Source organism: Peromyscus eremicus, chromosome 11 (assembly GCF_949786415.1).
Source record: "Peromyscus eremicus chromosome 11, PerEre_H2_v1, whole genome shotgun sequence".
NCBI classification, from domain to species: Eukaryota; Metazoa; Chordata; class Mammalia; order Rodentia; family Cricetidae; genus Peromyscus; species Peromyscus eremicus.
In genome coordinates, this window is record NC_081427.1 from 27,092,293 (window position 1) to 27,233,276 (window position 140,984).

General features: G+C 41.2%; 4 protein-coding genes across 5 annotated transcripts; 3 read left to right on the forward strand and 1 right to left on the reverse strand.

Annotated features, from left to right (window-relative positions):
- The first annotated feature begins 1,947 nt into the window (after positions 1 to 1,947).
- Ttc23l (tetratricopeptide repeat domain 23 like) lies at positions 1,948 to 60,384 on the forward strand. The gene is made up of 13 exons (XM_059276671.1): positions 1,948 to 2,079; positions 3,083 to 3,154; positions 7,565 to 7,733; positions 11,892 to 12,015; positions 20,722 to 20,878; positions 22,601 to 22,726; positions 25,904 to 26,081; positions 29,443 to 29,551; positions 34,667 to 34,791; positions 41,773 to 41,916; positions 48,953 to 49,035; positions 57,932 to 58,032; positions 60,310 to 60,384. The coding sequence occupies exons 2-12, from the start codon at positions 3,087 to 3,089 to the stop codon at positions 58,005 to 58,007; spliced, it is 1,359 nt and encodes a 452-aa protein (XP_059132654.1). The 5' UTR covers positions 1,948 to 2,079; positions 3,083 to 3,086; the 3' UTR covers positions 58,008 to 58,032; positions 60,310 to 60,384.
- A 4,452-nt stretch (positions 60,385 to 64,836) lies between these two features.
- On the reverse strand, positions 64,837 to 74,923 carry Rad1 (RAD1 checkpoint DNA exonuclease). 2 transcript variants are annotated; one of them, XM_059276620.1, is made up of 6 exons: positions 74,684 to 74,923; positions 72,700 to 72,808; positions 70,152 to 70,410; positions 67,436 to 67,534; positions 66,927 to 67,124; positions 64,837 to 65,877 (listed from the first exon to the last, which is right to left on the reverse strand). In XM_059276620.1, exons 1-5 carry the CDS (start codon positions 74,879 to 74,881, stop codon positions 66,947 to 66,949), a joined length of 843 nt encoding a protein of 280 aa, XP_059132603.1. In that variant the 5' UTR covers positions 74,882 to 74,923; the 3' UTR covers positions 64,837 to 65,877; positions 66,927 to 66,946. The 2 variants fall into 2 exon arrangements, with proteins under 2 accessions (XP_059132603.1, XP_059132602.1); XM_059276619.1 differs by lacking the exon at positions 64,837 to 65,877 and having other exon boundaries at positions 66,758 to 67,124.
- Positions 74,924 to 75,172: 249 nt separating this feature from the next.
- Brix1 (biogenesis of ribosomes BRX1) lies at positions 75,173 to 84,586 on the forward strand. Its single transcript, XM_059276530.1, has 10 exons — positions 75,173 to 75,783; positions 77,914 to 78,025; positions 79,776 to 79,819; positions 81,417 to 81,487; positions 81,784 to 81,833; positions 81,941 to 82,014; positions 82,175 to 82,225; positions 82,363 to 82,464; positions 83,814 to 83,942; positions 84,149 to 84,586. Exons 1-10 carry the CDS (start codon positions 75,625 to 75,627, stop codon positions 84,416 to 84,418), a joined length of 1,062 nt encoding a protein of 353 aa, XP_059132513.1. The 5' UTR covers positions 75,173 to 75,624; the 3' UTR covers positions 84,419 to 84,586.
- A 4,942-nt stretch (positions 84,587 to 89,528) lies between these two features.
- Dnajc21 (DnaJ heat shock protein family (Hsp40) member C21) lies at positions 89,529 to 110,577 on the forward strand. The gene is made up of 12 exons (XM_059276380.1): positions 89,529 to 89,701; positions 94,673 to 94,766; positions 96,415 to 96,538; positions 96,776 to 96,898; positions 97,355 to 97,659; positions 99,041 to 99,192; positions 101,840 to 101,927; positions 104,831 to 104,989; positions 105,410 to 105,452; positions 107,140 to 107,312; positions 109,498 to 109,573; positions 110,094 to 110,577. The coding sequence occupies exons 1-12, from the start codon at positions 89,605 to 89,607 to the stop codon at positions 110,259 to 110,261; spliced, it is 1,602 nt and encodes a 533-aa protein (XP_059132363.1). The 5' UTR covers positions 89,529 to 89,604; the 3' UTR covers positions 110,262 to 110,577.
- The last annotated feature ends 30,407 nt before the right edge of the window (positions 110,578 to 140,984 follow it).

Below are 140,984 nucleotides of genomic sequence, written 5' to 3' on the forward strand. Positions count from 1 at the left end.
CAGTGTCGAGCTGACAGCTGAGTCTAACTAGGAGAACATCTAATTCTGTCCAGAGAGGGAAAAAAAAAACTTACAAAACTTGCAAAAATACTTGTTCGGATTTTCTTATTCTTATATTTCATAGTTTCTAGGATTGGAATCCTTTGAAGGTAATCACATTAGATTTGGGTCATAAAAGCTCAAAGAGCTCTCTACATATGCTTTCTTTTCTCTACAAAGCCTCTACACATGCTTTCTCTCTAGCTTTCTTTCTTTTCCCTTTCATTATTGGAGACAAGGTCTTACAATGTACCCCTGGCTAATGTGATACTTGCTGCGTAGCCCAAGCTGTCCTCCAATTTTGCTTCAATCCTGCTTCTCCCTCGGAAGTTCTGAGAGTGTTGGCGTCTACCTTGGGACGAAGGGAGAGAACGTGAGTGGGCATACAAGAACTAACTATGGAGACTAATGACATTCCAGAGTTAGCAAAGAAACCTAAGTCGCGCATTATTACTAAAATTCACATTGGAGGGGCAGGGTTAAGATGGCATGGGAAGAAAAAGTATCAGATATTTGGAACGTTGAGGCTGAAAGGTTGTCTCAGTTTGCCTTATAACTTTACAGATGAGAGCAGCTTGCTTTCTGCTCAGGGCTAATTAAATGGAGGTAGAATCAGTGTCAGCTTTAGGAAGGGGAATCCAGTGTCAATTCTGCCACCACACTAACATGATTGGGCTTAGCATCAATTTTTTTTTAGTATCCTAAAAACACTAAAACATTCCGATTTGATGGTGCCCAACTTTATTAAGGGAAATAAGTATTAGATTCTTTCTTTTTAATCCCCATAAATGTCAAATATCAGCCATGGGGCCACAAAAAATCCTCACAGAATTCTAGAGCCAGAGAAACTTTAGAGAGCAAGGGGGTACATAGACACTTAATAGTGTAGTCAAGAAAATTGGTACCCACAGGGCATCACACCAAGCCAGAGTCAAAACTGCAACCCTGACATCTTCAAACCAAGTTTATCACTCTGACCATGGTTTCATGCGGAAGGTTCTCTTAGGAGCCAGAGAACAGGCACAGTGGGATCTTTTTAAATTTTTGGCTCGGGAGCTTGAGGGTACAGATTTAAACTTTTGTGTTTACAGACCATCCAGCTTTTATTCTCCGTGAAAGAAAGCTCATTTAATTCCCCCAACTTTGAAAGGGCTTTCTTGACATTCTAGTGTCAATGATAAATTTCCACCCCAAGATGGGTAAGAATGCAAAGCGTACAAAATCTCTGTGCTTTTCTTTCTCTACCCAGCCTTTCTTTTTAAAACAGGAGGGACTTACCTGTTCAGTTGTCAAGTGAACATTAGTAGGGTTCATTCTATCACTTTCAAACATATCCCACATCTTTTTGCTACCATAGGCTTTGTGACCTTGTGGGACAAAGCTGCATGATTTAGAGCTATGTGATGTTTGCTGAATGTGTCTTTCTCCCTGAAATGTAACCATTTGACAGCTACTGGGCTATTCCTAAATCCTCACTCCCTGCACTGTTTTCTTCAGCAAGCCTGACTCCAACCTTATGCAGAGAGGTAGCACCGACGATCCGAACACCGTCAGGAGCTACAGGAGTCTGTTCTCTGAGGTCTAGAGACCCAGAACACCAGAGACTGATGGAGTTCAGGGTACTTCAGGAAAAGGCTGGACTGACTAGTCAAGGATCACAGCTGAAAATGCCCGTAGACGTAGCCGTTTTAAAATTGTCAGGCTCTTGAGCCCTGGAGCGCCTTCCTTTCTTCCGTGGGATGTATCCTCTCTTCCTTCGTCTTCGAGAAGTAGTGTCCCTGAGCGACAGGCACCACAGGACCGTTCACAGCAGCAAGGCTTCACTCCAGAGTGACCCTGGAAAGGTAGCCTGTGCCCTCGGAGCGGCAGGCCGGAAGTATACCGCGTTGCCATGGCTCCTGGTGTCGTCGCTAAGAGGTGTCCGTCCCCATGACAACGCATTGTCTCCAAGTTCAGAAGCTTAGCTTCCTTGCTTCAGGACAGGGCTTGGCTGGCGGGGACACTGACAGTAGGCAGCAGAGATCCTAACTGCTTAGCCAGGTGAGGGAAGCCAGGAAGGCGTTTCCGGGTCGGGGAAGCCAAAGGTGCTCACCAGCTTCCAGTGCAGGGCGTCTGAACCCAGGCGGGGAAGATGGGGCCAAGTCCCCGAGAGGGTCCACGTCTAGGAAGCAACAGTAGAAAACCCGCGGAGAAACAGCAAGAGATTTGTCCCCGGGGGAGCCAAGTGCCAGGTCCTAATTCAGGGCCCTCTGTAACCGCATGGGAACAGCGTGTAGGATTGCTTAGAAAGGCGAGTTAGTCCTTCTACCCATCCCAAGTGTGTGTAGTTGAGTGTTCTGGAGCCTGGGTCAAGGAAAGCGACCACTGCAGTATTCTTCAGGGAGCGATTTGGAGGGTGTCAATGTTCAGTGAAGTGTGTGTGTGTGTGTGTGTGTGTGTGTGTGTGTGTGTGTGTGCGCGCGCGCGCGCGCGCGCGTGTGCATTCTAGGGTTAGCCTTGAGAAATGCATTTTACAAATTATCATCAACCACTCCCCCCACCCTCCCACGAGGTTCGCATTTGTCAACAGTTAACAGCAGCAGCCTAAGTAGGCACGTGAGCTTTAGCCTCTTAACTAGAACTTTCTATTAGATAGTGGCATGGATCCTGGAAAGGGGAAGATTAACCAAAACACTTTAGGCTGTACTGATGAAAACTGATTACTTTTTGGTTTCGCTTTCCCTTAGCGCTGCCAAACAGTATTTGAGTTGAATAGGTCACTACAGTTTGGATGACCCAGTAAATGTAAAAGATGTGTCATGTAGGAAACACTTTCAAAAGAACTTTGGAGGCATGATATAGAGTAGAAATTAGGAAAAAGAAATGTAACTCTGATGAACACCTTCAATTTCGTCTTCTTTGGAGTTTCTGCATGTGGGTCTGCATCATCTATTTGTAGATTTGCATTGAGTAGTTTTAATTTAAAGTTAGTAGGATCCAGCAGAGGGAAAATAGAACAAACACCCTTTCCCTGAAAACTGACCTCACTTGTGTTTCTTGGTAGGAAGATGCAAGCCAACCCCATCCGCATTCCAACTGTTAGCAATGACACCGACTGGGACTTCTGCTTCCGTCTGTAAGTACTGGCAGGACATGGACATGATGCTCACTCGACAGAAAGAGTGGGCCTCTCCACTTTAAGGAAAGCCTGGGCAAAACTTTCCATAGAAGAGAAAGGTCCACAGCTGTGCTGTATGTTAATAATGTTATGGAACAACATCCATTTGTGTCTACAACTTCTAAAAGATGGATGACCACTGTATTTTCCTAATTTAGGAAAATGTTCAAGTTTATACAAATAAAGCAACATAATAACAACTCTAGTAAATCCAGTGAGATAAACATAACAAAATCAGAGTAAGATTTCATGAAACAAAGAGGCAATGGATAAATAAAGGCATTTTAAGATTATTTTTACTATTTTAAATTGTTTATGTGGGGTATGTGCACAAAAGAGGGGTATGTGCATGTGGGTGCTGATACATGTGGAAGCCAGAAGAGAGGGTATTGGGTACCCTGGTGCTAGAGTCACAGATAGTTGTGACTCTATCATGTCAGTCCCCACCTGGCATGAGTGCTGGGGACTGAATTGGGTCTTCTGGAAGAGCAGTAAGTGGTCCTAGCAACGGAGACATCTCTCTAGTCCTAATAAGAACTTCTACATCCTAATAAGCAATCCTTATTGAGCAGGTTCTGTGTGCCTGTCCTATCATGACTCTGTAGGGATGTGCTGCCTCTACCATCGTTACTGAACTGTATAGATGGTGATCATAAGTCAAAGAGAAGTTAGGCAGTTTGTCCAAAGTTGCACAGCTAGTGATTGGTATTTAATCCAGCTTGTCTACTTTTAACCATTAACCATTTCTCCATATGGCGATTGCTTACTCTTGGCACTATTGGCATTTAGAGTTGGATAACTCTTTGTTAGGGAGATTTAGAAGTATACCTTGCTTTTACCCACTATATGCAAGTAGCACTGCCCCACATCTGTGACAAATAAAATATCTTCAGACGTTGCCAAATGGCCCCAGGGGGCAGAATCAGCCTTAGATGAAAACCACTGCTTTATTCCAGTGTGCAGGAAAAACAACAGAAACAATAGCTATCAGCCACTGTGGCCTTTAAATTCTTCTGATAGCCACAATAAAAAGTAAACAAAAGTAGGTATATTTAATTTTGGGGGGGGGGGGTTTGAGACAGGGTTTCTCTGTGTAGCTTTGCGCCTTTTCCTGGAACTCACTTGGTAGCCCAGGCTGGCCTCGAACTCACAGAGATCCACCTGGCTCTGCCTCCCGAGTGCTGGGATTAAAGGCGTGCGCCACCACCGCCTGGCCGGTATATTTAATTTTAATGCTATTTATTTTAGTATATTTAAAATATTATGTATAACTGCTAAATATTTTATACTAATTGCTAAATATTTTACAATATTTTTTCATAGTGAGTCATCAAAATTCAGCCTATTTTCACATTTTTGGAAATACTTTATTTCTAACTAGCCATATTTCATGTTCATAATAGCCACCTCTGGCTAGTGGTTACCTTATTGAAGATTTTATATATATATATATCATAAAATATAAGGTTAAATGTTATGCAACTATAAAAATTGACTTAAAAATTTAGTGTTCTATATTTTTTATTCTGTATTTATCTCTGAGAGAGATGACTCAGCAGTTAAAAGCACACTCTATGCATCCAGAGGACTGGAGTTCAATTCCTAGCACCCACATGGCAGCTAATAACTGTCTGTCAACTCCAGTTCCAGGGGATCCAAACCTTCTTTTGGCCTCCATAGGCACTGCACACACAAGGTGCATAGACATAATACAGGCAAAACTGTGGCATATTCCTTCATACTATGTGAATATATGTCACTGTGATTGGTTTAATAAAGAAGCTGACTGGCCAATAGCTAGAAAGGATAAGGTTAGGGGAGAGCCGAACAGAGAATGCTGGGAAGAAGAAAAGCAGAGTCAGAGGAGTCACCAGCTAGATGGGGAGGAAGCAAAACATGCCAGAGAGGTAAATGCCAGGAGCCTTGGAGCAGCATATAGATTAATAGAAATGGGTTAATTTAAGTTGTAAGGGCTAGTTACAAACAAGCCTGAGCTATTGGCTGAGCATTTATAATTAATATTAAGACTCTAAGTGGTGGTTCAAGAGTGGCTGCTGGCACAGGAAAACTCCACCTGTACAAAACACCCATAAAATAAAAGTAAATAAATCTTTTTAAAATGTAGAGTTCACAATATAGCATACTGAAAATGATATTCTTTAACTATATTACCAATCAGGATTTATATTTATTATTTCAACAGATGGAATGAGTCACAAGTCTAGGAAGGCTTCACTCACCTTGCTGATTCCTTTTATTCTGACTTTCCTGAGATATCTCACTTGTCATTATGTAGTGTCTTAGTTAGGATTTTATTGCTGTGAAGAGACACCATGACCATGGCAACTCTTAAAAAGGAAAACACTTAATTGGGGCTGGCTTACAGTTCAGAGGTTTAGTCCATTATTGTCATGGTAGGAAGCATGATGGCTGGCAGGCAGACATGGTGCTGGAGAAGGAGCTGAAAGCTGTACATCTTGATCTGCAGATAAAAGAAGGAGACCTCAAAGCCTGTCCTCACAATGACACACTTCCTCCAACAAGGCCACACCTAGATAAGAACCCAGTTTATCGCTTGCCTTCCAGTCAAATCCTATCACCAGGCTTTCTCTTGTTTTAACTAAAAGCATGCTCATCTGTGGGAAGGTCATTCTTCCTTGGCCTGAAGAAATGCTGCTCTATCCACACGACCTGGCACACCTGCTTGTCTCTGGGCATGTTATTTGGAAGACTATTCTGAGTGGATTTTATATAATTTTTCAAACTTGGTGTTAAAGATAACACAACATTTATCTTCCCATTATACCTTTCTCAATCCCCGCCCCCATTGAAAAGAACAGCAAATATACATTGCCCAAGTAGTCAGTGTGAAAGGGCAGTTTTTTTGTTGTTGTTGTTTGATAAGATCATCTTGCAGCCCATATTGGCCTTGTGCTTGAGCCTCCTGGCATTATAGGCATAGCCCACTACAACTGATTAAGAAAGACAAACTTTATTTTTAAAAGTTTGCATTGGCTAGAATCCAAAAAAGCATTGTGAATACAAAGATGATTCCTATGGGAGACATTTCTAATTAATTATCATTGCTCTTAAGATGTTGGAATTCTGTTTATTCTAGATCATTTTCATTTTTCTGGTGATATTAGGAATATGTTTATCTCTTTTCTCTGTGAATACACTTCCAGTTACTTCTTTCACAATTGCTATTAACCTTGAAGCTAGAGATTTATTTATATTGTATGTTAATGTATATACAGTGTGTGTGGGGAGAATTCTCAACTTGGTTCTTTCTTACCGAATTGGTTTCTAACACAACAAAAGAGGCACATGCACTTGACCTAGCATGTGGTTTTCCTCTTGCCAAAAGCTGCATTCTCTTTGGTTAATTACAAATTACACATTGAAGATTTTGAGATTTATGAAAGAGGACCTGTGAGGTTAGTCTATCCTCAAAACCTTACCCTATCTCCTATTTCATTGTATCCATTCCTTTGCCTGGCTTGGATCTAAATTTTTGGGTCTTCAAGATCTTCTAACTCAACACTCTCATTTTGTAGGAAGAAGCCGAGTCATGGGGCCAATAGCAGGAATAATAGCAAGCATTAAGAAAGCATTTGCAAAATGCTGCTCACTGTACACAGTGGTTGGTGAGGATGACCTCCTTTAGTCCTAATTGCATTAGGCAGGCATTCACATTAACCTGCCTTTATGGAGAAGTCATTTAAATACCACTTATTTAGGGTTACATGGTTCACAGGCAGAGGAGCTTTGACTCTACTACAAGGTGACAAGTTTACCAGATGTTTTCTTTGAGCTACTGAACTGCTGCGTAGATGCTAGGTCCTTAGAGTAGTGTGAGTTTACTGTATATCTTTATTTCAAATTGAACTTAGAAAGTGTGGTGGTTTGAATAGGAATGGCCCCCATAAATCCTTGTGTTTGAATGCTTGGCCCATTGGAAGTGGCACTATTAGGAGGTTTTGGCCTTGTTGGAGTGGGTGTGGCCTTGTTGGAGGAAGTGTGTCACTTTGGAGGCGGGCTTTGAGGTCTTATAGGCCCAAGCTAGGCCTAGTGTGGCAGTCACTTCTGCTGCCTACAGATCAAGATGTAGAACTCTGAGCTCCTTCTTCAGGACCATATCTACCCACATGCCACCATGACAATAATTGACTAAACCTCTGAAACTCTAAGCCAACCCCTATTAAATGCTTTTCTTTATAAGAGTTGCCGTGGTCATGGTGTCTCTTCACAGCAAATAGAAACCCTAACTAAGATGGAAAGCAAGTTCATATCCTCCAGCTGAGGATACTTTAGCCTTCTTTTTTGTCTTTTTTGAGAATCCTGATGCATGCCCTCTTATGCCAACAGGTCACAGCAAACCAGGAACGCAGCACAACACACTGATGACTTGTTTACTATCTGTCAGTGTAGAGAGACTGAAGAAGACACTACAGTCCACAAAAAAGGGATGGCTCTTCCAAAACAGCAATTAGCTCAGTCCCAGGAGAAAGTTGGTCAGCTCGTTAAGGAAAAAATGGTAAAGCAAACGAAGTATTTACTGGGTTTGGGTTGCCATTTAAAAGTGTGTACACAATATGAGATAGCCTGCCTTGACTGCAGAATGAAGCATGTGAGGAATCCATTGTGTGTTGTAACTTGAAGAAAATATAGCAGAGCACAGTTGGGGAGCTAGTCTACCCTCCAGTTCTCTGTCCATTTTGGTGTCCGTTCCTCACAAGAGGGCTCATGCTTTTATCTTTTAACCAAGCTTATAACTAAAAAATTCAGTGTTTGCCACATTCAGTTGCTTTTTGGTTAGCCTGACCTTAAAAAGTCTCTTATCCCCTATATCAAGGTTTCAAAATGATCCTTGGGTAAGAAGAGGCTCAGGATGGTAAGGCAGGAGGTCAGGAACAGTAGTAGGCAAGAAGACAGGTGATATAGGAAGGATATCATGGCCACAGTAGACTCAGCCATAAACTAAAGTACAGAAAGCAGTGGAGGTGAGCATCCATGAAGGTACATGCATTTCTAAAGCTGAGTCAAGGACTTGGGAATTATGATTTCTGAACAGGTGTATAAACAAAAGAATTCAAAATCTAGGATCTTGAGATAGCAACATGTTGACTTTCCTTATTAGGACACAGCCACCAGCCTGCTCCCAGATTTATCAACAGAAAGGTTCATACACTGTCTCTGGCCATTCATGGTCAAAAGATGATTCTAAAGTACATGTGAGGAAAGCAGGAAGAGGGCTCAGGGAAAGCTGAGAAGGACCTTTGCAGCAACCAATGTTGATATCTCTCTAATGGATGCCTGCAAATCTACCTTTGCAAGCTGTCCAGAGAACTTCAGTGGACAAATGTCACAACCTGGATCTTCTTCAGTTCACACATGCATTCTGGAAATACCATTCTATAAGCAAAAAGGTACCATCTTCCACACAGTGAAAGTGTGCTGCTTTGCTTTCTGTTGCATTAATAAGCACCATGACCAAAAGCAACTTGGAGAGGAAAGGGTTTATTTGCCTTACACTTGCAGGCAACAGTCCATCACTGAGGGAAGTCAAGGCAGGAACTCATGCAGGGGCACAGGCAGGAACCATGGAGAAAAGACACTTTCTCGCTTGTCCTTTCTGGCTTGTGCTCAGCTAGCTTTCTTATAAAGCCCAGACCCACCTACCTATGTCTTTTCTGCCCACAGAAAAGGGTCAGAGCCCTCCTACACCAATCAGCAGTCAAGAAAATGCTCTGTAGACATGCACAAGAGGCCAGCCTCATCTGAGCAGTTCCTCACTCGAGAGTCCCTCTTCTTGGGTGACTCTAGGCTTGTGTCAAGTTGACAATAGACTAACCAGCATAGCAAGTAGAGGTTTTAAGGTTTGAAACTTTGTCCAGTTCAGATAATGGAAATATTTATATCTTGGGAGTTAAAAGTCGCTCAGTCCAATAATCACAGCCCTGAAGGACAGGATACTACTGTAAACAACAGTGGTGGAATGGCTTAAGCCCATTCTAGTTGTCTCTCCTTCCCTAAGACAAGGAGTGTAGGAGGGGTACATACTGTTAAGGGCCAGCCAGTCCGACTCAGAGCCCTGGACTCCTCCTTCTGACAGTTTTCCTCGTACTTTGTTATATACTCAAAACAGAACTTAATGTTTGCTATGGTTAGCCTATGATGAACTCTCCAAAATGCTGACTGGATATTTTTAAAGCATTGGGAAATGCGGGACTTGCATCATAAGAAGGAGGTGAAGTACCTGGCTAAGGTAGGAAATGTAGGAGTTGGGAGGAGGTAGTCTGTGGACCCATATGAAGTGTTACTGTATTTTAAGTGGGATATAATTAGATGACTTAACAAATTTGGATCATGTGAACATGAACTAATTCTCTTCTTTCAATAACTCTTTGAGGTGGGTGGTACAGGCTTCCAAATTTCAGGAAGGGAAGCTGGGGTTTGGGTGACATTCCCCAAAACAGCAACGTAGCCAGCAGACATCACAGCAGGGCTGGAACTTCAGCTTTTGAGTCCTTAAAGTGCTGTTTTCACTTGACCTGGAAATTGACATCCGGAGTTGATGGCCACTGTCACCACTGGATGACGATGTAAAGTCACTGGAATGCATGACAACACAAATCTGTAGTCTGTGATTTTCTAGAGCTCTCTGGAAAGCTCATCCCATTACTCTATCTTTATCCTTATCACAAGAGATGGTCCATTCATTGGATGCTGTAAATATACCTCCTCTGTGCACATCCTATAACAGTGAATGAGAGGGATAACCCCTCCCTTCTGGTTTCTTTTGAGACAGATTCTCACTCTATAGCTCTGACTGTCCTGGCACTCACTCTGTAATCCAGGCTGGCCCCTAACTCACAGAGATCTACCCACCTCTGCCTCCTGAGTGCCGAGATTAAAGGTGTGCGTCATCACACCCAGCAGGCATAAACTTCTTAAGGAAGTTATAGTCTATTTGGGAAGGCAGATAGTAAACCAGCCAACAGCAGTATCAGATGGAAGCACCATGAATCCAGAATAAACCAGGTAAGGAACCGTGAGCGGCTGTTTCAGAAAGGTAGCCCAGAACATCCTCCGAGGTGAACACAATGAAAGTGAGTGAGAGTACTCAAAAGAGCATCTCAGGCAGGGGAGCCCACAGTGGACGCCCACTTGCCTGATTCAGGGTCAGCTGGGCAGTATGCTTGTAGCAGTGAGACAAAGATGAGAACAGAGAGGGCTAGAAAACGGAGGAGGTGATCAGCATAGGGTCATACTGAGCAGAGCCGTGTAGGCTAGGGTGAAGACTTTGGATTTCATTAAAAATAAAAAGGATGATTGATATATACAGGCCAGTAACATAAGCTAATTATACTTTTAAAAGATTGTTGCCACATGAAATGTTTAAAAGCATTTAAGCTTATAATAACTATAATAAACTACTTGGTCGCCATTGGAGGACGCTCATGAATGAACTTGTTATTCTGAAAGTGGACAGGCAAAGAGAAAGGATGATCATGTATCCTGCCCTTTCATTATAAACTGTACCATACAGTGGGTAGCCACAAAAGTAGATGGCAGAACTTTCTGGCTTTAATGTATTACTCTTGGTGATTGTGTGTATGTGCACACATGCATGCATCACAGTGCATACAGTGATCAGAGGACAACTTTGTAAAATCAGTTCTCTTTCTGCCTTTACATGGGATCCAGGGATTGAACCTGTGATCACTAGGCTTGCAGTTTTAAAAGGCAGCAAGTGCCTTAATCTACTCAGCCACCTCACCAGCCCTGAGGAATTTCATTTCAGGGAAGTATGCCAGCTAACATATGAGGGAGCTGTGATGGAGAATGTGTGCTAGCATCAGGAAACAAGACAAGCAAATATTAACTTCTGATAGAAGAGCATACCATACTTACAAAGTAGTTGTGCTTAAAAGTTTTTGTTTGTTTGGGTTTTTTGTTTGTTTGTTTCCTTTTTTTTTTTTTTTTAAGATAACCTGGTCATGGTGGCATTCAACACTCAAGAGGCAGAGGCAGGAGGATCGTAAGTTTAAGGCCAGCCTAGCTATATAGTAAGACTCTGTCTCAAAACACAAAACAACAATAAAAGTCCTCAAAAACTTCAAAATATTGGGTTTATGACACTATTTGATATTAAAAAGTCACTGCTGATGTTTTGGTAATAGTGATTTTGTGATTGCTTTTAATCTCATATCTTTTAGAGCTACCCATGAGATATTAATATATGAAATAATATAGATTTTCTTCAATGTATTAGAAGGCAAAGTCATGGAGCATATACTTGAGTAGGAGTGACAATGACAATAAACAGGAAACCAATGAAGCCACGTGATCACTTTCTATGTGTTATAAAAGTTTCCCATGACAAAGTGCTCTGGAAAAGCTCTTTGGCTATGAGATAAAAGACAGAGTATGGAGGACAAGAGTGGCACAAATTAGGAGGGTGTACTGTCTGTCCAGCCACATAACGATGGGGGTGCATGAGAGTGAGGAACTCAAAGTGGAAATGAGAAGAGCTTGGTTTTAGGATGTATGTATAAGGCAGAGCCAACCAGACTCAGTGTGATGAGAAAGAATGACCGAAAAAAGATACCAGGCCAGTGCTGTCCTAACCTCTAGTGAGGGACCCCAGACTTTCCTCCTTCTCTAAAAATGACTTTTTCCCTCTCTGCAGAATACCAAAGCAAACAAGGAGCTGATTCGGTGTTTCATCCTTTCTCGGATTATTTTTGGGGAAGAACACTGGAAATGTGCACAGGCTTTAGCCAACCTGGCTTATGGTTACCTGACACTGAGAGGTACTTTGTTTCCCCAGCCAGGTCTTGGTGGGCCAGCCTATGAGGCCAAACTGAGCCATCCCTTGGGAGCTGAGATGACTGGGAGGGCCCCTACTTAGCTCCATGCCACAGTTCACCAAGAGAAGGGGAAGAGTCCATGGGCACAGGAGACAGTGTACCTTAGTAATAAAGATGATGGTGGTGGTGACAGAAGTTACTCAATGTTCACTATGTGCCAAGGTAGTGTTTTTTAGTCTTCATAAATCCCTCAAAGGACTACATGTGTTAGCTTGTGGAGAAGACACTGAGGCACAGTGAGAATGAACAGGGCAATAGGAAGCTAATATTCTGAAAAAAACACCCAGCTCTGGGGGAAGGCAGACCCGGTAGTTTTCTGGTACAGGGGTACAAGCTGGAATCTGTAGTTAGTTGTTTTTACTCTTTGCTCTTTGGGGGCCCACCACCCAGATCCCAAATAAATCACACACAGAGGCTTATTCTTTCTTATAAATGCCCGGACTTAGATTGGCTTACTTCTAGCCACCTTTTCTTAACTTAAATTATCCCATCTGTCTTTTGCCTCTGGGTTTTTACCTTTCTCTATTTCTGTGTATCTTTTCTTTCCTTGTTATTCCATGTCTGGCTGTGTGGCTGGGTGCCTGGCCCCTTCTTTTCTCACTCCTTGGTCTCTCTTGCTTCCCAATCTTTCTTTTTCTCCTTCTATTTATTCTCTCTGCCTGCCAGCTCCTCCTATCTTTCCTCCTGCATTGCTATTGGCCATTCAGCTCTTTATTAGAACATCAGGTGTTTTAGACAGGCACAGTAACGCAGCTTCAGAGTTAAACAAATGCAACATAAAAGAATACAACACATCTTTGCATCATTAAAACAAATGTTCCTCAGCATAAATAAACACAACACATCTTAAAATAATATTCCATAATGGGAGTCCATTTGTTGAAAATGGAACCTGAGTAAAAGCTCAGAGTTCAGAACTTTTCAGTAAGGGCTCAATAAATATCTTCAACAGTTGGAGGCATTTCTGGAACAAGGGTGAGTGGAAACTGAGAAGGGAGTATTCTATACAAAACGCCTTATAAATCAGAACATCATAGGCTCTCTTCAGACCCAAATGGTGAGAGTCCTTACCGAAGGACAAATAAAACTTTCCTCCCTGCCGGGCGGTGGTGGCACACGCCTTTAATCCCAGCACTCGGGAGGCAGAGCCAGGCGGATCTCTGTGAGTTCGAGGCCAGCCTGGGCTACCAAGTGAGTCCCAGGAAAGGCGCAAAGCTACACAGAGAAACCCTGTCTTGAAAAAAAAAAAACCAAAAAAAAAACAACAACAAAAAAAGAACTTTCCTCCCCATGGTGCTTTTGGTCATGACGTTTATCCAGCAACAGAAAGCAAACTAGACTAGCTGGCAACTGAAAAGTAGGTCTGCAGCTAGGAAAACATGAGTTTGGGCATGTACAGAGTACCAAGTTGAAGCCATAGGTTTGGACAAGTTTGATCAGAAAAAGTATGTAAAAAGAGGAGGGAGGAGGGCAGAGGATAAGAGCAGAAAGCAGGAGTGTTAGGAATGGGCAGCAGGACAGGAAGCAGGAAAAAAGTGGAAGGGCTGTGTCGTGGGTTAAGGGAGGACACAAGGTCTCAAAAAGAAGTGTGGTCTGGTCTCAGCAGTTGATAGTCAGAGATCAAATAAAGTCAAGGCTGGAGACCCAGGAGAGTTGGCAGTTGGGTCCCTGTTATGGATGAAAACTCTGTCTGGGCCCTGGGAAAGTCAGGATTCATAGTCACTACCCAAAACCTGTTGACTGGACTTCAGACTTGAGGAGATGGACAGTATGAAGTGAAAAGGAAGATTTGTCTGAACTTAGCATAAGGCCAGAGGCTGCTTTTTATGGTGTGGGTAGACGATAACCATGGTCAGGCTATATACAAGAAGCTTGTCTCATGTCCCATTGCCCACTACTAACCCTACTAACCTTTACCTTTCTAATTCTTTTGAAAGCTGAGTCAAAATAAGTAAGGAAGTAACCCCACAAAAGATGGTGTCAACAACCTTTTCTGTGAAATTCACAGATGTTCCTGCTATGTGAGTAGGAAACCACATTTTGGATAAGAGGTTAGAAGAGACAAATTCTGTGAAAGGGAGTGTTTGTTTGTTTGTTTGTTTGTTTCCAGATGGGAGAATGTTTTAGTTAGAAAGAAGTACCTAGACTTGAAACACGAGTCCCTCACCCCCAACCTAGGGTTTTCTAGGCTACAATGATTATGACCTTTCTTGGAGAATAGCTTGGTGCAGGTCTTCCCAACTTAATCCTTGCTAGTGTCTGGCCCATGGACTAGAACAACAAGGCTTTCAATGCCATAGACCTTTGAGAGCGATAAAGGACTCTCTGAGTTCTACTTACTTCTGTTGCTGCTAATCCTGTAACTGCTTCTAAAATGGACAGCAGACAGAATATATGAACCAGCCTGCTGTGGGGAAGGAGGGAACATCCATATGTGTCTTCATGCCTGGCTGCACATGTGCATGTCTTAGAGACATCAGACCTGCTTTCTTCATTCCCCACTGGGTCCCTTCCCACATTGGAACATGGGTATCAAGCCCAAAGGCTGATTTTTCTCAATAAGTAGTCCTTCCGTAACCATTTTATGATGAATTTATACATGCAAAAGAAACATCAGGAAGAGCACATTGGGACTATCATGTGCAGGCACCCTCAAAGAACTTAGAACCTCTTGTGTGAAGTGAGCTATCTGGAGACCTATGACAGCAGGTGTTTAAGGTCTGAGTTCTGTAACTGATTTAAATAAATGCCCTTGGAAAGGTTGGTAGATGGTGTGTGTGTGTGTGTGTGTGTGTGTGTGTGTGTGTGTGTGTGTGTGTGTTCATGCACATTCAAGAAAGACTAGGAAATTAATAGGATGTGGTTGGTAGAAGAAAACATGGTATGGAAAGTTAGAGTCTAATGAAAGACCAGGGCAGAGGTGAAGGCTTAAGGAAGCAATGTGCAGTATCTGTTTAGACAGTAAGGAGATACCCTATGTAGCCATGATTTGGACTAGGAAGATGAACTTGGAAATGAGGCTGTGCTGGGCAGATACCAGCATGGCTTTTAAACATTGCCAAGGGCCTTGAACTGATACAATAGGCAGGAAAGGCTGCTGGAGGTTTTCTAGCAGGCTGCTGAAAATATCAAAGTATCCCTTTAGCAAAACTAATCTCTCAACGATAGTTGAATGGAAGCAACTGAGTTATCTGGATCTAATACAAAAGCTAAACCTAAATAAATAAGTAAAAAAAGTAAGGATTCAGGGATCTAGGAAGAAAAGACCATTTTAGAACCAAGTCTCACTTCCAGGAATCGTTCCTAAATACACACTTACAACATATGGATAAAGCTAGTTTTTGAAGATGGGTTATGGTACTGAAAGATTAGAAGAAACAACGAAGAATCTGTCAATGGAGAGCAAGCATATATACACATATACATATGTATATACATATATACACACAAAGAGAGAAGGACTTGTTGAGGAGCATGAAGGACCTCTGTGTACTGTCAGGGGGTTGTCTGAGTGCATCTTTAGGCAAAAGGGAATCACAGTGAAGGGCAGCATTAGTGTTTACTTCTTGTGTAAGTAAGAAGGGAATAGACAAAGAGTATGGGAGATAGAAAAGTATGATAGAGAGTGCTTTCGATGACAGTAAACCAGGTTGGAAATGAGGCCTCAATGTTTGCTGTTCCATATGACTTTAACTTTTCTTTCTTTCCTTTATTTTCTTGTAAGGTGTTGTATTATGTAGCCCAAGCTGGCCAAACTTACTATGTAGCTGAGGATGATGTTGGACTCCTGATCCTCCTGTCTCCACCTCCCCAGTGCTGGCTTGATTTTAGCTTTTCAATCATAGAAATAAATAATCTGTCCTAAAATGATCGTTGCACAGGAGGGTGCAGCAGCACAAGTGTGTGACCTACAGCAGCCAGGAAGCTGGAGCAGCAGTAGGATCACAAGCTAGAAACCAAACCACAGAGCAAGTTCAAGGCCAGCCTGGGCTACGTGACTCTTGTTTTCTCTACCCACCCCAGAAGAAAAGGTAAATTCCCAAAGGTGATTTTGACCCCAAACATGCCATTTTCATTGATGAATAGATCATGAAAGGAGAACTGGAATTATTGAGTGGAAGGTGTTTTGTTATTGTTTGCTTGTTTGTGAGACAGGATCTCACTATATAGCCCCGTCTAGCCTCAGACTCACAGAAACCTGCCTGCCTCTCACTGCTGGTATTGAAGTCGTACACTACCAGGCCTGGCTGGGTACAGGCTTTGATGTGTTGATTTTGAATTGCAATAGAGAAACCTACTATTATCTTACTTGGTGCTAGAAACCTGGGAACAAAATGTGAGGATGGAGAAAGGAAATCATAAGCATGAGGACCACTGGAGAATAAGACTTGACAGGAGACATGGATGTGACAAGCACTTGAAGCTAGCTAGGGTTGCAATTACAGGAGTTCCTCGGATTTCCGAAATGTGAAGAGAAGAGGAGTATGCAGAAAGACTTGAAGAAGGGCATGGCAATGAGTGGGAACCTTGGGAGAGACTTACTTAGCGAAGAATCGGTTAGGAAGGATCAAGTAAATAAGGGTATTTGGTGCTGCAGCAGAGTGGACAGTAAGAAATTGTGATTTGATGTATTTGGTAAGAAATTGTGATTTGATGTATTTGGTAAGAAATTGTGATTTGATGTATTTGGTAGGAAATTGTGATTTGATGTATTTGGTAGGAAATTGTGATTTGATGTATTTGGTAGGAAATTGTGATTTGATGTATTTGGTAGGAAATTGTGATTTGATGTATTTGGTAGGAAATTGTGATTTGATGTATTTGGTAGGAAATTGTGATTTGATGTATTTGGTAGGAAATTGTGATTTGATGTATTTGGTAGGCCTTTGGAAACCTCAGAACAGTTACTCCACAGTAGCTGCAGCAGAAGACGGTCTCCAGAGTTAAGTCCAAGGAACAGGGATGGATGATTACACAGTACATTCTCTTGTTTTGGTTTAGTTTGATTGCTTTTGAGACAGTGCTTCATTTTGTAGACCAGGAAATGCTCAAACCTATCATTTTTCTATGTAAGCCTTCTGAGTGCTGAAATTACAGGTGTGTGCCACCATGCCTCGCTGGACTACATGCTGTACATACTAGATATTGAAAGATATGAAGGGAGATAGGAAGGATAGCTAAAAATGTCAAAAAAAAAAGACATACTGTTTTACAAAAGAAAGAGATACAATAATATTTCAGGCAGAGAAGAAGGAGCAAATTGGAAAAGAGTATTGGAAATGTCTTAGTTAGGGTTTCTATTGCTGTGAAGAGACACCATGACCATGGCAACTCTTATAAAGGAAAGCATTTGATTGGGGTTTGCTTACAGTATCACTGGTTGAGTATATTGTCATCATGACAGAGAACATGATGGCATGCAGGAAGGAATGTTGCTGGAGAAGCAGCTGAGAGTTTCCACCCTGATCCATAGGCAGCAGGAAAAGAGAGACACTGGGACTGGCTTGGGCATTTGAAAGCCCAAAGCCCAACCCCAGTGACACACTTCCTCCAGGAAGACCACAGCTACTCCAATAAGGCCATATCTTTTAACCCTCTCCAGTGTACCACTCCTTGGCGACCAAGCATTCAAATGTGAGCCTATGGAGGCCATTCTTACTCATACCACCACAGGAAGCATTTTTTTTTAATGGGGTAGCTGGGTATGGTGATGCATGCCTGTCCTCCCAGCACTTGGGAGACCAGGACAAGGGAATCATTAGATCAAAGTCATTCTGGGCTACATAGTGAAACCCTGTTCAATCAGTGAGTGGACTCATGAGTGGGATGGGGTCCAGGAGGGAGCATGAAACCTTGGTAGAGCAGAAGGTGTAGGTGGTTGTTGCTTGGTGAGGTAAAGTTAAGGATGTCGGGAGTGGAACTCTGTTTCCAGCTGCCCTGAGGGGTAATTCTAAAGAGCTTGATGACAGGGCAGCAAAGAAAGGGCAGGCAGAGACACCAGGGTCGTCTGACGCATGACGTCATGAACTGTTTCCAAGTACACCGGAAGGAGCAGATGGTCCGTGGACAGGCAGTTTCCTGCTAGTTAGCTTGTTATTAATGAGATAGTCAATTAATCAGTCAGCTTGTTGTAATTGGAAACTGTCCAGATATTCATGCTCTGTTGTAAGTGCTACAAAAGCAGAAAAATTAAAAGTCATGAGCCCCGTTTTTCTCTAATTAGAAAAAAAAAACTGGTACAGAGACAACTGAGGATGATTTAAAACAAAGCCAAACGTAACAACAAACAAAAAAAACTTCCCACAGATGATCTAGCCTGCAGGAAGCCCAACTCCAGCTTAAAGTGAGATTGCGTTTGAGAGAGTCTTCGCAGAGCCACGAAAAAAGCTCCAAGTGGAGACAGACACAAGAAATTACTCAATAAGAGAAACTGGCTGTGGGAACAGCAGTGGTTAACGTGCATCCAGACTCTATTCTATTACCACCTAGTCCTTTCTCATGCATTAAATTTACCCTGGAGACCGCAATAAGATGGAAGGTGTTTTCGTGAGCATCTCTTAGGAAGAGAAATCTTGAGGCACAGGTAAACTAAATAGTTTGTTCAAGGCCACATGGATAGTAGTATGTCGCTATGCTAGGATTTATTTCTAGGAAATCTGACCATTGACCTTGGTCTCTTGTTCTAATGGGTCCATTTCTTATCTTTTCTAACACTTTTGTTTTCATGGCCTCAGGCTTTACTCAAATGCAAACTCCTCTGTTAATCAAAATCTAACCCACTCTTCAAGACCAAGATTAGCCCATAAAAATAAATGGATTTCGCTAACTTTGGCCAGGCATAGTGGTGCATGCCTTTGATCCCAGCAGAGGCAGGCGGATCTCTGTGAGTCTGTGGTCAGCCTGGTCTACATCATGAGTTCCAGGATAGTCAGAGCTCTAAAGTGAGACCCTGTCCCAGAAATAAAACTTTTTACTAACTCTATTTCTCCAGGTGTGGGCCTCAGACACCCCGGATTAACATCACCCAGGAGAGTTGTTATCAGTTTGAATGTTAGGTCACCCTTGGAGACCTTATTGCTGTTTTAACCGTGCATCTTGTTTCTCGCCTCTGTGCTTGTAAACCGGTAACTACTGGAAGCTGAAAGCAAGGCCCTGCATAGGGCAGTGTGGGAGCCGCACGAGTCTGCTAACTTAGAACCAAGCCCTCTCTTTACAGAGCCCACTTCTCCCTTCAGCTAAGCTCTTCAGGGACTAGTTGGATTCAGGATCAGGTTTAGAGCCGCTCCACAGAAGGCTTTGTGCCTTTCATTGCTGTGACTCAATGAGAAGGCCCTGCACATTGAGAACATGGTAGGGCTGCAGATGCCAACGGCCGCTCCTTCCCAACATCCCCTGTTGAAAACTGAGTTGAACCTGTGCTGTGAAAGCATGCTCCAAGGCCAAAGGCAAAGTGGAATTTTTTAGGCACAAGCCAGTGGTGTGAAGCAAGAATTAGGGGCACAGGAGGCCTACTAGGCAGGAATGAGCATGTTCACCGGCCCTAGATGCCTTCAGAGAGGGCCGCAAGTAAGCACTCCTTCTTGATTTCATTAGAATGGAAGAGAACAGGACGGTATCCAGCCCTTCACTTTTCCCATGAAGAAAAGGGAAAGATATGAGTTAGAGTTGATGAGGCGGTAGTCCAATAGACAGTATTCTCAAGTCTGTCTTCTACCTCTGTTAACTGGACAAATAGCTTGGATAAGTTCTCAGGAACACCAGATTTTTTTTTTTTTTTAGAAAACAAGAGGAAACCCCCCCCCCCCCAGTTCTAGCTGGGACTTGGCATTCCCTGAGTCTTCCTAGTGAGGGGCCCCACTGCACTTATAAATTGGATTCTTGTGTGTGTGTGTGACCAATTAGTATGACCAGCTTCATCTTGGATTGGACAAAAAGAACCCTCAGATGGAAGTAATTACATTCCTAAACCCTTGTATTTATAGAATATATTTTCCAGAAAGCTGAAAGCTGGCCCTATTTGTCTCCGTGTGCTTGGTTAGGGGCAGTTTTCATAATGAGTATCATTTGCCATTTGGAGGATGGAGATGCTTTGCAAGTTGAAAAGGTCACATGCATTTGCAGCAGAATGTCGAAGGGGTTACTCAGCTCCCACCCCTGTCAGTCACTGATTTCTAAACTGAGATCCACAGACCAATGCCAGGGAGGCTGCATAAAGATCATCTGTTTCTAAACTGAGATCCACAGACCAATGCCAGGGAGGCTGCATAAAGATCATCTGTGGGTTTGTCCACCCAAAGAGGTACGCATTTTATTTTTGTGTTTGTTCCTATAAGGCCCAAGTTGAGCCGTGGAAGGGATCTCGCTAGCCACACACCCCGTAGCCAATTGGAATGTTCTAAATCTGGTAGGCCTGTTCTTTTAAAGATTCCAGCTTCCTAGGCCTAGGTTAGATGCAGGGATCTGTGCTGTATAAACACTCCAAATGCTGCGATTCACTCGATTTAGGAACCATACCTGACAACCACACTGTCTACCTTCTGCTCTTTCAGGAATGCCTTTGACTGGAACATGCCTTATGTGATGTCTTTTTTTTTTTTTTTTTTTCTTGACACCCCCTAACTTCTTTGACACCTCTCTAACCTTCCTCAGGCCTCCCAGCTCAGGCCAGGAAACATGCTGTGTCGGCCAGGAACACACTGCTGACCTGGAAGCAAAACACAACCTCAGACAAGGAGAAAAAGGAAATCCTGGGAGCTCTGGTCATGCTTTACTATACTCTGGGAATAGCTTGGCTCCTCCAAAAACGATATCCTTTCTTTCCCAAGTGGATCTGGCGATGAAGGTTACAGGCTGCACGCCAGATGGGAGGGAGGAAGGCGGAAGTGGTTCCTATGAGCTGTGTTCCAGCATCTAGGCCCTCCATAAGGTATTTGTCCACCCAAAGAGGTACGCATTTTATTTTCGTGTTTGTACCTATAAGGCCCGAGTTGAGCCATGGAAGGGATCTCGCTAGCCACACACCCCGTAGCCAATTGGAATGTTCTAAATCTGGTAGGCCTTCCATGGAACACTCAAAGTTAATATTCCCAGTGTATATGTAAGTGGCAGTGGTGGTAGCAGTGTAAGACTGGAGAGAGTGAGTGGTAATTTAAAGTGCACTTCAGCACACTAGCCCCCTATCCATAGTAATTCTCTGGGGGAGCTTTAAGAAGAAGTGCTAAATGGCTTCTTCCCTGGGAATTTTGATTTTTTTTTTTTTACTAGGTCTAGGGTAATTCTGTTCCTTGAACTGGTTGAAAGACACAAGTAACTATAATGTATAGCAGAACCCACTGGTTTAATGGGTGCTTGATCATCTAATGCTTTTTTTTTAATGCCGTTAAGAATATTGCCTGTGAAAACAGAAGCCACACAAATGGACCACTGATGAAGTTCTCCCTATCTCCAGAAAAGGAGCCGGGTATATGACTGTATCACATGACATACTCAGCTTATAAAGGGGTTGGGAGGTATGTCAGCTTACAGTTATAGAAGTTCTAGTTCAAGATCTGCTGGATCCTCTGCTCTTGGGCCTGCAGCAAGGCAGAGCATCATGTCAGGAGTGCATAGTGAAGGAGAACCACTTACCTTATAGCCAGGGAGGAGATGAGAAAGAGGAAGATGCTGGACTCCCACTGTGCTTATCAAGGGCATCCTCTCCCCTTCCTCTCCCCCCCCCCACCCCCTGTAACCAGATCCCACCTCATCAAGGTTCCACCATCTCCCAAGTGTCGTGATAATATGCAAGCTCTTGATACGCAGACCTTTCAGGACACCAGGGAGCAAAGTGATATCAACGTCTATCCCCAAGAAATGTGTGGTTTTGATCTTAATAGTTTCCCCACTTGGAAGGTGTCAAAAGAAGTAGAGTTCCTGAGTAATCTTGAGCATTCTGAGCTCAGAAGCTCCCATCTCTCCCCCTCTACATACCTTCCTCTCTATTGGGTCTGTCCATTTGCTATATCTGATATGTGGTCTTCTGCTGTTACATCCTTAGTGGGGAGCAATTAAAATTCGGGAAATGGAAGGATGTTTGGGAATTAAGGGGATTTTCTTTTCTGCTATTTGCCTCTGGCCCCAAACCTGCTTTTCTTGGATTTTATAAATGAACCAAAAAGTCCCTTTCAGCATAATTAGTTCCTCTCATTTCCCATTGCTATGAAACAATCTGGTGAAAATGAATAACTGTTGTCGGGCAGTCGATGTCTCTAAAGGAAATCTAGTATAATTTACAGTTTCCGCTTCTTCCTGCAGACACTCACCACTCCAGACCTGGATTCAGGCAGCCACCACAGGAAATCCATGGCCTTGTTCTTTTCCAGAGAATTCTCCCTTCTTGATGACCCACACTGGAGAACTGAAAACACAGTTAAAGAGCTGTTTTCAAACAAGTGCTTGGTTTTCCCAAGGGCCCTGTCGGTTAGCTTATAGACTACTGTCCCTATACAATGGCTGTTAGTGTACCTGGCATTTCCCTTGACTGACTCACTGGCAAACAGGCCTATGTCCACCTGCAGAAAGCGGATAGAAACATGAAGGAATTGAAAGACTTAAACAACGGACGTGTTGGGGGAAGCCACGTCTCAGAGAAAGACCTAACCGTTGCTTTGGGCAGGTAAGATCTAGCCCTAAAGAAGCAGAAGCTTTTATGAAGGAGGTCTGGATTGTTTTTTCCTGTTCTTTGACCTAATAAAAGGGGAAATATGTTCAGACTAAAAAGCCCAGAGCTCAACTGATAATAAAAGAGGTCCTATTTGTCAAGTGTGGGTTCTGTGAGTTTACTGTGCACTGCCACCCTTAATCCTCACAGCCACCACTGAGGTGGGCAGTGTGACTGTGGTTTCCTCAGAGAGCCAGGAGACTGAGCTGAGGTTAGGCAATTGGTCGAAGGCAGTGGTTCTCACCTATGGGTCGTGACCCCCTTGGGGTCACAAAACATATATCCTGCATGCCAGCTATTTACATTATGATTCTTAACAGTAGCAAAATTACAGTTGTGAAGTAACAACAAAATAATCTCATGGTCTGGGGTCACCATGACATGAGGAACTGTATGAAAGAGTGGCAGCTTTCGGAAGGCTGGGAGCCGCTGCTCTAAGGTGACTTAGCTTGTTCCATATTGCATCTGTGATCTGAATTCATCTCTCTTTGCCCTTCGTTACTGTAGCTCTCTTGCAGTTACTTTGGGATGGACTTGTTTTTCTGAGTTGCCTCTTTCTTTTGTCATAGAGTGTGGCATCTTAACAGATAAGGAAAGAGCACTTAAGATGGCTGATTGGAGACTGTCAGAGCTATGGACAGATGTACATTTTTAAGGAAAGCTCTGTTCTGTGGAGAAACAAAGTCCACAGGATTTGTTTAAGTCAGAACAAGACTTAAAACTGTTGAGAGTTGAGTTAAGGATCCTTTGAGAATCCAGTATTTAGAAAGGAGAGTGGGCCCATCAGATTATCAGGAGAGAGAAATAATGAAAGTTTACTGTTCCCCAGATTTTTCAAATATCTTCACATCCTTGAAAGAAATCTCTTTCCAAAAGCTCTAAGCTCTTGGCACAGTAGGGCAAATGACTAAATGGTAAGTACATGAAACATCACATCTGCCTCCTCTAAACAGCCATGAATCTAGAAGTCAAATGGGACATGGTGAGGACATGTTGGAATGTTCAGAACAAAATCAGACTATTGACTCAAGTCTATAGGGCCATAGTTAGAGTCTGGTGAATGTCTCCTGCTGTCACAGAGGGCCGTACTTAAAGGTTTTCTGCCTTATGTGAAACAAAGCCATGTTCCCTTTTCTCCATCTATTCTACTGTTTATTTTACTCATTCATACCACAGTCTTTGAGTATCTGTTTTGTGTGGGTACTAAGTGTTAGAATGCTTACTAGGAATAACACATACCACACTCTGTTCTGAGTGCTTGGAAATTGTATTTCATTCAGTCCTTGCCATAACCTATGAGGGTAGACATTCTTAATTTTTTTTTTGTTTTTTTGAGACAGGGTTTCTCTGTGTAGCTTTGCGCCTTTCCTGGAACTCACTTTGGAGACCTGGCTATCCTCGAACTCACAGAGATTCGCCTGCCTCTGCCTCCCGAGTGCTGGGATTAAAGGCGTGCGCCACCACTGCCCGCATTCTTAATATTTTTATTTTACAGATAAGAAAATAAGGCACAGGAAGATTAACTCAAGGGGACAGAATGAGTTGAAGATCTCGGCTTATCATTGAAACATCTGAATTCATAGCCTATTTTCTGCATCATCCCGTTATATTTGATATGTATCAACTATCTAGTAAAGACAGATATCTAGTAATGCCTTTTTCCATTGAAGGGTAGAGACACTAAAGGCAAGATTGTCCAGGCCAAACAACCTTCCTCAAAGCTCTTGATGGGAGCCATTCTTACTTTCTGAAGAACAAGAGAAATATTTTTGATCAAGAGAAACACATGTCTGGTTGATAGAAGAGATTATTGTTACAAAGAATGATTAGACATTCTAATCTAGTGCTTATGCCCTTGGCCATGCACACTCATGTTCAGGACAAGATGAATCTGTCAGAAAGGCTAGCTTACAGACTTTTTGCTCTCTTCAGGTGCAAGTCACAAATAGGCAGCCCTGAGTTCTTTTTTATTGGGTCAAACTCAACTCTGTTGCCTAGGCTGTTCTCAAGTTTACAGGAATCCTCCTGCTTCTGCCTCATGAGTACTGGAATATGGTTGTGGGCCATCATATTTAGCCTAGAGTTTTGGGGGCTTACAAACCCAGAGGCTTTAAGCCCTAAGACTGGGAGTTTTATGATTTTAGAAGCCAGAAATCTGTAGTTCTTGTTGCTGCGGCTGAGATGTATTTCTCTGGGTTTTGAGTCCTGTCACCCTACAGTAGGTGGTATGGCATGTCCTGAGTCTCAGGAGTCAGGCTCTTCACATTTTAAACATTGATAACTCTCTAGATCTTTGCTTGAGGGTCTTGCAGTACCAGCTTTCAGAGCCTCTTACCTTCTACAATCTTAGCTCTCCAGTTCTGAACCCTGGCTGTGCTCTCTGGAACTCTTTAGACACCTTTTTTTTTTTAATTTGGTGATAGGCAGTCTCAGGCTGAGTGTTACAGGGTCTTAGTGTCTTCTGTTAGAGCGATAAAGACTACAGGTGGGCAATAAAAGACAATTCTGGAGAAGCCTCTGTTGGCGTCTAGTTTTGCAGCTCAAGATGTTGCCCTACTGAGAAGCCTCCAGACTGACCTGAAAAAAACATGAAAATGTGTCTGTTTGTGAGCCAGAAGAGGTGCCTGGCATGCTTGTGCACAGCTTCTAATCCCATAGTCACAGCCTCACATGTACACGACTGCTAGTTCTACCAGTTATCAGTCTTACATATAAACCAATCATGTGTATTACACATGTGTGGCATGGAAGCATGTCAATCACAAGCTTTTTTGCTGAGTCCTTAGGGCTTGTGCTTTGTCCCACCTTCACTGATATTACACGATCCACAGTCTGTGTTTATGAGTAAGTTACTCCATCTTATGAATTCTGGGTGACATTTTTTATTTGCATTTTAATAAAAATTGTATCAGAATAAAATATCTTCCTGGGTTAAGCAAATGGTGGTAGTCTGTGGGATCTTGTGGGCAAAATTCAGGATAATGGGAGTTTATTTAAAGCAACGCTAGGTTTTGAGCCAACCATCCAGATGATTTGTCTATGAAGACAAATTCTTCTTGGAATTAATTCCTTATGTGTCTGCAAAGTAAGTGACCTCTGTGTGACTTTCCACCTCCTTTTCTTTTCTTGTAGAGCCTCCTTGGCCATGCACAGGATGAACCTAGCTCTGGCATACTTTGAAAAGGCGATTGGCAACATCATCATGGCCAAGGGTCATGGCACATCCGAACTGATTAGTCTGTATGAAGAAATCGCTCAGATTGAGCAGCTGAGGAAGAACCATGTGCAGGCCATCCAGTATTTGCATCAGGTTGGTTCTTTGGCAAGGTGGTCTTGTTTGTTCCAGACCCAGTTGCTTCTCATAACAAGGAGTTAAGATTGGTCCCTTTAACCCTAGCATCCTAATGGGCAGAATTGGTTCTATGTTGTCTTAGTTAGGGTTTTTTATTGCTATGAAGAGACACTATGACCATGACAACTCTTATAAGGAAAACATTTAATTGAGGAGGCTCACTGAAGTTTCAGAGGTTCAGTCCATTATCATCATGGTGGGGAACATGGCAGCAGGCAAGCAGGTGTGGTACAGGAGCAATAGCTGAGAGTCCTACATCTTGCAGGCAGCAGAAAGTTGACTGATTCACTGGGCAGTATCTGAGCACATGAAACCTCCAAGTCTGCCCCCCACAGTGACATACTTCCTCCAACAAGGCCATACCCACTCCAACAAAGCCATACCTCCTAATAGTGTCACTCCCTAAGAGATTATGGGGGCCATTCAAACTACATTCAAACTACCACACATGTTAACCTTGACTTTCTTCCAGCTCCAAAAAAAGAGCCTCAAACCTAAAAAAAAAAAAAAAAAAAAAAAAAAAAAAAAAAAAAACCTGACCAGAGGCCCCTGACTCTAGTCAACATATATTATGTTCTGTGACCTGATTGGAAAATAACACAGCCCCTCCTAGGTCTCTCGTCTCTGTCAGTGCTGGGAGGAAACCAAGCTTGAGCCTACCCCAAGAGGAAAAACTCATAGGGGCAGCTGAACTTGACTTGAAGAAGACCAAAAGGAAAGACTGGCGAGACAGCTCAAAGGTATTTGCCAGGCAAATACCTGGTGACCAAAATTTGATCCCTGGAACCCATGGGAAAGTGGATGGAAACAGCAGATTCCACAGAATAGCCCTCTAAGTTCCACATGTTCCTTATGTGCATACATAAGCAAATAATATCAGTAGTAATAATAAATAATTTTTAATGTTTGGCCCATAGAGAGTAGCACTATTAGGAGGTGTGGTCTTGTTGGAGTAGGTGTGGCCTTGTTGAAGGAAGTATTATATCACTGTGGAGGTGGGCTTGGAGGTCTCATATATGCTCAAGCCACACACAATGTGACAGTTCACTTCCTGTTGCCTGTGGACCAAGATATAGAGCTCTCAGTTCCTTCTCTAGCAACATGTCTGCCTATACGCCACCACGCTTCCCACAATGACAGCAATGGGCTAGACCTCTGAACTGTAAGCCAACCCCAATTAGATGTTTTCTTTTATAAGAGCTGTCATGGTCATGGTGTCTCTTCACAGCAAGAGAATCCCTAACTAAGATAGGACTCTTATTTGAAAACCCATAGTATTTTGTTACAATATGTCAGATGCCCTTTAAGTTCATTGCAGCTGTTTTTATTTCCAAATCTAAAGTTAAACAAGTGAAAGTGTAACTCACATAGAGGTAACTAATTGACAAATACTCAGGGCAAACCAAAACAAAGGAAGAAATATTGAGCCTATGTTATAAATACCATTTAAGGCACTTCCATTTAAAATGTTCTTAAATAGTTAGTTAAATTCACCTTTCTCACTTCTGAATAAAATGCTGCAGTATGGTCAGAAATCTGCTTTCACCACAGATATACTGACATGCTGGATTTTGTACATGGGGAAAGCAGTGGCACAGCCCCACAGTCTTATGTCAAAAGCTATGGAGCTAAGAAAGGTGTGGAGAAGAATTTGACAACCCAAGATTATAAATACTAGGCAATGGAGAGAAGCATTGAAGGATCTGCTTTGGTGCCAGAGTTACTGCCAGAGAAAGACAAGAGTTTTGAATTCAAAGCTCTCTTAACACTGTGGTCAAGCCAGGTAGTAGTGGCACATGCCTTTGATCCCAGAACTCGGGAGACCAAGGTAGGCAAATCTCTGAGTTTGAGACCAGCCTGGCTATATAGGAAGTTCCAGGACAGCCAGGACTACACAGAGAAAACCCTGTCTTCAAAAACCAAAAACCAAACAAACAAAAAAAACTGGTCAAATTAGAATGAAGAAAGTAATAAACATCAATGTTTATAGCAACACCAAAACATAAGTTAAAATTTATAAAAAGTTTTTATTGAGTGCACTTGAGTATGTATTTCATTTAACCCACAAAGACCTTAAAAGTAGGTATCATTATATCTCATTTTTAAGGATCAGAAACGTGAAGCACAGAGTTATAGCCTATTCAGCTGAAGTTATATGGCTAACAAGTGGCAAAGTAGAAATTTGAACCCAGAAAATCTGATCCAGGAGCTTGTAGTTAAAGGAACAGTACGCACACTTTGCACTGCCTGGCTTCATAGTGGGTGGGTGATGATAATCCCTTTAGCTCCTTGACATAGTTACAAGTTGGCGGGTGGACCGTTATGCATAGGTGAGTCTGTCCTTGCTGGTAGCTATGGGTCAGCTGATTTCACTCTTCTTTTCTCCCAAGTGACATACTTTGCATTTAAATACAGATAGTTAGTAATATCACTAATAATTATTATTATTGTACACTTCTCTAATGGTTACTGAATGCCAGGTGATATTATAAACACTTTATATACATTAATCTATTTAACACTTACAGCAACTGTTTGTGACAAATTCTATTTGTATCATCTTTTTCTCCTATATTTGAAAAAGTTAAGGGACTATCCTCTATCTCGGTGTTAGCTAAGCAAGACTGGAGCTCTTGGACCCATGTTTTTATGACTTTTTGATACTGAGCTCTCAAGATTCTGAGCTAATGTTATAGTTATGTTCTGCTGTGAGACCTAGTAGAAGTAATTCAGCTAAGATTTAGTTAGAACTGACCACATGATACATAGCATCCAGTGTTCGCATATGCTGACTCCTTTAATCTTTCCTGAGCCCTAATCAGTAAGACCCATACATTCCTTCCTGCATAAGCAGGTGAAATCTCAGGTTGGGGATTTAGCTCAGTGGTAGAGCACTTGCCTAGCAAGCACAAGGCCCTGGGTTCGGTCCTCAGCTCTGAAAAAAAAAAAGTGAAATCTCTCTTTCAAGACCCACAGAAGTAAGTGACTGAGCTGGAACTCGGGCTCTGCTCTCATTTAATTCTGTGTCTAGCTGAGTTGGTTCCCAGTTAGCTAGTAATTCTGACAGCTGCTGAGAAATGCAGTGAAAGACTGTCGCTAGGTACTGATCTTGTCATGGGTTTCTAGACAGTCACCGGGTACTGATCTTGTCGTGGGTTTCTAGACAGTCACCGGGTACTGATCTTGTTGTGGGTTTCTAGACTGTCACCAGGTACTGATCTTGTCGTGGGTTTCTAGACTGTCACCGGGTACTGATCTTGTCATGGGTTTCTAGACTGTCACCGGGTACTGATCTTGTCATGGTTTTCTTTTTTTCCAGGCCTATTCTATCTGTGTTTCTTCATTTTCTGAAGTCAGCCCCCAAACTGCTGAGGCGAGTGCTTTACTAGCTAAAGCTTATGCCATGTCTGGAGAATCCCAGCACAGGGGTAGGTAGAGGAGGTGGCCTTGCATTTATCATCACTCCCCAGTGACATGAGAGGAAACTGATGAATGATCCATAAATAAGAGATTATAGGTAGCTACTCATGTAATGGAAAGACAAAGCTAATACAATTTTGTAAAAAATCAATTCCATAATTACACATGAGGTTACAACTGATAATATCTTCCCAAATTAATTGAGCACCAAAACAAACTATTTTCTATTTCCTGTACTCCTTAGAATATCTGCCCCATTTACCTTTCTAAACTGCAGACATCACACACACTGTAAGCGTGGCTTACCATGTGAACTCAGTAGAAGGGGAGGCATGAGCTCCTCTCTCCCTGCACTCAGCCTTAACTCCTTTACTCCAGCTTTACAAGAGAGAATGATGTAGCAGTTAGAATTTCCAGGACCTGTATTCAAAGATAATGGACTAGGATTTCTAGAGGGAAGCTAAGTGTTGAGTGTCTCCTCCAGCAAGACTCCTCTGTCCAGCAAGGTGGTCGGTGTGAAACTGGGTGGCAGAGAGATGGCTGAACGGGTGAGGGAGGCAGTGCTGGCTTGAGCAGCCTGACGGATGCCGGAGTCGACTAAAGGAGTCTCTGTCTTGGCTTCATAGACGATGGGGTGGGGTCTGCCCTGACAGAGGAATTTGGGATTTGTGCAGAATGTAAAATGTCCTTCCCTAGCCGGGCGGTGGCAATAATGCACACCTTTAATCCCAGAACTTGGGAGGCAGAGGCAGGTGGTTCTCTGTGAATTCAAGGCCAGGGTTTCTCTGTGCAGCTTTGCGCCTTTCCTGGAACTCACTTTGGAGACCAGGCTGGCCTCGAACTCACAGAGATCCACCTGCCACTGCCTCCCGAGTGCTGGGATTAAAGGCGTGCACCACCACCGCCCGTCACAGACACTTTTTAAAAAGCCAACAACTCAGAATAAGGTTAACTGTGGAGGTGAAAGATCTCTACAAAGAAAAATTTTGAACACTGAAAAACAAAGCCAAAGCAAACACTAGATGGTGCAAAAAAACCTCCCATGCTCATGGATTGACCAAGTAATATTGTGAAAAGGACTATTTAGTGAAAGTAATGCACAGACTCAGCGCAATCCTTGCTAAAATCCCAATGATATTCTTCATAGCACAAGGGAGGAAATCCTAAAATTCACATGGAAGTACAAAAGGCCTTAAACAACTAAGGCAGTCCTTACTATAAAGAGTCATGTTGGATGTATCACAACCCTGATCTCAAAGTATATCACAGACCCCAGAAACTAAAATGGCATTGTGCTGGTGTAAAAAGAGATAGGGCGCAAAGGAATAGAAAAACCCCTGAAAAAAAAAAAAAAACTACACAGCTCCAGTCAGCTAATTTTTGACAAAAGAGTCAAAAACATATATTGCCGGGAAAAATAAAAAATAGTTCCTCTAATGAATGATGCTGGGGAAACTGCTGGTCAGCATGGAGAATAGTGAAATCGGGTCCTGGGGCACAGTTCAGAGGGTAGCATGGCCGCCTGCACACACGGAGCCTCAGTTAGAGCCCCAGCACTTCACAAAACTGGCACAGTACTGTGCATCCTCTACCCAGCACTCAGAACCTGAGCAAGAGGACCAAAAGTTCAAGGTCATCCTGCGCTACATAGAGAGTTTGCAGCCAGCCTGGGATATGCAATGTCCTGCTTCATGGAAAGAAAAGAAAGGGAATCCTGTCCCCTATCCTGAACAAAGACTAATTCATAATGGGTCAAAGACCTAAACACAGGACCTGGTCTCGAAACTGCTATTGGAAAACATGGGAAACACTTCAAGATATAGGTATAGGCAAGGACTTTCTGAAAATAACTGTAATAGCACAGGAAACAATCCCATAGACTGACAAATGGAATAACATGACATTAGAAAGCGCCTTACAGCAAATAAACTAATTATCAGAGTGAAGAGATAGCCTACCAAAGGGGATAAAATATATAAGATATACATTAGATATAAGATTAATATAAATTAAAGAACTACAGAAATTCAACACCAAAAAACCACCCAAATCAATCAATGAATGTTATAATAAACTTAAATAGTTCTCAAAAGAAGAAATAAAATGGTCAATATTTGAAATTAAGAAAATGCAAATTAAAATTGCTTTGAGATTCTGACACACCCCAGTAAGAATGGCTTTTTATCAGAAAACAAGCAAACAAAAAAACTACTAGCCAGGATGTGTGAAAAGAACCTTTATATACCACTAGTGAAAATGTAAAACTTGCAAAGCCTCTCTGGAAATCAGCATAAAGTTCTTAAAAAAAAAAAAACAAAAACTAAAATAGAACTTCCATATGACCCAGCTATACCACCCTTAGGTGTATAACCAAAGATGCTTAAGTCAGCATACCAGAGACATTTGCATATCCTTGGTCATTGCTGCACTTGTTCATAATAACCAGTGTACTGGCTGGTTTTGTGTGTCAACTTGACACAAGCTAGAGTCATCGGAGGAAAGAGCCTCAGCTGAGGAAATGCTTCCTTGAGTTCCAGCTGTAAGGCATTTTCCCAATTAAGTGATCAATGGGGGTGGGGTGGGGATAGCCCATGGTAGGTGGTGACTTCCCTGGGCTGGAGGACCTGGGTCCTATAAGAAGGTGGGCTGAGCAAGCCATGGGAAGCAAGCCAGTAAGCAGCACTCCTCCATGGCTTCTGCATCAGCTCCTGCCTCCAAGATCCTGACTTGTTTGAGTTCCTGTCCTGACTTCCTTCAGTGATGAACAGCAATGCTGAAGTGTAAGTCTATAGACCCTTCCTCCCCAATTTGCTCTTTGGTCATAATGGTTTGATGCAGCAATAGAAACCTTAACAAGACAGCCCGGAAAAGAAACCAGCCTAGATGTTCTTTACATATATAGAGAAGCCAGAGAACAACTTGCAGGAGTCAGTGTTCTCCTTCCATCATGTGGGATGTTGGGGTTGAATCCAGTTCCTCAGGCTTGACCATGATGCCATGGTCACTGAGCCACCTCACTGGCTTCATTAATAGCAAGAAAGTATAAGCTTTCCAACTAAGGACAGGAGTAAGGCAGAGATGATCTTCCCTCCACACTCCTTTCCAACATCGTATTAGAAGTCCTAATGCAATAGAACAAGAAAAGGAGAAATGTGCTATTGAAGAACAAGAAACAAAACCTTTATTTGAAGATGATCTGATGATCTAATTTGGAAAACTAAAAAAAAAAAAATCATCATTACCATCATCATCATCAACTCTCCTGAAACTAATGGACTATAGATAATATGCAGAATTCTAGGTTAATATACAAAAAATCCAGTCACTGTGATTACGACACGAACAGACAAGTGGAATTTCTAATTAAGATGAAAGGATCATTTATATTGGCAACCCAATAAATAAATAATTATAATTCTAACAAAAATGTGAGAAATGTCTATAACAAAACTTTTAAACCTGAAGAAAAAAAATCAAGTAACTAAGAGATGTAGCTAGAGTTTTCCTGCCTGGCCCACAGTCAGGACAAATCTCTGTTACCAGTCGCACAGTCACTCAGACCCAACCAAGTAAACACAGAGACTTATATTGGTTACAAACTGTATGGCCGTGGCTTACAGCTTCTTGCTAACCATTCCTATAGCTTAAATTAATCCATTTCTATAAATCTATACCTTGCCACGTGGCTCGTGGCTTACCGGCATCTTCACATGTTGTTTGTCATCGTGGCGGCTGGCAGTGTCTCTCTGACTCAGCCTTCCACTTCCCAGCTTTATTCTCCTCCTTGTCCCGCCTATACTTCTTGCCTGGCTACTGGCCAATCAGTGATTTATTTATTGACCAATCAGCAACACACTTGACATACAGACCATCCCACAGCAAAGAGACGTTTCATGTGCATAGATAAGAGCACTCATTATTTTTTAGATATCAGTTCTTCCTAACAGACTGAATCCTATTCTAAGCAAAATACCAGCAGGTTATTTTGTGTACACTGAGAAACTGAAATGTATGTGGGTGGGGCCGCCAATCTCCCGATAGCCAGCACGACACTGGAAGAGGAGCAGACTTACTGTAGGTTTACAATGACCAAGGCAACATAGAACAGGCAAAAGTTCCCATTATTTTTATACATTTTTATATATTGACTATGTAAGCAAATACTGTATTTGGAATAAAAGACAACATTAAAAGTAAATGAAAGGTTCTTCCTCCCCCCCCCCCCACCACTACCATTGAAGAAAGCCTTTGGGACTAAGAAAACACAATTACAGCAAGCACATAGAAAGACTCTATGAAGACAAGAAGCCAAAGGCCAGTTTTTCCTTCAGGGCTGGGTTTTTGTGCGCTTGTTTTAGTTTTCTTTCTCTTTTAATCTCTGAAGGGTCTTCAACCCTTAATTTAAGGTTGGTCAGTGTAAAGAGAGATAAGATGGCTAAGTGGCCCACAACTGTTGTGTAAACAAGTCCTAATCCAGACTTGAACTTGTTGAGCCATGGGGGGGGGGGGGGATCCTGGCAGGAGGAAAAAGCCCATAAGCCATTTGTTCGAGAGCATGGCCAGTCGCAATCTAGGCTGGCCTGGAATTCCTTCTGTAGTTCAGGCTGGCCTAAAACTCATGGCAGTCTTTCCTGCCTCAGCCCCTTGACTGCTGGAATTATAGGAGTGAGCTACCATATTCTGGCTACAACGGTAAATTTTTAAACAGAAAAAATTGCCAAATCATATATCTGTATACATACATACACTTATGTGTATACATTAAAGATACATAATAAATACATATATAGTATATATAAACACAAAATATCAAAGTTTTAGCTGAAACATAGTCTTTCAATGTACCTGGAAGTCTAATATAGTAATTATTTTGATCTTGAGGATAACAGAACTATTTGGACTGATGCACCTTCCCCCTACTTGAAATCCATGCACCCATTTCATCATAAGACTATCATCTAATTCTAGCCAATCTTGTCGTGGACTTTTTGAAGGTCTCTGTGAAACCCGAGATAGGAGCAGGCACACACTTTAAGCATGAAAATGTCAATGGAGCCCAAGCTGATAATAGACATCTATGAAGGCTTGAAGTTTGCTTTAAATAATCCTCTCCATTTTTCCAGATGCTGTTGAGATTTATTTCATAAGAAGTATTAGTACATATCAAACATTGGGCTCTAAAGATTATGAAACTCTCACTGCCATTGAAGACTTTTGTACATGGCTCATCCAAAATGGCGAAAAACAGGTAAAGGTTACCAAGTCATAAACATGATTCCTATTTTATTTGTTAGATATAGATGGCCTTTTTGTCTCACAGTTCAGAAACTAGAGATCACACAAGTCTCAGATAAAGCTGAGTGTCACACACAGAACTGCTGTTGCTTACAGTATTGATATAATAATTTGCTTTTGTTGTGCATATGTGAAGTCCTTCAAATCCAGAACATTTTAAGCTCTACCTTTATAAATTTACTAATTTGAATCAAAATTAGCCACCACCTTTGGATCTAACTGAAATGAATGATAAATGGTGCTGTTGATGGTGCTGGTTACTGGAGGAAAGGTCATGGTCACAACAGAATCCAGTATTAGTTTCAGAGTTTTATTAGGAGGAAGGGGATGGGGGAGCACGTGCAGAGGGCAGAGGGAAAGATAGTGGGGTGGGGGAGAGAGAGCAGAGCAGAGAGAGAGGGTGGGGTCTGCATCCAGCTTTTTAAGGGCTCCTGATGAAGTGGGTTTATGGAGCTACACCACGCATGTGCTGATTGTGTGACCAAGTAGTTGTCAGCGCTCACTGATGACGTAAGATGCAAGACCCTTTGCTTAACTCCTGAACTGCGCATGTGCGGTCATGTAGCTGGAGTGAGGGCAGAATTCTAACACTAACTGCTTTAGTTTCTGTTTTTTTTGTTTTTTATTTTTCATGGTGGTATTTCCCTTTCAGTCTGACCTTCATCCCTTACTAGCCACAATCCCATCTTTAAAAGTTATGTAAAATATCTTAGGTGCTATCCTAGCTATCATTTCTAGTGCTGTGATGAAACACCAAGACCATATAAAACTTTGGGAAGGAAAAGGTTTATTTCAGCTTAGAGTTCAACATCACAGTCCATCAGTGTGGGAAGTTAGGGCATAAACCCACAGGGAACAAACCTGGAAGCAGGAAGTGAAGCAGAGGCCATGGAGGGGTGCCGCCTACTGGCTTGCTCCTCATGGCTTGCCCAGCCTACTTTCTTATAGCACCCAAGACCACGAGGCCAGGAGTGGTACCACCCACAATTGGCTGGACCCTCCCCATCAATCCCTAATAAAACGACCCACAGATGATGTATAGATGCATTTTCTCAATTGAGGTTCCCTCTTCTCCAGCTTGTGTCAAGTTGACATTAAAACTAACCAGTACAGATACTGACATTTTTATTTAATGATCCCATTAGTCGTTTGCTTAGGAAGTTGTGACCTAAGCTTTATGTATTTAAACACAGTGAAGACCTTTGCGTGTTATGAGATTCCATATGACTTTGAGCTGTCCAAACCAACCTTATACTTCCTCAGGCAAGTGGGGACAATTGGATAGATCTGATATCAGCCATATGACAACTTATACATTAAAAGTGAGTGTCTAAGCATATGGTTAAGAATGTGTTTCCTTTCATTAATAAAAGCTTCTTTTATGCCACATGTAAGTATTTTTAAAACTAATGATTTTTATTAACTAGTATTTGTAAAAATGAAAGAAACATAGTTAGTGACTGTGACATGTTCTAATGGCTCAGATGGTTAATTTTGAATCTCAGTGCCATAGAATAATGACGTCTATAATTTTACTTTCAAAGATGAATTTTCCAGTCTTTGGTAGCTTTTTCTTGTTAAATGATGGTGTAATGAACATCACGATCTTGTTTATGATAAAATTGCACACTCGGTGCTTCACAGCCCTCCTCTTGTAAACCCAGGTGCTCTCTAGGACAGCAAGCTCTCGGGGAAAAGACAAAAAAGGCCTGAGTGCAAGTGATTACTAATCTATTATCAAGCAGGACTGTGAAGTGATAGCTTTGGCATTTAGAAAGGAAGCTCCATGAGGACAGGAACAGTGGTCTGCTGTGTTCACTGCTCTGTGCCCAGTGTGTCAAACAGTAACTAGCACATAGTAGGTGCTCAATAAGTATTTCATGAAGTTTTTAAATTTCATTGCACATCTTCTGCTTTGAAAAGGAATTCTTTAGCCGACTTCCAAGCCTAGTGTGAGCTATAGACTCATTGTATATAGCCTATATGAGCTATAGGCTCATTGTAGAGTACCAGAAGAGATGCATATGACTTGGTCACGTGTTCAACAGACTAGAAGAGAAGGAAATTTCCACAACCCAGTAAAGGCCACATATGAAAAGCCCATGCTGGTATCGTAGTCTGTGGAGAAAACTGGAAGCTTTTCCTCTGAATGTTATAGAGTAGGAACAGGACAAGAATGCCCACTCTCAACACTTCCTTTTAATGTTGAGCTGAAAGCACCAGTCAAAGTGAGTGGGCCAGAAAAAGAAACAAACAGTATTCAAATTAGAAAGGAGGCTGAATTGTCTCTCCAGAATGATGAGACGTTATATGGAAGTCCTAAAGATCTCTCTCTCTCTCTCTCTCTCTCTCTCTCTCTCTCTCTCTCTCTCTCTCTCTCTCTTTCTGCCTCTCTTCTCTCTTCTCCTCCCCCCTCTCTTTCACACACACTTAAAACTAATAAGTTCAACCAATCTACAAAAGACAAAAGAAACACAAAATAGGTTTTGTATCTGTACACTATTAATGAAAAATGTAAAAGTAAAGTAAAATAATCCCATTTACATGAGTATATAAAAAAAGAGGACATACATAGAAATAAATTTACCCAGGTAGGTAAAATATTTTCGAATACTGAGAAAAATAAACAGAAATTTTTAACTATATCTATGCTTTCCTAGTCTGAAAAATACAAAGGCACAGAGTTTTGAGATTCCTGAATTATTGGCATTGCTTCCTGAAAAGCAGCAGTTGATATCCTTAAATATGTATTACTCAACAACCCCTACCCCTAAGACTCAGGGAACATTGCAGGAGAGAAGATGGAAAGATTGTAAGAGCCAGAGGAGCAGTTTTGCTGTGAGATGGTTTTCTCTAGACAGAACATGCTTGCTGCATCCATGAACTCAAAAACAATAAAACCTGCACCAGACCACACCAGTGGACATAGCAATGGGGGGAGGGTCTCGCACAGGGTACACTCCTAGATGAAGACCTGCAGTCAGTAGGTGACTGAGGAGGGAGGGAGAATCAAGTTTTCCTCAGGGGTGAGCCCCCTAATACGTTGTCAAGCATACATGGTGGTCTCTACACCTGGATGCATATGGAAGAGGTCATGAACTTGAGAGGGAAATGTGTGTGTGGGGATACATGGAAGAAGTTGAAGAGAAGAGAATGAAGGGTAGAAATGAGGTAAACACAGCATACTCAGTATGAAATTCTCAAAACTATTAAAATACGTAAACTGTTTTGTTTAATGCGGCACACAAAAGATGATGATTATATGTTCAACTTAGCGCTAAAGAAATGTTCTGTTTATACATTCAAAAATGGGTAATTGGGCAATGCCATACATAACATATGAGTGTACAGCAATAACTAAGCCTCTTTGCTCTTTCTAAATAACACACATTGGTGTGTGGAAACACCAAGGGCTCTGTAGATAGCTAAAGCCATTCAAAGCAGAAAGAATCCAGCTGGAGCCATCACATTACCTGACTTCAAACTGCACTACAGAGTCATAGTGATAGACAGCATGGCATTAGCACAGAAACAGACACACAGATCAGTGGAACATAACAGAAGACCCAGAGACAAACCCCAACACCTAATCTTGACAAAGGTGCTGAAAACATGCACTAGGAAAACGATGACCTTTTCCGCAAGTAGTGCTGGTAAAATTGGGTATCCCCTGAAGAAAAATCAATTAATTCTACATTTTTCACTCTGAACAAAAGGGTACTCAAACTGGATCAAAGGTCATAATTTAAAACCAGAAATGCTGATGCTGCTAATGAAAAACATTAAACAACAACAAAACAAAACAAAAACCTGAGAACGTAAGTATAGGCAACACATTTCTAAATACTACCTCGCTAGCACAAGAAACTGCTCCAAGGATCCACAGACCAAATTATGTGAGATTTAAAAGCTCCTTAATAGAAAAAGAAACGACCAGATAGTAACCACCCAGCAAGGCTTAACATTTCCTTCAGGCAAAGGGTTGACATTAGAATATGTAAGGAAATGTGAACACTAGACACCAAAGGGGGGAAAAGAAAACTCCACAGTGACCTGAACAGACAGTTCTCAAAAGAAGAAACACAAATGCCGAATAAATGTTTTTTAAGATGTCTAACATCTGTAGCCATTGCTGGAATTCCATCTCACCTGAGTGAGAACAGTTAGAAAATCAAGAAAACAAATTTCTAGAAATCTATGGCAGCAAATGCTGGCAATAGTGTTCTGAAAGAGGAACTTGCTGTTGGTGGAAATCGGTGTAGATGCCTCTCAAAGAAGTAAAACTAAATCTGCTGCATAACTCAGCTATTCCACTTCTGGGCATATGCCCAACGGGCTGTCTGTCCTACCACCGAGATACTTGCAAATCCACCTTTATTGCTGTTTGTTTCACAATAGCAAGGAAGTGTGATCAGCCTGGATGAGTAAAGAATGAATAATGGACATGTGGTACATAAGTGCAATGACATTTAGTCAGCCAGTAAAGAAAGATGTTCAGAGACAGAGATAGGCGGATCTCTGTGAGTTTGAGGCCAGCCTGGTCTACAAAGCGAGTTTCAGGACAGCCAGGGCTACAAAGAAAAACCCTGTCTCAAAAAATAAAATAAAATAAAGAAATAAAGAAGAAAGAAAGAAGGAAGGAAGGGAGGGAGGGTGGGAGGGAGGTGTAGCTGAAGTTTTCTCCAATCCTGCCTGGCCCATGGTCAGGACAAATCTTTCTCACCTGCTAGTCCCACAGCCACTTAGACCCAACTGAGTAAACACAGAGAGACTTACATTGCTTACAAACTGTATGGCTGCAGCAGGCTTCTTGTTATCTAGTTCTTATATATTAAATTAACCCATGTCTATTAGTCTATAAGTTGCCACATAGCTCGTGGCTTACTGGTACCTTACACCTCGCTTTTCATGGCAGCGGCTGGCAGTGTCTCTCTGCCTCAGCCTTCCACTTCCCAGAATTCTCCTCCCTCTTTGTCCCGACTATACTTTCTGCCTGGCTACTGGCCAACCAGTGTTTTATTTGTTAATCAATCAGAGCAACACATTTAACATACAGAACATCCCACAGCAGGGAGGAAGGAAGGAAGGAAGGAGGGAGGGAAGGAAGGAAGGAAGGAAGAAAGGAAGGAAGGAAGGAAGGAAAGAAAGAAGAAAGGAATAAAGAAGAAAAGTTTTCTGGAAGATGGTGAAACTAGAAAGCATTATATTAGAACAGCATTTCTCAACCTGTGGGTCTCTGTTTGGGAGTAGCCTAAGACCATAGGAAAACACAGATATTTATAACACAATTCATAGCCATAGCAAAATTACAGTTATGAAGTAGCAACAAAAATAATTTTATGGTTGGGGGTCACCGCAACCCTGTATTAAAGGGTCGCAGCATTAGGAAGGTTGAGAACCACTGAACTAGGAGGTAGCCCAGGCTCAGAAGGACAAATGTCCTTTTCATATGTGGCTCCTAACCTCTGTTAAATGTGTGTATTCAGGCTCAGCATGTTGGCACAGGCCTTTAATCCCAGCACTGGGAGGTAGAGGCAAGCAGAGCCTTATGAGGTTAACCTGGTCTACATAGCAAGTTTCAGGCCAGGCACAACTACATAAGGAAAACCAGCTTCAAAAGGGAAAAAGAATGTGTACCTGGAGGGGCTTTAAAGGAATCAGGTAGGGAAGACAGTGGAACAGAGTGGATGAAAGAATGATGGGGTAAAGGAGGAGGTGTACGGACAGCAGACGTGTGTGCATATGTAGGTGTAGAATTCATCTAAATGGAATACATATAAAAATCTCACGGAAACCTGCTACTTTATAAGTTAATTTAAAAATTATATTTTATATATTTTTAAAAAGACAGAATATTGGGAAGGCAGATGCAGACAATGGGCACGATGGACGGTTTATGTTGATCTACACTGAACTTCTGCTGTGGAGTGAGTAGATTAGAGAGGGCATTGTCATGAAAGATGAGTGGCTTAGGGTGGTGGTGGCGCACACCTGTAATCCCAGCACTCGGGAGGCAGAGGCAGGTGGAGCTCTGTGAGTTCGAGGCCAGCCTGGTTTACAGAGTGAGTTCCAGGACAGCCAGGGCTACACAGAGACACCCTGTCTTGAAAAACAAAATAAAACAAAAAATGTCAAAGTTATGAAAGAGAAAAGGGAGGAAAGAACTATTATGGAGAAGAAAGAATTACAAAAGCAAAAATGCAACAATGATCAGACACTCCACTTTTTAAAATTATAAATAATATTATTGAAATAATTGGAAAATGTACATGTTTGGTTAATAGTTTTGCATCCATATGACATTAGCATGACAATGGTATTGCTATATAGAATAGTCTTGCTCTGAGAAGATATGGGGTTCAATATTTAGGAATAAAGTTTCTCTATGTCTATAATTTATTTTTAATAACAATGTATGCACATGTACTCATCTTCACATATACATACATATATGTATATTTAAGAAAAAACAATAAAATAAATGTAGGGAAATGGTACTCACTTGTGAATCTAGGTGAAAATTTTATGAGTGTTGATTCTGCTATTCTTTGGCTTTTCTGAAGGTTTGAAAAGTGGAAGAAACAAATAGTCGGGGCTATGAAATTTAGGCTGGCATGGAATCCTGACCCTGCAGCCAAAGCGATCTTGAGAAAGAGCTTAGCTTTTATTAGGCCCCTTTCCATTGTCTGTAAAGTCAGTACAGTGACAGCCCTTATCCTATAGAACATTGTGAAGATTAACGGATACTGTACATGTGGATTAACTGGCATTAACTATCATTGTTAACATTAATTCATAATATGGTAGAGTACTTGGGTGAGTCATCATAACTGACTGCTTCTGACTGGCTGTGTAATTGTGGGGTAAAAGGACCCTTTTCACAATATCCATGCCATAGACATGGTTAATTTTGTTTTTAATTTATATCTCCTAGGTGGCTTACAAACTGATAAAGTATACACTGAACTCTCGCACCTATGGTAACTGTGGTAAGAAAGTAGCCGAAACCTTTTATAACATGGGCAGCATCTGTTTTGCCAAAGGAGAGCTCAGAAATGCAATTCAGCTGCTAAGGAAGGTGAGCAAAGAAAAGCAACGTCTGGCTGATTTTGTTACATTTTTGTTTTCATGGACTTATTATAAGCACCATGTGGGGAATGGTGTGTATATATATGTATGTGTATTATTCATAGTTCTCTATAGGAACAGGACTGACAGCATGAATACACACACACACACACACACACACACACACACACACACGCAAGGATTTATTAGAGTGGCTTGCAGGCTGTGGTCCAGCTAGTCCAACCATGGCTTTCTACCTGCACAAAGTCCAAGATTCTAGTAGTTGCTCAGTCCATGATGCTTGATGTCTCCGCTGGTCTTCAGTATATGCTGGGATCCTGAAGAAGCAGGCTCTAATGCTGGTGATGGGATGGATTTGCCAGCGAGAGTGAGGGCAAGCAGGCAAAGAGCAAAAGCTTCCTTCTTCTGTGTCCTTTATAGAGGCTTCCAGCAAGGAGGTGTGACCCAGATTAAAGGTGGATTTTTCTACCTCAAAAGACCTCAGATTTTTTTTATTTAAAAGTTTTTTTTTTCATTTTGCATACCAACCACAGATTCCCCCTCCCTCCCCTCCTCCAGCTCTCCCCACTTCCTCCCCACCCCCTATCCACTCCCCAGAGAGGGTAAGTGGGAAGTCAACAAAGAAAAAACCTAGATTAAAGGTGGGGCTTCCCATTGCAAATGGCTTGATTTAATTAAGAAAAATCCCTCACAATTGTACTCACCTGCCTGAGTTTTATAGTTAATTCCAGATGTAGTCAAGTTGATGATCAAGAACAGTCATCACAACATGTACATCTTTTCTCTTCCAATTTTTTTTAAACCTTTGTAAGGTATATAACCAGTGAGTATGCCAACAGAACAAAAGGCTAAAGACTCAGTGAGCTACACCAGGTATGGTGGTGCACTGCTTTGGTTCCTGTACTCGGGAGGCAGAGGCAGGTGGATCTCTGTGAGTTAGAGGCCAGCCTGGTCTACAGAGTGAGTTCCAGGACATCCAGGGCTACACAGAGAAACCCTGTCTCAAACAAACAAACAAAAAACAGAAAGACTTCAAGGAGAACATGAGCATAAAACCTACAAAGTCAGAAAATTGCTCACTGAAAAGATGATCATTTGAGGCCTACAGATGAGCTGAAAAAAATGCTAAGGGTGAAGTGAGAAAGGGCTTCCGGGGAAGCAACAGGCCAATAAACACTCAAGGCCACGGTGAACGTGATGACGGGGAAAATGAAGAGTCTGTGTGTAGCACAGATGTTGAGCAGTGTTCCTCAGATCTAGAACTGTAACATAGTGAAAGGAACAAAATCAGATTCCCGAGCTGCACCCACCTGTCTGTTTCAGAGGTTCCGAGTTGTGTCTAGAGGCTGGTTTTCTGTTTTGTTTTTTAATATTACAGAGGCAATTTTTAACATCTTGCTGATTTTAAAGACCAATGATTTATATGATGAATTACAAAAGCTCTTCTAGGAACTTATAGTGTAAACTATCATGAGAAAATGGTTGATGTGTTTCAAGTAAGAACTTTCCAAAGAAGAAATTAGAATAACTAATAAACTTAGTACAGAGATCACTGAGCAACCTTTCTGAAATAAAAAAGGACCTTACTATAGACATTGTAAAGGTGTTACAGTTCAGATCCAGAATGTCCCCACAGACTCATGCTTTGGACACATGGTCCTCAGCTCAGGACACAATTTAAGGAGGGTGTGAAACAGGTGGCAGGCTCCCTAGCTGGTGGAAGGTCACTGGGGGTTGGCCTGGAAGGTTATGACTGCCTCTGATTTCAGGCTAGCTTACCAGCATCCTGACTGCAATGTGAGTCTGCTCTCAATGAGACTGAAATGGACTGTGCTAATGAAGACTGGGGTGGGTCAGGAACTGCCCCCAGAACTGCAAAGAAGAGGAGAGTCTCGAGTATTATTAAGGACCAGCCTTAATAATCTTCTTCTTCCCAGGGGCCCAAAAGAAAGGCTACCAATGGCAAAAATTATTTTTTTGGGAAAGAATCTAAGTACACCGAGCTCTCGTCCATCTATTTTATTCCTCTGGGATAAAATTCTGTCCACACAGTTTCAGTTCTGCTCTCATGCCTAGCTCCTTTCTTGCCTGATTTCTCTCTACATTTATCTGCTGTCCCCTCTAAGTTCTATCTTAATTCTCTCATCTTAGTTCTGCTCTATCTAGGTTCTTATCCATCTAGTTGTTTCCCATCTTAGCTCCTCTCCCATCTCCTTCTTTCTCATCTTGTTCTTCCTCATCTGGCTCTTCCTCATCTTCCATCTCATTCCTCTAATACTTCATTCTAGCCCTTCAATCTAGTTCTTCCCCATCTCAGTTCGTTCCTCTCCAGTTCTTACCCATCTAGTTCTTCCATTCTCTTTTCTCTTCTCTATCTAGTCCTTGCTCTGAAGATAAAACTGCCTTTTATCCCTTTGGCCCTTATCTCTCCAAGCTATCTCTGCTCCCACAGTTTCCGGCAGGGCAGGGGAAGTGTGATCAGTCACTAGGCAACTTGGCTAAGCAACTTCCCTCACAGCTAGATGTACCTGTAAGTAGGAACCCCTTACTTCTGAGTTAATTGTTAAGGGTGGATCTAAAACTAGAGATAAGACTTTGGAAAGGAAAAGATTAAGCTTAATTAGCACATCCCTCAGGCCTTCTTAACAGATAGTTTGGATGCTTAAGTCTGTTCTTAGAGAATACAGAGGTATCTCTGATAAAATACTTTCGTCAGTCCAGGGATGGTCCTGGCCGGATGCTGCTAATGACAATAATTACAGAAAGGCCTGAAGTTAGGGATCCTGGTTGCATTACTGCTCAGAAGGTTATCTAAATATTCCTTTAGTAGAGGGGAAATTGTGCCCAAAGAATGATGGAAAAGCTACAATAGCACACGAGAAATTCATAGTAGGAAGCGGCTGATAATTAAAAGCCAATGTCACCAAGGCTCCTTGAGCCTCAGTGTGACCTTTGGAAGGCCCTTGGCTTCTTCCAGGTATTAGCTTGTCATAATCAGCTCAAATACTACTTCATATATTTTTGCAGCTTGCAGCAGGAGAGAGCATCAGTTTTAGATGCTGAGCAGAGGCTCTTTGTCAGACAGAGGAAGAGAAACATGTGGATGTATTTCTAGTGGTGCTTTTGGCTGATGTCTTTCTTGGTAATCTCAGGTTTCACATAAAAGGAATCAAATGATTAATTCATACAATTTAAAAAAGACAGATATTTAGAAGTTATAACCTGTGCCAGAATAATTTTAATTAATGTCTAGTAAATGTACTCCATATTTGGAGGTGTACAATTTGATCAGCTCTATATACAGATGAAACTGTTGCTCCAATCAATACAATGTATATAGCAGCTACTCCCAGATGTTCCCTGATATCCCTGTGTAGTTCATCAATTCAACATTATCTTCTGATACTGGCAGAACAGCAGCAACAACCAAACCAAGCAAAAAAATAAAAAAAAAATAAAAAATAAATAAATAAACCAGAAACATGGGTCAATGGAATTGAGGACCCAGAAATAAACCTACACATCTATAGAGACATAATCTTTGACAAAGGTGTCAAAAACTCGAATTGGAAAAAAAGACAGCCTCTTCAACAAATAGTGCTGGGAAAATGTATACCTACCTTCAGAACAATGAAACTAGATCCATGAGACACAGCTAAGCAGGTTCTAAGAGGAAAATTCATAGCTCTGAATGCTTACATCAAAACACATTGGTATCTAAAATATCTTAATGTACAAGAAGGTTTTAGAAAATCAAAACAAGCCAAACCCCAAAGTAGTAGGCTACAAGAAATAACAAATGCCATGTCATTCATGACAGTATTGGATCCATAGTAGATGTCCACCAACATATGAATGTATAAAGGAAATATGGCGTGTAAACATAGTGGAATTGTATTGAGGAAAGACATTGTCACATTTTTCTCATATGTTGAAACTGGAGTGTGTGTGTGTGTGTGTGTGTGTGTGTGTGTGTGTTTGTGTGTGTGTAGGACGTGAAAGTAGAAAAATAACTATGAGGAGAAGAGTCTAAAGAAAAGGGGAAGGAGGAACAAGAGAGCGTGATGGAAATGTGTGAATGAAAGCAGAAGGATGGACTATTTGGGGTGAGGAAGGGGTCACTCATAAGGGGAAAGTGGCCACTGGGCCAAATAAGAACAAAGTAAAATGACATATACTTATGGAAATGAAAATATCACAATGAAACCCACTGCTTTGCATGCTAACAAACTTAATGAAGATTTCTCTGTGTGTCCAGATTCTTCTGTTCCATTGATTTGTCTGTCTGTGTGCTAATGCATATTGAATAGTGTAGCTTTAAAACAAGGCTTAAATTGGGGACGTTCTAGTTCTCATTCACATTTGTTGATGGTATTATGGGATTTTTTTTTTTTTTACATTTCCAGAGGAATTTTACAGTCGCTATGTCAATTCATATTTTAAAACTTGCTGGAATTTTGACTGAGATTGCATAGAGAGCCCAGATTTGTTTGTAGAGATTTGGCATTTTAGTAGTGTTTGTTATCTCTCTCTCAAGAATATGGATTACAGAATTAATACAAATTATAACTTATTTGCAGTAATATTTTGTAGTTTCCAATATATGTCTTGTATATATTCTCTCATATTTATCTGATTTTGCATTTTTTTTTTTTTTTTTGGTTTTTCGAGACAGGGTTTCTCTGTGTAGCTTTGCGCCTTTCCTGGGACTCACTTGGTAGCCCAGGCTGGCCTCGAACTCACAGAGATCCGCCTGGCTCTGCCTCCCAAGTGCTGGGATTAAAGGCGTGCGCCACCACCGCCCGGCTGATTTTGCATTTTTATTCCATTTAAAATACATCACTTTGAACTTCACTTTCTGATTATTTGTTGCTGATATACGGACACACTATTGATCTGGGTTTTGTATAATTTTATGTCATGACCTTGATACATTTGCTTAACTTGTTAGTTCCAGTACTGTGTTGTAGATTTTCTAAAGAGATAGTCATATCATGTGCTAATAAGTACTGTATCTTTTATTTCAAGCTGGATGATTTGTATTTCTTTTTCTTATCTTACTGCACTGGTTAGAATACAGAAGCTGTGTCAAGTAGACCAGATGAGAACAGATACCTTTGTCTGAGCCCAAACTTGGTGAAAAAATTATTTAGACTTTCATTATTAGAGTTGATTTTAGCTGTAGATCTTTTCAGATATTGTATTATGTTGAAGAAGTTTTCATTTCCTTCTGAGTTGGTGAGAGTTTTTAATTAGAAATAGATGTCGAATACTATGAAATTATTATTCTGTCTCTACTGAGATGATCCACGGCTAGTTTCTATTTAAATAGTTCCATTTCTGTGTCTTCAAGTTCTCTATTTTTTTAAATTTAGAATCAAAACAGTTGTTAATCCTATCCAGTTTATTTTCATGCCAGACATCTTTATTTCCAAGATCTCTCTCTCTCTCTCTCTCTCTCTCTCTCTCTCTCTCTCTCTCTCTCTCTCTCTGTGTGTGTGTGTGTGTGTGTGTGTGTGTGTGTGTATCCATGTCTCTGTTCCTTAAAAGAAACACACACATACACACACACACACATACACACACACATACACACACAGGCACAAGTGGGGGGGAGTGAATGGAGAATGAATATAGTTCCAATGATAGTTTTAATGTTGTTGTTCTTCTTCTTTTTCTTTTTCTTTTTCTTTTTATGTTGTTGTTTTGGTTTTGGTGACAGAGTCTCATCACTATAGTTCAGACTCATGATCCTTCTTGCTTCAGCTTCCTGAGTGCTGGATTATAGGAATGTGCCACTGTGCTTATATGTTTCCTGGTTAGTTAGGATTGGTTGCTTTTTATCATTATGGGTCTCACTAGTTTTTTGTTTGTTTTTCACACTGAGTGAGTAATCTTTGTTTGGATACTAGAGTTCTGGAACTCACTCTGTAAACCAGGGTGGCCTCAAACTCAGAGATCCTCCTGCCTCTGCCTCCCGAGTGCTGGGATTAAAGGCTGATATAGATCTTATTATTGGATATTGGATCTCATTGTTATTCTTGAAATTCATTCCAGTTAAACTACTTGTACACAACTTGGTCCATGTGTTGCTTTGAAGATCTCACAGGAGACTAGACACCATTTAGTCAAGGGTGAGAACAGGCACTAACTTGACCTGGTATAAATGCTCTGCCCAGCATCCCCTCCCCTAGATGACTCCTTTTTGTACATTCTGCAGTTTTTTCTCATGCAAGGGCTAACCTTGGCTACTTGAGAGGGACTCATGAAAGATACACATTGTTTTTCTGTCTCCTCTCTATTACAATTTTCCAAGAGTCTTCTTGGACTCTCAGCTCTTCGAGACCCTAATTGGGTCTCTCTTCTCTGTGTGCTAGCCCAGACCAGAAACACAAAGCAGTAGCCTAGGACAATCATGCTGTTTACCATACTTTCTCTCTTTGGGATAATCACAGTCTTTTATTGCTTGATGTCTAGTGTTTTGAAAATCAGTTCATGAATTTACATACTTCCTATTGGCTGTTTGAGATAGAGATTAAATCTGGTTCTATTATTCCATTTTATGTGGAAACAAATGTTAGCAATAAAATGTTAAGAAACTTGTCTAAGAATAAAGTGATTGGCATCAGACTACAAGGCAGTTTTGCCAGGCATACATGGAGTTTAATTGTATCTATTTAGTTTGAGTTATTTAAAAAATCCTGAGAGAAACCACTGTTGTAGCCATGTCTTAAGGAGGGACTCTATCACTTTTGGGTCCTGTTACTTCGGTCATCTGTAGCAACGGGTACAGTAAACTGGACTGCATATATATTGCATGCAGGATACAGAAAGTAACGTGAGCCTTCAGTCCACACTGCTTTTCTCTTTGACCAGAAACCAATGGAATGAAGTACAGGTATTTTAATATGTAAACTTGTGACTCTGCAGGTCCACTAGGCTGCTTCTGATTTTAGTTTGCAATTGACATTGACATGTTTGCTCTGGGTCTCTGTAACCTGTTACGTTTCTCATTTCACCTACAGTGTCTGATGGTTCAAATTCTTATCTATGGAAGTAAGCATATTAAGAGCAGAGAGACTAAAAACCTCCTTACCCTATTGCAGAGGTAAGTTCTGCATCTGGATACAAACCATGTCGTCATTATGGGCATATGAACCAGCCTGTCTCTGATGCAGTCAGGTATTGGTGATTATCTAGTAAGGCAAAATCTCACCTCAGATATGAGTTTTGTCAAGTTCTATACTGGATGTAATTAGCTCAGCTCCTATTAGCTTAGGACGCAGACTTATAGGAGTTGGCTGTAACAATATGTAGTATATTATTACATATGCAAATACATTAAGCATATCACCTCAGTGCTGAGCATTTTAGCCAAATTCTGCATGACAAATCTTTGCTGATAGTATGATAGCCACAATATTGTGTATTTATGGATTTCTACAAAGTCAATAAGTGAATACATTAAAATTATTTTTTCTCATTGAGTATATCTAGGTCTCTAAATATAAGGCAGGTATTTGGGCAGATTTAGCATGTTCAGATTATATATATATGCATATATACATATATATATGTATATATATATAGGTTTAAGAGACCTACCCCATTCTCTTCCCTTTTCTTATCATTGATACTTACACATCTCAATGTGATACTAATCTTGAATTGTTCCCTTCTAAGAAAAAAGAAGCTAAAAATTTTTACGTGTTTGCTAAAACCCCCAACTGACCTAGGTCCTGCTTAGAAACAATTTCATTTAAACTTCTATAACTACTCAATACAAAGCTCTCATTTGACAGAATGGAACCCAAGGTTCTGAAGATTTTTCTCAAAGCCACAGTCTTGAGATTTGGATCCAAGTGCATGTGACCCTAAAAGTGGTATGCTTTTCTCAGAAAGTTCTTTAACAAAGAGGTTACCAGTTTATGAGTATCTTAGTTAGGGTTTCTATTGCTGTGAAGAGGCACCATGAACATGGCAATTCTTATAAAGAAAAAAAAATATTTAATTGGGATGGCTTACATTTTCAGAGGTTTAGCCTATTATCATCATGGTGTGATATGGTGGTGTGCAGGCAGACGTGGCGCGGAAGATGTAGTTGAGGGTACTGCATCTTGACTTGAAGGCAACAGCAAGTGATCTGAGACATTGGGCATGGCTTGAGCATATATGAGACCTCAAAGCCTGCCTCTACAATGACACACTTCCTCCAGCAAGGCCACACCTACTCCAACAAAGCCATACCTCCTAAGCCACTTCCTATGAGCTTATGGGGGAAAATTATACTCAAACTACCACAATGGGTGAGGTTAGGACTCTGATTTCATTCACCAGAAGTGGTTCCTAATCAGTCCATCCTCAGCAGACTCATCAGGTTAATCAGGTGGGAAAGATGAGCTTGAAGAACAGTTGCAGCCCATTCTATCCACACCAGCCTCAGTCAGCCACACTTCAGGTAGGCCCTGAAGAAGGTTATTGCCTTCTATAACATTCAGGTTAGGGGTACAGAGAAACAGCCACACAAAGAAACAGGGAGGAATTTGCTCCCTGCTTGCAAGTGTGTATAAAAGTGTATTTCTTAAACAAAACAATAAGAATATGGAAAGCTAGAGTATAGATCTCCTTCTATTTCTCTAACACATGTTATTTTTGACTCATAAACCACAGCTGGGTAGGTATGTTTTTCTCTCAGGCTGAAACTGAAGCTTAGGGTGTTTAGGGTAAGATCTGAACTAAAGTTGATTGGACTCTTTTTCTTTTGCTATGTTAAGGACTTCAGTGGACTTGAGATATACACATGGGTACAGCAACTCAGCCGACACACTCCAGAACCATTTCTGTATGGAAAACCTGAGAATCGATTTGCTTAAGCTAGGCTGCCCAGAAAGAGGCAGGTCTCTCCAACTTCAGAATGTGGCCTCTGGAGGCAGTCTAGCTTCTACTATAAAAGCAGATTCAAAACTCAAGGCTTCAACTCTCCACTCTCTCATCTTAGAGAACTTACTTTAACGCCCTTAGCCTTACTTAGAACTACTTAACTCCTGTAGTCTGGAGTTACATAAGACTATAATAGGAGCACTTCCCTCTCATTTCTGCATTAATGAGACCATACATAATGGTCAGGTTCTAGCCAGTTTTAAATCTTAAATGTTCACTGATTGTCAACATCATAATAAAATGTCAATAATGATAGTAATTCTTTTTCTAAGTGTAGACATAATGAACCAGAATGTTTAAATGAGTCATATATATTAACATATTATTATTTTATGTTAAGAGAAGGGTAATGAATGTTCATGACTGGAGTAAGACTTACAATTTTAACCTATTTTTACCACCTAGGAAGTACGTGAACCTGAGCAAATCTGCTACTCCTCCTTGAGCCTTGGCTCACTAACATATCAGTAAATCATGAGTTGTTAGGACTTTTTAAGTCATAAGGATTGAAGCAGAATCCTGTCTATACGTGCCCAACAGAGTATATGCTAAGTCAGTGTTAGTTGAACATTCTTCCCTCCCCTTGCTTACGGAACACTCACTGCCTCTTACTTTTAAGGCAACACATCAGAATATTTGAAATCTGAGGTAACTGTTAGTCAGAATCACCATATTTTGTGATTGAGGATTTGACACTCTGCCCTATTCAATGTACCTATTGTGTTTTGAAATTACTACTAATGAAACAACAACAAAAATACAAACAACCACATGCAATTTCAGAGACAAAATACAGTCTCTTTCCTCAAATTTGGAGTAAAACTTCTACCCAGCTTGTATTCAAACAAGAGAAACCTCAGAGCTGAAGAGATGGCTAAGTCAGTTAAAGGAACCTGCCGCCACCTCTGAAGATAATCCTTGAGACGCACACGGTGGGAGAAGAGAAAAGACTCCTGCAAATTGTCCTTTGACCTCCAAATGCATGCCAATGCTTACCATGGCATGCACGCGTGAGTGCCCACACACACACACACACACACACACACACACACACACACACACGCACACACACACACCAAAACAAACAAACAAAAAGTAAATATAAAGATACGAGACCCACAACTGGTCAAGGTTCAAATAATAAGTGACTGCTGAGTGCTCAGCCCTAAAGGAGACGTCGATTGATCGATTGATCTGCACTCCCCTCCTAGGGCTCAGGGATCGTTGTGGAAGAGGCAGCAGAAAGACTGTAAGGGGTAGGGTGGTTGGGTGACCACAAGGAAACAATGTCTTCTGTGTACAAGAGTTGTACATGTGAGCTCATAGTGGTTATGACACCACGAACAAGATCTACACAAGTTTAAGGCACACATGCGAAATTAGATAGGCAGCATTAATAGGACTGGATGGCTTTAAAAAAAATGAGAAAACAAAGTTGGATGGGTGAGATGAGAGGTAAATCAGGGAGAAGATGGGGGAGGGGACAAGACAGTCAAAATGCAATGTATTCTCAGAGTTAATACAATATATTTTTAATTTTTTAAAGAGAAACTTCAAGATAAATGGAGTGAATATATTTTCTCAGTAGCCTCAAGTTGACAAGAGCCCTAGAAGGAGGAGAAATTAGGGGACATTCGTGGAAGCTGATGTAGACCAGGCAGGCTATGTTTCTTCAGGTGTCTGAACTTAAGTGGATCAGGTTTCAGAGTCCCACTCCTTCACTATGTAGAGGATCTAGCTTTGATGGGTTTGTGTCTGCACACAGAGAGACCTGTTCAGTAGGTGACACTCTAGAACCCATTTTACACACAGACCCACTGAGAACTGAGTTTCTCCAGTTACTTTGCCCAGGAAGAGGCAGGGCTGCTGGGAATTTAATATAGGTCTCTAACTGCTCTCTCTCTCTCTCTGCTGAAGACAGCAAGATCTAGACCTAGCCAGAGTCCATATAAGGGGAAAAGAAGTCTTTTGAAGGCCTCTGCTGTAGTAGATATTGCGTCAATAAAGGTTTTTCTTTCCCTGAAACAAGCCCGTATCTCATTTCCCAAGAACTGCTGAGCAAAGCCATGGGTAGTTGCCAAAGCCCAGATGTCCAAAAGCAGTGCACGAATTGCTCTCTCTGCTTCAGCATCTCACTGGAACAATCAGTCCCAGATGTCCTGGGACTCCGCTGTGTTCCGATGTGCTCTAGTGTGCTTTCCCCCACCTCCTGCAGGAACGTAGTGAAACAATCTCTGGACTGCCATGGCCAGCAGCCTGAATTCTTGTCTTCTGGAGCCTATGCAAAGAAGTTAGAGCAGATGGGCCACTTGAAGCGGGAGTTAATTCCAAGGCAGAACAATAGTTGCAAGGGCACAAGGGCATTCTGTAAGAGTTCAGTGCATAGAACAGATTTGGAAACAAACTTGGAGGTTGTTTAGTTAAATTTTATCTGAGTCACAAACGCACTTCATTTTTGTTTGTTTTTGTTGTTTTGTTTTGTCTTTAGAGACAGGGTTTCTTTTTGTAGCCTTGGCTATCCTGGAACTCATTTTGTAGATCAGGCTGGCCTTGAACTCACAGACATCCACCTGCCTCTGCCTCCTGAGTGCTGGGATCGAAGGTGTGCGCCACCACCACCCGGCTATGCACTTCAATTTTAACCATTCATAAATCAAGCTCTTAGGAATGAGCACTATGCTTCAGGTATTTTCCTTTCAGAGAAAACACACACATAACCAGTTTAAAATTATTCTGTAGCACACTTTTAATAGAATTATAAATGAAAATGATGAGGAATAAATTGTGAAGCCAGAACTTGAGTGTAAACTTTGTGCAGGAAGGGGCCAAGGTCTTCAAATGTAGGTAGACAACTGTAGCCCCAGATAGAAAAGAAGCCAGAGAGGGTCTTCCAAGCAATGTGAATAAAAACTCAGTGTCCTGGAGATGGTGTGTATTTCTCAGGGAAGCAAGTAGTCTTGACTTGTTCTAGTTTAAGGTGCATGAGTAATAACGTGCTGCCAATAAACTTGGGATGAAATACTAGGGCCATACTATGGGACTTTCATAAACTATACTAAGTATTTGAGGACTTATTTAGACAGCAACTGTCGAAGAACTTTCAACAGGATATGATAGCCATTTATCAGCTTTCAGACATTAACTCTGATAGCAAAGGGCCCGAAAGATAGTACCTAGGGAGAAATAAGGAGAGCCCTTAGAGGGCAGATGATACAGCCCAAGAGAGGTGGTGTGATCTCTAAGTACCTAAGCTATAGTGAAAGCATGTATAGATGGTAGACTGAGAAACATTCTATAGTCTATGTTGACAAACTTTGAAAGCAATTAGATGTGAAGTGTGGCAGGGGCAAGAAACAAAGGTGGCTTTAAAGTCTCTGGCTTGGGCTAGAGAGATGGCTCAGCAGTTAAGAGCACTGATTGTTCTTCCAGACATCTTGAGTTCAATTCTCAGGAACCACATGGTGGCTCACAACCATCTATAATAGGATCTGATGCCCTCTTCTGGTGTAAAGGTGTACAGGCACTCATATAAAATTTATTTATAAAATAATTTATAATTTATTTATAAAATAAATAAATCTTTAAAAAAAGAAGTCTCTGGCTTGACCACTACATGAATACAATGAACAGTGCTGGCAGAGGGGAGGAGACTATCTTGGAGGATGTCTAGGACCTAGGGAGATAATGATTTCCATGTTGCATATGCTATGTTTGAAGTACTCCCTGTACACCCACTTGGCAATGTCCTGTAAATCTACTTGGCAATGTCTAGTAAGCTGCGGGCAGTTTGGAACAAGAGCTCAAGGAGATATATTCTGAAGCTTATGAGATAGATAAAATAATCTACAGAATGTGTGTACATGTGAAACAATAGGACTTGGAAAGAACTTTGGAGACCATGCATGCTTATTTTGGAGAGATTGTAGCATGATGATTTAATACCTTAGCAATGGGACACAAATTTGAGCGTTCATATTAATAGTAAGACTTCCTAACTCTCACTTTATCCCTAAAATAAGAGCACTCTATCTAAGCATTTAATATATGGCAGACACATAGCTTCCATGAACTGTAGTAGTAGTAGTAATAATAACAACAATAAGCATTATTGGCTGGGCAGTGGTAGCACAGGACTTTAATACCAGCACTCGGGAGGCAGAGGCAAGCGGATTTTGATGATTCCAAGGCCAGCCTGGTTTACAGAGCTAGTTCTAAGACAGCCAAGGCTATACAAAGAAACCCTGTCTTGGGGGGTGCGTGCAACTGAACAGTGAGCATACATGATTTCCAATCTCAAGCAGCATTAACAAAGATGAGTGTTAGCCTGTTATTTGTGATAATGGAAACTACAGCTATTATAAGCCCAGTGTAAGGGGAGTCAGCCTTTTTTATACTCTATTGAAAATACTTGTTGTTATACTTCCTTTTTGTTGAGTATTTTGGGAGGAAAAGATGAGAAAAATGTTTAAATGCATGTGTCTCATGACTCTAAAATATGGCTCAGACTCTGTCTTTTGAGATCCTTACACAAATGACGTGCATGTCTGTCTGCATCTTCCTTAAAGATTTCTTTCATAAGAAAAAAAAAATGGTAGAAAAACTTAATGTCAACCAGAAGAAACAGTGGTATATGTTTATTTTAATACAGCATGGTCATTCAAAAACATAGGTTGTAGATTTGGAGAGTCATAGAAAATACCTCAGATATATTGAAAGGAATAAGAAAAAAATACATATTGGTTTTTATAAATATATGATTAGTAAAGATAATAGTATTATCTCTGGGCCATTTGAGTGTGGAGACTTTCTCTATGCTATACATTTCTGTTATTTTATATTAAATTTTATAACATGCATTTTATTTGTGATGATAGATAAAGTCAAGCATGTGACACAAGTGTCAATGTTAAGAGATAATTCAATGAAGCAGTAAGAATTGGGATTACACCAATGGCTGGGTTACAACCCAGCTCTATTGTGTATTACCATATGGTCTTGGACAAATCACTGATCAGTTTCCTCATCCATGAACTAGGGATAAGCACAGAATGCCCAATTCATATGGCTGTTGTAAGTAAATGAGTTAATGTGAGGAAAACTGTCTGGAAAGACATCTGGCATGGAGCATGTGATAATTAGAGATGATGATGATAATGATGGCAGATGTGAAGTGAGTGGAGACTAATAAAAGTCATTCTACTGGCAAATAGGAAATCCCCATTTACTAAGATTAGCATGAACTCTATTAGTAGAACAACTTTTTGAGATTGTCTGTCCAGTACCTGATTAAACATGTTCCATAATGAGAAAGTCACTTATTACCTTGCAGACTGGTCCTTCCATTACAAGAGAGTCCTAACTATAGAATAATTTAGACTACAGACTAAATGTAGTGTTACAAAGCTGTTTGAATCTCATTCATTCCAACACTTTTCACATACAAATTATCCTAAACTTCAGCTTTCTTTAATGAGGGGTCAAATAGAATCTATACTATACAAACATAATGCAGAGTAAGAGTATTTACACAAAGCACTTTGCACCAGCATGTAGTAGGCAATATAAGATTAATAGATATTGGCTGTGACTATTAATCCAGACTGATTGGCAGTGTGAAAGCATGGAGTATCACCTTCATTTTCATCCTAGTCAAATATCTCTGGGACAACTGCAAACCGAGAAGTTATGTTGATAGAGTTTTTTGATGAATTTTGAAGCAACATATGCCAACAGAGGGGGTAAAAAAAAGCTTCCTTTTTACAAGAAGAGAAAGAAAGCAGGTACCACAGAGTCCACTGACCTATCAGGGCCTAAGCATCTTTTTTTTGTTTTTAAATAAACTTTATTATAAAAACTTGTGGGGTGGGGGGACTGGCATACACCAAACCTATTGTCAATACATCTTAATGACATCTAACTTCTATTCAGTTAGAGTAGCCATTCTGAAGCTCTAGAACTGGACATTGGATTTTACTCTTTTAATATCAAATGTATTTAGTGGCTTTATTCACCACCCAGAAAGGAAAAAATCTATGACATAATTAGAACTAGAGAAACTATTAGCTTTACATCTTCTTTCAGAGCTCATGTCCATTACCTGCATTCTGTCCTTCCTCATCTTGGGCATGTAAACACAATGGAGCAGCTGCTTCTGGGCTGGGAGGCTGGGAGAGGAAAGGTGAAGGAATGAAGCGTGAAAACCGCCTTTGTGAAATTAAAAGGGAGAGTATTTGGTCAGTATGAGAGAGTGAGAAGGACCATTGGCTTCAGGGTCCAGATACTAACTGGCAACAGCTTTTCCAGATCAGGATTCAAGCACTAGCTTGATACAGTGGCTCACATGGAGAAGTAAAAACTTGGGAGCCTTTAGTTCTCTGCCTTCAGATCTCCTTTATGGCAGTGACTCCTAAGCCACTAGGAGGCAGTTCTGGGGGTTCCTTGTCTTTGGCAGAACCACGGGGAGATAGATAGTCCACAGCCATTCTTCCTTGCCCACAAAATGGACAAGGAGGGTCTAGTGTGGAATAGGACAAGACAAGTTCACACACTTCATTTCATGGTATCTCTCTGTTACTAACTTCCTGGAGTGGTACTTGCAGGTCAACAGCAAAGTTCCAGCTTTGGTAGTGTTTGGTTTATTGGCATTTTCTGCCATACGCTGTGGGCAGGGGATTACCTATACTATCAACAATTATTTGCTATTCAGGGATAAAGAAAAGAATACTGTCCTCTGAGGCAGTGACCCTCCTGTGGGATAGCAATTATGCTCTGAGTCACTCACACATTTTGGACTCAGTCTACCTGTCTTATTCATGCCTTTAACATCTGGTAAGCACCCACTAAATAAGATAGAGCCAGAGAGGTCAGAGGTTAGCAACATAAATAAAACATTCCATTCACCATAAGGGGATAGCCTTCAGTGCAGGAAATAGCTCAAAGAAACTATAAAAATACAAAACATGAGTTCCAGACTAGAGCCCCTGTGCAGCGAGGATAAGGAGGAGACAGTAGCTAGAAGACCCAGAAAAGCCTTCAGAGTGTAACCACTGAGCTGTTTCCCAAAGGGAAAGTTCATCCAGACCGAAAAGAGAACTCATTCCAGGAAGGAAGAAAAGTGTATGCAAAGACAAAGCAGAATGAAGGAGGGCAGTGCCTGGAAAGAATGGTAAGTACTTAGCTCTTGCACAGGGCTGCACTTTCAACTAGTGGATGCTGACTCCAAGAGATGCACACAGGCTACCTGGGGAAGGAGCAAGAGCTGTGGTAGAAATCAGCTTAGAAAAAAACCAAGCAGTAATAAATAAAGTGATGTGGGCTGCTTTGCCTCAGGCCTTTGAATATACTAGATTCTCTACCTACATCTTTAGAGCACATTATTATTAATGCTGTATTTTTATGTAGCTGAATTCTTTTTGAGACAGTAATTTAAATTTTAGCAAGTGAAACTTTATACTATCTTTAGGACCAAAATAGACGACGACGACGATGGTTTTGTTCAAATCAAAGGATGTAGGACATGCTTGATCTGAGGGTTCAAGAATGATTTTGCAGTTTGATAAAGAATTTGGGCCCTACTTTAGGGCATGATGAAGTCTTAGGATAGTAGTTATGTCAACAACCAACTATTTATCTGATCATAGAAACTTGATTTTAACATGTCCCTGTGAACTAATTGTTCCTCATGATTCACAGTGGTTAAGAGTAGCTCAAAAGCTGGACATGGTGGCACCTGCCTCTAGTCCCAGCTGCTTGGGAGGTGGCAACAGACAGATCACTTAAGCCTTGAGGTCAGCCTTGGCAACACAGTGGGCCACAGTTTCACTGTCACTCTGGAAACAGGGAGGCCTGGATTCAAACTACTAATATTTCTAGTTACATGTAATCCCATTTGGCTTTTCTATAAAATAGAGATGAAAACCTTACCTGTGGGGGACCCCCCCCCCCACTTTCCTCCCCCAGGGTACTCTTGAGGAGTGAGGGATAAGAGATTTAGCTAGAAATATAGAGGGGAGAGAGACAGATAGAAACACAGGATAGCCTCGGGAGGGCCTGGATCCTTATCCACCGGCCCCTTCCGTTTCCTCTAAAGGGCTTTTAAAAGGAATGCCAAGGGGTGGAGCAAAAGATCTCCCCCTAGCACAGCCAAGTGCAGACCCTTCCAACCACCTATTTCATGTGGTCAATCAATCCCCTTATGCAGCCCTTTTGGGTAGAGAAAGCTCAGATCTCACTAGCAAACCTTTGTGGGCTCCCACACTTATCTGTGTCAGGATTGCTATAAGAAATAGATAAAGCACTTGCAAAGTGTTGGCCCACAGTAACCATGTACTAAATTAACAGCTATTTTTACTATCGTGATTTTATGATCTTTGCGTTACAGCATTGATGCTTAAAGCAAATGGAGCAGGGGCTGGCTGCTTGGAAAAACTAATATTAAGCTAATGTAGAAAACATTTTTTTGGTTAACGTTTCAAAAGAGATCCAGAACCCCTGAAAACAGAAAATGTAAATAGTTTGAAACAAACACTGAAACCCCAAACAGAGACTGATTATGCTCAGTGCAAAGTCGGTCTTGCAACACAGAGGCTTTTGCACAGGGGAATCCTGCCACCATGTGGTGGCTGACTTCTGGTTACTATCCTAGCAGTCGCAGTCCTCAGATCTGTGGCCACCTCTGATTTGATGTGACCCTTGAATGGAAGTAAATCTGTGCCTGTTTCTGACTAGGTAACTAAAGCCACAGGTAATTCCCTGTACGGTAGGCAGGAGTAGTCAGAGCATGAAACAGTCTTTAGTGACACTGTACAAGTACAACCCCAAGTTCCTTGCAAACTTGTGTATCAGATTTCTGCAGAATGTAGTAACTCCATCCCTCCAAGGGCTATGAAAATCACCCTTTTTGTAGACTTGAGGCATAAACAGTGTCTGAAAATCACTCTTTATAGAAACTTTGTGGATAAGTATTTTGGCCCATACTTCTAAGCTAGCTCAGCTCTTCCAGTATTAGGAAAGAGTATAGAAGCCTTAACGGCCAGAAACAGGCAAGGTGGGTCCTCTATGGCTTACGGTATACCTCTGGGATTTGAATCTCTGTGCTCTTCAGAAATTATTTGAAAATCCTGAAGTATACTGGATAAATGAGGTAGGTTTTCCTCAGCTGTTATTAAACGTGATCTAGGGAGTTGTTACCCAGACTTTGCCAACTAAGTCCAGGGAAGAGCTTCTTGGTCTTTTAGGAGGAATGCAAGGCTCTGGTCCTGTTTTGGACATGTTTAAACACTCAGCAGGGTTGAGTATGGTAACGGGAAGTCATAGGATACTGTCCTTGCTTCAGGATGAGCACACAGCCTTTCCACACAGAGGAGGCAGTGATGTGGTGTGGGAGGGCTGTCATTCAAGGGAAGAACCAAGACAATGAAAATGCTTTTCTCTTTCCTTCTAGGTCTCACGTTATCAGTGAATTAAGAAGTCTACATAAGCTAGCCAACAATAAAAACAACTTTGTTGCTAACTCAAATTCTAGAGTACAGAATGTGTTTATCAGCATGGACAGCAGTGGCAGAGCCAATGTGGAAGAGATTTTTTTTTTTGAGACAGGGTCTCTCTGTGCAGCTTTGGTGCTTGTACTGGATCTCAACTCACAGAGATCCACCTGGCTCTGCCTCCTGAGTGCTGGGATCAAAGGTGTGCGCCACCACCGCCCAGCGTTTTTTATTTATTTATTTATTTAAACTAAGAATTGTATTCTAAAGATTCTTGAGGAAAAAGTTCCACCTCACAGCATAGTAGGTGGGATGTGTAAGAGCTAGAAACCGAGGCCTTGATCTGTAACTCGGTAAAGAAATCTTTAGATCGCTCTTTGTCTAGGTTGGACTTCATGTCACTTGTAGGAATTTGTTCTTATTATGACTCTTCTCACCTTTTTTTTAAAATTGTAATTCATTCCTTTAAGTCTTTACTTTCCACCCCCAAGATACTGTGGGTTGAATAGAACCACATGCAGCTGCACCACATACCCAGTCCTCACTTTAAAAATTGTACAGTACCTTACTAAGCAGTTGATCAATGGACATCCTAATAAACTATTTGGAAGTGGTTTTAGTCACAGCCTGTTTAAGGCTACTAAAACGTCTTTGTGAGTAATGTTTGAGTCTCCTGAGACATTTGCCCTGATAATGATCATATATCAGAATCAGAATGGACTTTATTTTATAAATGAAAAAGTTAGGGGTAGGACAAGAGAAATTAAGCGACTGTGTCTAAGGTCAGTTATCCCTTCCACGTTGCCTCCAGCAGGCTGGATTTAAAAATCTTTAGAAAAGGGTGGTCTGGGAAGGTGGCTCTACTCCTAAAAGTGCTATCTGTGTAAGCCTGACTACCTGAGTTCCATCGTTGAACACACGAGAAATAAAAAGCTGGATGCGGGGACCTGATTCTGAAATCCCAGCACTCCTCGGGTGAGATGAGAGGCACACAGGAGAGTCATCTGGAAGCAGAAGCTGATAAGCCAGCCAGCCTGGTATGCAGCCCTGCAACAGAAATAAGGGAGGACTCTGGGCCAGCCGGGTCCAAGGCAAGAAGACTCTGGAAAGTTGTCTTCTCACCTCCACACAGGCGCCATGGCGTGTGTCCTTCCCCCCACACAAATAAGCAATAAATCTTTAGAAAAGGTTTGTGAAAACATTCCTCAGCTGATGAACTATCTAGGAAAAGAAATGGGCATTATTGAATTATTTTACTTTTAATGTATACAAAGGCAAGAGAGAAATTTCACAGCAGTTTACACAACTTTAAATTTTTTTTTTCTCCCTGGGCCTGGAGAGATGGCTCAGAGGTTAAGAGCACTGGTTCTGAGTTCAATTCCCAGCAACCACATGGTGGCTCCTAACCATCTATCTATGATGAGATCTGGTGCCCTCTTCTGGCATGCAGGCAGAAAACTGTGTACATAGTAAATAAAAGTCTTTAAAAAAATGTTTTTTCTCCCATCACCCTGACAGGCTTTGTCTTTGGGAGAATCCATGTCTCACTATCAACTACCCTACTACTTAGGACTTACAAGACATTTTGGTTCCTTATTCAAGAAGTTATTTGTTCAGCCTGTAAAATCCACTAATCACACAATCCCTAAGTGACAGGAAGTAGTGAGCAGCATTTGGCTGTGGCCAGAGCATGTATGAGCCATAATCTCAAGGCCAGCCCACAGACTGGCAGGCTCTCTCCAGGCCGTTGCCAGCTTTCTCCCAGAATGCTTTAGTCTGTCATTCAGAATCAAAGTCCCCAGGTGCAGCCCTGACTCCTCTTTTTATCATTTACTGGTTACTCAGCTTGTCATTGTTAATTTTCGCCCTGCCTGGAGATGGGACATTTGCTCATATTTGGAAGTTCCAGATTGACTTAAATAGGCTTGGAAGAGTTACTTCCACGTCTACACACTAGTTTATGAATTTGAGAAATATATAAGCACGAATCCACTGTGGTAACATACTGGGTAGTTCCACCAAAACTTAAAAATGTTGTAGAGCTGTCCCCATTACTCATCTGTCTTGAGGCGGCATGGGTGGGGAAGAGTTGCCCTTTCCCACTGCCTATCAATGCCTGGGACAAGTAAGAGAGCTGGCCCTGTGGTCATAAGAGCTGGAGAGCTATGCCTGACTTCCACCAGCTGCAACACTCGGGAGAGCAGGCCCTGCACCTCTACAGGGCAGCACAACAGATCCAACCCTGTTAGCACAGGTGTGGGTAAACCAGCCCTGAAGTTGTGAGCATGGGAGAACTGTCCCCATTACTCATCTATCTTGTGGTTGCATGGGCGGGGGAGAGTTATAACCCCCTCCCCCCAAAAAAAGAAACGGTAGACAAGTTGAGTATAGCATAACCTAATTTAAAATTGCATTCTCTTTGGAAGATAGGTAAGAAGCAAGCTTCTTTCTAAATTCAATCTGTTGGGAACCAGTGACTGGGATCACACAGTCAAACTCTTGATATTTCTCCCATCCGAGTACTAACTGGACTAACTCTGCTTAGCTTCTGAGACTGACTAGATTGGGATGGCATGGCTGTAAACAAATATTTACTGTTGCTAATGGGGCTGAGCTACATAACTTTTTTGAATTATCTAACTGGCAGCATTTTTGGGTGTATGAGGGTAAGCTATTTTCTTATGATCTCCATATCAAGTTAGAAGAAATCCAAGCCCAAATCAAATTATGTCATATGGAGAAGTTTAAGTGGCTTTAGCAAAGTTTCTGCAATCTGTTCATAAGCTCAGTGAGTTCCACTTATGGTTTAAGACATCCACCCACCCTTTCATATCAAAAGTTCCACTTGATCAGAGACCAGACAATATTGCTCCAACCTAGTCAGTAGCAGCAATTAAAACCTCTCAGACAATAACACCAATCAAAACCTCTCAGACAATAATAGCAACCAAACCCTCTAAGACGATAATACCAATCAAAACCTCTCAGACAGTAACACCAACCAAACCCTCTAAGACAGTAACAGTAGGAAAACTGTTTAGGAACCAAACTTCAGCACCATTTCTACAGGGACAGGCTACAGCCCTAACAGGACTCTCCTTTTTAATGAAAGGATAAGGGACTTTTCTTAATTAATTTAGTCAATTTACAACCCTGAATTTCTTTAGTTACCAAGGAAATCTACAACTATCTTATATTGATCCATAAGCTACTAATTTCACAAGGAAAACATATTCAAAATCCCTATCCATGACAGATCTGGATGCTCAAGTACTCCTAACATCTCTATGATAAATAAAGGTGTTAGGCAGCTTAGAGGCAGGCAGGAAATCCAAACAGATAGACAGGAAGAGAAAGGAGAGCAGAGAGGATGCTGCCAGCCGCCACCAGGAGAAGCAAGATGTAAAAGTACCTGTAAGCCACAAGCCATGTGGCAAAGTATAGATTTATAGAAATGGGTTAGTTTAAGATATAAGAGCTAGCTAGTGAGTAGCCTGAGCCATTAGGCCATGTCATTGGTAAATAATATAAGCCTCTGTGTGTTTATTTGGGTCTGAGCGGGATACAGAAAAAACTTCAGCTACATGAAGTTTAATGAGCTCCAGTGAGACACCACCCAGAGGAGGGCTTCCTCGGGCAGAGCAGGCGACACTTGGGTGCTGCTAAAGGTCATTTCACATATAGCCAATGGATGAACACAAGCTGGGTTTTACAAGTTTTAGTTTTGTCTTTTTAAAGTTTGTATCATTTTCTTTTGGTAAAATTTCACTTGCCACAAATAGGAAGATAGCCTTCTTTTTTTCTTTTTAACTTGTTCATTTTCCATTTTATGTATCTACCTAGAATTTATTTAACTACTCAAAATGATGAGATTTATTAAACTTTCATAAGTCGCAGAATATCTGATGTAAATTATCCCTATAAAAATTAGTTGCAGTTGCTTGAAGCAGGAGGATTTGGCATTCTCGACACTTGGAGTAGGACTCTTTCAGAATGATAGAGAGCTGGGGGATATATGGAGTTCAGTGGTGAGAGTGCTGTCCATGTAAGCCTGGTGACTTGTGTTCAATCCTTAGGACTTCAGAAAACACTGGATGCGGTTGTGTATCTGTAATCCTAGCACTCTAGGGCAAGATGGGAGGCGAAGAGAATCAGAAGTTTATGGTCCAGCTAGTCTGGAGTATGTAGCACATGAAAAGAAAGACCTGCTGCAAAAAACGGTAGAAGGATAGACCAAACTGAAGAGTCCTTGGACCTTCATATGTGCGTCTACACTCATTTTACAATTTTTTGTATGAATATATAGACTCCTCCCCTTCCTGCCTTCGCACTCTCTGTTTCTTGTCGCCTGAAATAAAACTTAGGGGGTTGAACACATTAGGCAAGTGCTGAGCCACTGAGCTGGAGCCTCACTTTGCAGTGTTACTTTTAAACACATCAGGTTATATGCACCTAGGCACATTCATTGATACTGTAGCAGATTGCCCTTTAGGGCATAACATAGGCCAAACAGCTTTATTTATCAACCAATCAGAGCAACACATATTCACAGCACACAGAAAGACATCCACAGCAAGTTCACTTAAAAAATAAATCTCTAGGTCAAGGAAAACATACATAAAAATTCTTTATTAAATCAGCACCTTGATGTTGGAATGATTTGGGGCTGAATAGGCAGCTCAGTGATTAAGAGCACGTAATGTTCTTGGAGAGGACCTGAGTTTGGTGCCCAGCACCAACCTGGGGAAACTCGCAACTGCAACGCCAGTTCCAGATGGTCCTCTGTGGACACCTGCACTCAAGTGCACACACCCACACATATAATTAAACATCCATCTAGACAACCACAACCCCCAACCATATGCACCTAAAAAGATAGTTTTAAACGTACAGATGCCTACCCTTCTTAACTAAATCTATCAATAGACTCAATTAAAAAGCTGTTTAACAAACAGCAAGTTAAAACACAATCTCAAAGTAGAGATTCTTCCATCTAACAAATATTAATGAATATCTAGGTACACAATGAGCAAACCCCAAAATCATGTGTATCCAATTTTTAATGTATTGTGTGTGCTGATGGAGAGAGGTTAGTAGAAACCAGTTAGAAAAATTCTAAGTGTTATAATATTTTCTTACTTTAAATATAAAGGAAAACTATAGTCCCTCAAGTGTCAACCAATTCCCTTCCATAATTACATTTTAGGGCTGTTCTATTCTTAGTGTTCACGGAAACAGAAAATATTTTGACACTCAGTAGATTCATCCATTTCCTTCTCAAGACACACACTACAGTTCACAAATATCGACCTGCCTGGTAGCTGCTGGACACGCTGAGATTGTCTGGGATACTCACAAGTCATCACTAGTAACCCTGGGCCTTAGTCACCTGCTTCTTCCAGTGCTCTGTGTGCTATTTTAGGGTGGGGCATTCCAAAGGCACCCTCAAATTTTGGTGGATAGCACTGAATCATTTTCAACCATCATTAGTCTTGGGTATTTTTATTTGGGGACAGGAGTCATAATGCCTGGAATAAACAGATAATTGCCAGGAATGATAAATGAATCTTGCAATAGAATGTCAGTATTTTCCCATGACAAAATATCATACCTCAAAACTATCAGTACCTGTTTACATTAAGTTGTTATTACCTAGCCTGGTGGTAAAGAGTCAGAACTTCATTATAGTCATGTATTTTTTTCTACTTGCAGGGCTATGGTTTTGTTAATGAAAAAAGAATCTATATGCCATAAAAACTATTTTTAGTAAAAATTACCCAGAAAAATACAAAAATACTCAATGGCTGGTTTTGATTTGGTCAAGAAGTTTCTCTAGGCAAATGGAAAGTGTTAGGTGCTACCTGCATCAAGCAGCTCTGAGAACAAGAAAACCTGTAACCCTGAAGGCTGTACATGGTGTTCAGGGAAAAATAAACTACAGAGCTAGACATGGTGACACAAACCTTTAATCCCAGCACCCAAGAGGCAGAGCCAGGCAGATCTCTGTGAGTTTGAGGCCAGCCTGGTCTACAGAGTGAATTCCATGACAGCCAGAGCTGTTACACATAGAAACCCTGTCTGGAAAAACCAAATTGTGTGTGTATGTGTGTGTGTGTGTGTGTGTGTATAAATGTACACAATGTTCTCAAGGTAGTAGTGGAAAGAGGGGGATGCTGGAGAGCTGGGTCAGTGGTTAAGAGCATTATTGCTCTTGCAGAGGACCGGGGTTTGCTTCCCAGAACCCACTTGGTGACTCATAACTATCTGTAACTCCAATTCTAAGGCATTAAGGCCTTCTTCTGAACTCTGCAGGCACCAGCCACATATGCAGTACTTATCTGTCCAAAGTAGGCAAAAACACACATACACATAAATGAATAAATTTAAAAAAGATAATCACAGGAACAGTACAATAAGCCAGATACTTTATGGCTATATGAAAACATTTATTCACAAAATAAAAATATTTGCAAAATGGGACCTTGCGCCTGTCTTCTCCAAGAGTCTCTATAGACAATCCAATATAAAATCAGGAAGATTATGCAGTCAGAGTGACAATACAACTATAAATACATACACATATTCACAATGAATAACTCAGGACTCAGAAACTTCTTCATCAGGGCAGCAGTAATATTCCACAAAACATATTTGCCCATCTTCATTTCTAATCATGTACTGTAAGGAGAGGAATCCTCGATTATCTGTCCGAATAGATACTTTGCAGGATAAAGCTAATGCCTTTGTAGAGGGTTTCAGTAAAGAAAGTTTGTATCTGTAGGAGAGTAAATGAAAAGCTGTTATTTGGGTCCACTAAATGCAACGCACGTAACACCAAGTAAAGGACAAAGTTAGCCAGGAACTACTGAGCAGCAAGTACTTGCCAATGCGTCAGTCTTTTCTCTCACTTTATCCACCCGTGATTACAACCCAATATCCTCAAGTAAATCCAGAGCCCATCCATCTATTTTTTTTTAAATGTGATACATTTTTTAACATTAAAAATTACCTGTTTTGTTTTTATATGGAAATTTGGTACTTAACTTCATCTTTATCAACAATGCAACCTTTATATTAAGAACTGACCTGTTAACCTGTGTCTTATTACAGTGAAATGCTTCCATCAAGTCAGAATCTTTGGGATAGTCAAGGTGGGCGCTTCCTGCATTTCCAAAAGTAGATAACCTATAGGTGAAAGTAAGTTACTCATTTATTCATAGGTTCAATAATAAGCAATATTAGGATCTACGCTGCCTTAAATGACATACACAAAACTGATCACAGGGACTAGGGAGATGGTTCAGTTTATTTGTAGTGCAAGCCTCAGGAACTGAGTTCAAATCTCCAGAACTTACATGAAGGTTAGACATGACTACATATCTGTAACCCTACCACTAAAGGATGAAGACTGAAAGATTCTCAGAGCCCAGTAGGCAGCTGCTTAGCCAAAATGAGGAGCTTGTGATTCAAGGCAATAAGATGGAGAGCAGAGAGAGTAGACTCCCAAGGTCCTTTGCTGGCCTCCCATGTGCACATAAGGGCAAAGGCATCTGCACACTCATGTAAATGTACCACCATACACATAGACCACACACAACGTCTGTGTGTGTGTGTGTATATGTATTTATAAATGTAAAAAATATTATGTATATATAAATATATAAAACAATAAAAAAAACTTGGTTGCTTGGGTGTTCCCACATAATAGGCCCAAGCTGTATAGTTCAGATTGGTCTTGTACTCAATTCTCTTGCTTCTGCCTCCAAATGCTGAGACTACTAGCATGCACCACCACACACAGCTAAAACCCACCTTATTAGCACCATAATGAAGCTTTCCACAGGATGTTGCAGAAAGTATCCAGTAACAAAATATTAAAATACCTTTACTTTCTACTTTTATTCACGTGTGTGTGTGTGTGTGTGTGTGTGTGTGTGTGTGTGTGTGTGTGTATGTGTCTGTGCATGTGACTCCAGGTGCTCTATGAGATCATTTTGGAGCTGGAGTTACAGGCAGTTGTGAGCTGCCTGACATGGTGCTCAGAATGAAACTCGGGTCCTCTGAAAGAGCAGTATATGCTCTTAATTGCCTGAACTATCTCTCCAGCCTAGAAACAGGTCTGAAGAAAATCTCACATCAGAGTACACAATATATACTCTGTACAGCTGTATAATCAGAATTAACTTTCCTTATTCATATACATATATATATATATATATATATATATATATATATGTATCTGAATATACCTCAGAGAACTGTTAATAATGGAAGACTTTGATCTAAACCACTGTAAGTGTGGGTCCTGTTCCTAGCTTTTACTGCTGAACCATTTACATGTAGTTCTGCCTTTAAATTATGCTTTACTATTACAGCGTTTCTCTGTGTTAGACTGATCTTAGAAGTTTAACGATCTTGCCCATTGTACTGTTGGCAAATACATACACTTCTGAGTTTAATCTCCAAGAACTGTGTAGCATTTGTTATGGGAGGCACATGCTGAGAAGCACAGTGATCAGACCTGGGAGATCTTCCCCAAGCTCAGTGCCTCCTCTCCACGTTCCCAGTCAGTCAGTCTTCTCCTTTCTAATACAGCTTCTCTCTTAGTATCTTATGTTCCACTATCCTGCAGTTACGATGGTCCTCAGATCTAAATGTCCGGTCTAGGCTGATTTCCTGAGCACTGTGTCCACATATCTAACTACCTCCAGTGCCATATGAACTTCAAATTTTAGTATATCCAGAAAAAGAATTCACTACCACTTCCACACACTAAATTGCTTCCCATTCTGGAAATACAGGACCTATCTAGTTACTTATGCTGAGAGTTGATTTGGAAAAGGAGCTGCTGATGTTTGTTTTAAACGATTAATTGGGTTGTCACTGCTTTCCATTTTGGTTAACTTTTTGACATAACATGAGCAAAAGTTTTATCTGACCAATATCACAAGAAAGAGCCTGCTGCAATTGTTCCTAAGTAAAAAACACACAAACACCCCCCCCCAAAAAAACAACTTATATTCTCTTATTTCATATCTTCAAAATTGTTAAGTTCTATAAAATTCTAGTCCTGAAAAAAAAAAAACAACCCACAGAAATTTTGCTGGCACAAATGTCAGAAGAGTTTCAACACTGTATTCTTCTGAAAAATGCCTGGACCTATGAGGTTCACCTGGACCAACCCTCCAAGTACTCAAGTACCCTTTCCCAAGTACTTAAGAGTATTATCTTGGTATTTAATGGTCTGCAATTTTGTTCTCTGCTGATTCACACATTTTTTTCTTCTACCTTAATTTTGAGGTGTTTTTACTAGTCTTAAGATGGATTTGTACATTAGATTATCAATAGCTACTAAGTTAAAAAAAAAAAAAAAAAACTACCAGCAATATCTACTTCCTTTTGTATCCTGAACTAACTTAAAAGGACAAAAAAAAAAAAAAAAAAAAAAAAAAAAAAAAAAAGATACCATATAATACAAACACGCTGTTTAAATGTTTTAATCCAATATTCCTCCTGCTGTAACCTCATCTACATCATGGAATACAGCAATGAAAATATCAGTGGTTGGTTTGTAGAGAATGGGCTTCTCATTACCAAACCAACAGTGCCCGACTATAAAATGCTAAGTAGATTATTCTTATGTCTTAAATTTCCTATCTTGGAGTTGTAAAATTATAATCAAATGCTTCTGAAAAATTTGAAAACTCTAGGATGAGTAAAAAGTTCCTGCAACTCAAGCAAATGCTGGGTGGAGAGTTGGATCCACTACCAGACCACATTAAGGATAACTGTACTCATGTACCTGAAATGGGGCTTGTCAGGAGACACAGTGATCTGTAGAACATCACTTGTCATGTCCAACTCAGAAAATGCTTCACGGAGCCCCTCCGACTGCAGGATAATCTTATTCATAACATTGGTGCTACAGAAATCAAAATCCAGAGTCTCTTCAGGCTCCTGAGTGTTAATTTTGCAGACTGTCACCACTCCTCCTTCTTCTAGAAACAGCATCAAAGGGTGACCATAACCTTGGTAACACATCCGAAGTGCAGTGAGCGTCCCTGCAATGAAAGAAGTCATACAGGCTGAGCTCTGTGGCTCTGGGTTTAGCTTTCCTTCCAAATGACACACATACTGCCTTAAGAATATTTATTCTGCTAAGCTTCTAGCATGCATGTCTCTTCTTAAAGAATCCCAATGCCTGTAACTGCAAGGAAACTGGGAGCAAACCTAATTTGTTGAAACAAATTTTCCACTTAAAATGGAAAACATGCCACAGAAAAATGCTTACTCATATACAATGTCTCCTACTGAGATACAGTATTATTTAAAATCAAATTGGTAGCAATAGAGGGTAGCCATTGGTGATGTTATTTAACACCTTAAATCCCTACAGAGGAGGAATATAAAATATTCCGGCTCCTTTCTACTGGCTAGAGAGCCAGTGAGGGATATGGGAAAGCACATGTTCTTAGGAAAAACCAGCTGGGGAACACTGCAATATAAAACACATGGTTAAAAACATATGTGTACTGCAGTATGTGTATGACGGTTGTGAGTGTGGGTGCATGAATGCCATGGCATGCCCATGGGTTTCATGGAACAATTTTTGAGTTGGTTCTCTCCTTCTACCACAGGACCTGGGAATCAAACTCAGGTTTTGTCAGGCTTGCTGGGTAAGAACTCTTACCCACTAAGCCATCTCACTTGCTCAAAGTGTGTAATTACTCAGTTACAGACTGTGCCTCAGACCCATTATCCCAGTATTTTGACAGCATAGACAAGAGATCACAGCCAGGGTGTCCATGGTATGGCAGAGTACACTGTAATCCCAGGACTTGGCAGATGAGGCAGAAGTATCGCAAGTTTAAGGCCAAGCTGAGCTACACTCAAGATCCTGTCTACAAACCCCAAACTAACAGTGGAGCTGCCAGTGCAAAGCCATGGTTTTAGGACTATCACTGACACTCTCTAACTCACACTCAAGTTACTGTCCTATGAAAGAAAATCAATCTTGGATTCTTCTGGGATTCTTCTATTGTAGTCTTATGCCCATGGCAACTGAATTTCCTAATCTCTAAAAATAATTTCCTAAGCAAGTAAAAATATATTTTGAAGAAACTATTTGAGGAAACAGACATAATTTTATAAGTCTTATTTTAATTTCAGCAAACCATTTTAAACACAGTCAACTAGGAGTCAGGAAAATTTGTTTTTCTCTGCCTGTACATAGATGTTAATTCTGAGTAAGTTAGAGAAAATATGTAATTAAAACAAATTTCACAATGTTAAACATATAATTTATGACTGTTTAATGTCTTCTTTGATTTTAAACTTGGGATCTTGGAGCCTTGTGTGATGATTCTGTAAACTTGACAGGCTCTAGACTTCCCCTGGGACACAAAGCCCTAGGTGTCTGTGAGGTGGCGGAAGTCTCACCCTAACCGTGGGTACCACCATTCCAAGGGCTTCTGTCAGGGACTGAATAAAAAGGAGAAAGTCACCCAAGCAGCTCTCTGCTTCCTGCCTAGGCTATAATGTGACCAGCTGCCTCATGCTCTTGCTTCATGCCCTTCCTTGCCCCAATGGACCACACCCTCAAACTGGGGGCCAAATGAACCCCTACAGGGCCTTTGTCAGTCACTCTGTCACAGCGGCAAGGAAGGTCACCAATGCACCCGGTCAATTAAGATGAACTGAGATGAGTAAATACCTCCACAAATACATAAAGAACTACAACCATACAGTGAACTGATACTTTGAATATTTATTTATGTTCTAAAATTATAACCACTGGGAGGAAAATGAATTGGAAATTAGTTTTCCTTTACTCTTTGAAAATTTAATACACTGTGTATTCATATCCACCCTGTACTACTTCTCTCTGTTGGACTCCTCCACCTGTTCTAAAGAAATGTGATTTTCCTCCTCTAGCAGCCATCAAGTGCCAAAAGCTTCTCCACTCTGGGTAGGGCCTCAAGAGCCCTTCCCATAGCAATTAGTTTCCTGACTAAGTATTTACTGGCCTGGGGTTGGAGCTCAGCTGGCAGTGCTTGCCTAACATGTATCAAGTACTGCATTCAATTCCCAGCACCACATCAAACTACAGGTGGTTGTTGTAATCTCAGCACCTCAGATGCAGAGGCAGGAGGATGAGAAATTCAAGGATATCCTCAGCTACAGAGCGAGTTCAAGACCAGTCTGGGATACATGAGACTGTGTCTCAAAAAAGAAATTTACATTCTAAAATTCTTCCTGTATTTTTCCAATCATAATACCTGTAGGCCTTCATCATCATCACCATCATAAATAATAATAATAATAATAATAATAATAATAATATAGCTCACCTGGCGTAGGACTTGATCCAAAAATAGATAAACAGTCTAAAAGGATAGTTAAGTTAATTCGGAAAGTAACAGATTCTTCCTGAATGATAAATTCTTGAAACACTTCAGCCTATGAGAAAAATAAACATGGAAGTGAGGTTATAGTAAAGAATGACAATTCACATGTAAGATTCTATATTTCACTTTATACGTAAAAAGTAACAATACTGTGCCAACTGCATGAGAATAATTTCTCATTCTCCACTAAGATATCAATTTTTCAACCATTACCCACTAGAATACTACTCAATGGTTTAATAGTTACAGATATAACACTAAGTTGGGTCCCATTTAGAAGCTCCTGAAGTGGGGAGGGGAGGGAATATGATGAAAATATATTGTATGAAAAATTTTTTAAAATTTAAAAGTGAGCTTGGAGAGATGGCTTAGCCGTTAGGAACACTGGCTACTCTTCCAGAGGAACCAGGTTCGATTCCCAGCACCCATATAGTAACTCACAACCATCTGTAACCATTTCCAGAGGATCCAACACCCTCTTCTGGAAGGTACTCCGAAGGTAACAGGTACATACCTTTTGCAGACATTCATGCAGGCAAAACACTTATACACAAAAAGTTAAAAAAAAAAAAAAAACTTAATTAAAAAGCCACACACACACACACACAAAAGACCCCTCCCCAAGCAGGGGTCCTTCATCTTCATTTCTGGATATAAAACTACCACCCGCCGGGCGGTGGTGGCGCACGCCTTTAATCCCAGCACTCGGGAGGCAGAGCCAGGAGAATCTCTGTGAGTTCGAGGCCAGCCTGGGCTACCAAGTGAGTTCCAGGAGAGGCACAAAGCTACACAGAGAAACCCTGTCTCGAAAAACCAAAAAAAAAAATAAATAAATAAAAATAAAATAAAATAAAATAAAACTACCACCCATGTGAGCTTTCCCTGCTCCTTCCTTGAGCCTATCAGTTAAGACTAAAGTCACTTGTGAATAGAACAATTTAATAATGCATGCATTATAATAGTTTCCAATTTCTTTTTTTTTAAAGTTAATTTTATGTGTGTTGGTGTTTTGACTGTGTGAGGATGTCAGATCACCCGGAACTGTGGTTATATACAGTTGTGAGCTGCCATGTGGGTGCTGGGACTTGAACCTGGGTCCTCTGGAAGAGTAGGCAGTGCTCTTAAAAGCTGAGCCCCTCCAGTTTCTTTTGAAGACAGAAACCATGTTTTATTTATTCCTCCATTTGTGAGGTCATGCTATACACATGTTCAAAACTATGAACTGATATTGAGATCTGATCTGAACCATACAAAGAGTAAGATTACAGCTGTAAGAATAGATTATAGCTATGGGTGATGGTGCAGGGCTTTAATCCCAGTACTTCAATACAAAGTAGAAGCAGGTCAATCTCCTAAAACTCGAATTCAGTCTGGTCTATAAAGCAAGTTCCAGATAACCAGGACTGTATGTTAGATGTTTGACCCTGTCTCTGCAAAAACAACAAAAAACCAAAACGTTATCACAGCCAACAAGAGGAAAAACTAAACTGTGCAGGACAATAATTATAATGTAAAGAGTAAACATTCTGAGTTTTCATTACAAGACTGCTGAAAATTAAATCTATTGCAGTTGCCACTTATGTAAAATATGAATGATATTTGTGCCTATTTTTGTGAAGATTAAAAGAGGTAAACGACAGCCTGGGCTACAGAGTGAGTTCCAGGAAAGGCGCCAAAGCTACAGAGAAACCTTGTCTCAAGAAAAAAAAAAAAAAAAAGGAAACGAGGAGAGGAGTATCTCATAGTTTAACCTTAATAAACTATCATTAGTAATCACTATCTGTGTGAGACACGATGGGAGAAGTATTTGTTGGCAGGAAAAAAAAATCAAGTAATGACATTTATTCTCTAACGAGTTTTTTCGAATAATTTCCTTCAAAATTCATTAGCTAGGCGAATGCTTACAAGTGCCTCCTCTCCCCCATACCTGAATAAAGGCATTTGCTTGCACGCACTTTGCATTTTCCACTGTAACTTTGAGTCCATTTTTAGTAGCAAAACACGCGGCGTGTTCTTTAAAATGAATGGCTTTCAAGACCGTGGAGAGATTCCTCACGTTGTCAAGGCTGGCCACTAGGCAGTACTGTTCGTCCTCGTCCTGAACGTGCTGGGTTAGGAGAGGCATGGACGGTCCCGGCACAGTCGGCTCGGAGAGAGGGGTGCTCCTCTTCCGAAGACCTGAAAACCTGAGAGACGCACAACAAACCTGGCATCAAGACTGGCCACCTCAACCGGAGCCGAAACCGGCTGACCAGGGAGATCCCCACTAATGCTATTTTAACTTTTGGGGAAATTCTATCTCCCTGTTTCAAAATTACGGTTTCCTCGTCTTTCACGGGGGAAAAAAAAAAAGCAATTCACAGAGCAAAACTGGCGTGGTTTCCACGGGTAAATAAATAGGTTACAGAGCCTGCTTAGAGCCTGTTTGGCGTCTCCTAGCGCCACCAACCCGGCCATCCACCGAACCGGAGCGGCGGCGGCCCCGACAGTCACCCGCTCACCAGCTCGCTCGCCGCACAGCGGCGCTGCCACTAAGGGGAGCCCCGGGCACCAGGCCCCTGCCTTTGAGGTGATGTCCGACGCCTCAAGGCCCTTTCCAGCCCAGCCCCAACGAAGGACACCCTGAGCGTCCCGAAGCTAGCACGCCTAGCAAACAGCTCCCGCCGCCGTTCAGATCCGCCGCCACTTGGGCCACCGTCACCACCGAGCCGCCGCGGGCCTAGATAGTCTACGCCGAGACCGGAAGAAGGCGCCCTACAGCTGGATGACTAACCCCAGAGCCTAGTGTGTGCTACCATAGAGAACGGAAGGCGGAGGAGCGAGCGGCAGGACCGGAAGTGCGGCCTGCAGCTAACGCGGCGGGGCAAGATGGCGGCGACCAAGAGGAAGCGGCGTGGGGGCTTGGAAGTTCAGGCCAAGAAGCCGAAAAGGAGCCGGAAAGATGCCGGGCAGCCCGCTAAGCCGGACGCTGTGGCGAAAGAGGTGGAGGAGGAAGAGAGAGATCGCATTCCAGGCCCCGTTTGCAAGGTAAAAGGCCCAGCTGCGGGGCTATGTGTGGCGTAAGCTTCGGGACCCGCTTTTTGGCTACCGACGTGACAGCAGCTAACGCTGTACTGGCTCACGAGCTTCCCCTTGACTGGATTGGACGGTGTTTATGTCTAATTTTCGTGCAGGTGGCCTCCTTAAGACAGCCGTCCGTAGACCCGTAGCCCGCTCACAGGGAGGCGATTGAACGGGGTATTTATTTCTAGTATTTTTTTTTTTCTTTTTGGATTTTCGAGACAGGGTTTCTCTGTGTAGCTTTGCGCCTTTCCTGGAACTCACTTGGTAGCCCAGGCTGGCCTCGAACTCACAGAGATCCGCCTGGCTCTGTGCTGGGATTAAAGGCGTGCGCCACCACCGCCCGGCTCTAGTATTGTGTTTTCACTCATCCCCCGCCTCACCAGGGTAGTGTTTTACCTTGTTTTTGTTGTTGTTTGTTTTGCTTTTTCTCGTTTGGATGTATCTACTCCACTCCTTCCGTATCTTGCCATGTTGGCGGGTATCAGACAGGGATACGAAGTTTGCTTGCCAAGCCTTAAAGTTATTGTCTTGTGAGTCTTAACTTGTTTGGTTGGATCTTAGGGATAATAAAAAACTAGACGAGACCATGAATTTTATCTGTGTTCAGCAGTGCTCCTTACTATAAAGCAAGATGAGCTTCCCCGGCCTTGGCATCTCCAAGATGATGAACAAGAAAACTTCTTCCAGAAATACGGGCCTTCTTTCCTTCTAAAGGAAAGAAGGCTTCATAGAAAATTGCATGTTTATTTAGAGGGCGAGCAGAGTTAACTTTCAGTCAGCTGAAAACCCCTGAAGCGAGATGTATCAATGGAGGAAAAGATCTTGCCTTAGATTTGTCAATGCCTGTCCTGTGCTTAGTGTATTACTACTTTAGTATTTAGGTAAAAAGGAAATGTGACAAGTGAGCATAAATTGTAGCCCAGTTTTAATTAACAGTTAAATCTTGTACTCTTGTCTGACAGGATAAAAAATGCTTTCGAGAAAAATGAGCTGGATTTTTAGGTTTTCAACACGTGTTAGTGCTCTCCCTCTTTTAGGAGCTGGACAGAAACACGGTGGAATCTAATCTGAATCACACTATGATACATTCATTGGAATTCATGAGACACTTTTAGGATAGTAAGGAAAGATGAAGGACTTAGCCTTTGAGCTTGATTTCAAAGAAAGGGTTTTATTTTGATATTCAAAGAGAGAGTGAATGACAGAAGAATTCATCAAAGGCATTAAGGTGGGGAAATACAGAAAATCTAAAAATTAGAGCCAGGTTGGATGCAGGGCCAGTGTTGGACAGTGGTGAAGTAAACAGTCAAAATGTGTTTTAGACTCCAATCATAGAGGGTATATGCCGTTTTGAACTTTGGAAACCCCCGGAAGTGAAGTCATGACTTGGACAGCGCTTTTAAATTATGCTGGTTAGATAACTGTCAGAAGTACTTCTCTCTGGAAAGCCAGACATTCAGGAGCTTTGCAGCTGATAATCAGTTATCAGGGTTTAAGTAAGGATACTGTATAAGATTTACAAATTGTTGTAAAGAGGTACTGATAGTATTTAGTAGTGCTTGTGATGTCTATTTAAGAAAATAAGGACAAATGGGATATTCTGAATCCAAGGAACTGAAATAATGGTAGCAGAAAGGAGGAAGGGAGAGAGGAAAGGTGAAGATTGGGAAGGAAATTTGCCGGATACAAGTAGGTAAAGTTTAGTGTTACACGCTTGAGTTTGAAGCTTTACTCTTAATACATGTATTATTAGGGCTAGAAAGACTTCTTACCTTTCTTTAAATAGTTAAAACTGGAAATGAGCATAGGGGACTTAATGGAGAGAATAAAAATTAAAAAAATGAAAGGGCACTAAGAATGAATCCTTACAGTAGTAAGGAGCAATTGAAGTGTTCTTTGTTTTGTTTAATGCTTGTTTTAGACAGTTCACACATCCCTAGGTTCAAGGGATCCTCCTGTTTCACCCTCACTAGCTGGGGCTGTGGAGGTATACCACCATTTCTGGTTCTGGAAACTTTAAAACACTGTCATGAGAACAGACCAGATAAGTTCAGCACAAGATGTTAAAACCTTTTAATGTTTTCTTTTCCTTAGGGCAAATGGAAAAATAAGGAGCGGATCCTCATCTTTTCTTCTAGAGGAATAAATTTCAGAACAAGACACTTAATGCAGGACTTAAGAATGTTGATGCCCCATTCTAAAGCAGGTACTTCAGTATCACGTACTTTAAAATTTGTGTGTACGAACTCACCTAATTTATATAGAACACAATACAAGGGTTGGGGTACAGCTCAGCCAGTGAAGTAGAGGGCCTGAGTTTAATCCCCAGAACTGCTGCCGTAAAGCAGCTGGGTGTGGTAGTTCACCGTAGTTCACAATTACAACTTCGGTTCTCAGAAGGTGGAGGCAGCTGGATACCTGGGACTTGCCAGCAAGCCAGCCTAGCCTAGTTGGCTAGCTCTAGGCCAGTGTAAGTACCCTGTCTCAAAAAACAAGCTGAGCCGTGCCTGAAGATAAACACCTGAGGTTGACCTCTAGACAGATGGACCGGAACACACACACATTTCTAAGTTCATTTTTTTTTTCAAGTACCACAGTTTTAAAGAAATTTAGCATTTTATAATAAACTGTTGACAAAATCCACATTTTCTTTACTTTCCTAAACATGTATCTTAATATAGAAACATTTTCTAAAAGTGTAAGGATCATTACAATGGCTTCCAAGGTCAGAAGATGGGTGAGATGCTAAGTAAGGACTGGCATTATATTGCTTCTGAACTTTTAAAACTTTATTTTACTTACTTAGTTACTTGCTCGCTCGCTTGCTTATTTTTATTTATTTATTTATTTATTTATTTATTTATTTATTTATTTATTTATTTATTTATTTGGGGCAAGGTCTCACCATGGAGTGTTGGCTAGCCTGGAGGTGTCACTATGTGGACCAGGCTGCTTCAGCCCAATGTTGGGACTAAAGTATGTGCCACCACCCATGGCTTACCAGTGTTCTGTTGTAGAGACTAGTGAAACGTTTGCTCTTGAGATTAGCTATCTGCACTGCTGTGTGTGTGGCTGTTTCCTGAGATGTTTTTGTATTGCCTTTTACATAATGGTTTGGTTCTTTAGTGCTGCTCAAGCTGACGTTGCCTGTGCTGTCTTCCTTCCCTGAAACTAAATCAGAATTTTCATTGATGCGTTTCATTTATATGGTTATTCAGAGCCAGTTTTAAAATTGGTTTATTTGATTCAAAATTATATTTCATTAGTTAAAATTATAAGTTTTGGCCAGGTGTGGAGGCACACACCTTTAGTCCCAGCATTTAGGAGGCAGAAGCAACCTGATCTCTTGAGTTCAAGGCCAGCTTGGTCTACATGGTTTGTCTCTTTAATTTCGGGAGCTGGGTACAGCGGTGCTTACTTATAACTTCAGTGAGGCAGGAGGATCAGGAATTGAAGGTCATCCTGAATTACATAGGTATTCTGAGGCTAGCCTGAACTACATGAGACCCTATCTTAAAGAATAAAAAAATAGTTTCAGTTTTGAGTAAGGCCAGATGGCACAGGCCTATAATTTCAGCTACTTGGAAGCTGGGGTCAGAAAATTGAAAGTTCAAGGCCTGCTGGAGCAAATTAGTGAGACTCTGTCTGAAATTAAAAGTAAAAAGAGGGCTGGGTAAAGTAAACAAACAAACAAACAAACAAACCATAGCTCAGTGGTAGAGTGCCTGCCTGGCTTGTGCCTTGCCCCGGGTTCCAGTCTCCAATACAGTGGCAAATGTGCACTGCACTATCTGCCTACTAACTTGTTTAGTTTATATTTAAAAAGAAGGAAGAGGTTGAATGGTTTTAGGTCTAATCGGTCTTAAAAATCTTCTGTCACATTATCTACATAGCATATGTAATCAAAGCAAGGTAGTCTTCAAATCTGTAATTGCTTTCTCTTTTTCTTTTTATAGATACTAAAATGGACCGTAAAGATAAATTATTTGTGATAAACGAGGTAATTTTAAAATTAATTACAAATATTTTATTAACCCAAAGATGACTCATTTAACTAAGGTTACTTAGTGACTTGTAAAAAGCATTTTGTGAATAATTCAAATTTTATTAATTTCACTAATCTGTCAGTTATTTTTCTTCCGTGATAGCTAGTATTATGTGAAACTTACGATAGGTACTCTTAAGAATTATGAGTTAATTAGAATTAACCAACATATATGAAATTTAAAAAATGTTGGCTATTTATAGAAAACTTATAGAAAGTACTTTATCAAAAGTATTAAATGCAGAGAAAATTTGTTCTCGAGGTATTACAGACTAGAAATAGTAAAACTTCAAAGTACTGTTGAAGATACTAAGCTTATATTTCAAAGCAAAATTTTCTAAACAGTTTTAAGATAATTCTTTGGCTGTTGAAAGGCTTTTATTTGGTAGTTTGGCACAGATGTTGCTATAACATAGCATTATTGTACAAGCTGTGGCAACGTTGTTGACCAGAACTAGAACAATTCCCTTTTGTCAGGGAGCTTTCATTCCAGTGAGGGAGATAGGACATAAACAAGACTTACAATTTCAAGTGATGAGAAGAAGAATAAAGCAGTGTCTGTATTTTTCATTACTGAGCTAGACTAGAAAAGCCTTTCAGAAGGGGAGTTGTCAACCTACTATTCCAGACTTAAAAAGAAAACTGGTGAGAGAGCATTCCAGAACAGAAGGCAGATCTTTTAAGTCCTTAATAGGATTCAAAATGAGCATGGTGTTGCTACCCTTTAATCCCAGCACTTGGGAGGCAGGGGCAGGCACATTTCTTGAGTTCAAGGCCAACCTGGTCTACAGAGCGACAAAGAGAAAAAAAAATTTTTTAAGGTATTGATTAAATCACTTTGAAGTAGGTTTTACTTACTTTTGCTTTCTTACCAATCCCTTAATTCATGAATAAAAGCTTGTGTAAATAAATTTTTATTTATTTATTTATTTTTTCGAGACAGTGTTTCTCTGTGTAGCTTTGTGCCTTTCCTGGATCTCGCTCTGTAGTCTAGGCTGGCCTCGAACTCGCAGAGATCCGCCTGCCTCTGCCTCCCGAGTGCTGGGATTAAAGGCGTGCGCCACCACCGCCTGGCTTAAATTTGATAAAATTAAAGGATAAACCTAAAAGGCTGATGGTTAAAATAAAGGGTATCTTTGGTTTTCTTAGGGCTGTATTTTGTGATACAGTTTAACTGTTGCATCTCTTATTTTCAGTCATTATAGTTTGTGCATGAGACTATTGTCAGAAGAGATCTTCAGTAACAGCACAGACACCTGTTACTCTGAAATATTAGGCTGGCTGGATGTGAGTCGGCAGAGTATCAGGATAAGGCCAGTCTGGGCTGCATGGTACCCTGCCGGTAAAAAACAAAATACATCGTATCTTAGACTCGTTAAGGTTTACCTTGAGTAGACTGCCAGAAAGGAAATATAATTCTGTGTGTAAATATATGCAGGTTGTTTTTAGTGGCCTTGCTTAAATCTTTCTGGAAAAATCTGGTTATTTATTGCAGTGAATTACTTTCATTCTTAATAATATTATCTGTTTCTCCTCTCCCCCTTTTTTTTAGGTCTGTGAAATGAAAAACTGCAATAAATGCATCTACTTTGAAGCTAAGAAAAAGCAGGATCTCTATATGTGGTAAGAGAATGTAATAATGGAGTTGAGTTGTTCCTTGTACATCTTAAATAACAGGATCATCCTCTTATGTAAAAGGGAGGAATAGAGTAGACTTGTTTGATTGCAGAGTATTTGAAGCCCCTAAAGAACATTGAATATTAAAGACATGGGCTATCTTACACTATAGACATGTGCATTTTATACTCTAGACATCCTATCTTATACTGTAGATATGCTTTTTATAATCTGCCGGTAGTAGTGAACATTCACTGCATTGTACGTTCTAATCCTTTAAAAGCTTCCTTCTTGTATTTCAGGCTTTCAAATTCACCTCATGGGCCGTCTGCTAAATTCTTAGTTCAAAATAGTAAGTTTGACTTAACATTTTTTTAATGAAAATTTTAGAAATGTTTGGGGAAAATCTTGTCAAAAGTCTTAACTTTGTTTTCATTACATACCCTGGCTGAACTTTAGTTCATACCCTGGCTGAACTGAAGATGACTGGAAACTGCCTGAAAGGTTCTCGCCCCCTTTTGTCTTTTGACCCTGTAAGTTTCTCACTCAGTGCGTGGCATCTAATTTTCTTACTTCTATTGGTTGATTTTCAGTAGATACAGTTACATATATAATTCTATTTAGTTAATATAAAAAAGATTTTAAAGAAGGTACTCTTGATTTCAAATAATGTGTTCATATTTTTATTTCTAGGCTTTTGATGAATTGCCACATTATGCTTTGTTAAAAGAACTCTTAATTCAGGTAAATAGCTTTTCTACAAGTATTTTTAGGAATGTGTAATAGATGAATGCTTTCCTCTGAACTTGCTTGTTAACTTAGTCATCCAGAGCATATACTGTGCCTTGGGATGAAAAACTAACAGACTTCTTTTCTACAAGATCTTTAGTACACCACGGTATCATCCCAAGAGTCAGCCATTTGTGGACCACGTGTTTACATTCACCATTCTGGATAACAGGATATGGTTTCGGAACTTCCAGGTTAGCTTTGCTTTACTTATTATTTGTTTAAATATATTGGGATATGTAGAATTAATGACAATGCAAATGTATAGTCTTTTGCTTTAAATATCTCCATTTCTCTTCAGATATTTGTGGCGAATGTTGTCTGCTGCCACATACCTGAAATCATCTCTATCTACTTCTTGTTATGGTTGTTGGTTGATGTGATATGTAACATTTGTAACAAACTACTATACTCATTTAAAAAGGGAAAATAGATTGGAAATCTGTGGGCTGAGTGGCTTCAGCCTTTCCTGAATCCTGTAAGGACCGTTCATTGTTCCTCTCCTGAAGGGTTAGTTAGAATGCAGCAGGTAGAGGGGTAGGATGCTGTTAAGACTTAGGAAAACACAATTGCTATAGTAACAACTTAGGTGAGTCATGGCATGACTCATGCAGGAGAAGTAAGGATGCTAGAAATCTCTAAGCAGGAATTTGACAATAGAAATGTGCAGAAAAATGGAGAAGTGGAGAACAGCGAGAACAAGATTTCATGCAGCAACGATGGACATGGGGCTCCTGTCTGCATGTTTTATAGAAGAATCTTTACAATGTCAGTTAAATTTGACTTCGGAGAGTAGTCTATTAAGAATGTTAATGTCAGACAAATCACTGTGACTTCCCCAACATGTTCAACATAGTGGGTCCCAGGACAGCCAAGGCTATGTATAGAGACCCTGTCTCAGCAGATAAACAAAAAGAAGTTAATATTTGTAAGGTCAAGATATGAAACAAATTCAGATGTCTCAATTTACAAAAACCCTGTGGGATAAAGTTCTAGGTGTGTAAGCATGAAGACATCATGTTTGTAATCCTAGGTCTAGAGAAGTAGAGACAGGTAGATCCCTAGGGCTTGTTGGCTGGCCAGCCTGGTTTAATATGTAAGTTCCAGGTGCCAGGAGAGGCCATCTCAGAAAGTGGGCTGCTGAGATGGCTCAGCTGGTAAATGCTTGTCACTCAGCCTGGTAGCCTGAGTTTGTTTGGGACACAGGTGGCAGGAGAGAACTGATTCCTGTAAGAAGTGTTGTGATTTGCCACTTGCCAAGTTCTCAGCATGTCTTCTTTTCAAGATTATCAGTTGTGGTCTTGGGTTTCATTTTTGTTTGTTTGTTTGTTTGCGACAGAGTCCCTCTAGCTCAGACTGACCGGGACGTTAGTATATAGACAGGTGTAGATCCATCTGCCTCTGCCTCAGCCCCCAGTGCTGAGGGTAAAGAGTGCCCTGCTCGGTTTGTCACTTCTTAGAGCATGTTTGTGCTGGCATCTTGGTTAGTTTACCTTGGCAAGATTATACCCAAACCAGAAGGAATCTTTCTTTTTTATTGAAGATTATAGAAGAAGACGCTGCTCTAGTGGAAATAGGACCCCGCTTTGTCTTAAATCTCATAAAGATTTTTCAGGGAAGCTTTGGAGGACCAACTCTATATGAAAATCCTCATTACCAGTCTCCAAACATGGTAAGCTGGGTATTTTGATTGTTTGGTGTGTGGGGTGGGGTCGAGGGTTTTTTTTTTTTTTGTAATTAGTGTTTTACCTCCTTTATAACTGAATTTGTTTTGCTACACATTTTGCTACGTGCAAATTACTACTTTAAAAAAATGATTCTGGGTGCGGGGACATAAGTGAAGACCTGACTCAAAAGCATGTACTCTGTTGTGTCTAGCATCGGCGTATCGTAAGGTCCATCACAGCTGCAAAGTACAGAGAGAAACAGCAAGTCAAAGATGTTCAGAAACTGCGGAAGAAAGAACCAAAGACTGTTCTTCCACATGACCCCACTGCAGATGTCTTCGATATACCAGCAGAGGACAAGCCAGTAGAAATACAGTGGGTGAAACCAGAGCCTAAAGTAGATCTGACAGCGAGAAAGAGAAGGATTTACAAAAGGCATCGGAAACTGCAGCAGAAGATGAACAGGGGGAGTGCAAAGTGAATCAGTGGATAACTATCTTTTTTAGTTACTGGATATTTATTTTGTATTCCATGTGTAAATACTTTTAGTATCAAGAACTAGCTATGTCTAATTAAGGTGCCATTTTAAAAAATTAAAATCTTAAAGGCAATGTTGGTCTTTTTCTAAATAAAGCATCTCCAGAATGCACCAGCTACTTTGTATTCTTTTCAGAGCCCATTTAGTATTACTGAATATTTAGCACACTTACAGCTTAGGCCTGCCCTCTTTGGTTCAAATTTTAGTTTGGTCAACCTGAAGTTCAATCAGATTTATTGGGTTCTGATTACTTATAAAGGTGTTAGGCACTTTGAGAGCAGAGTTTGGGGGGTGTGAGGTGAGGTCATTTTACTGAGGTTTCACTGCTGAAGTCATTAGTTCATGAAGCCTTGGGAAGCCAACTTCTGATCATTTCTTTATCTCAATGAAGAGTGCATTTGATTCTTAGGTGTTGAAAACCTGCTAATACCTGTCTGTAAGCGTTTTTTAAATTTCACATTTATCTTAGAAGCAATTACTATAATTAGATGTAGTAAAAGGAAAAATAGGAGAGTTAGGATATAAGAAAATTGTAGGATTTTCCTCCTGTGAAAACTACTTAGAGTGTAGAAGACAACTTCAGCTTCTAGGGAGCAGTAGCAATAGTGAAAGCAGCAATTGATCCTCCAGTGATATGGGGATAGGTGGCTGAGGAGATGCACAGATGTTTTATATATATTTTTACATACATACACATATATATATGTTAGCATACATACATACATATATATATATATATATATATATATATATATATATATATATATATATATATATATATATATATGTTTGTAGCTAGAGTTTTCTTGCCTGGCCCACAGTCAGGACAAATCTCTATCACCTGCCAGTCCCACAGCCTCAGACCCAACCAAGTAAACACAGAGACTTATATTGGTTACAAACTGTATGGCCATGGCAGGCTTCTTGTTAACTGTTCTTACAGCTTGAATTAATCCATTTCCATTAATCTATACCTTGCCACGTGGCTCGTGGCTTACCGGCATCTTCACACGCTGTTTGTCATCGTGGCGGCTGGCAGTGTCTCTCTGACTCAGCCTTCCACTTCCCAGCTTTATTCTCCTTGTCCTGCCTACACTTCCTGCCTAGCCAATGGCCAATCAGTGTTTTATTTATTGACTAATTAGCAACACATTTGCCATACAGAACATCCCACAGCATGTTAGAACTGTATCCAATGGTTTTGTCACTTTTTTTCATTAATGTGGGGTGTTTCCCCACATCTGCAGCATGTTTACTCACTGCACAGCATTTCTATCATAGCTCTATTAGCATTATATGCTTTATCCCTTCAAAGATAGTTCAGTTTTCTTTTTGTCTTTCTATTGTGATGTCTGTGGTTAATATTTCTATACAGAAACCTCTGTACAACACTCATGGTTAATACTGCTCAAAGTTTTAAACAAGGCTTTCTGATATTTTTGTAAGGTCCAAAAATTGTACCTTGCCAGACATTAGAACATTCATATCCTTGTGCAGCTTGCCAGTTAGAATACCAGCTGCAAAAGGATTTGGGGGGGGGGGCGGCATGCTGAACTAACTTTGTTTTTCTGTGGTAGGGTTGTTTTTCACTTATATCTAGACGTTTTATGTAGTTATCTGTTCTAGATGTAATTCCTAGTTTAGTTTTTGATTATTTTTTTTCTGTCCTTTGGCTGTTGTTGCTGTGATAAACATCCTCACCAAAAGCAGGTTGGGGAGTAAGCGATTTATCTTAACTTCGAGGTTCATCACAGGAACATTAGGGCAGGGACTGCTGCCTGAATCTGGAGGCAGGAACTGAAGCAGAGACTCAGTAGGAACACAAGATTACTGGCTTGCTCAGCTTTTTTGCTTTTAACCTACCACCTGCCTAGGGATGGCCCCTACAGACGTGCCCACAGGCAAATGCGAAAGAAGTACTCCCGCAATTGTGGTTCCCTCCTCCCAAGAGACTAGTTTGTCAAGTTGACAAAATCAGCACAAAGTTACTTAAGACCTGAGTGTAAGGGGCTGGAGAGATTGTTTGGGGTTAAGAGCATCGGTTGTGTTTTCAGAAGACCTGGGTTCAATTGAGAGGTGTTTTTAATTGTGCCACTTAGTTTAAGACTATTTGAAGTCAATTAAGTGATGTGATTCAGGTCAGAGGTTTGTTCACCTAAAGTACTTGTCTGGCCAGTTTCTCATGGCCATAGCTGGTAAAATACAAGAGACAAAGGAGAATTGGTTGGTTCGACAGTTAAGTATTGCCTTGAATGAAAATGAGACTAGGTGTTAACATCTCAGGGAGAGTTCATTAGAGAACATTTGTTATGAACACATTACATATAAAAAGAAGTTGCCAGTTTTGAAAGACGTGAATTAATACTTTAGATATTCAATTGTGAAGGTTTCCCATTTCACAATTACCCTCTTCTGATTTTTTTTCTTCATTTTTCCAGTTATAATTTCAAATGAACACTTAACTTGTAGAGGTTTTTATTCCTCAAATCCCTTTCACCCACAGGTAGCTTATATCAAATCAACGTGTTTAATAAGAGTGCTCTTGAAACAGAATACAGTGTTGGTGTCTGTAATCCTAGCTCCTCAGGGGCTGACACTACAGACCTGCAAATTCAAGATCAATTGGGACTATGCAGTCAGCCACCACCAACTAACCAAAGAGGACTGACCGAAATAACATCCAACTGAACCAACTTTACAGTCAATCAGTTGTCATGGGCCAAAATAAATGGCTTCCCTCCTCAAAGCAGCAAGAGACTTGCAGTTTACAACCACACATGGCTGAAGAGAGGAAAAATGTATCTCCCCCCCCCCCATACTCCCCATTCCTAATTGATTCTCAGGAGAAGAAAGGTCTTAGGTTTCTTGCAAACTCGAACTTTTCCAGCCCTACTCATTACCAGTTTAACAAATGACTAAAAAAATAGGTAAGTCTTCACTTCTGAGTAGTAGTGACTTAGACATCTAATATATAGAGAAAATGAGATGGGCTTTGTGAATGTGTTGGGGGTGGGATATTAACAAAGGGACTATATCCCCGATCTGCTTGGTTGCTTCAACCCTGTACAAAAGATGTTCACAAGGAATATCTTTTGCAGCCATATATTGTTAAATAGAACCCACAGCTACCTGATATATGTAAACATTCCATCTTAAAGTGAAATTATTAATGTATTTTAATGGGCATTAGGATACTATTTTGACATTCATTCAGTTGATTAGAATAGGTGCACAGATCTCTCATCACACAGTACAGAGTAATTAATAAAGCTACTCAGACCCCCCAAATCTGCAGGCTAAGTACCATCCCATGACTATTCTCAATCTAATCCTGGAAAGGTAGTAGACTACAGAAAATTAGAATTCATGAGTGATGCAGGGTACTCAGGTTTCTCTTAGGTCATATAAATATTTTACTTTTTATTAAATATTTCCATGCAGAGGAACAGGTTGGGGGGGGGGTGAAGAAGACATCTTTTTTTTAAACAAAAGGTTGGTCTTGAACTCATGACAATCCTGCCTCAGCTTCCCAAATGCTGTGATTTACAGGCACGAACTACCATCCTCAGCCAGCCAAATTAGTCTTCCAGAGTTTGCAAACAAAAGTACACATGAAGGGAGGAAAAAATGTGTTACCCCTTCCACAATCAAGGAAAGGTCCCAGGAGAGGAAATGCCCTGTAAACATCCATTTTTCTTTATTCCTTTTCCTTCTTTCCTTCCTTCCTTTCCCCCTCCCTCTCTCTCCTTCCTTCCTTCCTTCCTTTCTTTTTCCCTGTCTGTCTCTCTTTCTCTTGGCCTTGTTTTAGCAAGGCTGCGTGTTGTTTAAAATAAGGCATTTCACGACACTGATTTCCATGACTCATTCGTAGGAAGAGTACTTGCCGTCATGTGGACATTTTCTGTTTAATATATATGTAAATGAACTAGTCTGGTGGTAGAGGCCAATAAGCCCAGCATTTGGGAGGCAGAGGCAGGATCCTAAATTTAACTCTTTATGTAAACCAAGCTGACCTTGAACTCACTAAATACTCTAAACTGCCATCTGCCTCCTGGGTGGATGCTGGGATTAAAGGTGTGTTCTTAATACCCAGCCCTTAGCCTGGCTTTTGGTATGCTACCTTAAAGTACGTGGATACTGCCAGGCGGTGGTGACACACTCCTTTAATCCCAGCACTCGAGAGGCAGAGGCAGGCAGATCTCTATGAGTTCAAGTCCAGTTTGATCTACAGCGCGAATTCCACGACAGCAAAGGCTACACAGAGAAACCCTGTCTCGAAAAAACAGGACAAGCTGGGGCGGTGGTGTCGCACGCCTTTAATCCCAGCACTCGAGAGGCAGAGCCAGGTGGATCTCTGTGAGTTCGAGGCCAGGCTGGGCTACAGAGTGAGTTCCAGGAGAGGCTGCAAAGCTACACAGAGAAACCCTGTCTTGAAAAACAAAACAAAAAGACAAAACAAAATGTTGATACTTGCCTCTTAAATTGTTTCAAAAACTGATTTAAGCAATCCTCCTATTTACTGTCCTTTATCATGCATATTGGTCAAGATGAGTCAAAAGAGATCCTAGTAAGTGGAAGCTGAGATACTAAACACTCGGGCTGAAACTCGGCACGGGACTACTTGAAGCCGGAGTTGCCTCCTCTGTGAAGTTTCCTCAGCTGAGAAATAATCTAACTCCCCATGCCAAGCCTCCCCGGCCCCTCCACTCAGGCAGGCTAGGAGGTGCCACCCAAACAGCCCACTGTGCTCACAATGCCTCTCGTCGTGGCTCCCCCGCCCACCTTCCCCCCGCCAGCCGAGGCTCCGCCTCCGCGGCGCGCGGCTGGCCCGGAACCCAGCCCAGACCCCGCCCATGCGGAGCCGCCGGCGCCGCCCCCTCCGCGCGCCCGCGTGCCGCAGCCCGCGACGTCCGCCGCCGCGCGCCTCCGCCGCCCCGCGCCGCTGCCGCCGCCGCCGCCGGGCTCGCTGGCTGGCCGGCTGCTGGCGCCGGGCTCCCGCCGGAGGAGAGGACAACCAGCGCCGCCCCCGCCGCTTCGGCCCGGGCCCGGGCGTCGGCCCCGTCCCGGGCCCCGGCCCCGGCTCCGGCTCCGGCTCGGGCCCCGTTCCCGGCCCCGCGTCCAGCCCCGCCATGAAGTGTCACTACGAGGCGCTGGGGGTGCGGCGCGACGCCAGCGAGGAGGAGCTCAAGAAGGCCTATCGGAAGCTGGCCCTCAGGTGGCACCCCGGTAGGTGACCGGCCGGCGGCGGCGGGGCGGGGAAGCCGGGCGGGCCCCCTCCTCACCCTCCCCGCGCCCGCGAGACCCCGGCCGGGCCTGGCGGGCCGCACGCGGTGCGGACGGCGCGGTCCTGCCCACCCCGCGGAGGAGAAGCGGCTCCAGCGGCGGGCATGCCCGCCCCCCCGCCCGCCCGGCCGGACGAGCCTCCGCCCACGGCTGGGGAATGGCTTTTTTTAAACAGGCCTGCTCGCGCCGGGGCTTCAGACTTGCCCGGCTCCCGCAGCCCCGGCCCTGCACTCGGCACGAGTTTCCCACGGCGACTTCTAGTTGGGTGGACTGCCCGGGGCGCACTCCCTGAGGTTCCTTAGGAGTTTGCTTCCCCGGGATGGTTTTTTGTTGCTGTGAAATGGGTTTCTGGTGACTTTTACGGAGTCCGATCTATCTTCCAGACGACGGAACTTAGTAGTCGAGTCCCGTCGTCTTGAGAGTCCCAAGAGGCTTTCCGCCTCGTTTGGTACTGGGAGTTAAAGCCAGCGCCGCGCACCTGCTGGCAAGCGCTCCGCCAGCCAACTACAGCAGCCTGTGTTTTTAAGAAATCATTTTGGGATGGGGTCTCATTCAAAGGCCAAGCCAGCCTTTGAAACTGATTCTTCTGCCTCCCCTTCATGAGTACTTAGGATTACTGTCCCGTGCCACCAGCTGCGGCTGGTTTACCTATTTAATTTTGTTTTGTTTTAATAGTTTCACTTTAGCTTCAAGGTGTTCATCCTAGAGTCTACATAAGGTGGTTATGCACACGTAGATGACTACTAGGTACTAGTAAATAAACCTTACTTGAGTAGTAAGTAGTATATACTTTCTTTAAACAAGCTTAAAATAGAAAAAAAGTATACCATATAATATAAACATACATTTAAACTTAGTTTTTCTCATACGTGTCCGGAAAATGCAAGTCACTTGCACAAATCACATATGTAGATTTTTTAAATGCTAAAACAGGGACCTCAGGGTCTTGTTAGGAAAACATGCCTTACACACATGAAAACTAACTGCTAGTGTGTGAATGGAAAAAAAAAAACAAAGGAAAGGAAATGACTGCTCCTAGGTATGGTGGAGAAGAAAGTTTGTTACAGATAAAAGGGAGAGCATAGTCAGGGCACACATCTGGAGGGTAAGAGTGGACATGACCCTGAGCCACGTGGGGAGAGGGGGAGAGGGGGAGGGGACGGGAGGTGCAGCAGGAAGCCCAAAGGAAGAAAAAAGGGCGGGTAACCAAAATGTCTGGATTATATAGGGAAGGGCAGCCCAGCCTCTGAACTGGGTAGAGGGTGGAGTATGCAAGCCATACCCTGTAACAGGTAGGGCGTGAGGGATGCTGGGAGAATCTGGAGGCTAGGTCTGAGCCGATAATGTTGAAACTTGAGCAAAAGAGTATAATTGCTATTTGGGTTGAGCAACTAGTAAGCACCCGAGTAATGGGACCGGGTTGCCACTGTGTGTTGAGAGGTGCTGAAGTGGCTTCTTGACACAGAGAGGACCTTGGATGGGGCACTGTTTCAGGAAGAGTACTACTGACGGGAAGGCTACAGAATGGTTTGGGGGAAGAGTGAAGGAAAGACGAAGTGCAGAGTGGGAAGGTCTGTAGAGATAGATGGAAGAGGAAACATAGGTATTGGCATGATGACAATAAATGAGACCGTGTGTGTGTGTGTGTGTGTGTGTGTGTGTGTGTGTGTGTGTGTGTGTGCATTGAGAGGACAGAAGTTTTAGCATTGCAGGAAGTCAAAAGAAAGAGCCAAAGTAAATAAACTCAAAGAAAGTGTACAGGTGGTGGAAAAGCATTTTCATAGAGTGAGGGCTAATTATCATTAGAAGCTGAGTTAGGAATTAGAAAGAAATTGGGAGTTCCTTGACTTTTAGAATGGGAAAGGGCAGGACAGAGAATTAATTCTAATGGCAAGTACATATATAATTTTGAAGATAAGATAGTTAATAAAGCATTCTTGGAGCATAGATTGAAATCAAATTGTAGATATTGGGCCTTGGCTATTAGGCTAAGCACTATTATTATTAATTATTTTGCTCGTGTATAGAGTCCTTGCTGGTTTTATTATAATAATGTCTAGGAAGGCACCATGAAGGCAATTGAGGACTGAAGAGGTCTGGAGACAATGGACAGGGATGGGCCCTTGGGGCCAGGGGAGGAGAAAAGTCCTGGTGGAGAGATGATAGAGAGGAAAATTAATGGTGCATTGGACAGTTGAAGGAGGGAAGAAGTAATACTGATGGGCTTGGAAGCCAAACCTGTGAGGAACTGACGGTGGTCTCTTTGGAATATCATGATTCATAGCATCCTAAATACTTTGGATTGGAAATATTTGTATAGGTCTTCTTCCTCAGGAGACACATGATTCAGTATGCTTGCTTTGTTGGGCCACTTAGTCTTTTAGTCAATAAATGTTTGATTTCGTTGTGTGTACAAGGCACTGTGTTAGATATTTGGGGAGCTAAGCCTTGATTTAGAGAAGTAGCCTTCTAAAATTCATCCCATGACTATTCTCTGAGTTCTTTGCCAGGTGAACAAGGCAGGAGAGGTCCCTGCCCTGGTTGAACATAATGTTCTGTGGAGACACAGGAGAGAAAACAGACAGAGTCCTAGTTTGAGTGAAGGGCTGTGTGAGGGCACATTCAAGTGTTGATGAGTCCATGTGCTCACCTGGGCTAGCTTGGTATCTGTGGGTGAGAGAGATGGGAAAAGCCACCTGGGAAGTTTGGCTGTGAAGAAGTAACATCTAGGTGGAGACCATAGAGTGGCAGTGTGCCTATTGGAGGGAGGAGGAGGGAGCCGAAGAGAGAGGCTAGCAGAACCGGCTGAGTGGGGCAGGCAGGGAGGATTGATTATTCACTGTAGGGTAGGAGTTTAGCCTAAGCTTTGATAAACAGCAGGGTGATAAATGCCAGCTTTTCTCTCTGGTTGTAATGGGACGGTGTGCTTCAGGGGGGAGGGCAGCCTGGAGGTGAGGGCAGGAGTACCCAGTGGACTCCCTGAGCAGGATGCCAGCGTTTCAGCGGTTGGGAGGAGTGGTTAGAAGAGAGAACACAGGGATGCAGAAGGATTGGTGGTAGAGATTGTTAGTTAAAAAGTGTAAATCTTGAAGGAATGGTGAGTAAAGGGCAGTGACCAAGCACAGGGCTGCATCACCGCGGGGGTGCCATGGGAGAGCGTGGCAAGAGGAGTGGAGCCCTGCAGAGAAGTGATGCTTTCTCAGAGCAAGGTGTTGCAAGGGGCAGTCCAGCAACATCTTCCAGAGGGCACTGTAAGAAGGGTTAGGAGGTAACAGAAAACCACACAGAATAGTGCAGCCATGGATGCCTGGTAAACCTCAGGTGAGTGGAATACTTCTGTCAAAACGTAGGCTCTCTGACTGCTTGTTTGTTAGAGTCCTGCTGTTAACCTCAGTTTAACAGTCATCTTCTGTAAAACGACAGCCATGTGACAGATAGAAAACATTTAAGAAGAGTTCTGCTTGGCAGTGGTGGCGCACACCTTTAATCCCATCACTCAGGAGGCAGAGGCAGGTGGATCTGTGAGTTCGAGGCCAGCCTGGTCTACAGAGTGAGTTCCAGGGCAGCCAGGACTACACAGAGAAAGCCTGTCTGGAAAATACAAAAACAAAACAACAACAAAACCCCTTTAGCTTTCTGCAAATTTCTTTGGGGAGGGAAAGAATGGGAAGAAGTTGAACAAGGTGCAGTAGTACTGATAAAAAAGACCACATGCACACACCCCTACCTAGCACTGTTCTTGTTTAGGTAAGAAGAATCAGTTGCCAGCTTTTTAAACTTTTAGGTTGTTTAATTTGAATTGCACTATTGTGTCTTGACTATTGCTGTGATAAGATGCCATGACCAAGGCAACTTTACAGAAGAGTTTCTTTTGGGTGTATGGTTTCAGAGGGTTGGTCCATGATGGTGGAGCTGAGGTAGCAAGTGGCAGATGGCTGGAGCAGCAGCTGAGAGCTTACATTTTGATCTCCAAGTAGGAAATTTAGTCATGGAACTCAGAATGGTACTAGTTGTTTGAAACCTCAAAGCTTGCCCCAAGTAACACATCTCCAACAAGGCCACACTTCCTAATCCTTTCCCAACAGTTTCACCAACTGAGACCAAGTATTTAAACTTATGAGCCCAGGGGGGACCCCTTCAGTCAAAACACATGATTGGTAATGCTGCCTGTCTTCAAATGGGTGCACTCTGAGAGGATCAGTATTGTGTTGTGTTACTTTCCATGGAAAGTGAGGCTTATAGAAGTAGAAATTATTTTTAGCTAATATAAGACTAATTTTAGTTCCATAGGATGGAAGAGGCATGGCAAACTGCTATGCTTGGAAAATATCAATGCTAGATATGTGGTAGAAAGCCACTTGGGATCAGATGATGACACATGAGAGGAGACAAGAAGCCCTCATGAGTCATTTAGACAAACAGTAAGGCTGCATGGCTATTTGGAGGGAACACATTGTCATATTTTCTAAAACTCTTAGAAGACAGGTGTTGAGCAGTAGCTTAAAGAACTTGGTGTGTTTCATGTTAGATTCAAATGTTTAATTTTTGAATGTAGTATTCACTTATGACAGAACACAATTACCAAAGCATTAGGGTTTTAAACAACAAAAACAATGTGCAACAATTAATTATGTAGACTCTAAAGGTTCTGAAGCTTAGAATGTGGGCATGACTTGGCTTACAGCTTCTACTAAGGCTGTCCCACCACTGTAGAGAGGACCTGTTTCCAGACTCACGGACATGGTTGTTGGCAGGTCTCTGTTTGTTCCTTCCTGCCTCTCTCTCTGCCGTATTGGTTCCCGAACTGAATCAGGTCCTTGGAGTTGGGAACAAGCATCTTTCCCCATTGAGCCATTTTGATGGCCCATGCATATATTTTTTCCATGACTAAATTTCTGTGACTTATTTTAACAGATAAAAATCTGGATAATGCCGCAGAGGCAGCCGAGCAGTTTAAATTAATTCAAGCTGCATACGACGTGTTGAGCGACCCTCAGGAAAGAGCATGGTGAGCATTGTGTTGTCATTCTCATTCTTCTTCATTTGTTAGCAGGAATTGTCAGTATGGGTGTGTTGGTTTCTTAACAGTTTAGTACACTGGGTGCTTTGGGAGTGTTGTAAGCACCTGCCACTTCTTGGTTACATAAAGTGCAGTCTGTGGGCAGGAAGGAACTTTAGAGAGGATTATTCCAAGTGTCTGCTGTTATCCATAATGAAGTAAGTTTGGTGGTTACATAGCTTTAACTCGGATACCACAACTGGTTTCTCATTGAGAGGGGGTCCTTTAGTGTATGACAGATAGCTGTATTGTTACACAAGAGGGAAGTTTTGTCTTTAGCAGCAATTTTTCATTTAATATAAAAATTATAACACATTTCTATAGAGTACCGAAATAAATTTTATTCTACAAATATAATAAATACTTTCAACAAAGATGAGCTTATAATATAGTTTCATTTTGTAACAAGAACTTATATGTTTGAAGTTCTGAGTTTTCAGCTCAGCTCTTTGCTGCAAATGGTTAGGTTTTGAACTTAGACATAACAGTGAAAAATCCTGCTGTTGAGAAAGTGCTGCTGTGAAAGGCATCTGTTTTAAACATTGTATAACACACTAGCTCTCAAAAGAGAAAGGATAGGAAGGAAATTCTTTTAAACCACATAGAAGATCTTCAACTTTCCTCTGAGCAGGGATTTTGGAGCTTTTTCCTAAAGCCAGATGTCTGCACATGCCTATAGTCCCCTGTCCTCAAGAGTCACTTGGGCTATATAGGGAGAGCCTGCCTCCAAAACCAAAACAAAAGAATTAGTGTTCCTTTTAGAGTGTTGGTATTCTTCCCTCGCTTCCTGTCATTTAGTTCCTATCTAAATTGTAGATTGTCTTCTTGTTCCAAGACTCCCTTAAAGTACCTGCCTGGTGATGCTCCTGTCACCTGGTAATGCTCCTGCCCTCTGGAGCTTGTTCCATTTCATGGCAAGGAACCTGGCCCTGGCAGTAGAAAGGACCTGGGTTTCAATTCTGCTCTTGATGCTTACAGACTTTATGATAATGAACAACCAGTATTTAATATTACTGAGCATCAAATTTCCTGCTGTGTTAAGCAAGGATGATAATAGCAAATACTACTACAGATTTCTTATGAAGAGTAATTGGGGTGTCTGTGTGTGTGTGTGTCTGTGTGCGTGTGTGTGTATGTGTGTGTGTGTGTGTGTGTGTGTGTGTGTGTGTGTGTATCTTAGATGAAGTTTATATAAACATAAATACATTTTTCAGGTAAATATTGGTAAATTCCCAGGTCATAAATGTAAACTTAGTGTATGAACCAGATTATGTTCCATAGTGTCCCATTTAGTAGTTGTCTTTCCTATGGATTTCACTACCTGCTGAGAGACAGTCTAGAATTCCCAGTTGATGGAGGCTAGGACTGTATACAATATTAGAAGTTGTGAACATGGTTTTAATCTTCAGTTTCTGAAAGTCTCCCAAGTCTCTTAGTTTCCAGAGTTCCTTTAAATTGTGCGGTTATGGATTGCATGTGTCGAAACATATATTGTTATTTTGGCTGATTCAGAAAAAGAGTCCTCGTGAACTTTTATGTAATTGTATTTAAAATAAGTTCTTTTTTGTCCAGCTCTTTTCATTTTTAATTCTTTCAGGTATGATAATCATAGAGAGGCCTTACTTAAAGGAGGGCTTGATGGAGAATACCAAGATGACAGTTTGGATTTGCTTCATTATTTCACTGTTACCTGTTACTCTGGTTATGGAGACGATGAAAAGGTAAGATGGGGAACTTGTAATTTCTCATCAAGTGGTTAACTAAAACTCAGATGCAAAGAGAGATCTTAAAATTATAGTAGAAAGTGAAGTGCACATCTGTTCGTGTTGAAGCTGTGGGCACGTGTGATGCAGGGCACTTGAGGCAGCGAAGCAGGGACCTGTACTTCGTCAGCTCTAAATCGAGTCCCGTATTTTCTGGGCTTAGACTCTTTCTGGCTTTGCTTTATTTTGTTGTAGGGTTTCTATGCAGTGTATCGTGACGTCTTTCAGCTGATAGCAAAAGAAGAACTCGAATGTATGTCAGAGGGAGATGTTGAGGACTTTCCAAACTTCGGTGACTCCCAGAGTGACTATGACACGGTAAAAGAAAAATTAGGTTGCATTTGACGGTTAGCTTCCCTCACTAGCCTTCTCCCTCACTTCTCCTGCCGGCCGGGGCTTGCAGATGTCTCACAGTGCCCACTCTGGACCTGTTTTCCCTGTGGTGTGGTCGCTCTGTGGCCAGTGAGACTGCTTCCTTTCTTCCCTAAACTGCCGTGGAGAGTGTCTTATCCTGGAAAGTCTGTTAAGAGAACTGTCTTCTCTAGCAATTAATAATGTTAATGTGTGAGGGTCTAGAGTTGTGGTTTAGTGGTAGAACATTCATCATGCATGCACACAGGCCTTGGCTTCAGTCCCCAGTACTGCAAAAGTTAGCACTCAACAAGTCATCTTAGATACAGGAAAAGAAAGGGAGAAGATGTTTTAATCCTTAATATCTACTGCCTTTTCAAAGAAATTTAAGTTAACATAATTCTACGCATTTTCTGTCACTAGGTGGTACACCCTTTCTACGCTTACTGGCAGAGTTTCTGCACACAAAAGAATTTTGCTTGGAAGGAAGAATATGATACTCGGCAAGCCTCAAACCGCTGGGAAAAACGGGCAATGGAAAAAGAAAACAAAAAAATTCGAGACAAAGCAAGGAAGGAGAAAAATGAACTGGTGCGCCAGCTCGTAGCCTTCATTCGGAAACGAGATAAGAGAGTGCAGGCCCATCGGAAGCTTGTGGAGGAGCAGAACGCAGAGAAGGCGAGGAAGGCGGAAGAGATGCGGAGGCAGCAGAAGCTGAAGCAAGCCAAGTATGCAGTGTGGGACTAGATCCTTTCTGGTGATGTGGGGTCGGGGGGCTGTCTGTAAGGTGGTCAGCATGGTAGAGCAGGTCAGAAGGGAGCCAGCATGATGCTTCCAGGTTAAATTCAATCATCCTCACGCCTACAGCTTATAACAAACAGTTTTCCTTCTTTTTAAATCAAAATTCTAGCACTGGGTAATGTTTCTTTACTTCCTATGTAAACATTTCTGGGATTGGTTACATATTTTCCTTCAGAGGCCCTTTATACTTGAGATCTTTGATTCTACTAAAGTTTGTAAGTAACTAATGTTAATTGAATTCTTATTCTGTATAAGGGTCTGTTTCAAATGCTTTTCTGCTTTCTCTCATTCTTGTGAGGAAATGAGGCATGTAGCTGGTAAGTCACAGCTGGGAATGGGGCTCAAGAACTCTAATCCAGAGCCCTGCTCTTTAAAAAAAAACAAAACAAAAAAAAAAAACTTTTTTTGACTTCTAAAATTTAATTTTGAGCCGAGTGTGGTGACGCACACCTTTAATCCCAGGGAGGTAGAGGCAGGTGGATCTCAAAGCCAGCATGGTCTACAAAGCAAGTCCAGGAAAGCCAGGGTTGTTACACAGAGAAACCCTGTCTTAGAAAACCCCCCAAAAAAAGGAAAGAAAAAATAATTTTGTATGTGTGGGATGGGGCACTCAGTGGAGAGGGCAACTTGCCTGGGCCAGTTCTTCCCTTCTGTTATTCGGACTCCAGATCCCCAGGCTTGGGGGAGTTTGTCCTGCTGCTGAGCCATCTTCAATGCAGAGCCTGCTGTCAGCTGCCATGCAGGGCTGCCTCTTGGTACTTTAGTCATTCCACTTGATTGCAATATTTTGTTGTTGAGTTCTTGTAAAAATTTTGTACCTAGAGTATTTAGGGCTTTTGGTTTTGGGTAGCTTTTTGTTTGTTTTGATTTTTCGAGACAGGGTTTCTCTGTGTAGCCCTGTCTGTCCTGGAACTCATGCTGCAGACCAAGCTGGCTTCAAGTTCAAAGATCCTCCTGCCTCTGCCCGCTGACGGCAAGTGCTGGGATTAAAGGCGTGTGCCACTGCTGCCCAGTATTTTTTTTTAAACACAGATTATTCATTTACTAAAATTCTACCCAAACCCACACATTGTCTTGTACTTTTTTGACACAACACTTAAAGTGACCTGAAGCCTTTGCTGAGCTGCTGGGGTTTGTATTTCAAGTCCTACTACTTAGAGCAGGTAAAACCAGCCAGGTGCTGGTGACTGTGCCCCTGTTCTAGCTGCGTATGCGTGGGAGGTTTGCACTCATTGGCACCATGGGGGAGTTTTAGAGCCCTGCAGAACTGTGCTTTCCAGTGGAAATGAAGCTGTGCTGTGTGTCTAGACTGGCAGAGCAGTACAGAGAGCAGAGCTGGATGACTGTGGCCAATTTGGAAAAGGAGCTCCAGGAGATGGAAGCGAGGTACGAAAAGGAGTTTGGAGATGGATCGGATGAAAATGAAGTGGAAGAACAGGAGCCCAAAGATGGATTGGATGGTAATTTTTCTTGCTCTATGAAGTAGTTTTGGAAAGTAAATGTTAAATTGTGTGTACTTAGATGCCTGCAGTGGCCCAGGTGTCAGACACCAGGGAATGAAAGAGCAGGTGGAAACCTGGTTAGCACCTGACTTCTACTTCATTGGTTCAGTGCCTCAGTTTCAATTTTGTTGTCTTCTATAAGGAACTAGAAATTGGAGGTTTCTTTGTGGCAATTAAAAAACATTTGTTGGCCTGGAGAGATGGTTCAACAGTTAAGAGCACTTACTGCTCTTCAGATGTCCCAGGTTCAATTCCCAGCACTCACATGGCAGCTAACAACTGTCTGTAACTCCAAGATCTGACACCCTCACAAAGACATACATGCAGACAAAACACCAATGCACAGAAAATGAAAATAAATTATTAAAAAAGAAGAACATTTTGTTAAGCAGTATGTGAGTTTTTTCTTTGTTTTTGAGACAGGGTTTCCTTTTGTAGACCTGGTATCTTGGAACTGGATCTGTAGATCCTCTGGTCTCAAACTCAGGGATCTACCTGTTTCTGCCGCTGGAGTGCTAGGATTAAAGACACGCATCACCATGCCCAGCAAGTTTAAATATCTCTCTTAGGACAGTAGTTGCTATGCAGGAATCTCTTTGCTATGTGTCTTATTCCTCCCACTTATGACTTATGGAAGATACTTTTTGAAGTACTAGAATATTTCTTTTCTCTGCTTATATTATTAGGCAGACAAGTGTGTATTTTAAAAGGCAAGGTTTAGCCATTTTGGGGACTACCTGTAATCCTGATTTCCTCATTCCCAGCTCTTCCATCTATGAAGCTGATCTGAATATAGTTTCCTAATTTTACTTATTTATAAACTATAGATTTTCAGGCAAGCAACTCAGATGATAAAATAACAATCTTTTTTTCAAAGTGATTAAGATATGAATGGTTTATTAATGAGTCAAGTTTGTATGTATTTTGAAAAATACATAGCACTCTATAAATGTGAAATGATCTAATTATATTACTATTATAAAGTCCTTTTACACATAAGACCTTGCTTGGTCTTCAGAAAATACTCCTTCAATGGAGGTTGTGCTAATAGAATTATCTTCATTTAACTGGTAAAAAAAAGTAGGAGTCTGCAGTTGTGAGATATGCCTGAGAACATATGAGCACTTAAAAATCCAGATGTCTTTGCTTTAAAGCCAGAATTTTAGTTAACTGTTTGTTGGATTAAGGATGATTACATGCATGGGAAATGTTGGAAGTACATATGCAATTAAAAAAATCGCATTACATATAGTGGCCCTACCTTATTCTGCATTTTACTTTTGCACTTTGAGTGACTTTCAGTCAACTGTGGTCTGAAATGGTAAATGGAATAATTCAGGAATATCTCCTCTACATTTTAAATTGTGCCTTGGTTTGTGGGTAATGAAATCTTGCACTGTCCCAATCTCTCTGTGCAGAGTATCTATATAGTATATACCTTCCTAGTCACTGAGTACCTCTTAATCACTTACTAGCCAAGTAGATAGCAGATTAGTTGTGAAGGTTTCGTAGTACTTGTGGTCAAATAACCTTGATGTAATGATGACCCCAAAACATGAAACTATGGATGCTGACATGGAATATGCCAAAGAGAAGCCATTGAGTGCTTAAATAGAAGATGAAAGTTCTGGAGGTAAAAAGAAAGGGGAAAGATCATAGGCTGTCGTTGCCATATGGTGTCCAGGAAACTGAAGGAAAGCCATGCCTATTTTGCTGTCAGGCTTGAAACTATAGAGCTGTAGCTTTATATGCGTTGTATAAGTATGGAGTTGAAATGGAAGGGCATTAATTTATCTGGTTCTGTGCTGTCCAAGGTTTCAGGCATCCTCGGTTAGGGATCTGCTGAAGTTAGCATTGACCATAGGACAACACATAGGTTGTGTTTTGGCTGTTAATTGATTTCAGTCAGAATGTCTTTCAGAATCATAGTGCTATCTGCAAAGAACCACAATGTGGACTATGAGACACTTTGGGATCGTTATTGATATAAAAACAAATCCCAAATAGCAGTCATTTTACTTATTTCTTTAAAAGTAGATAATAAGAAATATGTAGAGAATTTCATTTAAAGTTTTAGTCATTTAGGTCTTATATACTGTATTGATAGGAGTCATTTTGTTGTAATAAGCCTCAGATTATGAAAAAGGTCTGTAAGAACAGTGCTAAACTTTACATGTAATAAGCTGTTTATGACTTTGTTGGTAATGAGAGAGTTCTATAAACTAAGCTTAAGCATGTTAGCTCACAGTTTGAAAGTATGTTTGTAGCAAATCTTTCTGAAGATGAAAAGAGCCTCATGGGAAAGGCATTGCAGTGTTACTTCATGTTTTTGCCATGACTCACGGTTAGGGCTTTAAGGATTTTCTGAGTCTTCTGAACAAATTCAAGAAAAGAACCTGAAGGATGAGGTGATTAATTTGAATTCTTCCTTTAATAAACACAGCAGTGCTCGAAAGGGACAACTCAAATCCCAATAGCATTTTCTTGTAAAGAAATACCAATTTTTATTTCAAAGTTGTGTGGATCTTGAGTCCCTCACTAAGGTTGCATGCTTTGTTAACATTTTAGGTTCTTATCATTCTTATCATAGTCTGTTATTCCACAGGTAAAGACAGCGATGAGGCTGAGGAGCCTGAGCTTTATGATGACCTTTACTGCCCAGCTTGTGACAAATCCTTCAAGACAGAAAAGGCGTAAGTGTCCATCTTTGAACTCGCCTTTTGTTTTGAGGCACGGTATAACACTTAGTAAGTGCTCAGGGGAATATGGTTGGCACATTTTGGTCACCAGTATCTCTTCCTCTGGGGTTCTTGTTTGGTACAGTAAGAAGAGGCATTTGTGCAGTTAAGCCTGCTGTACCCATTAACATAGCCAATATTCCTGTGTGCTATTTCCAGAAAGTCAGCTGTGACATCATGGTTGGCACAGGTGAGGAAATGAGACCAAATCTAGTCGTCTCTGCACTGGTGAGCGACTTCCCACAGTCACACTCCCGGCAGCTTGTTGCTGTCAGCCTCAGCAGTTTAGAGTTGTCCTGCAAAGAGTGTGTTTGCTCAGGTGGAAGTGCGTCATCGTGTGGAGACATTGTACAGGCAGGAAGAGCATGGGAGACAACCAAGAACTGAATTAGCAGGGGATGAAGCAGAGCATGTGTATCCAGAAGAGAGTGGGGTCTGGGCCTCATAGAGAAGCACTAGATAACCCTCGGGAGGGTGCCCAGGAGTCAGAGAAGCAGCAGAGATAGAAACAAGACAAAAAGCTATAGTCAGAGAGATATAAAATTTTATTTTGGAAATATACCTAAGGAAAAGTTACAGGAGTAGCATATGGTACACTCCTTAGCTCATTGCTTACACACTGTTCATTTGCATGTACGTAGCCATGTAAACATGCACAAGCATATACAAAGCTTTTTTCCTGAATAATTTGAAAATTACGTATTTAATGCTTCTTTGCATCTAAATATCTCTATATACAGTTCTTCAATAACAAGATAGTTTGAAATGATTTCCTAAATTGTTCTAGTATAATAAAGATTCTGGGAGTCAGAAATTGAGATAAAGACCTGATCAATCCAGGGACCAGCTGAGAGTCAATTGGCTGGCCCTCTCTTCATGTTTCTCCTGATCCACCAGCACTGCAGATCCCCCCACCTCCAATCCCTTTTCTCTCGTTCTGTCCCTCTCTAGCAGACCTCCTCAGTCATCCAGTAACTCTATGGCTGATCCAGGTCAGCCAACTGCTGATTCAAGATGGCTTTATTGGCACAGTGGAATGGCCATGTGAACAATTGTCCCGCAACATATGTTGTCACTTTAAGAGATTATAACATTGATATGATACTCTTATCTAATTTATTGTTCATATTGTAGTTTCGTCAATGTATTCTTTATTTGTATATTTCCACACATTAGTACAGAATCCATTCTGGGACCTTATGATGAGTTTGTATATTTAGCCTTTTTTAATCTGGACAGTATACTAGTCCTTTAAACAACTTTTTAAAAAGTGTATCTCTTTCTGGGTTTGTCCCTTTTTTTATGATTTAAGGTCAGGTGTGCATCCACATACAGGCTACTGCATAGCTGTGTTGTGTTTTCTGTGGGTCCCATGTCTTCTTAGTGATGCTGAGCATCGATCACTCAACCTAAGTATTACCCAGTTTTTGTGCTATAGTGTTAGAATTTCTTTTGCAATGAATTTTCCTCGAAAGCATTAAACATTTATTTAATGATCATTCTATAAAATCTTAAATGTTCCATAGTCCTGAAATTTTTGAGTGTACACATAATACCCCATGTTGGAAAACTCAGAACCTGACCTACTGTGAGAATTAGTCAACATATAGTGTATTTACAATATTGCACAAAGTGACTTTCTGAGGCATATGTGAAACATGAATGCATTTTGTGCTGAGGATTGGATACCAGCTCCAAAATACCTTATTGCATTTGAATAAATAGTCCAAAATTTGACATCTAAGCCACTGTGGTAGCAGGCATTTTGGAAAAGGGAAACACACCTGTATCGGTCTTTATATTGGAGGCTGAATGATGCTTTTCTGTTCCTCTTGCATTTACCAGTCAGTTTCTGGGCCTCTCTGTTAAGCAGTACCCTTCTCTTTCCCCATTTATTTCTCTGTTGTAGAATTTTATATATACGGTTTTTGTTTTGTTTTGTTTTCGAGACAAGGTTTCTCTGTATAACAGCTCTGGTTGTCCTGGAACTTGCTCTGTAGACCAGGCTGGCCTCAAACGCACAGAGATCCACCTGCCTCTGCCTCCCAAGTGCTGGGATTAAAGTTGTGTGCCACCACACCTGGTAACGTGGTTACCATTTTGAGTATTTATTTTCTAACTCAAGAGACCTTGATTTCTCCAGGGGATTTTGGTCTAAGGAGAATTTTAGTGGGAAGGAACAGTAACAACTAAAACAAGGAATCAAAAAATCTAAACAGAACATGAATTAGTGACACAGTTTGCTGCTTTGGGTTTTATTACTGTTTCTGTGGTACTGAAGATCAAACCCAAGGGCTCTCTGCATTTGGTCAGCCACTGTGCCATGAGCTGTATCCTGAGACTTGTTTCCATCTTGACAGTTTAATGTTAGCCCTGGTGTGTGGATATTTGGGATACCTGCCTGAACCCACATTTAAGTAGTAAGAAAGAGGTGAGAATATGCTGTTGAAAAAGCAAAAGGAACTGAACTTGTTCTTCAAGGCTCAACACCACCTCTTCTCTAGACCCCATCCTCCTCCTGCAGTTAGGATGTCTTCTAGTTTCCAGAGGTTTCTAGAAGCCTGGAGAATGGCCAGGGACATAACCTGGCAAAGACTTCAGTTTTGAGAATTAAAAAAAATCAAAATAAAAAGTAGAGGATTTGGCAAGAAAATACATGTAAGTAAAAAGGAACTAATGAGAGGAATTGGGAAGAAACAGTTGCTTCATGGTCTAGCCGGGTTGGTGATTCCTGGCAATGCCCAGAGACTTCTGTTACTCTGTATACAGTCATGCAGCTGGCAGGTCCAGGGGTTGCAGTCTTCCTGCAGTGTGATAACTGTACTCTTACAGCCACTCATGTCAGATTGTCCTTTCAGCATGAAGAATCATGAGAAGTCAAAGAAGCATCGAGAAATGGTCGCATTGTTAAAGCAGCAGTTGGAGGAAGAGGAAGAACATTTTTCAGGAGCTCAAATGGATGACAATTTGTTGAATGCCAATTCTGAGGAAGAAATGGAAGATTTACCAAAGCAAAAGTAATTCACAGTATTAAATTCCACTGACACTTTTGTCACATTAAAGATGGTATTAAAGTGTGTTTTCTTCCAAGGAAGTTGTTACCTACTATTGTCTGTATCTCCTCCAGTTAACAGGAACGTTGGAGTGTTAAAAATGGGTGGAGACCTGTTTTGATATCTGTTTGATATTTTTATAGACTATGTAATGACTGTAGTGAAAGCATTTTCCTTCTTATGCAGTTGGCATGCTAATTACTCTGTTTGTCCAGTGTTCTCTGGACAAATAATAATGTGAGCATTTTCCTGTCATTTTAATGCTTTATGATATTACACGTTTTTAGTACTTCTTTACCATTCTGTTTCAGTGTTTTTTATTTTTACTTAGTAAATCGTCACAAAGTCAGATACTTTACATTTTGATTTTTTATTTGCTCTTAGGCTTTCTAAAAAACAGAAGAAAAAGAAACAGAAATCAGCTCAGGTATGTGGAAAGGTTTTATTATATATCTTAACTCCTACAATAAATACATTATAAATAAAATAATACCCATTGTAGATTTGAAGTGTACTTTCTTGTTCAATATACTCTCTATTAAGAGCTTCACTATTATCTTACGTTGGTTGTAAAATTATTTTATTGTCTGTGTGTCTGTGATGTGTGTCCATGTGTGCATAGGGATGTGTGTGTGCCTTTCCACAACACATTTAGGTGCCAGAGGCAGTTGTTGGGTATCTCCTCCTATCACTTTCTGCCTCGTTCCTTTGAGGCAGAGTCTCTCACTGAACCTGAAGCTGTGTTTTTCAACTAGGTTGGAAGCCAGCGAGTCCTTGGGGTCCTCATTGCCATCTCTACAGTGCTGGGATTACAAAGTGCATATGAGACAGTATCCATCTTATTCTCTGGGTGCTGGGGTGCAAACTCAGGTCCTTGTGGTGGTGCAAGATAACAATTAAAATATGGACATAGGAAAATTTGGGTTTTGGTTATTGTATATGCAAATTTAATCTTTATCATGGAAAGTTTTAATCTTTGATTTTAAAGAATAATTTTGCTGTGTAATAGTCTCATTCAAATGGATCAAAGACCCAAATGTTAGATTGAAATGTGGACCTTTCTGAGAGAAATGAGGCAAAGACTCATCTACCTGCCACTTATTTCAGTTAGTTCAGAAGGAAAACCTTTGTGGTGAGGGAGAGTACACGTGAGTGTGAGTCTTCAGACTTGGTGAGTTGTCACTCAGAAGAAAGCAGAGTTGCCCTTAGTAAAGGACTGTTTACCAGAAACCTTCAGTGATGAGTCTTCTTATTGCTTATTATCCTGACTGTAAAAGTAATGTTTCTCATAGTAATTAAGAAATAATATAGTATAAATATCATCTTGAATTCTATATAGAGTACTTACTATTGAATCAAATTGTGACTTGGCTGTATATGTAATTTTCCCCTTTCATTTTTGTTAATATTCTTTTTTTTACATTATTGAATGGTATCACTAGAAATTTAGATTAAATTTATTCTCATATTCACCTATTCACTTATAGTTTCTCTAATATGTATTATGAGCATCTAGCAATTTGTAAATTTTTATGATGCAGCATTTTCTTTATCAAGCTGGCCTTGAACTATGTAGTCTAAACTGGCCTTAAACTCATTGGCCCTTGGCTTTGCTCTTCTAAGTGCTGGGATTATAGACAAGTCCTACTGTGTCTGGCCTCAGGGCATCTTCACTGCTTCTTTTGTATTTCTGGAGCTCTACTTCTATGAGTGTGGGGCATCATTACGTTATTAGAAGTTTTGGAGACATAACACAGCCTATTTTTATATAGGGGCTCTGGAGATATTTTAGTTGGTAGAGTACTGCACAGTATGAAGACCTGGGTTTGTGTCCCCAACACCAACATTAATTTAAAAAAAAGACAAGCTTGGTTGTGTTTATCTGTAATCTGTACTGGGAAGGCAGAGACAAGTAGTTCCCTGGAGCTAGCTGGTAAGCCAGCCTAGGCCATCAGTGAGCATCAGGTTCAGAGAGAAACCCTGTCACAGAAAGATAGAGGGCAATAGTGGAAGACACTTGACATCTGCTTCTGGCCTCCACATGTGTAGATGTATGCATGTGAAGCCATTACTATTAGATTGATTGGTTTAATAATGGCATATATGTTCTCTAGAATTATGATAACAATTTCAATGAAAATGGAACTGAAGAAGGAGTAAAGGTTGATTTAGAAGATACTAACTTAAATGAAGACAATGCCAAAGAATTAGAAAATAGGCCCCAAGAAAATGTCTGTATCACAGAGACCACAGAAGTCTGTGAGGATCCAAAGAGTGAAGCTAAAAGGTAAGGCAAAGTTGCCTGTTATTTCCTGACTCCTGAGTAATTAATGGTAAGCTCATCAAGGGTAGATTAAACAGAACCTCCTCCCTCTGCCTAAGTTACATGTAAGCCGCAGGTATGTGTACACATTCACACAGACACAAACATATATCTATTAGGTATCACTGTGGTAACTAACATCAGTACCTCTGTAGTAATAATATTTCTGTCTTAACTATCACTATGGTAACAGTATCACTGTGGTAACAGTCTCAACTGTAGTACCATCAGTATCACTGTGGTAACAGTCATGCTGCTGTAGTAACAATAATTTTACTGTGGTAGCAACAGCATAACTGTGGTTCAGTTCTGGAAATTCTTACTTTGCCCTTGTCAGTCCTGTGGGAATAGGGCTACTTCTGAGTCTGTTTCCCTATCCCACTTCATTAGATTGGCACTAGGTAAATCGTCATGCCCTGTCTAGCCTCAGGATGTCAGATCATAGCTCATCATCATGGTGACTTCCTGCTCAAAGAAGCTCTGGTGTGCTAGAGGAAGGGTCTAGTTCCATGGGCCTATTCCATAATGATCCTGTGGGCTACTCAGTGGACTTGAGGACTAGGTCAGAGGTGGCGCAATAGGCCCCTGAACTCTTCCTATGTCTACTAAGTGTTTTTTACTTTCCATGTGATTTCTATATGAATAGTCACTTGAGAATGATAAAGAATTCTTTGATTTGGGCAACCACTGATTAAAGTCCAGTTTTCTCATTTTACTGATGTGAGAAAAGGACTCAGAGATTTCAGCTGATTTCTTTCTTAACTGAAGAGTGGCAGGGCTGAGACATCATCACCCCACCTAACCCTCAAGCTGATTTCTCAGCAGTGGCTTTGGTTTAGCCCGTCATTGCTTCTCCTGTGGTGAGAAGTGCTTCTCTTCTGCCAGTTCCTTAGCAGTTAAGAAATCACTTGGATTCTCTGAGTTCTTACCGATACAGTTCAAGCTGGTGCCAAACTTGGAATCCTCCTGCCTCAGCCACCCACATACCTTTTTTTTTTTTAATGAAGCACATCATGCCTACCTGTAATGAGTTCTTATCAATACAGCTCAAGCTGGTGCCAAACTTGGAATCCTCCTGCCTCAGCTACCCACATACCTTTTTTTTTTTAATGAAGCACATCATGCCTGCCTGTAATCGTAGCACATATAACATGACAGAGAGCACATTAGAGCTCACAGAGGAAGGAGACTGATAGAGGAATGTTCTGGGTTCAAGCAGAGTAAGAGGAACCCGACCTGGCTAGTGTTCTGATTTTTGGTTTAAAGAGTACTGGGAGAACACACTAGATTAGCAGAAGGACATTACTTTTTACTATTAATTTCTTTGTTAGCATATAAAATAATGGGTTTCTTTTATGACATTTTCACACTTTTTACTTTTCTTGTAGTCACCCCAGATGCTACTTTTAATAAAAGTAAATTTTTTACTATCTAATGAATTAATTTTGTGGAAATACATTATGATGTTTTTATTCTCATTTCACTGTGGAACTCTTGAAATGTTTGACACAGACTAGATCAGGTTCAGGAAATTGTTAGTTAGGCATGGTAGCTAATACTAGTAATCCTAGCCTTCAGGACCTTGTTTGTTGGTTTTGTTTTTTCGGTTTTTCGAGACAGGGTTTCTCTGTGTAGTTTTGCACCTTTCCTGGAACTCACTTTGTAGACCAGGCTGGCCTCGAACTCACAGAGATCCTCCTGCCTCTGCCTCCCGAGTGCTGGGATTAAAGGTGTGCGCCACCACCGCCTGGCAGCCTTCAGGAGCTTGAGGTGGAAGGACTGCCACTAATTTGAGGCCAGCCTGGCCCACATAATGAGCTCTGGGATAGCCTCAGTATAGCACTGGTTTTCCAGGGAGTGTGACATGTTTTTCTTTTTAATAAAAAAAGTATGTGAATATTCAAGAATGTTTTAGGGGTATTCTTTAACTTTTATTTCAAGTAAATTTTTTAGTTTTGTGCCAAATTTTATTTTTATCTCTTAAGTTTTTAAAAATTCTTTGTTGACATATGAAAATTAACTAAATTAGACATTAAAATGAATAAACCAGTTTGACTCATACATTTTATCTTTTGAGTATTTTTGGAAGTAGATGACAACTAGAAAGGATTCTTACTTTTATATTATACCAAATAATTTTTTTTCCCAGTGTTCCTAAATCCAAAGGAAAGAAAACCAAAGATGGGAAAAAATCTGTCAAAGTACCAGCTGAACCACCAACAGTGGTAGGTCAATCTTCACCTTTACCTCTCTGTAGTGAACCTTGTTTGTGTCTGAAAGATGTTAGTGTATATTGAATGAGCTGTTCAAGGATGAACTAGAATTTGTGTGTAATTCTGTCTCTCTACATAGTTATAAGTATAACCTATATAAAATATATATTCTGTATATTCTGCTCTCATGTCTTTTTACTCTAAAAAGAAGCACATTGGAAATACTAGGAACTGGCAGAGTTACTATTTCATTTTCCATGACTAAGCCAAGACCTTGGTGATAAGAATAGGCCTGTTAAGTTGTAAAGCACAGACTTCTAGTCCTCAGAGTAAAAGCCATTGGATTCTCAGGGCCTCCACACTGATAGTGCTTGTTGATTTGCCTTCTGAGAACATCCGCCTTTGTTGGTAGCTGTCAGTTTTGTTAAACATCCTTATTTTGCATTTCTCCGATGTTTAACCTTGACATTAAAACATACAACACTTTTATCAGCCTACCACTTGCTATAACCTGTGTTTACCTTCTTCTCAGAGTGACGTCCTCATCAGCTGTGCAACCTGCCATAGTGAGTTTCCATCCCGGAATAAACTGTTTGATCATCTAAAGGCTACGGGTCATGCAAGAGCAGCTTCAGCAGCAACATCTTTAAACAGTGTAACAAGTGGTCGAAACAAGAAAGAGAAGCGTAAAACCAGATAGGAATTCTGCCAGTTCTTTCTTTCTCTCTTCCTTTTAACTGTCTCTAGATTTTGAAACCAAAAACTGAACTGAAATAATCTAGAGTTAAAATTTCAGTGATCTGCAATTTACTGCATTGTGGAAGATTATTTTTATCTTAAAAAGACATTTTTGTTTAATATATATATATTTTTAAACATTTCACTAGTGATTGAATTCTACTTTTGCCATCTGAATTCACTTGAATGTTTCATGACAGGTAAATATTATAAATGTGTATCTTGATTTCTCATGTGAAGAGAAATGTACAGGGAAAATTAAATTATTTTGACACATACATGTGCCCCTTCGGCTTCAGTGTTTAATTCTGAAATGGTTTTCATTTCCTTACTATTGTTTTATTTTTGTCATGCTCCCTGATTTCTCAAAAACTCATAATTTCACACTTGATACCATGACTCCAGTTCTCATTATAAATTTACTTTTAAATAATCAGTGGTGGATCCCCATGTTATTTTTTCCCCTAGGAACAGTGACAGGATAGAGCTAACTGGACACACATGGCTCGCTTAAAGAACAGTGTCTCTGATGTAGCTGTGCTGCCTTAGTTTGTTATACTGGTAATAATCAAAGGTATCTGTTGTTGTCTTCTTTGAATTGTGGGGGTGCAGGCTGTTTAGTTTACCTGCAGCCCCTTACACGGTGACAGCTGTGAAGTACAGTGCAACAGCAGGGTTAATGACTCTTCATGGGCCCCACCCCCACCCCCACCCACACACACTGTTTTCAAAAGTTGGGGTTGTTTTTGTTCTCTTAGTCCTTTAAAAACAACAAAACCCAACAACAAAAACATGTAGGTTCTTGCTATGTAGCTCTGATTAGTCCTGAACTCAGAATCCTACTACTTCAGTCTTCCAAGTGCTAGAAGTTGAAGCTTATGCTACCCTGCTTAGTTAAAATATATATAGATTTCTGTGTGTGTGTGTGTGTGTGTGTGTGTGTGTGTGTCTGTGTGTGTGTGTCTTTGGAGACATGATCTCACTGTGTAGCTTTGACTGGCCCAGAACGTGCTGATATAGATGTGAGTAGCCTCCAGCTCACAGATCCATGTTCCTCGGCCTCCCATGTGCTAACATGAAGTGCCATCACATCTAGCCAAACAATTTTCCTAATGAAATAGTTTTAGAGAGGGGTGATTCTTAAAGAAATACTTATTCTGTAGCAATGGTGAATATTCAATACAGAGAATCATTATAGCTGTGTGTGATCTGTGTCTAGAGAAGTACAAGGTTAGATGAAATAGGAGTTCTTACAGTTGCTGTTGAGAGGAACTTTAAGCTCATTAGCTTGAAATGTGTGCTTTTTAGTCAATGGAAGTGTTTCTGTTTTATCTTCAAGTTCTCAAATGAGTGTCACTTCATTCATAGGTAAGGTTTAAAATACCTAGAGTCCTCGGGGTTGGGGATTTAGCTCAGTGGTGACCCTGGGTTTGGTCCTCAGCTCTAAAAAAGAAAAAAAGACAAAAAAAAAAAATACCTAGAGTCCTCAATGACAAGGACTTTTCTAATAGCATTTTAGAGGAAAATGCATCGGTGATCTTCGTCATTCTGATTACACTTAGAACTGCGCCATTAGGAAAATGGATAAAATATATAAACAAAATGCTTGGATAGTTAAATTTGAAAAGACCATTGTCTCTTAATGTGACAGTTATTTTGTGCTTTCAGATGAGCAAAAGGTAAAACTCTCACGAAATACCAAGTATTGAATGTTGAGAAATGGGAACATACTTCTTTAAAAGTCAAAGGTATTCAATTAGGTGATGTCTAAGGAAGTTGATTGTATGCAGCATTATGACCAAAGAGTTCTGTGTGTGTTTTTTATACTTACACAAAGTGTGCAAGGGCACTCACCGCTGGATTGTTTGTACTTAGGAGTAATAATAACTTAGATGCCATGAACAAGAAGCTGGGGGAAAATGTGGCCTACTCACAAGATGGCAAATGACTGAGTGTTAAGAGTAAATGCACCTGATAGTCTTCTATGGATAGTGAGCTCTGGAAAAAAAGAGTGAAACTAATTTGTCAGGATGATATGTATACCCCATGCACAGTTTTTACAGTGCTGTGCTGGTTGCTCTTTATGCAATAACCAGTTTCTCACCAGTACAAAAAAGACATTCAGGAACATGATTCCCTCCGTAAGTGAAAGGAAGGAATGGACGGGGCAGGCTGTCAGAAGGACATCTGAGTCCTTTAATCTGAAAGAACTGTGAGCATTTGCTTATTCTGAATGTTGGCTCTGTGGGGCTTGTTGCTCTGCTTCTCACAAAAATACTTAAGATAGCCAAGAACAAATTAAATTGCCACTTCAGTAGCAAAATTATATGTACTTCAGTGGGTTAAGTTACAGTTTTTATTCCTGGCATATTAAGCCCATTGTGGCAGAGGTTCTCTTGTCTTTTAATATTCCTTCTTCATTTTAGAAGTGTGGTTTGTGGTTGGGCAAAAAGCTGTCCATAATATAAAAACTACCTCCCCTGCCTGCTTGCAGTTCACTGTCAGTTCTGGCCACTGATCTGAGTGGCTTCTGGAGCATGTCTTTAAAAGTTGTGCCTATGTCCTTAGTCTATATTTTTATCTAGCTTAAGTGATGAGGCAAGGGCTGGATGTCTGCCCCCAATCTGGGATCATGTGTCCTCACTAGGGTTGATGAACAGAAGGATAAATCTCATATCCCAATCCTTGGAGGGACCCTAGAACTCTAGAGGGACCCTAGAATTATGTGTGCACCAGGCAGAGGTAAAGCTGCTACGTCAGGAAGCCACTGCTCTGGACTTTGTGTCATAGTGACTCAAACATGAATTGACTCACCTTCAAACATGTGCACAGTTACCCAAATTAGGAACAGCTTTGAACAGAAACAGGACATATGAGATCTTGTGTTGAATTCTAGCTAAAGCTGAACACCATCTTGGAAATTGGTAAGCCTTAATTATTTCAGAAGGCTTTGTACAGATAAATAGTTAGCCATCAAAAATAGTTAGAGGCCTCACTGTTGATGTCCATTTCAGATGCCAGGTGCCTTCTGGAAATAGAAAAGGCTCATTATCCTTTGCACTACGTCAGTTGATTTTAGAGTTACTCCAAATTTCTGAAAATGTAAAGGCCAGAGGAACTGAGCCAGTAGACCACTGTAGTATATAGTCTGTCTCATCAGATATTTTCCTTGTTTTCAAATTTATTTTTTCAAATTTATTAAGAATTCCAGGTGTTGCCGGGGGGGGGGGGGGTAGTGTTGCATACCTTTAATCCCAGCACTGGGTAGGCAGAGGCAGGTGGATCTCTGAGCTCCAGGCCAGCCTGGTCTACAGAGCGAGATCCAGGACCAGCACCAAAATTACACAGAGAAACCCTGTCTCGAAAAACAAAACAAAACAAAAAGAATTCAGGTGTCTCACCATGTAACAAATCAGATTTTGTTTTTCAAGACAGTGTTTCTCTGTGTAGCCTTGGTTGTCCTAGAACACTCTGTAGACCAGGCTGGCCTCTAACTCAGAGATTTACGTGCCTCTGCCTAGTGCTGGGATTAAAGGTCTGTGCCACCACCACTGGCTATGAATCAGAATTTCTACTAGTCCTGTCCTTTAGTAACATCAGGCTTTTGTGGTGGTGTGAGCTCGCTGGCCATGGCTCTGACAGAACACTTGAGAAGAGCAGAAGGGTACCTGTGCTCTAGGAGGGTTGTGTCAGCGACAGAAGAGTGACAGTCCCAGAGAAGTCCCACATACTGATGACCAGGGAGTAGTTACCTCTGCCAGCCAGACTCATGCATGCTGCCCTGCCGCCGGGCCGTTCAGACTCTTTGAAGACTTGAGTCAGCAGCTGTGTTAGCGTCCCATTACAGTGATAGACACAAGTGTGTCACCACCGGAAAGGGATTGGGTTTGGGTTCATGGATTCAGGAATTTCTGGCCATGGTCACTTGGTTCCTTTGTTTTGGGGCCTGTGGTAAGGTTAGACCTTTGTGATGGAGAGCAAAGTTGCGCATCTCATGGAGGTTGGGAGCAAGAAAGGAAGAGGGGACCCCAAGTTCCCTTCAAGGTTGAGCTCCCAATGACTTGTCCCACAAGGCTTCACTCCTAAACTTCTGTCACCTGTTGTAGCACCACAGCCTGTTGACAAAGCCTTTAAAGCGTGAGTCTGTGCGGGCATTCCATGCCTGCAGTATGGCAGACACTCCCCACTTTGTTTTGTTCAAGGATGCTTGGCTCATTGCTTCTAATCCCCACAGTGCTCCTTTTGTTCTAATCCTAAGATCAGCCAGTTGGAAAGTACATGCTGAGGATGCTACAGAGTCCTTTTCTTGTGTTTCTGGCAAGATTGTTAGAGACAATTTGTCATGTTTTTTGTTTTGGGGTTTAATGCTTATTTTTTTTTTCAGAAAGAAGCAGCAGTTCAGGGGAAGCTGGTTTCATTTTTTAGCTTAGAAATTGTTTCAATAATAGAATTATAAAGTATTCTCTAAAAGATATTCAGCATAATATAAAAACAAATATTACCTCAACCCTGCAGCTGGAAACATTTCTGTGAATATCCCCCCAAACTGTTTCTAGGCAAATATGTTTTCTACAGTTGAAGTGCTCCTCTTAATATTGTTTGAAAACTTGCGTTCCAACATAACGTATGCATTCCATGTCAGCATGAGATGTTAAAGGATAGTACTGATTTTCCATAATTTAATCAGTCCCCTATTGCATTGAGTTTTGATCATCATCACATTCTGATGAATATGTTTACATTCAGCTTTTTGCTGCTTTGATTTTTGTCTTCCCTGCCTGAGGATAGATTCCTCAAGAAGTGTTGGAGCAGAGGGGTTCCCCCTCTAAAATACGCGTTGCACTAACAAGTGTGTCTGCTTGTTATGTTCTGGTGACAGCGACAGCATAGAAACAACTTATGTCATGGCAAGGCCATGAGTCATCACTAATACAGCTTAAGCATTTGAATGCAAGTTTAAACTTAGAAAGGGATGAAATCGTTTTCAGCAACCCCATGTTCTTCCTTACAGCACATAAATTTGTCCCTGGGTATCTGAAAGACATCCGTATGCACTCCTTGTGACCAGGGTGGACTTTTGGTTAGGGACAGGCAGCAGAATGTCCTGTCCAATGATCTGATAGTATGGGGGCTTTACCCTATTTTCACCATATTCAAGACACTTAATGGAATTCTAGGATATTGGTGCAGAGAAGACTACCTTATTTCAAGGAGTGATATTCTTCCTTGATACTTCACTAACAGTCTCCCTATACTAATGCAAATAGACCGACCCTCCAGGGTCCTCCTGGGTTCTTGCTGTTTCCCAAAGACCCTGCCCTCTTGATGTATGGGTAACAAAACAAATGGCTGGAGTGTGAAAATCAAGGAAGGTATATGAGGGGCCTCTTCTCTCAAAACAAAAAATAGCAACAGAGAAATACCATTCATTTGTATAAGAGTAGAGTGAAGAAAAAACAAGGTAAAAGGAGTTGGAGACCTGATTCCAGCCAGGATTTACTCATTACATCTCTGAACATGTTCTCTTGAAAGTATGTTTTTCCCAAGTTAGTAATTTAAATTATATGCAAGATCATATGAAAGGAGCTTAGTAGGGCACATGGCATACACACATCTATTAAATCCAAGTTCCTGTTCTTTTCAGTTGTATTTCTCTGTACTGTACCACATAATCCACTGTCAGTCTTTACTCATAGCTCCTGGTCAGTATGTTTTCTTCAGCTGAGCTCAGTTCCTTCACTATTCCATAAAGAGTCAGCTATGTGCCCTGCCTTGATTCCATGTGGACATTCACCTGAGGCCTGTACAAGAGGTGGTTTTAGCACCTGAGGTCTCTGGACCCTAAACAGCTTCCTCAAAAATCCTCAGAGAATGATATGTGGGACTGAGCATAGCAACAACAAACTGGTACTAGAGTATATCTCTTCTGGTGCTGGAGAAGATTACTCGGTGATTATAGTGGCTTCAGATGACCTGGCTTCCATTTTCAGTGCCCCTGTGAGAAGGTTCACACTGCCTGTTGAGTCCAGCTCCAGGGGATCTGACACCTCCTTCTGGGCTCTGCCAGCACCTGCACTCACGTGCATGCCCCTACCTCCTTACACATAAATAAAAATAAATCTTTTTTTAAAAAAATGTAGGCCTGCTACTCAGGACTTGGAAACTCCTTTCCTTTGGAAATGTTACCCAATGCACTGGGATCCTCATTCAAGAATAGACAAGTTTAAAGCCATAAATATTTAACACTGTTAGGTTGCTATGAGTTGTCCTGAAATCCACCAAATTGTTCTGTATAGAATGGGAGATGGTTCTTTTCCCTGAACCTGGGATTTGCAAGTAAACAGGCTTGGGTTAGAATCCCAGCTCTGCCACTTAAACAAATTAAGTAATCTCACTGAGCTGAGCCTGCTTTTCTGTCAAATGAAGACAATGATAGATCAGTTTTCTGTTGCTGCTCAACTAATTATTGCACATGCAATGACTTAGAATGGTAAGAACTTGGGGCTGTGGAGATTGTGGAAGCCCACAGAGGTTTCCTAGTGAGATCTGAGCTTGCTTTACCCAGCAGGGCTGCATTAGAGGATGACTTGACCATGTGTGTGGTTACCAGGTGATTGGAAGGTTGCACTTGGCTGTGTTAGGGGGAGGTCTTTTGCTCCACCCATTGGCACTCCTATAAAAAGCCCTCTTGAAGAGACAGAAGGGGCCAGTGGATATTGATCCAGGCCCTCCCAAGGCTATCCTGTGCTTCTGTTTCTCTCCCCTCTATCTTTCTATCTAAATATTTCTCCCTCCTCCTTCCTCCCTCCTCAGGAGAACCCTGGGGGAAAAAGTGGGAGCAGGCTTCCCACAGAGAAATGGGTAGCCCCCCCCCCCCGAGATTGCTTAGTAGATTAAGGCACTTGCCTCCAAGTCTGACAACTGGAGTTTGATCCCTGAGACCCACATGGTAGAAGGAGAGAACTGACTCTCGAAAGTCATCCTCTGACCTCCGACTGGTGTTCACGATACATAAATGGAAAAACAAAGCAAACCCAATCATGAACTTCTTATTTAGGATTCTGGATATCACACATCCTAAGATGGATGTCAGTAAGCTCATGTCCGAGCATCTGGTTTCTTCAGAGGCACTAGAGAACCCATCCCTTGTGTCTTCCTGTTTCTAGAGGCTGTGTTCTTGGAACTGTGAGCCCCAGTCATCTTCACAGTCTGCAGGGATAGAGACAGTGGCACCAGCAGTGAGGCAAGGTGTGATTGGCACTGATGTAGGTCATTGGATTCCCTGAGTACCAAAGCCCAGCAAATGGGACAGACCTATGTGCAAATATGCTTATTGACACAGATGTAAACTATCTTCAGGGTGGAATCAATAGATAGTACCCTACACTTCCCACCAAGCAAACTACATGGATCTCAGAGACCTTTATGTGAAAAGCTTTAAAATGAGACTAAGATTATCTCTACACTTTTGCAGAAGGGAAGGGATCCTTTAAAATAAGACATGAAAGCCTACCACTTAAATAGCACTGTATGATTTTAGATGGCTGTAGGTCTAACCATAGTAAAAAGATAAGCTGTAGACGTGGGGAATGGTTTATATGATATAGGACTGACTGATTGCTATCCAGAATGCATCTAAACAAATTCTAGAGAATCAATGAGGAAATGATCACTGTAAGAATGGTAGTTCAACTTTTGATCTCAAGACCTTTTTTAAAAAAGTTTGTATGGGGGAAATAGTTATTGAGATTCACTGTATTTAGACTTAGAATTGAGAGAGCTCAAAAAGCATTTTTAGCATACATCATTAGGGGAATGAGGAGATGGGTTAGTGGTAAAGTACCTATATAAGTGTATGGACCTGAGTTTGGATTCCTAGCATCTGTGTAAAAGCTGGAAGTGACTTTGTGTGTCTACAGCCCTTGCTCTGGGGGATGGACAGGTAGATCCTGATGGCTTGCTGGATAGATGGTCTAGTTGAAATGGTGATCCCTAGGTTTGGTGAGAGACACTGTCTCAAAAAACTAGGTGGAGAACAATAGAGAAAGACATCTAATGTCAACCTCTGGCCTCTGCGTAAGGACAAGTGTACACACACACCATACTAGATAGTAATTCTAATACATAAAACTTCAGAAACATTTCATGAAAAAGAAAAGCACTGTCGACATCTTCCAGTGACATGGACATTGCTTCCCCTGTCACATCTCCAACTTGAGCTTCCTTCCACTTACAAAGGCCCTTTGATCTCACTGGATCCACCTGGGTCACTCAAGATAATCTTTTCATCTTAAGATCCTTAATACAGTCCATTTCCCTTGTTTTTCTCTCCTCCTCTTGCTCTCACTTTGAGGTGCTAGGGATTGAAACCAGGCAGGGCCTAAAGCTTGTAGCAGATACTCTAGCTGTAGCCCCATTCTGCAAAGTCCTTACTGCCATGTAAACTCACAACTTCACAGCTTTCAAGGTTTAAAAGACTGATGTCTGGGATAGGAGCATGTTATTTGGTTTATTTCACTCAAGAGGTACACAGGCAAATGATAATGCTACAGGGACATAGGACTTGTTTTTGCTAAAAAGGAAAAAAGTAGACATACTTGGGTCTACAGACAACCACTCAGTGGCTAACTTTTTGATAGAACTCTATTACAGGGCAAACTCTTGGTATCTCTCTTTGTTTTGTGTCTATTTCCTTTACTGTTTCACACCCTTTGGGTCAGATTTCTGTTCAGGTCTGTACATAGGAATGTTAATTACTTAAAGAATATTCCTGATCATTCTTCTTAAAGGCTAAAGATGCCAAAATAGTAAGATATTTTCAAGATCTGTAGAGTCATCATAACCAGTAGATTGTCAACAGCTAGCTTTTATCAATTCATATTCCAGACACCCAAGGTGGTACCCAGAAGTCTCAAGTCATCTCCCTGTTATCAGCTTGCCCTGACGACCAGGAACAACCATCCCTTGATGGGAAACCAAGTTACTCCTTCAAATGGCAATGATTTTCCTGGAGTTTGACAGAGCCAGTTCTGAGAATGATAAACCAGACTAGTGGGACCAGGATGGTTTGACTGTGCATAACTTCTCTCTCTTCTCTTGTTTCTTTTTTAATGAGAGAGTTGCTAAGGATCAAGCTCCAGAGCCAAATGTATATTGAACAAATACTATACCTGAACTACTAGCCCTTGCTTTTTTTGAAATGAAGCTTCACAGCGTCATTTGGAATGGTCTGCATTTGTTATGAAGTCCAGGCTTTTCTCAAACTAATGATCCTTCTGCCTCAGCCTCTTGAGTGCTAGAATTACAACACTCAGCTTGTCTGTTGGCATGCTTCTTATCCCCCCTCTCTCTATAATCTTTTAGCTGTGTCAGTACTCTAAAGACAGAACAGGAAGTCCTTGAACCCCCCCACACACACATTTGCCTTTCTAATAATGCTATTTTTTAATTGAAATTTTTATTTTTACATACCAATCAAAGATTCCCCTTTTCCCTCCTCCTGCCCCTCCAACCTCCCCCTCCTAACCTACCTCCAATTCCCTCCTACAAGAAGGTAAGGCCTCCCATGGGGAGGTACATTTAGTAGAGGCAGGCCCGAGCCTCTCCCCCTGCCTCAGCACTCTGCGAGGCATCCCATCATAGGTAGTGGGCTCCAAAAAGCCTGCTCATGCACCAGGGATGGATTCTGATCCTACTGCCAGGGGGCCTCTTAAGCAGATCAAGCTACACAACTGTCTCACCATGCAGAGGGCCTAGTCCAGTCCCACACAGGCTCCTCAGCTGTTGGTCTAAATTTCACGAGTTCCTGCTAGTTTGGTTTGATTGTCTCTGCAGGTTTCCCCATCATAATCTTGATGCCCTCACCAACTGGACTCCTGGAGCTCTGTATAATCTTGAAGCTCATGTCAGCACTCTAAAGACAGAATAGAAGGTCCTTGAGCCGCCCCCTCCCGCAACACACACCCATTTGTCTTTCTAATAATGCTATTTTGAATGAATCCCTTTGCTGCCTTTTACAGTGGTCTTTCATTTGGTTTCTGGAGCAAGACCTAGTTGATTGATCGGTCCCCTCTGGACTGGAATTCTTCTAACAATAAAGTCAGTGAATCTAGGTTGGTCGGACTGCAGCTAGGTGCCCTGTGGACAGGTCTTCTAAGGGTTGTACTGAAAAATATTTCTGGGCAGATAGGTCCCTGTCCTTTTAGCCCTGTACATATCTGAAAAGAGTGCTGCAATGACATGGTACCCATGCTTGGGAACATTTCCTGATCTGAGTCCCAAACAGAATTCAGAACACTTACAAAGAAGGCAGAGTAACAGTGTTAGGTTCTGCAAAGGGCATCAGCAAGTTGTTTCGTCGGGTGTTTTAAATGCTGAGTCCTCTTACGTAATGCCAGTTTCAGCTGTACTGGTGGGATAAATCCAGTAGATAGATGCTCGTATGCGGCAGAGCCAAGGCCTAGCTGTGTTTATGTAACACTGATGAGCATGCCTGGCTCTCCTGTCACACAAGACAGAACTGCACTTGCTGTATACACACTTAATGAGGAAGAACTGCTAAAACTTCCCCAAAAGACAAGCCACAGGCTTTGCGCTTGTATAACATCTTTCATCATGCTTTGGCTTGAACAGTTTCTTCCATCAGTACCAAAATAGGCCTTCGTAAATGAAATGGCAGAGCTTTGAAGAAGACAAATCAAAACGACATGATACCAGTGTAAATTTGGGGAGCAATTTACTGATTTCTCAGTCCTGTTGTTTACTTCCTAAGGATGACTCACTGACTAGGGAAGCTGTCCAGCCAGCCTCTCTTCATTCCAGACTTGGGTTGTCTCCTCTCTTAGAGGAGAATGCATGCCTATTAGATTGAAAACTCAGGTGAGAAACTGGGCAGAGGAGTCTTCCATGAAAGGGCCAGTCTGCCTGCAGAGTGTCAGGCTCCAGTCTGATACAGACCCATGGGAGGTGAGCAAAACAGTAAAAGCTTTTGTCTGGTAATGGACATGGGCAGAGTCATGTGGGGTTAGAGGAGACTTGTGGCTGTACAGTGCTACTATGATTTGGGAAGTCTCTGTTTTATCCAAGGGTTTCATATTGGAGGAGGGAGAGAGGGAGTGTGTGTGTGTGTGTGTGTGTGTGTGTGTGTGTGTGTGTGTGTGTGTGTTGGGGAGACAGAGACCTAGAGAAATTGTGATAGAAAGGAAAAATCTCTTTTTAGAGATTTCTCAGTTTGGTTGGGCCATTACCATGACAATACTCAAGGAGGACTGACTTCCACACATGTTAGTGTAATTGACTTAGAGTATGCAGCACCACCTCCTTGGCATTGGTCATGAAGGCAGCTTCTTCTGAGTCATGTAGTGGGAGGTCACATGTCTGAGGACAATGTCAGTTGTCTTAGGAAGAAAAAAGGGGGGCTTGGACACGGGGAAGACAGCCATCAGTGAACATCACACAATCCAGGAGAGATTGGTACCTTTATTTCCCATCTTTCCAACCTGCCCTAACCTGCATTTCCTAAGAGAAAAGGCTAAGACAGGTACTTTCACTTCCAGAGTAAAAATCCAGGAATGGCTCTGTAGATGATACTATCTTAAGCCCAGGAAGTAAAACAGAATAAAAAATCAAAAGAGTAAGAGAAGATGCTTCCTACTTTTTAAAAGAGTAAAACAAAGGATTAAGTATCCATGATAAACAATCCAGTAGGCTCTCAAGAGTAAGGTTGTCAAAGGTGGAACTGGTCAGTCTTTGCCTCTCTGAACCAGCCTTGTAGGAATGGCATACTTTGTGGACATGTGACCTATGGCATCATTCACTCAGAAGGACATCACACATGTCTAATGTTTGTGCTGCCATTTGAAATCACTTAGCACTGCACTCTGCGTATTATATTGATGGCACTCAATTTCTCAGGATATTTATAAATCCTGAGAAGTATTTTAAAATTTATTCTTAGAAAATGTCATACATGTACATAATGTAATTTGATTATGTTCACTCCCATTTATTTTTCTCATTTCCTCTGAACTCCTTCTTCCCAACAAATCACTCTTCTACTTTTATGACTTTTTAAAAAATGAATCATTGGGTTTAATGAGCGTTGCTTGCATGAACATGACTATGAAGTAACTTACTGGAGTATGGGCAACTTAACAGTGGCTACACCACTAGAGAAAAATGGCTCTTTCTCTTCCCATTTTATAAACTCCCCTCCAGCCATCCAAAATACCTCAACTAGTGTATGATGAAAACTTTGGCCACAAATCCTCATCTACTAGGTTTCTTGATAAGTTTGCAAATCCAAGAAGGTATTGATGACAGTTACAATTTAGAAAGATTCCTCTGTGACATTGTGGAGAATGGATCAAGAGAAATGTAATATTAAAAGCCAAGAAGCCAGATGCTCTGATCCTGTGCTTGAGCCAAGATGAAGGAAAAGGACCAATGAACATTCTTCCCAGATATTTAGCCTCGGGAATATGATATGGTGGAAGGAAATGGAACCAGAAAAAAATGAATTTCATTTTTAAGAGAATCCAAGAAATGTATATATGCTTATGGATTTCTCCCAGAAACTGACTCTAGTAAGGAGCTAGCAGGGAGATTGTTAGTGAGTTTTCTTGAGACCACCTGTGGGAAGGAAGAAATGAAACAGGAAATAGGATTGAATACAGAGAAAGATCGGTAGGAATGTTGCTCCAGTAGCATCTCTGGTGGACAGCTCATCAGAGCTGTGCTTGTTAGGCTAAATGTCTGAGTCCTTGTGCTCCCGATGTACCAGCATTAGTCATCAATGAATGTGGATCGTCTTGGGAACAGTGTTCTCTGGTTGAGGCAATCAGGATTGACAGCTGGAGCTGTCTGCTGATGACACCTCTGACCACTGGAGCAAAAAGTACTTTCTTGAAGGAGAATCTGGGTGGCCCATGTCAACGTCTATTAAACACACACACACACACACACACACCCCTAGAGATAGCAAGGAAGAGTTGAATATGGTAAGCAATATGGCATTTGAGGCACAAAATATCTGAATGAGGTTTCCTGAGCTAAGAATAAATATTTATTTAGTTTAATATGCCTTTGATTACACACCACACCGTTTTCCCCCTTTTTGTTTTGTTTTAAAGACAGGAGCTTATATTGTAACTCAAACTCCCAGACTTGTTTCTTTAAAAAAAAATTCTCTGAGACTTTCGGACAGTGTGTTTTGATCATATTTACCCCCATTCCTCTCCATAACTCCTTCCAGATCCACTTTTACTTCCCTAGCCCTCACTCAACTTCATATCATAGAGAACAACAAACAGAAACAAAGCAAAACAAAAACTTGACCAAAAAAAGTTGTGCTGCTCTTACGTTCCTAGGTGTGACACCACCTACTGGAGTGTAGTTGACATACCAGGAGCCATGTCCCTAAAGAGAACTGACTCACTCTCCTCTAGAAACCATCAAGTATCTGTAGCTCCTCACTTAAGGGTAAAGTTGAATTTATTTCTAAGTAAAAACATTTTTGCTTCATCCTCTTGAATACTAGGATTACATTCATGAAACAAAATGCTGATTGATTTCACAGAATTTTTAATTTAAAAATACCCATATCATAAATGTTGTCTATCACAGATAAGCAGTGCAGAAGTAGAGGGTCCTGGTATGGCTCATCTGGTGATCTGGAAGACTGCCATCATGGACTGAAGTGGACTCTTCCATCAATTCTTCCAGTGTCAGTATGTCAACTGTTTTCTGACTTGTTACATCACAATATTAAAATTGCTGCCTCCTTTCTGGATAGGCAATGAACTATAATTTCAAAGGGGGAAATCACCTCACACTCACATTGCGTATTTCTTTTTACATACTTCTTGAGTTAAATATGTGGCTTTTCCTCCCACTAACCAATTCTCCAATGCTGTGGACAGAGTTGTTTGTCCCACATTTCAATTATGATGCTAGTTATCAGGAGTTGATACATGTCCCATAGGTTAAGAGCTCAGTCCCATATGTCTGTGTAGTAGAATATTATATGAAGATGTGTTACTTTTGTTTGTGTTGTATTTGTTTAACTCGGTGAAGCTGTATTACTGTGCCTGTCTAACACACCTGATGGTCTAATGAAGCGCTGAACAGCCAGTAGTGAGGCAGGAGAAAGAATAGGTGGGGCTGGCAGGCAGAGAGAATATATAGAAGGAGAAATCTGGGAAGAGAGAATTGAAGGAGCCAGAGAAGGAGGAGGGCTCCAGGGGCCAGCCACCCAGGTACACAGCAAGTCACGGAGGAAGAAACAAACAAAGGTATACAGGCATAGAAAAGGAAAAGTCCAGAGGCAAAAGATAGATGGGATAATTTAAGTTAAAGAAAGCTGACAAGAAAAAAAGCCAAGCTAAGGCCAGATATACCTAAGTAAGAATAAGCCTCCGAATGTGATTTATTTGGGAGCTGGGTGGCAGGCCCCCCTAAAAGAGTAATAAAACAACCAACATATCTGCTTTCTACTAAGACACCAATTGCAAATAATATTTCCCAGGGTATCCACATTTTTATTTGATTTAACTAGGGTTTGAAAGTTCACACAACTACCTCTTAAAGCTTGACGGAAAAATCTCAGAAGGACACTGTATTTGCTTATTGGTTTATTTTTTTTATTTATTATTTTTTGAGACAGGGTTTCTCTGTGTAGCCCTGGTTTTCCTGGAACTGGCTCTGTAGACCAGGATGGCCTCGAACTCAGGGATCTGCCTATTTCTGACTCCTGAGTGCATCACCATGCCCAGCTTATTGGTTTACTTTTAAAGGATATTCTAAGGACTATACATAGATAGCCAAATGAAGAGGTGTAAATAAGATGAAGTCCAGAAGCTCCCACCCTCGACCAGCCCAGTAGGTCATCTTTGGAACAACACAGGTCTGCTAATCCTTTATTTGTGAACTTTTACAGTGGCTTTAATCACATAAGGAGGATCACTAACTCTGTCTTCAGCTTCTCTCCCCTTCCCTGACAGTGGAAGTCAGAGCCTTTCTGGAAATACCCGAGCCAACCAAGAATGGCTTCACAAGCACAAACATATGCCCACCACCCAGGGAACCTTAAGAAACTGGGGAGGGGGGGTCCGGAGCTGGGGAACAAGGGCAAATGATAGAACACAGAACCTCCTTACACCCCATCACTTATGAAGAACTTAAACTTGATACCAGCAGCTAAGGATGAAGAATCTACGTTTCTTATTATAGCGCAGTACCTTAGTCATCTCACTCTCTTTTTAAAAACAGGAACTTCATATGAAGGTAGGTGGGAAATCTTTTCTAGCAGCTTCCCACTCCACCTCCAGCAGTTCTCCCCTTTTATCTTGTTGGCCAGGGATTTATGAGACTACTGGTGGCTACAAATTCATCCCTGAGGTTGGAGATAAAGTCCCATCTCTTTACCACAGCGAGAGTAGGACCCTCTTTCCACACCTGGATGGAAATGAGCAGATCATGAAGCTGTGGCCGGTGTCAAGGTTTGGATATGAAGTGTCCGCAGGCTCCTCTGTTGAGTGCTTGGCTCCAAGCTGCTGTGTTATCTCGGGAGGCCCTGGAAGGGAAGAAGTAGATCACTGTGGAGTGTGACTCTGAAGGTTATGTCTGGTCCCTACTGCCCTCCTCACTCCGCTTCTGTCCTACAGGAGCTAATCTCCTCTGCCACGTGTACCCGCCGCCATGATGTTCTTCTGTCCAAGTACTTGGGGCTGAACAACCATAGACTGGGCGGTCTAAGACAAAGTGAGCAAAAATAAATCTTTCCTTAGGATAGGTCGTTTTCTCGGGTATTTTGGTCACAGTTACGTAAAAGTAACTCAGTCAGGCAACCACGTGTCTGCTACAGTAGATAACACTAAGATTCAGTGATGAAGAGGAAGGGACACAAGACAGAGAGTGAAGATTTGGAGAACAGAGAAAACAGGAGCAGGGAAGCCAGAGCAGGTGGAACTAAAAAACAAAAGAAGATGAAATAAATTATGGTAAGAGCAAGTCAAAAGACTGACGCGTGCTAGATTGGGCACTTGCCCACTAGATTGGGCAACTCGAAGGTTCATAGATGGGTCTGGGCACTGAAACCTGTGATGTGAAGTGGTTAAGCAGAAACTAAATTATAGTAGGATAAGAAAATAAGCCCCAGGATAATAAATTATAACAGAGTGTGATTGCTGAGAGCCCTGACAAGGCAGAACATCAGGAAAAAATAAGGCTACCATGACAAAATGATCAGTGATTGCCAGGCCCCATCGTTACTAATCGGGTTTGAGCACTGTGGGGGCTGGGTATTATTGTGATATGGGAATAGTCTATTTATGCATTTCTCAAAACTTGCAGAACTTATCACTTATGGGGTGAATTTTACAGAATAAAAAAAAATACCTGTATTTAAACAATGAAAAACAAACAGAACATGATCTGTGTGGATCCTCTCAGCTGCACTGTAGCTCGAATCTTAAAAGGTCTTATTAATAAAAACAAACCTGGAGCCAAGTACTGGGGTGAATGCTGGAAGATCAGAGAAGCAGAACAAGCCACAGCTTCTTCACCTTGCCAATTCCTCAGCTGATCCTGTTTCCTCAGACTAGAAGCCTCTGAGTCCTCATGCAGAATGAATCTCAGTTGAACTGCTGCTAAAAGCCTAAAAGCTTAACCAGGCCTAGTTCCTGGTTTTCATGCCTTATATACCTTTCTGCTTTCTGCCATCACTTCCTGGGATTAAAGACGTGAGTCACCATGCCTGGCTGTTTCCAGTGTGGCTTTGAACTCACAGAGATCCGGATAGATCTCTGCCTCCCAAGTGATAGGATTAAAGGCATGTGTGCCACCATTTTCTGGCCTCTATGTCTATCTTGTGGCTGTTCTGTTCTCTGACCCCAGATAAGTTTATTAGGATGCACAATATATTGGGGGACATAATATATCACCACGCTGGACCTTTCAGCCCTTCTAAGGAGGAGTGAGTAAACTGGATGACCACTGACCAACTACAATCACGTCCTGCCTAGATCCAGGGACCTAGAGTCAGACAGCCCAGGCTCAGCCTGCCCCAGAAATCCCTCAGCAATGGAGGACAAGGGTCAAATGTGAAATAATGTTTTCAGAATCTCTGCTTGATTCTCTTACCTATTTTTAGATAGAAAGTTGAACTTGTTAGGTCTAAGTCTCATTTTATTTAAAATTTGATTAATATCAAGTTTAACTCTTTATCTTAATTCTTGGTGCCATGGTATCAGTATTAGCATGGTGAAGTCTCAGGGAAAATGAGGCAAAGTCCACCCCACCATGCAAATTACCAACTTTTGGGGATGCCTCTATTGCATGTGTTTTTCATGAGTCTATTTTGAAATTTTGGAAACTGATTGGTATGTGTGTGTGTGTGTGTGTGTGTGTGTGTGTGTGTGTGTGTGTATGTGTGATGAGTGTAGAATTGTGTGTGTGTGATGAGTGTGGCATGTATGTATGTGTGTGTGTGTGTGATGAGTGTGGCATATGTGCATATGTGTGTGTATGTGTGTAACTATACATGTGTGCCCACTTGGTTAGGGCAGAGGAAGATGTCAGGTTTCCTGCTCTTTATCTTATTCTTTGCAGATATGTTCTCTAATTGAGTCTTTATCTGAGCTACTGGTCAACAAGCCCCAGCAATCCTTTTTTCTCTATAGCCCACAGATCTGGGGCTGCAGACACATGCGTGGCCACACCGGACTTCTTATGTGGATATGAGACCTAAGCTCAGGTTGTTCAACATTTACTTCCTGAGCCTTCTCTGCAGCCCCAATTGTTTTTTGTGTTTTTAACCATGATGAATTGATGAAGGAGAATATATTTCCCCTGTTTCTTTTGAGACAGGTTCTTATGTAACCCATGCTGGCCTGGGATGAGCTTGAACTCTAGATTCTCAAACCTCCAACTTCCTAAGTGCTGGATTACAGGTGTGCATCACCACACATTGCTTAACATCTTAAGCTTCATTTAGAACTACACGGTAGCCTCTTTGAGTAAAGATATCCTTTTATCTTAATAATTTACTTTTAGTGCCTGATACTTTCCTTGTGAGCCACAAGCACCTCCTCACAGGATGAAAATAATGTCAACTAAGAGAAGAGTGCCTGGTAGAACGTTGGGAAGTCACCCTTAGACTGAACCTATTTATTGAGACTTGCTCTGTTTACAGACTCTGCTTGGTACAATGGAGCATCCAAAGAGCACCAAACATGCCTACCGCTGACTTCAAGGAAAGAGAGAGAAGGTCTTCCCTAATTCCCAGACTGTGAGACCCACTTCTACATCCCCCATGTCATCAGCAACATCACGGTGTCCTTACATCCTTACTTGGGCCTTGGTGCTCAGCAAGTCTGCATCAGAGTGTAAGATACCCTGGTGACTCGGGCACTCCAGGGGCTCTCAGGAAACACCAAGATGATCCTCTAACTGCCAAGAGCAGAAATACTAGAGTGGTTACCGACCTTTGCTTATCTATCTAGTTCAACCTGATCCTTTTACAATGAGAACTTGATCACTCAAAAGGCATCTCTACTAGCTTACCGAATAGCAGTTACAAACTAGGCTCTGCCACTGGCATTTACATGTATTTATATATGCACTAATACCTTTCTTTGCTCCAAGAAAGATCTAGAACCAAGCATCCACTTAAAAAAAAAAAACTACATATGAAGTATATAGATGACTTTCCCTGGGACACTGAACAATTATTTTGTCCTTAGATGTGAAATAGAACCCTGTAGTTAAAAGTATTTTTCAATCCTGCCCAGCCCCATGAACCCCATAGTCACTTATAAAATAATTATTTAGAAGATTATATTAATTAAAACTGCTCGGTCCTTAGCTCAGGCTAACTATTGATTAGCTCTTACATTTAAACTTAGTGTATTATTGTTAATCTATATGTTACCATGTGTTCTGTGACTTTACCTGTGTGTCATTACATGCTGTTCCCTGGACAGTGGGCTGGCATCTCCTGACTCAGCTTTTCTCTTCCCATAATTCTTTTTGTCTGCTTATCCTGCCTAAACTTTCTGTCTGACTACTGGCTAATCAGCATTTTATTAAACCAGTGTATAAAAGCATTATCTCACAGCAGAACCCATATCTGAATTTCTCATTCTGCTCATTTAAATATCTGTAGCAACAGTTTCCTCTACTTTTAAAGAAGACATATTCTTCATATGGGAATGCATACTTAAAAAACTTTTAAGAATTGTTACATGATTTTACATTTTAGTTATTTTTTAAGCATTGAGTTCAGTTGCCATGTGTGTTCATGATGCTATACAATTATGGAGCACTACTATCAACTTTAGAATGTTTTTGTCACTCTAAACAGAAACTGCTCATTAAACTGTGACTTTCTCTGTCCCTCAGCCCATGGCAATAACAGCTATACCTTCTGCCTCTATGTATGTGACTATTCCAGTTACCTCTTATAAGGGGGGACTGTACACTATATACTGGATTATTTCACTTAACATTTTTGTTTTAAAATTTGTCTATGTTATAAAGTGTCCAAATTTATAACACTTAACAAAAACTGAATAACAGGGGCTGGAGAGATGGCTCAGTGGTTAAGAGCACTGGCTGTTCTTCCAGAGGTCCTGAGTTCAATTCCTAGCAACCATATGGTGGTTCATAACCATCCATAATGAGATCTGGTGCCCTCTTCTGGCCTGCAGGCATACATGCAGGCAGAACACTGTATGCATAATAAATAAATAAATCTTAAAAAAAAAAAAAACTAAAGAAACCTGAGTAACATGCAATAACATATCTAATATGTTAGATATATTTAGTAATAATATATTCATTGTTTATACATACCACATGTTATTTAACCATTTGTCTATTGATGGACTTTTTGATTATTCAACCTTTTATTGTGAATTGTGTTTTTAGGAACGGGAGCATGTAAACATCTGAGTCTCAGTTTTTAATTCTTGTGGGCTTATGTTCAGAAGTGGAGTCATTGGGCCATATAGCAAACTCTACATTTAGCATTCTGAGGAATCCCAATATTTCCACAGCAAAAATGTTATTGTTAGACATATGCAAATACTCCAACTTCTCCATGTTTTGCTTAGCAACTGATTATTTTCTGCTTAACAAAAAACATTTTAAAAAGTAATAGTCATTTTAATGGATGTGAGGTGGTAGGCCATGATTATTGTTTTATTTTTATCAGTGTGTGTGTGTGTGTGTGTGTGTGTGTGTGTGTGTGTGTGAATGCAACTGCCCGTGTGCCACAGTGCACTTGTAGAGGTCAGAAAACAACCGCAGATGTCTACCCTTGCCTCTCATCTTGAGGCAGATTTCTTTCTTTTCACTACTGCATACTACAGGCTAGCTGGGCCAATGAGTTTCCTGGGAACTTTCTGTTTCCACCTCCCATTTCACCCTGGCAACACTGGGCTTATGGATGCATGCTTCTGTGTCCTGCTTTATGTGGATTCTGACGACCTAAACTCAAGTCATCATGCTTACATGGCAAGGACATTATCCACTGAGTCATCTCCCTACCCCCATTATTATTTTGATTTTTGTTTCAGTAATGATAAGCAATGTTGAGATTGTTTTCTCATGCTTACTAGCCACATGCATACTTCTTTTGCCCATTTTTATTATTTCTTTTATTTTTGATGTTATAATTACCTCATTTCCCTCTTCTGTTATTACTGTCATCATCATCATTATTATTGTTATTATTATTATTATTATTATTATTATTATTATTATTTGGGTTTTCGAGACAGGGTTTCTCTGTGTAGCCCTGATTGTCCTAGAACTCGCTCTGTAGACCAGGATGACCTCAAACTCAAAGATCTGCCTGCCTCTGCCTCTTGAATACTGGGATTAAAGGCGTGCACCACCACTGCCAAGCTTCCTTCTTCCATTATTTTAAAGGTTGCTTTTGGATTGTTGCTGTTTAGCCAAGGAGCCTTTTTATATATCCTGGAAATAGCCATTATTAAATACCTGACTTGCATTATTTCTCCCCTTCTGTGTTATTTCCTTCTCTCTTTACCCCAACGTTACACCATTTTGCTCACTGCAGATTTTGAAATCAGGAATATAAGTCTGCCAATTGGCAGTGGTGGTGCACGCCTTTAATCCCAGCACTCGGGAGGCAGAGGCAGGCGGATCTTTGTGAGTTCGAGGCCAGCCTGAGCTACAGAGTGAGATCCAGGAAAGGCACAAAGCTACACAGAGAAACCTTGTCTTGAAAAACAAACAAAAAAACAAAAAACAAAAAAAACCATTTAAAAAATGTGCATCCAGACAGCATGCATTTCTGAAAGGTATTTTCAAGAGTGCAAAATCTGAATCTTCAAATTTTAATACAGAAAATTGGGTTCTCTTCTCTCTTTACGGTACTAAAAAAATGAAATGGTAACATAGCCTGCCTCTTATTTCCAAATTCTATTGCCCAGAGGAGTTTATTCTGGGTGTTAAGATGCTAATGGGAGAAATCGAAGAGGAGGCAGAGAGGTAGAGGAAGGTAATGTTGCTAGGCAGAATAGGTAATTGCTGAAAGTAAGATGGATGGTGGGATATTGTTTAAAGGAAAGGCAGAGTTTCCTGGAGAAGGTCCTGGGATCTAGGAGTGGAGTTAAGGAAAGGTGCCAAGGGTACAGAAGACCTTACCATCCTGTTTTGTAGCTGGCACTGAGCATTCAAGAAAGGGATCTGGTCCTTTTTGCCAGGCACTCCTGGGTAGCATGCCTCATGGTAGTAGCTGGAGCACTCCACGGCTGGGACAGAGGTGATTAACAACACCTCTACTAGGATTAACTTATATCGCCATCCCTCCACAGGCCATCTTACGGAGCAGAAAAATAAAAACCCTAAAATGTATTTTATTTCTGGCACAATTCCCACAATCCTCCCACCTCCCTTCTTTTTAAAAATTTACCTCAAGTAGCAATCAGTGATGCTGCTGCAAGTTGGGGTTTTTGCTGAAACAGGAGGAGAACCGGCTGAGTGCTCAGCTCCTGCATGGCTGAGAAATTGCTGACTGTTAGTCTGGACACTGTGATGAGAAAGGTAACAAACGGAGCTGTGAGTAGAATAAAGAAGGGCCAGCGTGTGCCAAGGGCCAGCCGTGAGCTTAGTCAGCCAGAACCACCAGGGTGTCTGGGGCGGTTTGACAAAGCAGTTTACTTACGACCGGTAGGTAAACAGGGCAGCAAAAGAGATGGTGAGAAGAGGTGTTAGAATCAGGAGATTGGCTAAGACTGACAACGGCATGCACAGCAAGAAGGCAGTGGATCAATTAATACCTTCATCAGCCAGGGTTGAATGCATCCTTCAGGGGAGGAGACAGATAATGTAGCAAACAGCGGAAAATGTTCAGGCAGATGACTGCTGACAATGTGAACTGTTGACAATGTGAACGCATGAGCTAAGAGGAAGTTGCCCTGGAGATGTGTTCAGCATTCTCAGAATCTGGGTGGGAAAGCTGCCCTGGATAACAGATGAAATCATCCGGTTAAAGAACAGGTTAGGGGAAAGTCCCTGTGAACACCAGCAATAAGAAGCAAATGAAGCAAAAAAAAACCCAACATGTGAGACTGGAAAGGACTTGAGAGGTAGGGGTGAGGGGAAAGGAAGAACATGCAATAACATTTTCCCTTTTATTGAAAATAAGGTTCTTTTCTCACATAATAGATCCTGATTACAGTTTTCCCTCCCTCTACTCCTCCCAGTTCCTCCCCACCCACCCCCAATCTGGATCCTCTCCCTTTCTGTCTCTCATTAGAAAAGAACAGGCTTCTAAGAGATAATAAAACATATCAAAATAAAATATAATAAGATAAAAACTAACACATCAAAGTTGGACGTGACAAACCAACAGAAGGAAAAGAGACCAAGAGAAGGCACAGGAATCAGAGACCCGCTCCTTCTTACACTCAGGAATCCCATAAAAACACTAACTAAACTGGAAGCCATAATATATCCACAGAGGATCTGGTGCAGACCTGTGAAGGCCCTGTGAACACCGCCTCCGTGTCTGTGAGTTCATATGAGCTTTGTTCAGGTTGATTTAGAGGGCATTGTTCTCCTGGTGTCCCCCATCCCCTGTCTCTTTTTTTTTTTTTTTTTTTTTTTTTTTTTTTTTTTTTTTTTTGGTTTTTCGAGACAGGGTTTCTCTGTGTAGCTTTGCGCCTTTCCTGGGACTCACTTGGTAGCCCAGGCTGGCCTCGAACTCACAGAGATCCACCTGGCTCTGCCTCCCGAGTGCTGGGATTAAAGGCGTGCGCCACCACCGCCCGGCCCATCCCCTGTCTCTTACACTCTTTCTGCCTTCTCTTCCATGGGATTTTCTGAGTTCTGACAGGAGGGGTTTGATGGAGACATCACATTTAGGGCTGAGTGTTTCAAGGTCTCTCACTCTGCATAACGTCTGGCTGTGGTTATCTATATTTGTTCCCGTCTGTTGCAGGAGGAATATTCTCTGATGATGACTGAACAAGGCACTGATCTATGAGTATAGCAGAATATCTGTAGCAGTATTTTATCACTATGTCTTGTTTGTTTGTTTTTTAAGACCCGTAGTATTTGGTTTTACCCTAGGTCTCTAGGCTATCTACTATCTGTTTCTTGGTTACCTAAGCACTGTTGGGTATGGGTTTCATCTTGTGGAGTGGGCCTTAAATCAAAGTGAATAGTCATTGGTTACTCCCACAAGCTTTGTGCCACCATTGCCTTAGCATATCTTGCAGGCAAGACACCATTGTAGATCAAAGGGTTTATGGCTGATCTACAGTGTTTATGGCTGGCTTGGTGTTTACATTTCTCTTTTGGTAGCATGCAGAGTACCTTCCTGTACCAAAGACGCTAGAACATAAGGGTGAAGGCTCTATGTAGGTACCAGCTCAACTTCTCCATGTTTAGTGAGTTGTGTAGATGCTGTCTTCATCAATGGGCCTTGCTATCAGTATGTAGAGAGCAATCTATTGTCTTTTCAACAACCTAGGTTGTTTGGAATTCCTATAGGACTCCTTTGGCCATCAACTCAATTAGATGTAACACAATTCTGGTACTGGAAACTTTGTTTGGTATTCAAGAGATGGCTAGTTGGGACTCTGTCTTCCTCATTATTGGGCTGTGATTGATATATTATGCACCCTAATAAACTTGTATAGGGTCAGAGAACAGAACAGCTACTATATTAAACACAGAGGTTAGGTAGTGGTAGCACACACCTTTAATGCTACCATTCCAGAGGCAGAGATCCATCCAGATCTCTGTGAGTTCAAGGCCACACTGGAAACAGAGCCAGGCAAGTTTGGACACACCTTTAACCCCAGGACTTGAGATCTCATGTCTTGCTTGGGAAAGACACATGCCTTTAATTCCAGGAAGTGATAGTAGGAAGCAGAAAGGTATATAAAGCATGAAGACCAGGAACTAGAAGCTTTGAGGCTTTTAGCAGCAGTTCAGCTGAGATCCATTCAGGTGAGGACTCAGAAGCTTTCAGTCTGCAGATTCGTGGAAACAGGATCCGATGAGGATTGTTGAGGTGAGGTTAGCTGTGGCTTGTTTTGCTTCCCTGATCTTTCAGAATTCATCCCAATACCTGGCTTATGAGTTTTTAATTAATAAGACCTTTTAAGATTCATGTTACATTGGGCAATTTCATTTAGATCACTTTCAAATTTGTACATATTTTAGGAAGGTTCTATTGTATTAGGTTTCCATAACACCCTTCAAATGCCCCTCACTTTTAACCGTCTCTCCCTGTATTCCCTCTTTCAATCCCCTTTCTTCTCCCCATGTCATCTCAATCCTCCTGTTCAGGTCCCCCATCCATTGGTAATTGTCTGTTCTATTTCCCTTTCCTAATGAGATCTGTTTGTAACCCCTAGTTCCTTACTCTGTACTTGCCCTCTATAGTTCTAGAGATTGTACCTTGGTTATCATTGACTTAACAGCTAATATCCACATACAAGTGAATACATACCATATTTGTCTTTCTGGGTCTGGGATCCCTCACTCAGGATGAAATTTTGTTTTCTAGTTCCATCCATCTGCCTGCAAATTTCATGATGTCATTTTTTCAACAGCTGAGTCATTCTATTTTTAAATGTACCACATTTTCTTTATCCATTCTTTTGTTGAGGGACATCTAGGTTGTTTCCAATTTCTGGCTATTGCAATAATTATTTTGAAGTGGAGAGTAAAGGCTTTGTGTGGTGCTATACAGCTGTAACATCAGCACTGGAGAGGCTGAGGAAGGAGAACTGCCAAGAACTTGAGGCTAGCCTGGGATACATGGTGAGGTCTAGGCCAGTCTCTGTAGATGTAATTCTAAACGGTCTTATTAAATAAGAAACACAGAGCCAAATAAAGAGTTAAAAGCCCAGAGATAGAGCAGTAGCCAAGAGCTGAGACCACCTTATCTTACCACTCGCTGCTGTCCTTCCCCTGAGAGAGAGACCTTCTTCCTGTGTCCTGTCTTTTTATTGCCTTTCTGTTCTGCCTTCTCATTGGTTCTAAACCCAACCACATGACTTCCTCATCACTGCCTGTCAATACAGACCTCCAGGTTTCTATGGTTCGTACTGAGATTAAAGGTTCGGGTCACTGCTTGGCTGTGTGCTTGAACACACAGAGACTCTGCCTGCCATGTGATTGGATTAAGGGCGTGTGCCACCACTGCCAGACTTCTGCTAAATGTCTTGCTCTTAGTTCTGATCCTCAGGCAACTTTATTTATTAACATACAAATAAAAGTCACATTTCAGCACAAATAAAATATCACCATAAGTCTTGGCTACAGCACGAAATCCTGTGTCCAAAAAAAAAAAAAAAAAAAAAAATTAGAAAGACAGGCATAAATGGAGGAAAAGAGAAATCTAGAAACCTGTGACTAGTAGTCTCAAAGGTCACAGAGATGATAAAGGATCATGGGGGCCAAAGTTTCTTGGGCCCTTCTAAATGAATGAGAAACAAGTCTATGCCAATATACTTCAGACAAGGGGTGAATATGTAGACTAAAGAATTGGAAGAGCTGAGCATTATAAAAACAAAACTGCCAATGAACGGCAGGGTCAATGAACTGAACATGCAGTTTTTAAGATATACAAATTGCCAATAAACATTTTTAAAGTGTTTAAAAGCTTTAGCCATCAGGCAAGGCAAATTAATATGACTTTGAGATTGCATCCCAACCGAGTAAGAATGGCCATCATCAGAAAAAAGAATGACAACAAATGTTGATGAGGATTTAGGTAAAAAGAAACCTTTATTTGTGAGAATGTAGGCTTAGTGACTATGGAAGTTAATGTGGAGGCTTCTCAAAAACAACAAATAAATAGAACTACCATATGATACAGCTGTATCACTTCTGAGTATATATCACAAGGACCCCATCTTATACCATAGAGAAACTTGCACATGCTCATGAATTCTCTATTCATAACAGCAATGGAATGAAACCATCCTAAATGTCCAACAAACAGATGAGTAATGAAAATTGGGTACACAATGGAATTCTGTTCAGCCTCAACGAAAGATATCTAGACATTACTATACTAAGTGGGGCAGCTCAGAATCAGAAATATAAATACTGTATGTCTTCTCTCATATGTGCATCTCAGATTTTAATGTTTATATCTATGTGGGTGCAATGGTAGGTATAGCCTGTGAAATTAGAAAGAAGATCATGGGACAGGAAAAAGATTTAAGAAAGGAAGAGAGGTAATGGAACACATGTGACATGAAAACAGGAGTTACCCAGGATAAAAAGGTCCAGAGGAATAGGAGGTGGTGAGAAAAGTGAGGTAGGAGGATGTTTGAAAATGCACTAATGAAACCTAATACTTTGTATACTAATTGAAACAAACAAACACCACCAACAACAAAACCAAAACTAAACAAGAAAAGAAACAGGTCTAAATTCATACTTGTGATTATATCTGAATAATTATACTTTATATACATTTCTAAAACATTTATTTATTCATAATATTTATGAGTTAAAATATAATGTTTAAATATGTATTTGTACATACATACAAACAGAAGACTTTATCATATGGGTCATCTTTTATCTGGGCTCATTGCTGCCTTGGATACCTATGGATAAAATAGACACAGCACCTTTGGAGGTAGGTTTTGCACTGCATTTATAGGCACTAAATACATGAGGATAAGATGAACAACCTTCCAATAATCTAGAGTTCAGTTATGGTGAAAAGAAGTATACACAAGCAAGCAGCTGAAAGCACTGTGAGCTGAGGGCTTACGGGGAAGTTCTATCAAAAGGCAGGGACTCTGGGCTTAGGCCTTGCAATTCACAAGGTTGTAGGGTGTGTTATTTTGAATGTAATTGGCCCCCATAATACCATAGGGAGTGGCACTACTAGGAGGCATGGCTTTGTTGGAGTGGGTGTGGCCTTGTTGGAGGAAGTGTGTCACTGTGGGGGTGGGCCTTGAGGTTTCCTATGCTCAAGCCACGCCCAGTCTCTCAGTTGACTTCCTATTGCCTGCAAGATGTAGGACTCTCAGCTACTATTTGCCTGTACAAGCCATGCTCTCACCATGATGATAATGGACTGAACCTCTAAAACTGTAAACAAGCCACCTCAATTAAATGTTTTCCTCTTAAGAGTTGCTGTGGTCATGGTGTCTCTTCACAGCAATGAAAACCCCAAGTAAGACATAGGGCCAACCTCAAGTGCTGAAAAATAAATAATAGAACTGAAAAAGACAAAGAAACAAACAAACCCAAGAGGCAGCAAACCCTGTGGAGAGAGTTACTACTGATCATCACCAATCCATGTATTTTCTTAATCAAATTACCCTAAGCTTTCATGGAGTTATATTGCCCTCTTTTTTTCAAAACCTGAGAGAGTTACAGCTAAGAAAGGCTAATGTGCTCAAAACAAATCATGTGGAGGAGAGCTTGTGTATAGTTCCTACATCTGTGTCATGCTGTTCCATCAAACTAAATTGTGGTTTGTTTTTTTTTCAGTCTTTGCTGTCTGCAGTGCCCCACCCCATTCTTGATTACACTGTGTTCTGAGATCTCTGTTATGGCTGCTCTCCATCCTGTATCACTTTCCCAGTTCATTCAGAGTTATGAAACACTCTGTATCTGCCACCAACCTGACCTCGAATCATCTCCTTTATCTTCCCTAAACTGAAAAGGATTATAATCATTAAGTCTTTTGTTTTTTGACATTACTTAGCTTAATTCAGCGAGCATTTTCTTCTGTTGAAGTTCCATCTTCATTTTTTTTCCAAGTTGTATAAGGCACACATCTTCCTCCTCACTGTTGAACTCTATGCCTGTGGAGATGAGACTCTAGGTAGCATTGATATTCTAATGTTTCCCCTGGCAACTTGATGACAGAGACAATAATATCATTTTTTAATTTTTCTATAGGGCAGAATGTCTATCTCCTGAACTTTCAGGGTTTCACCTCACATCTCAGAGGAGCGTATTAAACTCCATGGACATTTCTATATTTCAGAACTTTAACCTGTGAGATTATGAAAAATAAGCCTGTTTAAAAAATGGTTTAATTAAGAGTGTCTGTCTCCCTTTTGGGGTTTGTCTATGTACTGTTAAGCCATCCAGTGTGAAAGTCCAAATTTCAGCATGTGAAAGATGCAACTACTGTCAGGGAGAGACAGCTTCTGGGTCCTGGCCTTGGCTCACACTAAGCAGCACAAGTCCTATCTGTCTGAGCTTTTGTAAATTCCAGTTCCCAACCCTTGTTGTTACCTATCTCCATTTTTAATGGGACAAATGTTTACTGATTGCACTTTCACTTTAAGTATCTGTGGTGGTTCGAATAAAAATGGCCCCCTTAGGCCTAGAGGGAGTGGCATTATTAGGAGGTATGGCCTCATTGGAGGGAGTGTGCCACTGGGAGTGGGCTTTGAGGTTTCAGAAGCTCAAGCCAGGCCCAGTGGCTCAGTCTCTCTTCCTGCTGCCTTTGGATCCAGATGTAGAACTCTCAGCTACCTCTCGAGCACTAATTCTGCCTGCATGTCGCCATGCTTCCGACCATTGTGATAATGAACTAAACCTCTGATCTATAAACCAGCTCCAATTAAATGTTCCCTTTTATAAGAGTTGTTGTGGTTATGGTGTCTCTTCATAGCAATAGAACACTAACTAAGACAGTGTCCAAGAGTAAAATTCTTATGACCCAGCAGTCATTCAGTGCTCTGGCAAGTGATGCTTGTGATGCTTTTCTGGTAACACTTTGATGGTGAAGAGGCAAATGCTTTCTGTCATCTTTAGTTGCTCTTTGCAGAAAAGGTGAGATCTGAGTGTGGTTTCAGGATGCCTGAGGAATCTAGCCCTCCTAAAGTTCACAGATGTCTTCTAAGGTTAATATGAATTACAGTTGGCTTTCTAGGTCCTGGGGTTCCTCATTCAAGGTTTCAGCCAACTGTAGACCAAATGCATCTGGGAAAAAAAAAGTATCTGAAATGGACATTTTGTTAGTCAGGATTTTCTAGAGTAACAGGGCTTATAGAGTGAATCTCTCTATATACAGAAAGGGCATATATTAGAATGACTTACAGACTGTGGTCTAGCTAATCCAACAAAGGCTGCCTGTGAATGGAAGGTCCAAAAATCTAGTAGTTGTTCAGTCCACAATGCTGGATATCTCAGCTGGTCTTCAGTATATGCTGGAATCCTGAAGAAGTAGGCTGTAGTGACAGTGAAGGAATGGACTTGCTAGCAAGACCAAGAGCAAGCAAACAAAAGGAGGATTTCTTCTTCCATGTGCTTTATATGGGCTTCCAGCAGAAGTTGTGGCCCAGATTAGAGGTGGGTCTCCGTACCCTAAAAGATCTGGATTAAAAGTATGTTTTCCACCTCAAAGATCCATATTAGAAATGGATCTTCCAACTTTGAATTATCTAACTAAGCAAAAATCCCTGGGTGTGCCCAGCCATTTTTGGGTTTTAGTTAATTCCAGATGTAGTCAAGTTGGCAACCAAAGTACCCATCACAGACATGTACGTATTTTTTTTTAATTTATTCCATAAACAATACCAAAATCCATATTGTATTATATATTATAAATAATCTAGTTGTGATTTAAGTTGCATGTTTGAAGGCTATATGCAGATTCTATTTACACCTGTTTAGATAAAGGACTCTAGCATCAGAATATGCATTATACTGGTAAGTAGTCATGTGATGCTTAAGCTCCTCGAAAGCAATCTGGCAGCAAGGAGGCCGTCCTTTGTCTCAGACTCAAACATGTTTAACAAGTGTCTTCTATAAACTTCCTGCCCTGGGTCAGGCTGGCTCTTGGCTTTGTAATAGAGAGAGGAAAAAGCAGCCAGCAGTTAAGGGTATTAAACGCCATGTCCTTAAGAGCAGCTGAAAGGTATTTCCAGCACAGATTACTATTGTTTATTCAATGGGTATAAAAACGCCAGTGGTGGGAAAGAGACATTGCAAGCTCATTCATGGAGGGAAAGGTCAGTCAGAAACTCCAGCTGACTGCCTCAACTTCCCCAGTCTGGCTCACTGTGAGCCCATGCTTGGATGCTGCTCCATCTGTTTGCTCCTTGAATCAGGCTATTCCGGTCATCTCTGATGGATGCCATGAGCATCTGTTTTGCTATACATTTGCTGCCTCTATTTATCTGCTGCTTGTTATTCGTTTTTCCTTTTCTTT

Coding starts and splice junctions, on each gene's coding strand:
- Ttc23l (XM_059276671.1), top strand. CDS start 3,087: ATGCAAGCCAACCCCATCCGCATTCCAACTGTTAGCAATGACACCGAC. Junction 34,792..41,772: donor TCCAAAATGGCGAAAAACAG/GTAAAGGTTACC, acceptor TATATCTCCTAG/GTGGCTTACAAACTGATAAA. Junction 41,917..48,952: donor CAATTCAGCTGCTAAGGAAG/GTGAGCAAAGAA, acceptor TTTCACCTACAG/TGTCTGATGGTTCAAATTCT.
- Rad1 (XM_059276620.1), bottom strand. CDS start 74,881: ATGCCTCTCCTAACCCAGCACGTTCAGGACGAGGACGAACAGTACTGC. Junction 70,411..72,699: donor TGGATCAAGTCCTACGCCAG/GTGAGCTATATT, acceptor CTTTCATTGCAG/GGACGCTCACTGCACTTCGG. Junction 67,535..70,151: donor CCTGACAAGCCCCATTTCAG/GTACATGAGTAC, acceptor TTTCACCTATAG/GTTATCTACTTTTGGAAATG.
- Brix1 (XM_059276530.1), top strand. CDS start 75,625: ATGGCGGCGACCAAGAGGAAGCGGCGTGGGGGCTTGGAAGTTCAGGCC. Junction 81,834..81,940: donor TAAATTCTTAGTTCAAAATA/GTAAGTTTGACT, acceptor GCTGAACTTTAG/TTCATACCCTGGCTGAACTG. Junction 82,465..83,813: donor TATGGTTTCGGAACTTCCAG/GTTAGCTTTGCT, acceptor TTTTTATTGAAG/ATTATAGAAGAAGACGCTGC.
- Dnajc21 (XM_059276380.1), top strand. CDS start 89,605: ATGAAGTGTCACTACGAGGCGCTGGGGGTGCGGCGCGACGCCAGCGAG. Junction 96,539..96,775: donor GTTATGGAGACGATGAAAAG/GTAAGATGGGGA, acceptor ATTTTGTTGTAG/GGTTTCTATGCAGTGTATCG. Junction 104,990..105,409: donor GAAGATTTACCAAAGCAAAA/GTAATTCACAGT, acceptor ATTTGCTCTTAG/GCTTTCTAAAAAACAGAAGA.